The 102,303-nt window shown below is 44.2% G+C and overlaps 29 protein-coding genes across 29 annotated transcripts; 12 read left to right on the top strand and 17 right to left on the bottom strand.

The window, feature by feature from the left end:
- Positions 1-15,011: 15,011 nt before the first annotated feature.
- On the bottom strand, positions 15,012-16,552 carry GCG54_00005367 (General amino acid permease AGP2; the record flags this gene model as incomplete). Its single annotated transcript, XM_045405391.1, is given in 5 exon segments — positions 15,012-15,174; positions 15,226-15,689; positions 15,702-15,788; positions 15,842-16,004; positions 16,053-16,552. 5 exon segments carry the CDS (start codon positions 16,550-16,552, stop codon positions 15,012-15,014), a joined length of 1,377 nt encoding a protein of 458 aa, XP_045256116.1.
- Positions 16,553-18,535: 1,983 nt separating this feature from the next.
- On the top strand, positions 18,536-20,485 carry GCG54_00005368 (uncharacterized protein; the record flags this gene model as incomplete). The annotated part of the gene is made up of 4 exons (XM_045405392.1): positions 18,536-18,584; positions 18,640-18,747; positions 19,566-19,925; positions 19,977-20,485. 4 exons carry the CDS (start codon positions 18,536-18,538, stop codon positions 20,483-20,485), a joined length of 1,026 nt encoding a protein of 341 aa, XP_045256117.1.
- A 648-nt stretch (positions 20,486-21,133) lies between these two features.
- Positions 21,134-22,733, top strand: GCG54_00005369 (Delta(24(24(1)))-sterol reductase; the record flags this gene model as incomplete). Its single annotated transcript, XM_045405393.1, has 4 exons — positions 21,134-21,996; positions 22,059-22,466; positions 22,524-22,665; positions 22,722-22,733. 4 exons carry the CDS (start codon positions 21,134-21,136, stop codon positions 22,731-22,733), a joined length of 1,425 nt encoding a protein of 474 aa, XP_045256118.1.
- A 313-nt stretch (positions 22,734-23,046) lies between these two features.
- Positions 23,047-24,803, bottom strand: GCG54_00005370 (uncharacterized protein; the record flags this gene model as incomplete). Its single annotated transcript, XM_045405394.1, has 3 exons — positions 24,387-24,803; positions 23,988-24,292; positions 23,047-23,925 (listed from the first exon to the last, which is right to left on the bottom strand). Exons 1-3 carry the CDS (start codon positions 24,721-24,723, stop codon positions 23,047-23,049), a joined length of 1,521 nt encoding a protein of 506 aa, XP_045256119.1. The 5' UTR covers positions 24,724-24,803.
- Positions 24,804-25,561: 758 nt separating this feature from the next.
- On the bottom strand, positions 25,562-26,580 carry GCG54_00005371 (4-hydroxy-2-oxo-heptane-1 7-dioate aldolase; the record flags this gene model as incomplete). Its single annotated transcript, XM_045405395.1, has 5 exons — positions 25,562-25,821; positions 25,874-26,141; positions 26,198-26,223; positions 26,281-26,373; positions 26,427-26,580. The coding sequence occupies 5 exons, from the start codon at positions 26,578-26,580 to the stop codon at positions 25,562-25,564; spliced, it is 801 nt and encodes a 266-aa protein (XP_045256120.1).
- Positions 26,581-27,607: 1,027 nt separating this feature from the next.
- On the top strand, positions 27,608-28,799 carry GCG54_00005372 (uncharacterized protein; the record flags this gene model as incomplete). Its single annotated transcript, XM_045405396.1, has 3 exons — positions 27,608-28,020; positions 28,074-28,392; positions 28,446-28,799. 3 exons carry the CDS (start codon positions 27,608-27,610, stop codon positions 28,797-28,799), a joined length of 1,086 nt encoding a protein of 361 aa, XP_045256121.1.
- Positions 28,800-29,074: 275 nt separating this feature from the next.
- On the bottom strand, positions 29,075-31,666 carry GCG54_00005373 (Sexual differentiation process protein isp4; the record flags this gene model as incomplete). The annotated part of the gene is made up of 6 exons (XM_045405397.1): positions 29,075-29,158; positions 29,212-29,258; positions 29,319-30,031; positions 30,085-30,330; positions 30,380-31,323; positions 31,376-31,666. 6 exons carry the CDS (start codon positions 31,664-31,666, stop codon positions 29,075-29,077), a joined length of 2,325 nt encoding a protein of 774 aa, XP_045256122.1.
- A 4,223-nt stretch (positions 31,667-35,889) lies between these two features.
- Positions 35,890-36,231, bottom strand: GCG54_00005374 (uncharacterized protein; the record flags this gene model as incomplete). The annotated part of the gene is made up of 1 exon (XM_045405398.1): positions 35,890-36,231. One exon carries the CDS (start codon positions 36,229-36,231, stop codon positions 35,890-35,892), a length of 342 nt encoding a protein of 113 aa, XP_045256123.1.
- A 1,642-nt stretch (positions 36,232-37,873) lies between these two features.
- GCG54_00005375 (putative extracellular serine carboxypeptidase) lies at positions 37,874-39,619 on the top strand (the record flags this gene model as incomplete). Its single annotated transcript, XM_045405399.1, has 2 exons — positions 37,874-39,126; positions 39,181-39,619. 2 exons carry the CDS (start codon positions 37,874-37,876, stop codon positions 39,617-39,619), a joined length of 1,692 nt encoding a protein of 563 aa, XP_045256124.1.
- A 151-nt stretch (positions 39,620-39,770) lies between these two features.
- On the bottom strand, positions 39,771-41,643 carry GCG54_00005376 (Pyranose dehydrogenase 1; the record flags this gene model as incomplete). Its single annotated transcript, XM_045405400.1, has 2 exons — positions 39,771-41,498; positions 41,557-41,643. 2 exons carry the CDS (start codon positions 41,641-41,643, stop codon positions 39,771-39,773), a joined length of 1,815 nt encoding a protein of 604 aa, XP_045256125.1.
- Positions 41,644-43,635: 1,992 nt separating this feature from the next.
- Positions 43,636-44,973, top strand: GCG54_00005377 (uncharacterized protein; the record flags this gene model as incomplete). Its single annotated transcript, XM_045405401.1, has 6 exons — positions 43,636-44,079; positions 44,179-44,209; positions 44,297-44,414; positions 44,508-44,569; positions 44,621-44,835; positions 44,896-44,973. The coding sequence occupies 6 exons, from the start codon at positions 43,636-43,638 to the stop codon at positions 44,971-44,973; spliced, it is 948 nt and encodes a 315-aa protein (XP_045256126.1).
- Positions 44,974-45,231: 258 nt separating this feature from the next.
- GCG54_00005378 (Acryloyl-coenzyme A reductase) lies at positions 45,232-46,299 on the bottom strand (the record flags this gene model as incomplete). The annotated part of the gene is made up of 2 exons (XM_045405402.1): positions 45,232-46,100; positions 46,155-46,299. 2 exons carry the CDS (start codon positions 46,297-46,299, stop codon positions 45,232-45,234), a joined length of 1,014 nt encoding a protein of 337 aa, XP_045256127.1.
- An 864-nt stretch (positions 46,300-47,163) lies between these two features.
- Positions 47,164-48,545, bottom strand: GCG54_00005379 (uncharacterized protein; the record flags this gene model as incomplete). Its single annotated transcript, XM_045405403.1, has 2 exons — positions 47,164-47,859; positions 47,907-48,545. The coding sequence occupies 2 exons, from the start codon at positions 48,543-48,545 to the stop codon at positions 47,164-47,166; spliced, it is 1,335 nt and encodes a 444-aa protein (XP_045256128.1).
- Positions 48,546-50,187: 1,642 nt separating this feature from the next.
- Positions 50,188-50,871, bottom strand: GCG54_00005380 (uncharacterized protein; the record flags this gene model as incomplete). The annotated part of the gene is made up of 1 exon (XM_045405404.1): positions 50,188-50,871. One exon carries the CDS (start codon positions 50,869-50,871, stop codon positions 50,188-50,190), a length of 684 nt encoding a protein of 227 aa, XP_045256129.1.
- A 628-nt stretch (positions 50,872-51,499) lies between these two features.
- On the bottom strand, positions 51,500-53,477 carry GCG54_00005381 (putative sterigmatocystin biosynthesis P450 monooxygenase; the record flags this gene model as incomplete). The annotated part of the gene is made up of 4 exons (XM_045405405.1): positions 51,500-51,565; positions 51,619-51,763; positions 51,897-52,443; positions 52,508-53,477. Coding segments are annotated over 4 exons (1,728 nt in total), but the record flags the coding sequence as incomplete, so codon positions are not given.
- Positions 53,478-54,576: 1,099 nt separating this feature from the next.
- Positions 54,577-56,268, top strand: GCG54_00005382 (Glycosyltransferase sdnJ; the record flags this gene model as incomplete). The annotated part of the gene is made up of 3 exons (XM_045405406.1): positions 54,577-55,148; positions 55,220-55,906; positions 55,968-56,268. 3 exons carry the CDS (start codon positions 54,577-54,579, stop codon positions 56,266-56,268), a joined length of 1,560 nt encoding a protein of 519 aa, XP_045256131.1.
- Positions 56,269-56,860: 592 nt separating this feature from the next.
- On the bottom strand, positions 56,861-57,189 carry GCG54_00005383 (uncharacterized protein; the record flags this gene model as incomplete). The annotated part of the gene is made up of 2 exons (XM_045405407.1): positions 56,861-57,034; positions 57,103-57,189. The coding sequence occupies 2 exons, from the start codon at positions 57,187-57,189 to the stop codon at positions 56,861-56,863; spliced, it is 261 nt and encodes an 86-aa protein (XP_045256132.1).
- Positions 57,190-58,260: 1,071 nt separating this feature from the next.
- On the top strand, positions 58,261-60,046 carry GCG54_00005384 (Phenylacetate 2-hydroxylase; the record flags this gene model as incomplete). The annotated part of the gene is made up of 3 exons (XM_045405408.1): positions 58,261-58,377; positions 58,445-59,597; positions 59,670-60,046. The coding sequence occupies 3 exons, from the start codon at positions 58,261-58,263 to the stop codon at positions 60,044-60,046; spliced, it is 1,647 nt and encodes a 548-aa protein (XP_045256133.1).
- Positions 60,047-60,333: 287 nt separating this feature from the next.
- On the bottom strand, positions 60,334-61,548 carry GCG54_00005385 (uncharacterized protein; the record flags this gene model as incomplete). The annotated part of the gene is made up of 4 exons (XM_045405409.1): positions 60,334-61,176; positions 61,225-61,292; positions 61,342-61,378; positions 61,432-61,548. The coding sequence occupies 4 exons, from the start codon at positions 61,546-61,548 to the stop codon at positions 60,334-60,336; spliced, it is 1,065 nt and encodes a 354-aa protein (XP_045256134.1).
- Positions 61,549-65,090: 3,542 nt separating this feature from the next.
- Positions 65,091-65,904, top strand: GCG54_00005386 (uncharacterized protein; the record flags this gene model as incomplete). The annotated part of the gene is made up of 3 exons (XM_045405410.1): positions 65,091-65,144; positions 65,198-65,791; positions 65,845-65,904. The coding sequence occupies 3 exons, from the start codon at positions 65,091-65,093 to the stop codon at positions 65,902-65,904; spliced, it is 708 nt and encodes a 235-aa protein (XP_045256135.1).
- A 105-nt stretch (positions 65,905-66,009) lies between these two features.
- On the bottom strand, positions 66,010-66,683 carry GCG54_00005387 (Nucleotide triphosphate diphosphatase NUDT15; the record flags this gene model as incomplete). The annotated part of the gene is made up of 3 exons (XM_045405411.1): positions 66,010-66,162; positions 66,227-66,432; positions 66,569-66,683. 3 exons carry the CDS (start codon positions 66,681-66,683, stop codon positions 66,010-66,012), a joined length of 474 nt encoding a protein of 157 aa, XP_045256136.1.
- Positions 66,684-67,633: 950 nt separating this feature from the next.
- GCG54_00005388 (Bikaverin cluster transcription factor bik5) lies at positions 67,634-70,689 on the bottom strand (the record flags this gene model as incomplete). The annotated part of the gene is made up of 3 exons (XM_045405412.1): positions 67,634-69,457; positions 69,508-69,876; positions 69,928-70,689. The coding sequence occupies 3 exons, from the start codon at positions 70,687-70,689 to the stop codon at positions 67,634-67,636; spliced, it is 2,955 nt and encodes a 984-aa protein (XP_045256137.1).
- Positions 70,690-73,764: 3,075 nt separating this feature from the next.
- On the top strand, positions 73,765-74,094 carry GCG54_00005389 (uncharacterized protein; the record flags this gene model as incomplete). Its single annotated transcript, XM_045405413.1, has 1 exon — positions 73,765-74,094. The coding sequence occupies one exon, from the start codon at positions 73,765-73,767 to the stop codon at positions 74,092-74,094; it is 330 nt and encodes a 109-aa protein (XP_045256138.1).
- Positions 74,095-75,026: 932 nt separating this feature from the next.
- Positions 75,027-75,599, bottom strand: GCG54_00005390 (Biphenyl-2 3-diol 1 2-dioxygenase 2; the record flags this gene model as incomplete). Its single annotated transcript, XM_045405414.1, has 1 exon — positions 75,027-75,599. One exon carries the CDS (start codon positions 75,597-75,599, stop codon positions 75,027-75,029), a length of 573 nt encoding a protein of 190 aa, XP_045256139.1.
- Positions 75,600-79,883: 4,284 nt separating this feature from the next.
- GCG54_00005391 (uncharacterized protein) lies at positions 79,884-80,951 on the top strand (the record flags this gene model as incomplete). Its single annotated transcript, XM_045405415.1, has 2 exons — positions 79,884-80,374; positions 80,438-80,951. 2 exons carry the CDS (start codon positions 79,884-79,886, stop codon positions 80,949-80,951), a joined length of 1,005 nt encoding a protein of 334 aa, XP_045256140.1.
- A 358-nt stretch (positions 80,952-81,309) lies between these two features.
- On the bottom strand, positions 81,310-82,076 carry GCG54_00005392 (NADH-ubiquinone oxidoreductase 19.3 kDa subunit; the record flags this gene model as incomplete). The annotated part of the gene is made up of 3 exons (XM_045405416.1): positions 81,310-81,760; positions 81,818-82,010; positions 82,061-82,076. 3 exons carry the CDS (start codon positions 82,074-82,076, stop codon positions 81,310-81,312), a joined length of 660 nt encoding a protein of 219 aa, XP_045256141.1.
- Positions 82,077-82,767: 691 nt separating this feature from the next.
- Positions 82,768-84,497, top strand: GCG54_00005393 (uncharacterized protein; the record flags this gene model as incomplete). Its single annotated transcript, XM_045405417.1, has 3 exons — positions 82,768-82,939; positions 82,987-84,156; positions 84,211-84,497. The coding sequence occupies 3 exons, from the start codon at positions 82,768-82,770 to the stop codon at positions 84,495-84,497; spliced, it is 1,629 nt and encodes a 542-aa protein (XP_045256142.1).
- A 670-nt stretch (positions 84,498-85,167) lies between these two features.
- GCG54_00005394 (uncharacterized protein) lies at positions 85,168-86,036 on the top strand (the record flags this gene model as incomplete). Its single annotated transcript, XM_045405418.1, has 3 exons — positions 85,168-85,320; positions 85,407-85,736; positions 85,794-86,036. 3 exons carry the CDS (start codon positions 85,168-85,170, stop codon positions 86,034-86,036), a joined length of 726 nt encoding a protein of 241 aa, XP_045256143.1.
- A 2,264-nt stretch (positions 86,037-88,300) lies between these two features.
- On the bottom strand, positions 88,301-89,035 carry GCG54_00005395 (Endo-1 4-beta-xylanase 1; the record flags this gene model as incomplete). The annotated part of the gene is made up of 1 exon (XM_045405419.1): positions 88,301-89,035. The coding sequence occupies one exon, from the start codon at positions 89,033-89,035 to the stop codon at positions 88,301-88,303; it is 735 nt and encodes a 244-aa protein (XP_045256144.1).
- Positions 89,036-102,303: the final 13,268 nt, after the last annotated feature.

Consider the following 102,303-nt stretch of genomic DNA (forward strand, 5'->3'; position numbering starts at 1 on the left):
CCCTATACTATATAGGCGCATATACCACGCCCCTAAATACGCTTATACCTATGCTAACATATTTATATCCCCTCTATAGGCTATTAAGGTAGTGTTTTCTTCCTTTATTAACAACCTATCTATATTATCCCCTAAGCAAATAATTAAAGTGGGGTAGGGCGCCTACCTAGCTAGAAACTATGCGTACGTAAGTAGTGCGTATATATATTTAACGCCTACGCGTGTATATAGATTAGCAGCAGTCTTCCTAGAAATCAACATCTTATAGCAGTCCTTTTACTACACCCTATATTTTGTTCCTATATATAACCACCCCCTATTTTAATAGTGATTTCGCTTAGACTTAGATTACCTACTCATAACAGGTTATATAGCCTCTTACTAGGATCAAGGAGTAATAACATCATTAATTATATAGCCTAGTAGGTTAGAGTATATAATCTCTTTATTAAGATCGAAAGCTTTTACGTTCAAATCCGACTTTTTGCTTCTTTTTTTGGGTTGTGCGTATGAAGCCCTACGTAAGCCCTCCACGCTAAGCCCTTATTGCTAGGCCTACCTCGCTGCTGCTGCTGCTGCTGCTGTTACTGCTGCGCCCTCCACGCCACGCCCTCTGCGCCGTGCCCTCGTCGCCAGGCCTGCCGTTGCTGCTGCTGCTACTGCTGCTATTACCGCTGCGCCCTCTACGCTACGCCCTCTATACTACGCCCTCTGCTGCTGCTACTACTGCCACGCCCTAGAAGCCGACCTAACTATCACACCTACATACTACTATACGCGCTTACGCGCTATATTACTACTACACCTAATAGCTATAAGGCCCCTATTTAATATTATAGCTATAGTAGGCTTAGAGAAGGATATTAAAGAAAGCTAGGAATAACAAATAGTCTAGTTAGTTATATTACGATTAAGATATTAGAGGTTTAAGGTTTGAGTTTGTTTTTTCAGTCTTTTTTTTTTCCTATAGAGCTTAGTTTTTTTTTTAGTAGGGTTAGTTACTTCTATTCATATAGTTTAGGGAGGATTAAAGTAGGGTAGAGCGCCTACCTAGCTAGAAACTATATATATATAAGTAGTATGTATATATATTTAACGCCTATGCGCATATATAGATTAGTAACGTTCTTCCTAGAAATTAACATCTTATAGTAGTCCTTTTACTACGCCCTATATTTTATTCCTATATATAACTACCCCCTATTTTATAATTATTACTCTTTAGGTCTATAAAGCTTATATTCTCACTAACTAATAAGTCTTCTTATACTTTTCTTTATTATAGTTAAAGATACTAACTAACCCTAAGAGTAATACTTTCTAGCTTATTATAAGTTCTAGTTACTAACTAACTCTAAAAAGTAACTAACTAATATAAAGTCTAACTCTCTTCTTTATATTATATTAAATAACTTAAGTTTAATTATAAGTTCTTACTATATATCTTTATTATCTCTAGCTATTTAGTTAATAAGTTCCTTTATAATCCCTTATAAACTTTATCTAATATAAACTTAAACTTCTATAGTTCTATAATATATACTATAAAGTAGACTTTAGCTTATTTATACCCTCTATACCTATAAAGTAAGTTATAAAATAATTCTAGTAAAATATAATAAATATAAAGTATTTATTATATATAGTTAGCTACTTAAGTACTTCTCCTAACTTCCTCTATAAATAAGTATTTATTATAAGTAGCTTTATAACTCCTTATAAGCTCTAAGTAACTAAAGTTCTTAATCCTAATTATCTAGTAATATCTTATAACTTCTTTATTTAAACTTTTAGAAGTTATAATATTATTCCCTATAACTACTATAAAGTTTATACTTACTCCCTTAGGGATAATTTAACTAGTACTTAGGTTTATAAATTATACTTTAAATATATTTTAATATTTAGTAAACCTTATATAAACTATATTTACTATAAGGATATTTTAAAAGAGTACTTATATACTAATAAAGAGGTCTATAAGGAGTTTAGCTATAAAATAAGAAAAGAGAAGAAGTATTAAAAGAGTAGTAAGTATATTAATATTAAGATTACTAAATTAAGGATTAATTAATAGATTATAAAGTAGAGTTATATATAAGTATTAAACTTTATAGAGGATATTATAAGTATAGTAAATAAGTAAATCTATAAGTATAAAACTACTTTTAAGTTATTTATATTTATAAACTACTTATTTATAATAAAGTCTCCTTTTAATCTTAATTATAATAAGATAGAGGAACTTCTTTTTTATATTTATATTAAAGCTTCTTAAAAAGCTTTATTACTAAGAAGTAAAATAGAGGGGGAAGTATATAGAATAACTAGAAGATCTATAGCTATATAACTAAGTTAATTTTATTATCTTATTTTATTATTTTAATCTATAAAGTAACTATCCTATATTATAGTATAGGAGAGTAAGTTATTCTAATTTAGTTATTTTATTAAATAATCCTATAATTACTATCCTATACTATTATTTTATAGGTATTCTTATAAGTATTTAGCTAGAGATATACTTTTATATTCTTATTTATAGTACTAAAATAGCTTATAATCTTAAGGTTTCTATTTAATTTATAGCTTTAAATATTTATAGTTTTAAGTAGAGGAGGAACTATAAAAAACTATTAGTTTAAGAAAATAAGTAGTTAGTTATAATAATAAGCTTTTTATATCTAATTAGATTTACTTTATTCTTATTTATATTTAGATATAAAGTCTATATCTTATTTAGATATATTTAAATAAAAAGTATAAAAATAAAGAAATAGAAGTAAATCTAGATATAGATTAAACTAAATAATCTAAATAGAGGTAAACCTAATTAAACTAGGGAAAGGAATATTACTACTTCTATTAAAGTACTAAGGGTATAAAGGGTTATTTTCCTATAATTTTTATCTATAAATAATTAGTTTATATAAATAGTAGGGGTAGAATAAGTAATAAGTAGTATAGGATAATATTAAAATAGTTATTATATCTTATTTTAATCTATAAAGTAATAACTCTACTCTATAATATAAAACTTTAAGAATAAGTATAAAATAAAGAGGGGTATACTAATAGAGCTTTAATTAAATAGAGGAGAATAGAAAGCTAGTAAGATAGTCTTTTAGCTTATTAAAGGGATCTATTAGGGGATATATTAAGTTACTCTAGTCTCCCTTTATAGGTTTTCTATCCCTAGGATCCTTATAAAGTAAATAAATAAAGTAAATCCTATTAGGATAATATAAAATAAGGTATTTAACTTTTTTTTTAGGGGGGGGGGGGCCCTNCCTATTAGGATAATATAAAATAAGGTATTTAACTTTTTTTTTAGGGGGGGGGGGGTCCTATTTTACTATTTCTAGTTCTAAGTAGTCCTATCTAGCTAAAGCTCTAATTATCTATTATATTATAAATTAGAGAAATAATAATAGATTACTAGTATTAGCCTAAAAAATAGCTTTATAGTTATTAAGGTATACTTTTTATAAGAGCTTTCTATAGAGTTAGCTCCTTCCTATCCTTATTCGCTTTAGCTATATAGCTTATTCCTTAACTAAAATAAATCCTTAGAAGAGTAAATATAAAAAGAAAGTAAATTTAACTTAAGATACTAAACTAATAAGCTAATTAGGGTTACCTAAAGGTAGTAGAAATAAAAATAAAGAAGAAAAATAGCTAGAGATATAAAACTAGTTAACTATATAAAATAACTCTAATAATATAGTAGAATATATAATAAGTAATACTAAAGAGTAATAAAGTGAAAATAGTATAGCCCTTAATATATAAAGTTCTAATTAAACTTAAGAAGTTTATTAAGATTAATAAGAAAAGGAAAACTTATAAAAGTAGTAAAGTAATATAGACTAGGAATAGAAAAGTAAATAGAAATAAAGCTAATTATAAGATATAAACTTTTAAGCTTTAAGGAGAAAGAAGTTACTAAAGTTAATAAAACTATTAAGTTAGTTAGGAAATATACTTTATTAAGTTTATAGTTATAACGCAGCCCCCCTATAAAAAGACTATAGCAAAATTCACCCTATACGCAGGTATAATTCTAGAAACACTATATAAGTATTTTAACCTATACCCTCTACTAATTAAGGAAAACAGTATAGAAACCCTATATATTCCTACTAGTAAGTAAACCCTCTAAATATTATAAAGTCGAACGCGTACCCTAGCTAAATAGACTAGCAGAATAGCAATAGCGCTAGCTGCATAGCGTGGGGCTAGCAGCGCTATACGTAGTAGGGCTAATTATATTAGGGCTAAATAGGTTACTAAGGCTCTTATAGCTTAGCGATAGCTTTACTAAACCTTCTAGTGAGGTGCTATAAACGCCACTATATAAGAGATAACTCCTTAACTAAAGAGGTCGTTAGAAGAGGTTCTTATAGCTAGAAGTATAAAAACTCTACTATATATAAAGCCTTATACCTATCTCTCTTCCTCTTCCTCTTCCTTATCCTTAAACCTATATTAATAACCTATTCTTATAACCTATAATAAGTCTATAAAAGATATATAAGAACGCTAATCCCCTATAAAGCATACCCTTCTATAAGTAAATAGCTAAAGGTATTACTATATAGGATAATATCTATATATTAAACGAAGCCTTTAAATTTAATAAGTACTCTTTTACTAATTAGTAGTATATTATTAGAGTAGTAATAGCTAAAGCCTTTATAAATACCCCTAAAGAGGACCCTTTTTATACTATAATTAAGGTAATAAATAACAGCCTTAAACGCCTCTATATAGAGGCTATATATATCTCTAGCTATCCTAAAGAGTAGCCCTTCTTTATATAAGCCCTCTGTAATACTAAAGTAGAGGCAGCCTAAGCCTAAGTATAAATATAGGCATAATAAGGCTTAAATATCAGTAAGTGCGCCTTATACTAACTAACAGAGAGAGCGTTACTAATAACAGTATAGCTACTATAAAGGCGTTAGCTAGCCTAATTAAATAAGAAGACTATAATAATAGTGATAAATAGTAGATAGTAAAGCAGTAATAGAGATAGTATTAGTAGCGTAGGTAATGCACGAGAGAGAGGATAGGTTAACAGTTTAGTAGTTAGTAATTAAGTAATTAAGTAATTATAAACTATATTATTATTAAAGTGAAATTAAAGATCGTGAGGTTATCTAGTAGTATATATATAAGTATAGCTATAGTTAAGAGAGGGATATAGTTAGAGACTTAGGAGGTCGTTAGGGATCATATAACCGAAAGCTATATATATTATTAAGAGGTGTAGAGTTAGGAGGGTCTATCGCTCTAAGCAGGTAAAAATCACTATAAACAGCTAGAGGCTTAGGAAATATACTTTATAAACCTAACTTATTATAAATAGCTATAAGGAGTAAATATAGCTATAGAATTAATAACTAATAGTATAGAAATATAGTAAAATAAGCTACTTAATAATAAGTTATAAGTAAGAGATAAATAAGACCTTATAAGTAATATAAGTACTTATATATAGTTTAGATCTATAAAGCTCCTTATAAAGGAAAATATATAAAAAATAAATATAGTAGAAGTAGACTAAATAAGAGTAAGTATAATAATCTTCTAAAGCTCTATTCTAAATATAAAAGAGAAAAAAAGAGGAAAAGTAGAGTAATAATATATTAATTAATAGAGGTATTTATACTAATTCTTTTTAAATTAAGTATTATAATAGAATAATAAAGTAAAGATAATAGAATATAAAGAAAAGTATAAGTGAAATATTATAACTTAAATAAGTAAGATATAGATATCTTACTATAAAAGAAGTAAATCTTATTACTTTAGTCTAATCTATAAAGTATTTTCTTAAGATAGGTATAAAATAGTAATATAAGTAATTAAAATAAGGAGGAATAGTAATAAATAGCTTATACTTATTATATAATAAGTACTTTCTATATAAATAANTAAGAAGATACCTATATAAAGTAAATAGGGTAAGTAGTATTATAGGTAGAAGTATCCCTATAAATTCTAAATAATATAAATAGTATAATAGAATAAAAGTATAGAAGTAATAAGATATAATAAAAATAAAATAAAATAGTATAAACTAAGATAATATTAGTATAGGTTAAACTTATAAAGTATTATCTAGTAGTATTAATTAAACTATAAAGCTATAATTATAATATATTCCTTAGATATTCTCTTAGTAAATAACTATCCTTAAATAATAATATAATTAAAAGAGGGTAGAATAGTTATTAGTTATTAATATAAGGTTATATTACTTAGACTATACCTTACTATATAAGTAATTACTCTAAATCTCTATCTCTAAAATTATTATCTATTACCTCTATATCTAGCTACTCTAAGAGTAAGAATATATACTTAATATAGTTTATAAAGTTATTTTAGAGGATAATAAGGTTATTAGGTTTCTAAAAACCCTTAAGGGATTAAATAAACTTTTTTAAGTAGTTTCTTATATATATTAAACTTTATAGAAGTTCCTTAATAAGTATAGTAAACTAGTATAAAGAGTTCTCTAAAGTATAAGAGTGAATTTAAAAGGGACCCTTCTATTTATAGTCTAACTTAGTATCTAATAACTTATTAATAGATTTTATAATATTAAAAGATAGTATTAAGTTATTAATATTTAAGTAACTTAGTTAGAGTATATAAATATATTACTTATTAAACTATATAGTAATATATTTATACTACTTTATAATTATCTTCTAAACTTCTTCTCTATCTTTATCTAACTAGCTAAAAGCCTATATTTATATAATAAGTTCTTATTCTAGTATAGAAATATTAACTTAGTTAAGAACTCTCTATATAGGTATAAGGGTTTTAATTAGTATAACTAGGTTATATTTATAAAGAAAGTAGAAAGAGGAGTAGTTAGTTAATACTTAAATAATTATTTAGTCTATAAAGAATATAATATAAAAGTAAGGTTAAAAGTTATAACTAATATCCTTAAACTAAGTTAATAGAATATAAGTAATAAACTAATAACCTTTCTTAATAGTTCTATTAATATAAAGATTATAAACTATTATAACTTATTAGTAAAAAGTATATTTCTTATTAAAAGTAATAATATAACCTTTATTCTTTAGTCCTTTATTTATAACTAGTATTCTATATAATTTATAGTAATAGATAATATTTTCTTAAATAAATTTAGTAATAAGCTTTAAATTAGCTTATAATATCTATTTTATTTTAACCTATCTTATTAAGAGGTCTCTAGCTTTAATTATATTATATTTACTTACTTTCTAAATATCTAAAACTACCCTTATAAATAGAAGTCTAATAGGTATTATAAAAGAGTATATATTATTAATCTAGTATACTTTATATAGTTAATAGTTTAGGTATATTAAGATTATATCTATAATAAACTTATAGAGGCCTAACTAGAAGTAGTTATTAAGAAGCCTTTTAAATATAATATTATATCCCTTATAACTACTCTTAATATAAATATATATAATAAGATAGTTTCTCTTAGTAGTACTATTAATAATATATTATAGCGTTAGTTTATAAATACTTAGGTATATAAATAAAAACCTATTATAAAGAGTATAGCTAATAGCTTTTACTTACTATTACTTATATTAGTTTATAAAAATATCTAATAAGTAGTAGAGAGTACTAAGGAAGTATATAATCTATTAAGACTTTATTAACTAGGTCTATAAATTACTTAATACTATTAGTAGTATTATAAAGAGGGTATCTTATTTATTATTATTATTACTAGTAGTTATAGCTATAACGTTTATAGTAACCTAAGTATCCCTATAGTCTTAAGCTTTATTAAAGAAGGAATATATTTATATATCTATAAAGAAGATCTATTAGTTAATCTAGTTATTAATTTCTCTTTTTACTTCTTTATTTTATTTATCTAAAAGTTTACTAGGCTTCTTAGAGAGGTTATTAGTAGTAATATTCTATATACTTAATATATATTAGATTTTAAAGTTAAATATATAGATNGATCTATATAATCTATTAAATAATAAGAGCACTAAGGAGATTAGAAGCTATACTATTAATCTAAGCTATAAATATCTTTATATCTATCTTAATAATAAAATAGTAACTAAAGAGATAGTTATATACTTATTTTAATATTTTTAGAAAACTTTAAAGTTTCTTCTTTCCTATATTATAGTTAAACTTTACTCCTATTTATAAATTACTTTTATACTATAAAATATATCTTTTCTTATTAATAAATTAACTAAGTATAATTCTCTATCCTATACTACTAATATTAACTACTAAATAGATAATACCCCTATTAAGCCTATAGTTAAATTTAATAAGAATTAGAAATAATATAAGCTTATATTTTAGTTTATTTATAGCTTTCTATTAATTAAAACCCTATATAAACTTAATATCCTTCCTTAAAAGTTTTATAAGAGGTTTAATAATAATTAAAAAGTAAACTACCTATATTTAGTAGAATAAAGTAATTCTAAAGAAGGTATATAATTCTATAAATCCTTTATAAGTCTCCTATTTAGTTATTTTAATAATTTTTAACTATTTTAGGTATTAACTATTAATACTATATATATATCTAATAATAGCTATAGTAGTTTAAGTTTACTAAGATTTATCTATTAAGACTAAGTACTCTATTAACTTAAGGTTAAGTAGTACTTTATTAATATTTTAAATATATTTAAAGATAAATTTCTATATTCTTAAGTAATTAAGTACTTCTTTATTATTATACTATATTATAAAGCCTTTAATAGTAATATTATTAAGGAAGGCTTTATAATAGTAAGGGATTAAGTTATATAAGATCCTTATTATTACCCTTATAAACTAAGTAATAAAGTTAGTAGTACCTTATAATAAAGTATATATATATAGTAATCTAATTAGTATAATAAATATTATAAGGTTTTAGTTCTTTATATCTAATAGGACTTAGTTATACTTTAAAAAGAAGTTAAGTAAAGAGAGAAGCTAATATATAGCGAAATTTTCTAAAAACCTATCTCCTACTAGAAGTAAAGCTATATTTTAAAGTATAACTCTATTAATCTAAATAGCTAAATTAATTAAGTATATTTTCCTATTTTTCTTTTTTATAAAAAAGAAGGGGTTCTAATATAATATATAACTTTCTTCTAAAATACCCTTCTATAAGTAGTTTTTAAATATTTAAATAACTTTAATTTTAAGTACTTTTAGGATTAGTATACTTTAAGTTTATTATACTTTATATAGAATAGTTTAAATAAACTATAATAAAGCTATTAATAAGTAAATAGATCTATAATAGGGGAATTCCTATACTATAGTTATCTCCTTATTCTTTTAGATTTATATAAATAGGGCTTTCTCTTAGTTAATTAAATATAGTATAGTACTAAGTAACTTATTTAGTTATTCTTAAATAAAGTACTCTCTTATTAAAATATTAGAGAACTTAAGTATAATTAAGTTTATAAAAAGGTCTTTAGTATATATCTTAAACTTTTCTTAGACTTTAGCCTATATTTTAAGCTTCTATTTAGAATCTCTTTCTAGGATAATACTATTTAATAGTATATTATTAATAAAGTAGATCTTTCTATCCTTAGTCTTATATATAGTATTAACTTTAATTATATTAAGAAAGTTCTAACCTCTATTTAAAACTTTATAGAGGAGTATTATTCTTACTTTTATAATAGCTTTATTTAAAAGGTTCTTACTTTATTAAGAGTAATAGAAAACTTAAGCTTTCTCCTAAATAAGTCTAATACTTTATTTATTATTAGATTTAGAAATAATTATTAGTTTATAGACCTTAGTTAATAAGAGCTATTCTAAAAACTTAAAACTAGATTTAAATTTAATAAGAACTACTTTATATAAAACCCTTTTTTAATATTTATCCTACTTAGATCTATTTATAAAGTTAAAATAGTAAGTAGTATATTAAGCTTTTTAAACTATTTAAGAAATTTTAATAATATTTATTATAATAAAGTTTTTATATAAAAAGGCTTTATAATAGAGTATAATATATTCTATAGTTCTAAATTATATAGTAATATTATTTTAAAGAAATAAAATATTTATTAAATTACTACTCTATTAATTTAAAAGCTATCTATAGGACTTCTCTAACTTATTAAAAAATATAGTATTATTTAATACTCTTACTATATTTAGGATCCCCTTAGTTATAATTAGTATATTAAGGCTAGCTTTATATACCTCTTTTACTTATAATAAAACTTTTTTCTTTTTTAGACTTACTTTAGATCTATAATAGTCTATTAATATCCTTTAGTTCTTATAGGTATAATTTAAGCTATAGTTCTTAAGTTTAGTAAATTTAGTAGTTATAGAAATAACCTTAAGGGTAATAGCTTATTAAATTAATATCTTAAGAATTTACTAAAAGAGCTTATTCTTATAATTAAAAATACCTTTAATCTTATTTCTATTTTTAAATTTAGTTTATATTACTATATCTAAAGATAACTACTTAATATTAAATATCTAAATATCTTCTTAGTTATTAGTTTTATAATCCTCTTCTATAGTAAGATTTAAAACTCTATCTATTCTTAATTCTAATAAATTAGTTACTATACTAAGTATAGTAGTAATAGTTTTTAGTTTCCCTCCTCCTTAGGAATATAATAAGAGTTCTAAATCTTATTAAATATATTTAAGTTAGAGATAATATAGGGAAGGAGGGTTATAAACTAATTAATAAAGAAACTAAAAGTATATTTTAATAAGTATTAAGTAGTATAGTAATAAAAATTACTATTAATCTATCTATTTATATAGCTAAGCTTTATCTTAGTATAATAGATAAAAGAACTACTAAGGATTAAGCTTTTTAAAGTTTTATTAGATAGGCTAATAAAGAAACTTATATTAAGTATATAGTAACTATTAATATATATATCTTCTATAATAGTACTTATAAACTATAATTCTAATATAATATCTATAAAGTTTCTAATTATAACTAAAGTTAGTATAACTCTACTTTAAAATCTATTAAAGTTAATATAGTCTTTAGATATAATATTTACTATAAAGCTAGTATTAATAATTCCTAACTATTCTTTAGCTAAATAATATCTAATTTAAATAACTACTTAAAAGTAAGGTATAATAAAGTTATATATAGTAACTATATACCTTCTACTAGAGTAGAATATAACTTTAGGTTAAGGTTACTAGAAGTTTTTTATAACTAAAACCTTAATATTAGTTAGTTTAAAGTCTTATAGTATTAGTATATCTACTATATTTATATTAATATAATAACTTCTTCTAATAAGTTATAGCTCTTCTATTAGTATATTAGTACTACTTTTTATAGATCTAAAACTACTATTCTTAAGCTACTATAAGTTAGCTCTATATTCTTTATCCTATTTCCTTATAAGTTTCTTAATACTTACTTCTTAGCTTTTAACTTATATATAAGTATTAGTTAAAGCTAAGTTAATATTAACTATATTATTACTATATACTTAGTCTTAATATTACTCTATATATACTATTATATACTAAAACTTAAGCTATCTATATTTTAGCTAGTTATTTAAGAGAAACTATTCTAATAGAGTAATATTACTTATTTACTTTTTATTATAAAGAGCTATAGTTTAAAAATAAGTTTCTTCTAAGTTTAAGAAGAGGGTTATTTAGTATAGCTCCTTAGTTTCCTTATAATAAGTAGGTTTTTATAACTAAAGTTATAAAAAGACCTATATAATTATTTTATCTTTAATTACTTCTTTAATTTAAGTACCTCCTATAGGTATAACGCCTTATTAAATTAAGATCTAATCTATAAAATAAACTTTCTTTACTAAGGAGTTACTATATAAAGTATATTAAAAGTTATTATTCTTTATTTTAGTAATAGCGTTAATTTTTATTAGCTCCTTATTTCTTATATAGTTAATATTAACTATATAGCTATATATATACCTAATATTAATATAATTAATAGTAGTTATTAATACTTATTATCTAGCCTCCTCTTATTCTCTCTAAGCCTTATTTACTATAATTATAGCCTCTTAATAATAAATAGATAATTCTAAGCTAGTTACTTATTCTAAATAGTACTTATTATAGAATTACTTTACTACTACTTCTAGCTAGAAGTATACTTTATTTTAGAGAATATAGGCCTAAATAGTTACTAAGTTAGGTATTAAGTTCTTCTATTTTTTATTAATAATACTAAATAATATTATAATTAGTATAAGAACTAATATACTATCCCTTTAAGTAGTATACTACTTTAATATTTCTTAACTTATTTATAATATTATATTTAGCTATATAATATCTATTTATTCTATAAGAGTAGTAACCTCTAATCTTAAGTATATTTTATTATATTTAGTTTATAGTAATTAAACTTATAAATTAACTAACCTCTCTTTACTATTTATAACTCCTTTATACTATAGATACTTAATTTATATCTATAATATAACTATTCTATATTAATTTAAGTTACTAACTAATATTTATACTTAGTTTCTAAATACTAGCTATAAGTACCTTTATCTATTTCTTAATATTTTTACTATTAAGAGATATTTAGTATATCTACTCTTAAAAAGTAATAATTTTATCTAAGTTTACTATTTTTAAGTTACTATATTACTACTAAATATAGGTAATTTATATAAACTAATTAATAGGTTTAATAAGATTAATAATTAAGAGAGAAGTAGTTACTTTTATAGCTTTTTTTTTATTAATATATATATAAGAGGTCTTTTTAGTTACTTATTTAATAATTATATACTTAATACTTAGCTAAAACTTCTAGAATAGGTTTATAATATTATAAGAGAGAGCTTTTATAGTAGCTTTAATAGCTCCCTTTAGTAAGTACTTATAAATAAAATAAATAAGATCTTAGTTTTAATACTTTAGAAGTTCTTTTATAATAACTTTATAATATAAGCTTTTAATATAATTAAAGAAAGTTATAATACTAATAGTATCTATCTTAGAGAAAGGGGGCTTATTTTTAATTATTTAAAGCTCTTTATTAAAATCCTAATAGAAGTTTTTATTTATAATACTATATTAATTAATAAGAGTAGCTTTAGTAACTTCTTAATTATTAAAGTTTTTAACTAGTAATTTAATACCCTATTTTAAGTCCTTAAAACTATAAAAGTAGACCTTTATTAGTTTATCCTTATTAGTCTAATAAGCTTTATAAAACTAAAAGTTATAAATTTTAATAAAATCTATAATATTATTACTTATAAATATAGAAGTATTCTTATTTAAGAAGGGATTTATTATAATTAGTATAAGATATTAAAAGTATAACTTTATTAATTACTTAATAATTCCTATTAACTAGTCTATAAAAATAAGATAAGTATTATTAATAAGAGTTATAAACTATTACTAGACTTTATAAGTATTATTACTTAAAGTATAATAAGGATTAATACTAAAAACCTATTCTTTACTTCTATTAATTTTAATATAGAGGTAAATATTATTAATAATATAGTTAACTTTAATAAAGTTAATATTAGTAACTTAAGTTTATAAACTAGAGAAACTATTAAATAAGCTATTTTTAGAAATTAAAATTACTTTAGTTTAATCTTAGATATTTCTAAATACTTTAGTTTAGATATTAAATATATTAGTAGATTTATTTTTAGTAGTAAGGTTATAAAAAGTTAAGATATTTTAATATAATATTTCCTTAGTTATTTTAAATTATATTTTAATTNATAGTAATTATTAATAATTAAAATAATAAATATATAAGTTATTATTTTTAAGTAATTAAAAGTATTAATCTTTTTAATTTTAAATATTATTATTACTTTTTCTAAAAATATAATAAAAGAAAAGGAAATAAGAGAAAAGAGTATAATTAAGTAAGTAGGTATTATACCTCTACTCCTACTAATTCTAAGCCTAATTAATTATACTATTTTAAGTCTCTATAATTAATTTTATATTCCTTCTTTTAAATCTCTACTAATTAATTTATTAAGGGTTATATAGATTACTAATAGTTTTATAGTAGATTTATCTTATTCTTTTATAGTAAATTTATTAGTTCTTAAGAACTATTTTATTTAAATATTATAAAGTTTTATATTCTTATTAGTTTAGAAAACTTATTAAATAGATCTAATCTAATTTTAATAGTTTATAATATTAAAAAGTAATAAGAGTAAAAATAAATAAAAATTTAATACTTCTTATTATATAGATTATAATATTTTTAAAGTCTTTTTTAAAGTCTTTTTATATCTCTATATTCCTATTACTAAAGTTATACTTAGTTATTATACTTCTCTACTTATTATAAATTAGGTATATCANCTACTTATTATAAATTAGGTTTATAAATAACTACCTAACTCCTATTAATATATTATATTTTTTAGTATTATATAGCTAGTAATAATAGTTATAGTTATTATATATATTATATTAATCTATTTACTTAGTATAAGAGTAGGCTTTTCTCTAGTACCTCTTATAAGTATCTAAAAGAAGAAAGAATCTACCTCTAAGTACTATTAAAATNAGTTATAAACTTAGTAACTAAGAACTATATAATATAGTAGTATATATATACCTAAAGGTATATAGAACTATTATAATTATATAACTCTATAGTTTTAAAACTTATAATCTTAAAAGAAAAAAGAAAGGACTTTTTATTTACTTTATAGATCTAAAATAAAAAGAATAGAATTAAAAACTTAAAAATCTACTAAAAAAATAAATAAATTCTACTTCTAATCTATAAGGATTAATAATAATATCTAAGCTAACTTCTCGTCCCTTAAAGGGGGCTAGTAATCTGACCTCTAAACGCCGAAAACGCCGAAAAATCCAGTGGGCCCACTAAACCCTATTCTAATACTGTACTTACTGAAGAACGTTCCAACATCCCAACTTCCTAGCAGGAACACAGCATAGCCCCAAAAGATCTCGATTAGGCCAAGCTAGATGAGCGCAATCCAGGTGCTGTACGGTTGGAACCACCCATAGTATGGAAGGTCTTTGCGATTATAATTTTGTGCACTTAATGCCCTGTAAAAGAATAGATAGTTGACACAGCAGGCGATATATGTCACCAGTTGTCCACTGGTAGCCAGGTTAATGAACCTAGGACATTAGTGTATTTACTTAAATGGATGTTCCCGGAATTGAACCTACCAGTTTAGCACCGTTACCGTGCTAGAGCTGAGCTTTAGGTATGCCAGACATGAAAATCCGACCGAGACTGCGAAACAGTAGATGGGCACACCATTTTTCGTCGTCTTTATGAGGAACTTTGGCGCATGACCACCTTGAGCAAGTGCGTACAGGCTCCGTATAGCGGTGAACATGTAGCAGTCGCCAGCTGAGTAAATGCTTGTCAAGAGAAGTGCGTTAACAGCATGAGGCAGGGCATCGACGCCCATATTCCTCATAGCGATTACGTAGACCGATGATGCACTTGTGCCAGTCTCTCCGGAACCGAGGACCTTGACGAGGGTGGGGTCTCTGGCCGACAGCACAATACCGACGCAAATAGCACCGAGAATAAAGAATAAGACAAAGCGAACATACACGCTTCGAAATGCGGTTTTGAGTGATGTTCGTGGGCGTTGAACTTCACCTGCGCAGGTGGCTAGATACTATGGCCCAACCATGATGAAATTGGCTTGCCAAAGTGCGGCCAGGAACCCTTGAAACCGTCCCGAAGTTCCAGTGGAGAGATACTCCAGGAATGGCTCCTGATTGCTTCATGTCAGAGGTTGAACGTAGATCAAGAACAGGCTCACCGGACAGGCTTAGTCCAATTTCGGAACCCATAGGCATCCTTTTGTGGGTTTCCTCCACACATCGTCACGAATGTGAAGCAATACAGCAGTAAGATCAATATCAATTTCCCTCCAGACAGCCAAAACTCGGCCTCGCCGAAGTACTTGACGCCAAAGGCATTGGTAAGTCTAGACATGGGTCAGTTGGGCAGAGGGCTTTTCAAACTTTTGACGAACCCATAAGTAGCAATACAAATTGTGATGACGGCTGCTGAAGGAATATCGTCTCGCCAGAAGGTCAAAACAAGATCCACGGCAGTGATCTCAAATGCAGGCAGAAAGGCTTCGAAAACGAAGAAGTTCCAGCCGAGCATGAAGCCCCAGGCTTGGTCAACCCAAGCACCACCATGCTGAATGAATGCGGCGCTGACCGGCATAAAGATCGTCATCTCAGCGATGGCATTAGTGACAAAAGTCATCATGATTCCTTGGATGATGAAAGCAAGCAGAAGGCTTCCGGCTCCGCCATGAAGCAATCCAAAGCCAATGCTGATGAAGAGAGCAGTGCCGATGGACCCGCCGATGGCAAAGAACTGCACCTGGCGAGGACTAAGATGTCTCCTCAAGGCTTCGTTCTGAGAGCCGAAGTCACCATTGGCAATGTCCGTCTGTTGCTCGTCGACCTTTTCTGGGACCTTCGACATTGGATCAGACATTGCTAGGTGAGTCTCAGCCATTGCTGTAGCTGTGAAAAGGCGAAAGATTATGCCGAGGATGTGATGAATGAACGATCAGGTCAGTTTGAAGATTCTCTAGAAACATGGTCTGTGATAATGGCTATTTATCTATGAAGCTCTCGCATTCGCTTTACAATCATCCAAGTTGCTCAAGGGCAATGCGGCACTAACCCCAGCCATGTCCAAGCAGGTTTTCGAAAGAATTACCCCGGATTACCCCAGACAGTTCCTGGTCAATGTGGATATCAAAATTGGGATGATAGGTCCTGTACTATGCCCAATGATTCACTTCGGATTAGAAACCGATGTTAGTCTGTGATGATCTTGGTTACCAAACCTGGAGGGTTTGCCCTTTTCCTTAGTACCTATGCATCAATCTTTCACAATCTTCCATGCTTGACTTGATATTCTCCCAAGATGAAGTGCGGCTACGCTGTTATCATTGTGAAGTATTGTTCTGATCGAAAATCCCCCCATCTACCTAGGAACTCTGATGATCCCGCGCGCGTTATGGCCGTCGGACTAGAAGCGTCATCGCGCCTTGCAGGGGTTGATTGGGCGCTGGATCGTCGACACATCTTCAGCACACTACCCACAGAGATCACTAGCCTGCTGCTTATCTATGTGGAGTCCGTGTTGTTGGGGGATCGCGCAGCGGATGCCATCCTTCTTGCTTTGATACAGAATGCTGCCCAGCCATCCTCCGTATGTTCCGTCGGCTGGTGTCGGCTTCTCAATCCGAACCTGGTCCTTTCTCGCGGTTCTGTTTCCGATCCCTGCTAGCGCATGCTGGGGTTCGCTAGATAAGCAGAGGCTCTCATGGCAATTACCGCTTCTGGGCATCGAAATTGCAGAGCACCAACTGTGAAATGACGGCGGCACGAATGCCAAAACATGATAAGTCGCCGAAGCCCGAACAAGATACGGGATGTGTCACCTCGCCCTCTAAGGGGCTGTTCATGTTCTAGTATCAAACATGAGATCCACTGAAGCGCTGGTACTTTACGTAGAAATTACCAAATCGTGCAGCGAGGGCTGAGAGACATTACATCTGAAAACGCGGGGTAGATAGCCGCTAATCTGGACCTTCCCTGCCACATCAGATAACAAACATTTCCCCGCATTACGGAGGGCGGACCACTGAACTGTGCTGTGATGCTCACGATTCCCTCCCAGCGACGAGCATTCTGCTCTGTCTGTCGCAACCGGCATTGAGGTTTTGGGGCATCACGACTGTACTACTACCCACGCGTAACCATGGTAGAATCTTCTCAACCACGGCGTCGGAGAGGGAAAAGAACTTCAAATGCGTAAGACATTCACTCCCATCGCTGGCGCAAGAATAACACTAAAGGCCGTTCCAGATGCCTTCCATGCCGGCGAAGTAAGATAAAGTGCAACGGAGAGGACCCATGCGCAAGTTGTGAGAGACGATTGGTTAGGTGTCGCTTCAACGACAATGATCAAAAAGTTCTGGTATCAGAAACGTATGCAACGTGCTATCTCAGCCAAAACAGCATGTCCGTAATTAATGTCAAGATCAGATACCTTGAGGAGTTACGGAAGAGAGCAGAGAAGCGTCCTAAATCACCTCAAAATGGAGCATCAGAGCAGAACACGAACGCAGAGAGGCTACCTCTGCCCCTGGAGAGCGAATCAAATCATGATGCCAGGCGCCCATCGGTAATTGAAGTTCAAACCCTACCAACGCCAAACACATACGACATTGGTACACCTTCCAGAAGGCGGTCAGTCGTCAATGTGTCACCAATGTCAGTTGAACAAGCGGATGACCATGATTTCGGTTTTAATGTCACCATGGACGAAGGAATCACTGGGCCGGCCACCAATAACTCTATGTTAACTCTGGAAGGTTCACCAAATAGTACAGTGCTTGCTGCTAGGGATAATGTGGATCAATCAGCCTTCTTACCTGGACAAAAGCCTGAAGCTCCATTGAGCATCTGGCCCAGCGCGTTCAATATGGCTTCTCAAACTATCAAGAACACCAGAAATAATCGTCGCAAATGGAGTAAGTCGAAAGAAAAGGTCAACCCATAAATTTCATAACTAACAAATCGTGCCAGTCTGGCTTGCCCCGTGGTCAACTTGGTCGTTCACCCTGCGGCTGATGCTCATATTAGGAGAGAGTTTGAAGTCTTCCGCGCCTCCTCTTCCGAAGCAAATGCTCGAGGGTGATATTTACGATCTGCCTTCGAAATCTACATCAACTCAGTTTCCCGACACTAGGTATCTGCCTTCCTTAGATCATGCGCTTTACCTCTTTAATACAGTCAAATTCCATCTTGGACAGACGTATCGCTTTTTCGACGACGCCGAACTTGAGGCCCAGATACGCGAGTTCTATTCAGGACATGTTGCTCAAAGGGCCTCTGAATCCAGACTCTGGTTCACAAAGTTCTTATTAGTTCTAGCATTTGGGACTGCTTTCCATTCACGGCCAGGATCAGCCGAATCAAGAGATCCACCGGGCGGAAAGTTCTTTGTGCAGGCATTGTCTATCCTTCCAGACAATATGTCCCTCTGGAGAGACAGCCTGATGGCAACCGAGGTCTTGGCGATGATGGGGTTATATCTTTTTTCCATTGATGAGAGAGAGTCAGCGCATGTCTATGTGAGTATTGTCCGCCTGAAAAACACTACGAATACGTCAGTCTGACTTGTCAGCTCGGTCAAGCGATCCACATAGCAGAGATGGAGGGCCTGCATACCCAACTCCCGGAAGACGAGATAGGAGCTGAAACTGTCACATGGTGTCGTGACCTATGGTGGACACTCTACATCATGGACCGCCATTTCTCTGCCTCGGTTGGACTACCAATGTCAGTCCATGACAGCGAAATAACGACACCCATCAACCCACCCGACCACGGTTCTCACGCAGACAGCCTACGAAGTCTTCAAGTCAAACTCTCTCATTTAATGTCTATGATACTTAGAAGTAGGTCTTAGCGAACGGGGATTTCAAGAAATGCACTGACACCGATATCAGCCGTCTACAAACCAACGAAAACATCCCTGGCAACCTATGTCGAACAGACGAAGTCAACGTTGCACACTTTGGCCCAGTACGCGCAAGAGCTGGAAAACATCATGAGCATTAAATTTCAAACTTCGGTCGATACGGTTCCCAGAGGCATGCGTCACATCACCCTGTTGTACCATCAGTGCGTCATTGTTGCCACCAGACCCCTGCTCCTCTCTATTTTGAAGGAAAGGCTGGACATGGTCGATAAAGTCGCCGATGTAGACTGGGAGAGCATTCTGAACCATACAGCCGGTATCATATCTTCTGGGATCAAGTCAGCCTCCAAAACGCTACAGGTACTATCAAGCGAGTACAGCCTTCTCGGTAACTCACCAGAATAACACCAAGCGGCCAAGAGGACTAATATGTGTACAGAAGTATTCCTTCCTTATGATCTAGAGTTTACGTACGGCGCAGCACTTCATCTTGCCATGGCAGGCGCAATATTTCCGGACGTCTCTGAAGATCACACAAGCAATCAAGCAGCACATGAGATCCTATCCGACATGGTCACGAGAGGGAACCGAGTGGCAGGTGTGCGAAGGACTGAGCTGCTGCATGTGGAGCTACTGTTCAAAAAGCTTGAAGAGCAACTGAAAAGCCGCGGTCATTACAGTCTCAAGCTTCCGCGTGCCATGGATCTGGGCCCGAATCCCGAGGAAGACAGGCAAAACGCGTCAAACATGGAAGCAGACACGAACGCCGCGGCGATGATCACCGGAGCCGTGGACCTTTTTCCGCTCGTGCCACCTTCAGACTCAGGGAATGCTGATTTTCTCGATCTTCTCGACAGTGTTGGTATCTCTTCGGAAGAGTTCTTTTCCATCACACAGGGAATGGGAGACGTTGAGGATATCCCGGAAGGTGTTTTGAGGATGTATTGATGTCATAAAGTCATGATGCCTAGTTCCCTGAAGTAGCCCTTGTTGGACATGACGCCAGTGAAACGTCCCCCCAACAGGTGGTTCCGTTCCTCTGACCAAGCTTGAAGAACCGCTGCGCCCAGGGATAGGTATTCGGGACTTAGCCAATGATTTGGGGCCATTCATCCGTAATCTCGCTTGCATTTAGTGCATCGCGGAACAAAGCCCCCCCCAGGCTTTGACAAGAAGCACAGACGAGTGCTACACGAGACGTGCATTAGCGCCCCAACTCTGCCCCGGATCGGCCCCACTGGCTTACACGCTGAAGCTTGAGCGAGGATTCAATCTGCTAGACGAATCCTGCATCAGAAGATCCAAGCATTTCCCCTGAACCCGAAGTTTCCATACGATCCTCTCTGACTTACCTATATGCATAGTTCGTATGGAAGCCAAGCATGGATATTGGCCAAGTTTCAGCCCACCACGTGGAGATATCTCCACGATGTACCCGACTGTCCACTGAGCTACACGAAACCTGCATACGAGCTTCTGATCGTGTTGTATATAAAGCTTCACGAGAAGCGTTGAATGTAGTGGTACCAAATCCGAATTTGCAATTTCACTATAAGCCTTTTCTCCCTCTTTCATCAGACGCCATTCAACAAACTCATGGCTGTCACACAGCGAAACGGCGGCTCCTCCGCTCCTGCTATCAATACAACGACGAAAGAAAAGCAGCAGCCAATTGTTTCTACCACCACTTATCGCGATGGCTCATCTGACGAGTTCGATTTCGGTGGTTCGTTTGGGACTTTGGCGCTTATGATCGGCTTTCCGCTGTTGATGTGGTACATGTGGATCGGCGCCACGTACTACGATGGCCAGATTCCTCTCCCAGAAGACAACCAGTCCTGGTCCGATTTTATTCATCACCTAGTCCACCTTGTTTATGAAGGAGCTTATCCAACCACAACGGCCTGGATAGCTTACTGGGTCTTCTTCATTGGCGAGGCTCTGATGTACTGCTACATGCCTGGCGTGCTCAGTTACGGCAGGCCGCTGCGCCATGAGGGAGGCAAAAGACTTCCATATTACTGCTCTGCTTACACCAGCTTCTACGCAACCATCTGCATTGCCGCCACATTGCATATCACCAAGCTGTTCCCTCTATACACGATCATTGATGACTTCGGCTCTATTATGACCGTTGCCATCTTGTCCGGCTTCATCAACAGCTTCGTCGTTTATGTCCAGGCCATCATCCGTGGAAGGACTCACAGATTGACGGGCTACCCGATTTACGATTTCTTCATGGGAGCTGAGCTGAACCCGCGCATAGGCATCCTAGACTTCAAGATGTTTTACGAAGTCCGAATTCCGTGGTTCATTCTGTTTCTCACCACCAGCTCAGTTGCAGCCCGACAGTATGAGACCTATGGTTATGTCTCGAAGGAAGTCGTTTTCCTCACTGCTGCCCACTATCTTTATGCCAATGCTTGTGCTAAGGCGGAGCAGATGATTATCTGCAGTTGGTAAGTGGCCGAACCTGTTCTTTTTAATATGGGGTTTTCAGTCCAGCTAACGTTTAATGCAGGGATATGTACTTCGAGAAACTGGGTTTCCTTCTAACTTTCTGGAACATGGCCGGCGTTCCTTTCTCGTATTGCCACTGCGCCATCTACCTGGCCAACCATGATCCTTCTGAATACAACTGGAACCCCTACGCCCTGGCAGCTCTCAGCATCGCCTACCTCTTCTTTTATTGGATGTGGGATAGTGCGAATGGCCAGAAGAATGCCTTCCGCCATACAGAAAGAGGCCAGCTTGTGAAGCGAAAAACCTTCCCTCAAGTTCCATGGCAAGCTATCGAGAACCCTAAAGTCATCGAGACTGACGTGGGCGACCGTATTATGGTAGATGGCTGGTTCGCTATCATCAGGAAGCCTAATTACGTACCTGACATGTTTTTCTCTTTTTCGTGGGGACTTATCACTGGGTTCAAGTATGTACACCCCTAGTCTCGTTTGATATGGTATCGCGTTACTGATCATATCATCAGGAGTTTCTTTCCCTGGTTTTACTTCGTATTTTTCATGATTATGATCATCCATCGCACCAAGCGCGATGTTGAAAGATGTCGCAGGAAGTATGGAGAGGCGTGGAAGCGTTATGAGGAGCAGGTCCCATACCTGTTCATCCCCGTAAGTGACAAGAGCAAATCTAGTGCGTTGCCGATCATGACTGACGAAAACCACAGTACGTCATTTGAGAAGGTCACAGAGCTGTCGTCTTAGTCTAGAAAGTTACGGGTTCAGGCCATCACGGGGACTGGGGGCTAGGCCCCTCAGGCTGTGAGCATCTGAGGTTGTGAGAAGGTGTGTGCCACGCCGATTCGACAGGGCTCGGGAGCTAGAGCGAATTATACTCGAATAGGGCCAAATGTGTCTAAATTTTCCGTTCAATGGGCCCTTTATCCGTAGTGACAGAAAGTCAGTTTGCACTTTTATACGGCTGGAAAGCAAATGATTTTGTGTCCGCTTATCTGAAGAGGTCACTACACCTGGTTCGACGTAGCCATGACTCTACGTGAAAAGTGCGCGAGGACTATCAAAACATTCATCCCAATGCTTTCCAGCGGATGCGTAAAACTTCTCCAGTACCTCTTTTGCTGCAACTGGGAGATAGATTCCCAGTTGTCGGCTGTCCTCTCCTAGACGATCGAGAATGAAACTTCGCATCCAAGGACTCCCGCCTTTCGCCTCAAATCCAGCCACAATCATGGGCCATGTCGTGCATATCTTGAGTGCTCGAGAGGTAGTGGTTTCGTCGAGAAGAGCGAATAATCTGTCGCGATGGGTTTTCTTGAGAGATATCCACTCTTTTGATGAAGGTATTGCACCGGCACTCTGCAAGGATGAGATTCCGAAGAGCAATGCGGCCGACTGATAGATCTGACCCATGAGCAGAAAGCCCTCAACCGACGACTCCATCCCATTGGACCACGTCTCTGGAGAGAAGTCCAGAATGCTATCCAATGCGTCTTCTGCTTCATTTTGTATCGGACCGACAGAGCTTCCCGTGTTCTCGAGCGTGGCCAAGAAACGGAGACGATTGATGTGGACAATGTGAATGAGCAAATCGATTGGGCATGGTAATTGCGGATAGTAGCCGATCGAGAAAACATCTCTTATCACGTCTCGTATTCGGTAATTATCCAGTGGAGATACTTGGTCGTCAGCTGGGCTCGTAGTGTTGGCAAGATTTTCAATACTATCCGCGAGTGAGTTAGTGAGTGGCCAAATATGGGCTCTTGAAATACACGACATTTTGCAGAACAGAACCAGAGTCTTCAGATGCGGCGACTTGAGGCAGAACTCTTCCCATCCGCCACGCAAAGCCACCAATGCTGCAAAGCCTCTTAGATGAACACGCCAATTAGGTGCTGTGGCGCCACCCATCAGCTGAAAGGAGAATGTTAGTTTGAAGCTCTTCAAAGTTTTTCCGATAGTGGGGGTTTAAATACATCGCCAAAGATAAACGTGACAACGCCAGCCAGAGTGGCGTCGGATAACCGGGTAGTCTCATTCGCTATCTCCTTGTTCAAGGCTTGAATGGCCGTATGTCGGTGGTGGTAGGCTCTGGCTCTCACTTCAGCCGCATAAGGATCATTTCTGGTCGGGGATAATTGTGACATGCGGTGCTCGATGGCCATCGCGACCAGCCCATGGCGCCGATAAGGCTTCATGGCGTGTATGTGAGATGCGGGCACAACCCAGGGGCTCTTGGTCAGCTGATTGTCATAGAAGTACGGATAGACATGATTGTTCCCTGCCAAGAGTAAGCTTACATCCTCGACTCTTTTCAGGCCCAGATACGATCGCGCAGCGCCTATAAACATCCAGTAACACATTGTGGAACTTACAGTAAAGTGAAGCCTCTGCAATATCACACGTCTCTGTCCGAAGCTCCTGTCCAGGAAAGATATGAATGAGCTGTTCCTCGGCCGATCTGCTTTGCGCTGTATCCTTCCTTTCGCTGGGCTTCTTGGTATTCTTCAGCGCGCTGGACTTATTGGCTGCTGGCTTCCTGCCTCTCCAAGTCCGCGTCGTGATCTGATTGGGGGCGACCCAAGTCAGAGGCTTCACGTTCTCGTACCCAGGACACACAATGCCGCTAAGCTTACACTTGGAGCATACGGGACGGGCCGAGTCGCATACTACCCCTCGGCGCTGACATTCCCAGCAAGCCCGTTTCGCCATGTTGCTATCACGGCTCTCGGCGCGCTCGGCGATGGGTGCCACCGTAGCGAGGACAAGATGACGAAGAGGAAGCTTGTACGCTTTGGGCTATTGGATGTAGTGAGATAAAAGACGGAGATTTGATAACGAATCCGTTCCAGCGAAACTGCCCTCTGGAAGGCGGGATGGTGGGTCGTATTATCAGATCTCTCTTGCGTGGTTGTGCAGATTTGGTGTGAGACATCGGGTGGCGAAGTGCAGCTCTTGGCCACTTTGTTCGCCTAATGAGAGCAAGCTAGTCACAGGCCTGGTATGCATGCTTTCGCAATCCCATTCAACCAACATGGAATAATGCTTCGAGATGGGGCATCACTCATTGGTGCGCAGCAGGAAGGCGAGGACATCAAATCCTTTCGATTCCTTTGGTGGCATTCCAAACGGATGATTCCAGTCTGCTGTGTCGGTCTGGACATTGGACTTTGCTTTTTCCAAACCCCGTCCCCACAACGAATTGTAGCATCGATCGTGGAACAGTACGACACCAAAAGGACTCTGCAGCTTCGATGGACTTGGCAGAAACCTTATCCACTATTTGATTCGACGGTACTTATTGGAGGCGTGCCGAATATCCTGTCTCTTGGCCAAGTGTGAAGCCCAATCAACAGAGCCACCAACGATAGTGATTGGATCCACTGGCTAGATTTTCGAGAACCCGATCAATAATCCGTTAAACATCCGGTGAGATGGGTTTGTGAGAACGATGACGATTGACAGAGCATTCTCGAAGGGAACAAAAAGGTGCATAGTACGTTACTGCAGACTTGTTTCCATTTCTGGGTTTAGATGGTACAGTCCTCCCCTAAAAGACTCCCTTTGGCTTCGCAGCTCCCTTGGCAATCCCAACCTCTTCATTCGCTACCCGTTGGAGCGCCGTGTAATCAGTCACGGCAGTGACCATATCATAGCCCTGGCTTGCGAAGTGTTTTGCTTGTGCTCCATCCTTGCAGTAGATACCGCACTTCTTGCCGGCGTTATGCGCCGCCGTCAGGATCCGATCTAACGCGTCCTCCACCTCTGGTGGCATGACCCCGTCCTGAACTGGGTGGCCGATATTGTTTCCTTCAGATAAAGAAGTCAGAACTTGCAGAACATCAACTTTGGGGAGCGATACCTAAATCAAAGGGCCCGATGAACAACGCATCAATTCCATCGACACCCGCAATGCCCTCAACATTGTCGTATGCTTCCCGAGTTTCGATCTGGATTATTGTCAAGAGGGCATCGTTAGCTTGATGAAGGTATTCGGTTAGTGTAGGGTTTGGGTTGAATCTCTCCAGGGCAATGAGAGATCCAAATCCCCTTATTCCTTGAGGCGGAAACTTGGCCTCGCGGACAAGTTGCTTTGCTTCCTCGACGGTTCGTATCAGTGGCACCAGGATCTACAAGAGAATTAGCAACGAGCATCAGACTATTCATCATATCCACATCAGCTTACAGCGTGCGCACCGCTGTCTAGTGCTCCTTTTGAGGATTCAGCATGGCAACTTCAAATGGCAAATAGGTTGCCGGGTGCCTCACGCTTGACCATCCATCCTTGCAAGTCCGCCAACCTCACAACTGGAGAAACTCCCAGAGCGGCAATGGCGGGAACTGCGTCATGCATAGCGCCATCTATCATATCATCAGCATCGTAGCAATTGATTGGCTCACATCACGTTTCTGACCATCGATGTTTCCATGCTCACAATCGACGAGCACCCAATCAACGCCTGTTCTTGCTAGCATTCTTGAGATATTTGCTCCTGGCAACATTTGCCAGCCACCAAATGATGACTGGCCTTTGTCGAAGCACATCCTCAGTCGATTGGATGACTGCATGATGATGATGTGTTGAGCAGGCAACTAAGCAGAATAACAACACGTGCCGTATAAGTAATAAAACAATTCCCCAGAGTCAACACAATGATTTCAGCAACATTTGAGAATATGTACATAACATGTAAAGTAAGTCATTTCATCTCTTAAATGTGAGAACATATGTGATGAAAATATAATGTTGGCACTTCTAGAGACTAGTCCTGGCTCCCACTCACAAGGCGGGATGACTTGACCGGCTTCGGCAAGACTTCCGAAATGTGTTCATGAACTCCCGCGCTGGATCCGAGCGACAAACTAGCTCTAAGGTTCATCGTCATTCCCTCGAATTACTGTAGGATAATTCCACAAGTTCCAAGATACGGAGACATCCTTCGAATCAGTTCATGCGCCTGATCCCAAGTTGAGAACGACTGAGTACTCCGCGCACTCGGTTGCACCCACTAGATAGCAAGTGGACAGACACCTGTCCCTCCGCGTGACAGATACCCCTCCGGCTCAGGCGGCTAGGTTCATCCGTAGTGCCTCCGACCAGGGGCTATCTCATCGGCATGTCTATTGATTCGCGGGACAGGGGTCGGCTTCAATTCTGAACCATTCTTCCGCCTTCGTGATGTGTCGGTCACTCGCCGGTTGGCTGCGCGGTTACAGTAAGAGGAAGTTGTACATTCTTTGACGGTGATCGGGTGCAATGTGATCGCCAGAACTGATACCTTTGAATGCGCGTCTCGGGGGTGCAGGTGTCACATCAATTTTGGGATCCGATTAAACTGCGACTGATGGATTGTGGCAACGTTTTCGACTTGACTGGTGTACTCTTCTCTCCAAATGAGATCCGAGCTTGGCGATGTTATCGGTCGTATGAGAATGTCGGTGCACGGAGCTTGAATTATATAACTAACAGTATCGTGTCTTTCATGTCCGCTCGGTAGCATCAATCACGCAACTCAGATTCTGGCACTACATCTACCCAAGCTGTCGGCGGCGCCTCCCAACTATCAACTTCAGGATAACCAGCAATCTAGTTGCAATGCCATCTGCACTATCATCAATCGAGACGACCTCGGCCATCACGAGTTTCGCATCAATCCCTGCTAAGTCCCCGGACGCACCAAAGGTCGTCGCCCCTTCAACCAAGAGAATCACTCGTCCTAAGGAACCAATTCCCCAAATCCTCATCGACGAAGCCAAGGCAACCAAGTATGAGCCATTCGATCCCAAAAAGCACCTTAACTACCAGCCGCCGTCAAAGATCTACTCAATGAAGGAGATCGGCCTCGATGGCCACGGAATCGCACCCACGGCCGTCTGTGAACCGTTCCCCTTATTCACCGAAGGGGCTATCAAGCAAATGAGAGCCGAGGCTTTCAGTGATAAATGTCTCAAGGACTGTCGATACCAGTCTTCCTTCATCAAGAACATGATTCGCGGGATGGGCCATGAGTAAGTCGAGCCGAGGTACCCAGGTGTTGCGATATATGCTAAGAAGGCGGCAGCCGAGCCCCGTTCATCTACGACGCCTGGAAATCCCCGGAGGTCCTCGCCAAAATCTCTGAAATTGCGGGCGTCGAGCTTATCCCCGCTGTTGACGTTGATATCGGCAACGTCAATGTTTCCATCAATGACGAGAACGAGAACAGCGTCCAGAACTGGAGGTCATCTGACGACGATACGCTCTCTGCCGTTGCGTGGCATTATGATAGCTATCCCTTCGTCGTCGTGACCATGCTTTCCGACTGCTCTGACATGGTGGGCGGCGAAACCGCTCTCAGGCTTCAGGATGGAACGATCAAGAAGGTCCGCGGACCGGCCATGGTATGGCTGACCTTCGAAATTTCGACTTGAACGTGTTTCTGACGTTTTCATAGGGAACTGCGGTCGTCATGCAAGGGCGCTACATTGAGCACCAGGCGCTGAAGGCCTTTGGGGGTCGCGAGCGCATATCCATGGTTACCTCTTTCCGCGCGAAGTCTCCTTTCATTAAGGACGAGACCACACTAGCCGGCGTACGCACTACCAGTGTTCTGTCGGACCTGTACACTCAGTTCACTGACTATCGGCTGGAGATTTTGGAGGAACGAATTCGGGCTAAGAGGAAGGAAGAGCGTGGGCGGGAGGTCGCTCGCCGCCCTTTTAACATTACGGAAATGAGGTCTTTCCTGGAAGATCAGATCAAGCTTCTGCAGGGTACCCTTGACGAGGTATATGCGCTCGATGATTGAATCATTGGAGATGTTGGTGATCAGAGCTAGCATAAAGGTGATGGGCTAGGAGCAAGATATGTGTGTCCAGCTGGAGTAACACTTAGCTTCTAAATTGTACTGTGTGGAGTTCTCCTTCAATTTAGCGGTAGCAATAGACGTCATAACCACATTGGTGTCTCGAAAGAGATTGCAAAACCATGACTATGAGAAGGCTTGACTTAAACGTCATCTATCAGATGTTGCAACTAGATACGCTTTTCTGGTAGACTTGACAGAAGTAATGGTCCTCTCTACTACGACCAAGTTCCGTTCGCAGGTCCAAAATATCCTACATCAGGCATTTGTAACCAGGGTAGTCCCTGCCCATCAGCGGTGTTCTGCATTCAAGTCAGCTGCTATTCTTGGTGAAAGGAGGTGTTTGGTTACGGACCTGCCAGACAGTGTTTCCCCACCAATCTGGGAAACTGACATTTGGACCTGGAAATAACTGGATTAGCAATTTTCCGGAAAATACTTGACAACCAGCAACAAGCTTACCGTAGGTGACAGCAAAGAAGATCACAATTCCGCTGATCGCCAGACCAGTGTCCAAGGCGGCAGCAAGAACGTAGTTGTACTTTGTCCACCAAGCGTAGAACTTGCGATAAATGATCTTGTTGAAGACCAAGTTGACGATGTACCACGAGGAGTAGTTGATACCTGTGGCAGGGGGCACGTTGTACGTTCCAACGAAGATCAGAGGCCAGTTGATCTTGCGAATGAAATCGGACTTTGTCCTCTTCCAGATGAAGTAGGTGATGGGTGGGAGGATAAGTCCGATCCAGAAGAAGTGCAGAAGGCCGGAGTAGATGGCTCCCACGGAGTAAAGACGAGCGGGCCCAACGAGACCCCAAATGACTGAAGACGAGAAGACGGTGCGACCATTGGGGCAAGAAAAGCCGTTGGGCTGATCCTCTTCGCAAATACCATCAACGTTACCCAACATCCACAAGGTGACTCCAGTCTGAGTCAGGGCGCCAAGGATTGTGGCGAGACCTTGGGCGAAGAAAAGGGTTCTAGGGGGAATCTTGAGATAGTGTCCAAGCTTCATGTCTTGGGCGAAGTACAGTCCCTGGCCAACAACATCGGTGCTAAGGATCTTGAAGAGAATGTTCGCAATCGGCTTGCCCTGGAACATGTAGCCTCCGATGAATTCGGACAAGACATTCAATTGATTCGCGTCGACGTTTGTAACGCCCTGGATCATACCGCTGAAGGGTTTAGCTCGTATCACGGACGATTTGACTGAGGGTATTAAACTCACCAAGGGATCATGTAGACAGCTGGGATCACAAAGCCGAGGATGATACCCCACCAAGGCAGACCAGTGTCGAAGCCAACAGCAGTTCCGATGCTCATGCCAAAGACCACAAGCAGAATGACAGCCCACCACCACCACTTGACGGTCTTGTATGACTGCATGAGACGTGCGTGGATGTCGAGCTTCAGAGTGCCCTTCATAGCCCGCGTAATCTCATCCCAGTGGAAGAAGTAAACATGAGACAAGACACTGTTATCTATTAGCAAAAGACCTGCTACGCACAACTGCTTCAACGTACCTAGTGATTGAGGCAAAAGACAGACCGTAAACGAAGGCGAAGGTTGCAGGCAGATAGGGTGGCGAATAACTGGAGTACTTCTGCTGGTCAAACTCATTATTGGTCAGAACCTCCGTCACGTTGTACAGCTGGCCGAACCGGTCATACACATCCGCCGTGCAGAAGGGCATGTACGAAGTGAACCAGGTGTTCGTGTAGTAGATCGCCGGAGTGACGACCCAGAAGAATATCGCAAACCCGAAGAAAACATTCAGAGCCGCCCAGTGAGGACTCAGCAGCGGGTTGGTGTTGTACGCGACCATTGACCAGTCGAAGGTCAGAGGGAACAGGCCCATGCCAGTGACCATACCAAAGACCTGGTTGACTGCCAAGTTGTTCGGTGCGATCCAGCAGATCCATGTGAAATAGCTGAGACCGGTGAAGATCAGGCCTGGAAACCAGTACCACACGAAAGCGCACCCGCCGACGATCATAAAGAATTTGACACGGGTGATTTTCCAGCCATCGGCAGCTGCGTTGGCTCTCGAGTGCAGCGAACTGAGAAGAGCAACGTTGCTGAGAACGCCGGGCCAGATCATACTAGCGGGCTTGACGAGCCAGGGAATGGCAAGGCCGGCGACGGCGTATCCACTCAATTGGCAGCACAACACCACCAAGACGGAGAATCCGGCGGGGATCTTGAAGCCATAGAGTCTGGCTGCTTGGATCAGGTTCGTCGCGTCTGCCGAACCGAAGCCGAATGAAACATTCGACATGATAGTGACGAGGGCATGCTCCTTGATGTTGAAGTGGCGATCGGGGTTGAATCGGTTGATGGGTAGGATCTTGGCTAGCGCAACGCCAATGGGGAAGGCCAACAGCTCTGCGACGAGGGAAACAATGTGGACACCCGGGTATCGGAGCGAGAAGAACTGGTTGACACCGGCGCCGAGAAAGACGAAGACCTATTTCAATCAGCGCGGGTGTTTTATCAATTCATTGCCAGAGACAGCGTACAATACCGAGAAACCAGGCGCGAAAGGTGTTGACGGGGATGGCGGTATCATCCGTCTCCGGCACCACCGCTCGAACTTGGGGAAATGGCGAAGTATCGTCGTCATAGTTTCCTTCGTCTACTTTCTCGAGAACATGTTCCATGTCAACCTCCAACTCCGCAAGGTGTCCGTTCTCGAGCTCGACATCGTGGCCGTGTACATTGTGCGCCGTCTTCAGCCCAAGTTTGTCGAATGCGCCGGACTTCTCAGGGTCCTCGTACGTGGGAGGCGTATGGCTGATGTCGGCCGCCATTGTGAAAGCGTCTGCAGAGCCTCTGAGCAGAATGCGACGAGCAGTGTGATCGGGGAATTAGAAGACAGCAGCCAAGAAAAGCCAAGCGAGTAGCGCCCGGCGCGGCATCGTTGGCATTAATGAAGGATCACACTCTCCGGGACCGCTTCCCATCGGACGCGTACTGCGCGGATATGGAATTCGCTAGACCCTTGCATAAGTTCCATCTTATCTTTCCTATCAACTACCCCGAGCCTGGAGACAGCCGATGGGTGGCGTTCTTGAAGGGCCGCGATGCGTTTGTTTCCCAATTTCCCCAGCGATAGAGAGGGATAACCGGCAAACCGGCGTGGTCCTGGCTAGGTTGACCCTCCATTCTCTGCTGTCATTCAGGTCATTCACAGGCATTGGCCAATTGAATTTCTTGGCTTTATCTGCCGTTGCGGGGATCCTCGCACTCGATAAGGAAGGCGACTGGGATCGTTTGTCTAGCGCGCCGGCCCGGCATGGCGAGAGCGTCGGAAGCTTGCGATAAATCAGCCACTTTCCGGGATGGAATTGGTTTCTGCGCGGCAGAGTCTGGCGCGAGGGCTTCACCATTCATGGTGTCATTCTCGCAACGACGCGGCTTTGATCCATACAGGCTTATATTGAAGCATTTCTGCGCAGATCTTTTCATACAAATTGGAGAAGCCGAATGAGATGAATATGGGCTCATTCGCAACGAGACGGCGTATGCCTTCGGCAAACAGGCATACTCTAATGATGAGCCACACCCCGATAACAAAAGTGCCATAGAGGTTAATCTGACGTCAAAATCCTTCCAGCATAGGTTCTTTTGTAAAGAAGCTAATGGCTGTGCCGGTAAGCAGCACTAGAAGGGCTGTCATTGGCGGCCGCGGATTCAGATGACGAGAGTGAGGGTCCGATTGGAAGTCGTGTTCGTGCGCCTTGGAACAACCTGAGTTGACCGGGGCTTCATGAATGGACCCGTCTGAGTTCAGTAATCTGCATCGCCCGTGTGTCCGACCGAAGTCCATTTCGCGCGCATAGATATATTTTTTGTTCTATGACGCCCCATTATTGTCGACTATGTCTTAAATTCAAGACATCGGAAAGCGAAGAGACCGAGGCAAAGGTGTAGGATTGCTCAACATTGGTAGTGGAGCAGTTGGTGATGGACATCAATATCCATTTCCGGATTTTGGCAGCCTTTTTGTGCGTCCTGCGCGCGTTTCTTTTCCCGTTCAAATCAAGCTACCATGCGCTTAGAACAACAATGAAGCTGCCGGGACGAAGTTGGTAGCGATTAATAAGTGTCAGAAACCACGCAAATCAGCATGTTGTGAAGAGGCAATTAAGCGCAGCGGGATAGTTGAGCGGAGAGGGGTACGTCCAATGTCCTGAAGAAATTAAGAATATGTCAGCATCAGTATGGTACCATAACTATAGACGTTGGGGAATGAAGGTAATAATAACTCTCCATGGACGATCGGGGGCTAATTGCGAAGATATCATCCATCATGTTGGTGTAAGGACTGCAAAGCCGTCTCTAATTCATTCTGAAGGTAGTAAAGAAGGGGACTTGGTTGTTAAAGGGGGCTGCGTAGGGTATTCGGAGTTGCACAGCTAGTTATTACTGACTCAGCCAAGGTACAGGATGAAAACCTAATGCTAGGGGGTAGCTTGACTGAAGGCAACGTTAATTGCGAGTCACGGTTTTCTTCTTGAGAAAGCCTGTTGCGAACGAGATATGCGAAGCACTCGCTCAGCATTCAGCCGTTTAGATAATGATCAGAATATCAATCTACAGTCTGCTTCGAACTTTTACTGAGCATGGCATTGCCCTGGATACGTTGCAGCAGATATCGATCCCATCTCAGATCAGAGTCCGGACACGCGGCATCAGGCGTTGAAGCACGTACCAACGCATATTCAAGTCATGGTCTTAACACGAAGCATTCTATAAGCACGGTCCCAAACCCTAGGGTTCGGATGACCACGATGCCTGATGCGATCGTCTCGGGAGCCTGAAATAAATGCAAATCATATGATCCGAAGTTGTAGATCCTAGGGGGAGATCCCAGTTGGACTTTGGACGTGTCTTTGGACAAAAGCCTCCACACATAGGCGTGCGTCTGACACGAGGGGCTTCCCTGTATCGGCGGAAAAATCCACTTCAGGAAGACAACGCAAGCCTTCTGGCCAACCACGCAACCCCCTTTCAGGCTCTTGTTTGGTTGCCGCCCGGTCCGATATGAGCTTTGAACTTCCTGCTGTGTGATAAAGCCTGTGAGAAGTAGACAGTAGACATTTCAAACTTCTCTGTCGATGCAGTTTTCCATGTATGGGGCACCAAAAGCTCGAGTATCGAACAGCACTCAGAAAAGCTACCTAACGACTCCTCAACACACCACCATGAGAGGTCGACGTGCCACAGTTCTCACACAACATACTGCAGCATGGTGCAAGTCACTAGCGTGTAGAAGAAGGTCTCGGGTCAATTGCTGCTACTGAAACGTAAAGCCGTTGAATGCTCTTGACGATGAAAAGTGCCCGCACTATAATTAGGTTTGCCTGTCTTCCCTGCGGAAATCTGGAAGCACCGGAGAATGCACAAACATGGAGTCTTTATTTTTCCAACTTTACGATCGACGCCTCCGGCTTGTAACACCCAGACCACGATGGCCCCGGCGAGAAGCCTAAACCGTATTGATAGCTTTCGCTCAGTCCAGATGAAGAATGACGTCTTCTGCACAGCCCAATACGCCGGACATTGTCTCGGAAACTTTACGGTCAGTCCTCATTTCGGTTCGGCCGGATCTCCGCATACGCTTCATTAAGCCTTTCCCTTGGTAAAGGTGACTATAAAGCTTGAGATGGTAACCAAGCCCTCACAGCCAGCATGTTCTACTTGGTATCACGAATATTCTCAATTTCGTTACCAATCACAACAACAGTCAAAATGAGGTTCTCCATTCTAACCGCCTTGACTCTGGTCTTCGCGACCGCAAGTGCGCAGGACCCTCAACTTCACAAGGGCGTTGGAGGTAAGCGCAGCTCCCAAGCAACTTGAAAATTTGTCCCGCTAATATTTTGTTTTTTTCGGCCGAGTGCGTCAAGAATCGCGATTGCTGCCCTTGTGATACGGGATCTGGAGCCTCCATTTACTGCCAACGTGAGAGAAGACTGTTGCAATAAATTCATAGAGTGGGAACTAACTTAAATAACCAGCGGATGCGACCTCTTCAACTAAGTACCGCTGCAGACACTTTGGCAACCCATGGACCTGGTGTCAAAACAACCGTGGACAGTGCGGAGATTGGGATCACTTGTCCTAGATTTCTCAGGACTGAGAACCATTAACTGGCATCATGGGTGGATAACTGTGTCGACGACGACCGTGCTTTACAACATGTACGAATAGTCAGGTTTGCGTAGCAATCAGGAATGGTATCAGTCATTGCACAGCAGGCAACATGTGCGGTGTACGGCAATAAGTCGTCCAGGGCCTCGAGACATCTTGCCCCTGATGACTTTGCAATCAGGCCTAGACAAGGCTGCACGCCCACACACCTTCGCGACGGCGTTTACGTCGTACTACAGCTACTTGGATCGGCTTCAATTTCTCGCGTGAGGAAGGGAGAAGTTCACAGTTGCGATTCTTCAGAGATCACCAGTTGCCACTTCAGATGACTACATTTGAAGATCTATGTTGGGAATGTCTTCAATCACAGCTCTATGATGGGCTCGCAGATCATCCGTTTGGCTTGGTATTAGACACAACAATCAGAGCTGGGCTATGGATGGGTAAATACAGAAAACGTAGTGCTCGTGGATCAGCTACGAGCTGACACTAGAACATCTCTATTCCCGTGGGCTGTTTGAAGTTCGTGAGACGTAGACTGTCTAATGTCCGCGGTTGAACATCGCCAGAGAGTTGTCACAAGTTAGGTATAACTTGATCTCATAATGATATAATATGAATGTTTTATTTTCTGGGTATCGAGACGAGACTCGTGGGAATGTACGGGTGCCGTCATGCAAGTGAAGATATACAATGAAATTCCTGCTGAAGCCTAGTTTCAAATTACTTGGGCCGAAGGTTCCAACTTCAGGCCAGCGCCTGGGCGCTAAGCGGAAGGAAGTGAACCTTGAGAGGGGTTCTACCATGTGCGTTAGTATGACAGCATCATTATGCTAAGAGCTAAGGGCCAACTCTCACCTGTCCTTAGTGTGGATATCTAGAACGGGCAGACCCAGAGGTTGGCCTTCATGTACAAAGGATCGTCGCAAGAGAGGTGGCCGTTCTTGAGTTGAGTGCCGGCACGCTCAGATGTGCGAGCGGTGGTTGTGTACTTGCCGCAAGCCATGGGCGTGTCGCCGCCAAACGTGCACATGCCAACTCTGTAGTTGTACTTGGCACCTCCGGCGATACCCAGCTCGGTGGAGCGGCCGTTCTTGGGGTCCAGAGCCCAGGCAATGTCACCCGTTGTCAAGGGCGCAGAGTTGCCACAGCAGTAGGAGGTGAAGTCAGCAGAGGCGACAGAAACGAGAGCGGCAGCGGCGAGGGTAGAGAAACGCATTTTGATTGGTGGTGGGAGGTTAATTCGGGGAAACGATTGAATCTGGTAGTGAGTGAATGTCGCTGAAGCCGATGGGATGCACCCTTAAACACATCGAATAAGTTCAGGGCTTTATAGCTTCTTGAGTTGAGGCTCAGCTCGGCCTCTTTTCCGAGTCATTCATGTCTATTTGAGTTCCGCGCATAGCTATTTGGAGTTATCATGAATGGAATAGTTAATTTGTCGGGAGCCAGTTGAGAGAGACTGGACTACTAGCTCTGCTCTGTTTCATCTAGAACATTGGGATGAGACGAACTAGCGAGATAGAGTTCGGATTCTAAGCCAGCGTTCTGGCAATGTTCGCCTCGCCGACCCATCTTTTGCCGGGTAGGGCGAGATGAGACGAGAGGGAACCGTGCTGGCGGATTGCTGATCAAAGGCAAATAGATTAACACAATGGACTTTCCGTTGACCGAAGTGTCCGGTCCAGTGGCACAGTGGGGCCACCGCGAGCCTTGGGGGCTGAGTGTCGTCTCATGTCGAGTCAGGGCCGGTGGTCTGTGATTGTGGCTGTTATCTCCAAAGCGGCAGCTCTACATTTTTAGTGAACAATTCTTCCTCAGTTGTGCCTGAACTGATATCAGTTCAATATTGGTAGAATCACAGGCAATGCGTTGGAAAAGTCGGGGTTCCCCACGGGGGCTCCCTAACCAGGACATCGGAAACCCACTCAAGTCCCCATGCTTTGCCGCACTTCACGTTGAGCAAGTGGAACTTGAGGAAAAGACCGGCTTTGCAATGTGCCCTTGTATTGATTCTTTGGTATTCACGGCGCCACTCCATCTTCAAATGACTGGCTGCGAAGCGGTCACATAATATTGGCCTTCACAGTAAGCTGCAGCAAACATTGCAGTGAATTGGCCTTGGATGGCCATCTCTCACTTCTTGATATTCCCAAGGCTGGTTGCCACATAGTCACACCCAGCCCTCAATCGCCGCAATTCCGCAGCTATGAATAATACTCAAATTGGTAATTATAGCGAGATAAACGATTCGCTGGAGTCTCGGCAGCAACCGAAGGCACCGAGTCCGATTGTAGATCCGTGAGCGGGGAATGCTGCCGAGCGAATATTTTGGCCCCCCCCCCGGCCGGCGACCGGACTGGACTTGTGGATCGCACACCTGGGGAGCCTCAGTGTGAACCGAGCTGCAATTCAGTATTCATCGGCAAGTCGAAGTCATTCTCCCTCATGAGCTGCCGAAATGCAGATCTCGCCCGACTTCCCGAGATGTGACTATGATGAGGGGTCACACAGGGAAGGATCCATGACGTCGAAAGCCAGGTGTTTCCTCTTGGCTACCCGCAAAACGTGCACGGCTTTGTGCATTTCGGGAAGGTCGAAATCGCTACGTTCACATAAATGGTTGGTGGTATTTGACGTGACAAAACATTTCGATAAGGGAGGTAACATTGGCTAGGGCCAAACGCAATCGATCCCCTGGAGGCTCGTATGACACCACGGAGTCCACGGGAGAGATCAGCGAGCGTTGGTTGCGCAAATGGCACAAATAACGGTGCACCCGCCGGTCGGAAGCTTGTTGCCGCGTCCAGCGTTCATCTGAAGTTCGTCTCATCTTCGTCGTTCAAAGATCGTCGTCAATGATGGCTCCTTCATGGTTGGCCGCCGGCCTTCTCTGCTTTATCAGAGTTTCGGCTGCTCTGGGTCCCCAGCTGAGTCTTCCGGAGATCCGGAAGAGCATCGCTCGCGAATCGGAACCTGAGTCTGCAGCGCCGGAAGTGTTCCGATTGCTCGCCAGTGACGCTGCAGTTGGAGCGCCGGATCCCACAACGCTCTACCGCGCCTACAACTTGTCAGTACCAGTCGACCATTTCCACAACGATTCGCTCTACGAGCCGCACTCAAACGCTTCGTTCCCGCTGCGGTACTGGTATGACGACCGGTTTTACAAGCCCGGCGGCCCGGTGATCGCGCTTGCATCGGGCGAAACCAGCGGACTGGGTCGATTGGCATTCTTGCAGAAGGGCATTGTGGCCATTTTGGCCGAAGCAACCAACGGAGTCGGCGTGATACTGGAGCACCGATACTACGGCAGCAGTGTCCCAACCCCGGACTTCAGCACTGAGAATTTGCGGTTCTTGACCACCGACCAGGCCTTAGCTGATACAGCGTACTTTGCACAGAATGTCGTGTTCCCTGGAAAGCTCGCGAACATTAGCCTAACCGCTCCCGACACCCCCTGGATTTTGTATGGAGGCTCCTACGCTGGCGCGTTCGTCGCCTTTTTGCGTAAGCTGTATCCAGAAGTTTTCTGGGGCGCAATCTCGTCGTCGGGTGTAACGGCGGCTGTTGTAGACTACTGGGAGTACTACGAAGCTGCACGACTGTACGCGCCCGAGGGATGTGCCGAGACGACGCAGAAGCTGACCCACGTCGTTGACAACATCTTGCTTCGACGGGGTAATACCACTGCAGATGACATCGTCCTTCTCAAGACTGCATTCGGACTCGAAAATGTGACGAGCAGTGCCGACTTTGCGAGCACCATCAATGGAGGAATCAGCGGGCTGCAAGGCCGCAACTGGGATCCCGCGATTGATAGCAGGGCTTTCCTGCGTTACTGCGCGAACATGACTTCCGATGAGGTCTACTGGCCAGGAACGGAGAGTCTGGATGGTGCAGTCCGAGAACTGCTCGCCATTGGCGGGTATGAGTCCGAGGTCGAGGAGTTGGCGACACGCTTCAAGAACTACATTGGCTACGTCAACTTCACAACAGTTGCCTCCTGCCGTGGGCAGGATCAAGACGACTGCTTCGGCTCCGGGGACGACGACGCGTATTCTGCGGATGATCTCCGCCAAACTTGGAGACTATGGTCTTGGCAATACTGCACGCAGTAAGTTAATTGACCTTTCCTCTAGCGATCTGGTGGCTAACGTTAGATGTCAAGGTGGGGATATCTCCAAACTGGCTCTGGTGTCCCCGAGACTCAATTGCCGCTGATCTCACGTCTCATCGACCTCAACTACACGACGCAGATCTGCCGCAAGGCGTTCAACGTAACAACACTCCCTGACGTAGAAGCCATCAACAAATACGGTGCCTACAACTTCAGCTACCCTCGCGTAGCGATCATTGATGGAGAGTCGGATCCGTGGAGACAGGCAACTCCGAACAAGATTGGATTGCCTCGGCCGGAGTCGACCATTACCGAGCCTAACCTTGTTATCGGGGGAGGAGCGGTACATCACTGGGATGAGAATGGTTTGTTCAAGAACGAGACCACGGCTGACTTGCCACCTGGACCGGTTAAGGAGGCCCAGGCATTCGAGGTCGAATTTGTAACGGCTTGGCTCAAGGAGTGGAAAGAAACGTACAGTTCCAAGTAGCAACCTACTGTTAGTCCCAAGAGCCTGAAGTCACGCACTGGAGAAGGAACAGAGGCATATAGTATGACCAACTTCAATTCATTAGGTACATAATCCATAATGAGTCGGCATAATCCGAGGCATGTCGTCATAATTGTTCACATCGTCAAGCTCATTTCGTGGCCGCGTTAATGATGATCTCAGCGGCTTTCTCGGCGATGCCATAGACCGCAGTCTGGATATGAGCCGAGATCAATACAGGCATGATGCTTGCGTCAACGACCCTTAGGTTCGTCGTTCCGTAGACCTTCAGGCTTGGGTCAACAACTCCACCATCCTTCTTCGGAAGCATGGCGCAGGTGCCAACGGGATGGTAGATCGATAAAGCCGTCTTAAGGGCAAAGTCCCTCCACTGGGCATCTGTGGTGGTGTTCAAGCCGGGTTCATACTCGGAGATCCAAGTTGATCTCAGAGGCTCTGTGAGCGCAACCTGGCGACACTTCTTGATGGCTTGGATGGCCGCCTGCAAATCGTACTCGTGTGATAAATACTTGGGGTCAATAAGAGGTGGACCCAATGGGTTGGAGGCGTCGATGTGGACGTTTCCACGGCTCAGGGGGTGCATGATGGCGGCGATGAGAGTAACATAGTCTTTGCCGTATCCAGCAGTCCCTTGTGCGGGATATCCCTTGACGCCAGTGTATCCATCGCTAAAAAGAATCTCGAGCTGCGGCACAGTAGTATCGTTGAGCCACTGAAGCTTCTTTTGCTCGACTGGATGATCGGAGGCGCCCACAGCGTCGTGGGCAAGCGCAAGCATGTCCGCTTCACCCTCGTCGCCGAGAGCCTGGTTCCAGTTGGTGAACGTGTAGCCGCTGCCAGAGTATCCGTACATGGATGTCTTGCCATCCCACCACAGTTGCAGTTGCTCGGCCGCATACGCAGTGTCGTACTTTAGGCGATCGTATCCGGTGTAGTTCTTGCTGAGCTCGTATGAGCTTTGGATTCGGATGTGGTCTTGGAGGTTCTCGCCGACGCCTGGGAGGTCGATGATCTGCTCAATGCCTGCAGCCGAAAGCACATCAGAGCTACCGATACCAGAGTTCTCCAAGATTGAAGGGCTGAGGAGGCCGCCGCCTGAAACAATAACCTCGCGACGGGCTGTCAGGATAGTTCCATCGACTAGCGTAACACCGGTAGCTTGATGGTTTCCGTCGGATGTAAGTTCAAGGTTAACCTTAGCAACCTTGGACTCTGTCAAGACGAAGTGATTGGTTCCAGCCAAAGGAAGATAGGAATTGGCGCTGTAAGACCGGTTGTAATGAGTTGGCTCAATGCTGTTAGGCGAGTATAGAACGCCCAAGGAATTGCCGTTCAACGATTCCAGATTGGTTTCGATACCGAGGCTGTTCATCACAGGTATCAAACCAGCTTGGTGCTCGGGGATAAGGCGGTTTATCAGTGCCTTGATCGGGCCCGAATTACCCACACCTTCGCTTCCTGTGTAATACTGCGTGTTGGCCGAAGTAAAATTCTCAGACTTCATCATGGCGGCGCGCATCGAATCCCAGTTCCAACCAGGGTTTCCCAGCTCTTCCCAGCCATCGTACTCATGGGCAGACGCTCTGTCGTACGAAAAGAGGTTCAGCGCGGAACTGCCACCCAGAACATGGCCTCGCGTCTGTACCCAAACGCGCCCGTCGGACCCTTCTTGGGGCACGGTCGTCAAATTCCAGTCGTACTTGGTACCGAATGTCGTGCCTCTGCGTCCAGGGATCTCGATGCGTTCATCCCCAAGACCTGCTTCGCCGGCCTCGATGACAAGGACTGTCGCATTGGGCAGGCCCAGGCTCAGGCGGGTTGAGAGGGCCAGGCCCGCGGTACCGCCTCCGACAATGATCTTCACATTGTCAGCTTTTAGTCCAGATTGGCTTTTCAGCTTACTACATGACACGTACATAGTCGTAGGCTTCAGAGGCCCGCTTGCTAGGAGCCGCGGTCGCGACGCTCGCTAGCAGGGCCGTGAGTATAGTGGCAGGGAGCATGTTGGCTACGACTGATATTAGCTATCCGTGCGCCAGATGAGTTGTGATGATGCGGTTCTAGACTCAAGGGAGTCCATGCTGTTGATGCGACGCGTAAGGCTGTGAATATGAGACGAACATACCTTTCGAGGGTTAGAGGGTGGCACGAACGTCGCGGGAAAGGGTGTCGACGACGATCTCAAGCTGCCCAACACGAGCTTGAATTGGCCCTTGAGTCAGGTAAACAGGAGGGGGTGAGGTTCGTACGGTTGCTCCGGAAAAGGTTCCGTCAACCCTTTTGTACCAAAGATCCTAGGGTGCCATGACAAGCCGATGCGCGATAAAGCGATTCAATTTGCCGTCTGACCAATCACATCGTCCCATCCCAAGGCAAAGGTCCCGATGAAGGCAGGGTTGGTTCCAACGAACCGCAGTACCGGCCCTTGCAGACGCATTACAGCACGCAGACGGATTGGCCAGCTCCTCGGAGAGCAACCTGGGGGTAAACCCGAGTCTGAACGGTCAGGCTGACTCCCGAGTGGGGTGAAGATGGGCGTCCGGTGAGGTTCCATTGCTAGAGAACACCGCCGAGATATTGGACGCCACTCGCAACCTTGAGTGTTCCCAGGGTCCAATGTGTTTTCTTTCCCAACTGCCATGTTTTTGGGAAGGGGGAAGAAGAGGGGTGCCACTGTTGTCGTGCGTTGTGGCAGGGATTCGGCAGTTTACCCCGGTCGTGCCCCCTAACACAGACTCCACGCCGGTAGCGACAGCGGCAGCTGTGGGAAGAAGTTCTGCTTAACGTTCACTGAAGACGACAGGGTATGCTCGGGTTCTGTTCTTGCGAATCCCACAAGAGCATGCGCCAAGGCGGCGCGGAAAGGGGCGAATTTGGCTGTGCTGAAGAATGTGGATAAACGACTCAATTGAGGTCCTGTGCCGATTTTTTATTTGCTCGTCTGCAGTTATCATCACTCAAACAAGACCATCGATTCTTTCTTGGCCTTACGAGAAGTGCTCGAAAGACTTCTTGGACCGCAATAAGTCAACATTCTCCGTTATTCGAAGTAGTTAATGCTGCAGTGGATTCTCGCGATGTCCACCATTAGTAACCTGAAGGCGGGCTGGACCGTCGGTACGGCAGATCCCAGGAGCTTTGGCTCCAGCTTCCATGGACTTGCCTTGTTCGAGAGTCCATGCGATTTATTGGACTTGGGCAGAACTACCTTGTATCTTCTCCTAATCCACCGCCGTCATCATGGACAACATCTCCCTCCCACAAACAAGTTTTCCCCGAGATTCAGATGCCCCGACGTTGGAACATGTCACGGTCCAGTTACTCCGTGAGCAAAGGCTCAAAAGATCTGGAAGAACGCCTCCAATTCGGCATGTCTCACAAACTTCCTCGGGCCGTTGCCTTCTGCAAGGAACTTTGTCATGTCTCATACGCCCTGCGACCGGTTCGTCTCTCTCGCTGGGGCTTTTCCGATCTCACTTGCCTTTCCTAAAATAATGCCCAGACATTCAGTGGAGATGCGAGTCAGGAAGCCTGAAAACAACCAACAAGGGCCCCAACCGAGGGCATTGGCATCCCTTGTACTTATGTGCGCGACTGCGTGGCACGCTGGTCGCACAGGAGATTCCGCACTCTGGGGAGGCCTTCCGCTGCATTCTTGCGCGCTTCGAAGCCTCTGCGGGTGGAAAGTCTAATGCCATCTGGCACATTTGAATGGCCATGCCTTGACCGAGTGGTGTCGCAATATCTGGGACCCCCAGCGAGTTCGCCCTTGAACAGTCGGACGAATTACCTACCCCGTCTGGCAAAGAGTCCTTGCAGAATATGTGTATCAAACAGAATACTGTGGCAGGCTGTCGGTCGGACCGTACGATGGACATATAGAACCCAGCCTCGTGCACCGACTGGTCCAAGATATTTTACCGATTTCGTGGCTTCGGACACCACGCTGAAGTCAAGACTGTTCTGTTGAACAGCGTCGATGCGAAATGCCAGCCATGGGGCATCTCAAATCGATCCTGATGGTGTCGACAAGCATCCTCCAACGAGACGAGGCGCTCCCTCCCGACGAAGACATCGGCCCCGCCTCCGTTGCAACCGCGGCCATCCTGACGGCACTCATGATCATCACCACCAGTGCTCGAATATGGGTTCGAGCAGCGAACCGAAAACTTGGCTGGGACGACTGGACGATTCTTATAGCGAGTGGGGTTTCGATCGTACGGTTTGCGTTCGTGGTCAAGCAACAACAGTACGGCAACGGCAGACACCGCGTCTATCTCAGCGACCATGACTACATGATGATCAACATGTACGGATGGTGGGGTCAGATTCTACTCTTCCTCGCAGTGGCCTTTCTGAAGGTCTCGATCTGTCTCCTAATTTTGCGGATCAAAGACACCAAGGTCTTGAAGATCCTGCTGTACACGATCATGGCAGGAGTCTTGATCTCGAATTTTGGAGTGGTCATTATTCTGGTTGCGGAATGTCAACCTGCGGGTTTCTGGCGAGGGAAGTCTGCAAAATGCTGGCCAACACAGATCAGGATTTACTCGATTTGGGCTACAATTGGTACGTTGATCCAGTCCAACAAGATCTTGATACCATGGAGACCGAAGGGGCTATTCTGCGTAATGGAACTAACACTCAAATAAATAGCCTTCTCGGTTTTGACCGACCTCATATGCTCCCTTCTGCCTCTAGCTGTCGTCTGGAACGTTAATATGCCGAGACGGACAAAAGTCTCAGTGTGTTTCTTGATGGGACTGGGCTTAGCGTAAGAACAATTTCCACTATCCATATGCCGCGGATCCTCCCTCTCTGCGGCCTAGCTTCTCTGTGTCAGTTCTACTGCTAACTAAGAATCCAGTGCAACTGGCTTCGGTGTTGCAAGAGCCGCATCTCTTGGTATCAACACCACCGATCTGAGCTGTAAGTCTCCCATTCTGCCTGATAAAATGATATCTTACAAATTCTGGACAGGGGCATACTGCATTGCCGGCATCTGGTCAAACCTCGAGCTCTACCTCGGCATCATCGCAGCGAACCTGGCTCTCTCGCGGTCGATATGGGTCCATTTCTTCGGCAGCAACGATGCCCAAGCGATCCCTGGCTCGACCGGCCGTTCGAATCCTGCCGAGTCGGGTTACGTCAATAGCAAACTCCGAGGTGACCAATTCGAAGTGCCATCGACAATGGTCCGTTCCCGCCGACGGGGATCCGAGACGAGAAGCTCGAATAGCGATATCCCTCTACAGCCTGGTATCCAGAAAAAGACAGAATTCTGGTGGACGGAGGATGACGAGAGCCAGTCACAAACGCCGTTGAAGAGGTGATCGGATGTCGGAGGGATAAGAGTGCGAGCGGTCTGGCGGTGGATAGGGCAGCGCAATCAATTATGATTATGATCGTACGAATACCCACTGGAAGGGCCCATGTCAGTCCCCATCGTGAAAGAATTCTGCCGGACCCATGCTTGGCGTCGAGCACTGCGGAATGTGGCCCTGTGCTTTAAGCTTACCCGACGTCACGCGAGCGGCGGGGAGATAGGCTAAGTTTGGATGAGCAGTCAAGTCCGCATTCGTAATCAGAGGCTAATCTTCAGATATCACAACGACCAACTTCGCTCCACCGCCGCCGCTTTCCAATATTTCGTGGACCTTTTGGATCTCATCCAATCTGAAAGCTTGGACTGGGACTCTGATCTTCCCATCTTCAACGGCCTTGATAAGCTCATCCCACGGACACGCCCTGAAATCATCCGGCCCACCACCGTATACCGAAAGCCGGACTCGGTTCGGGAGGAACTCGAACGGGGAGAACTGAGTTAGCTCCCACTCGCCACCCTGAATACCTGCCATGCACACTGTTCCCATGTCCACGGCGCACCGAGCACTATCTCGTAAAGTCGTTGTGCCAACTAGTTCCAGAATCTTGTCGAACTTGCCTGCACTGCTCGCCGAAACATCTGCTTCGATGCTACCGCCATCAACGTAGACTTCATCCGCGCCATGATCCTTGAGCATCCTGGTCCTCGCCTCGCTTCTGGTCGTGCCACCAATGCGGGATGCCCCCAGGTACCGCGCCATCTGAATTGCGCAGAGACCAATTGAGCTTGTGGCGCCTCTGACCAACAGACTCTCCCCACGTTTGAAATCCAGCCCTTTCACTAGGGCGCCGTAAGTGGTCTGGAACATCTCAGGCAGAGATGCAAGGGTGGCGATCGGAAGGCTCGTCTGGGGGAATGTGCGAATATTCTCGGCTGGTACACAGACATACTCGGCGTAAGAGCCGGGAATTTCGCGGCCGAGACCTCCCATGCAGGTTGCGACGCGGGCCCCGATCGGGAGACCGGCGGTGCCGGGGGCAGAGGCGTGGTACGCGGCGACGGTTCCGACACACTCGATGCCAATGATCCGAGGAAATTGAACCCCGGGAGAATGACCCTGGCGCGTGAACATCTCTGGACACTTGTTAGCTCTATGCAACTCACTTCAGAACTGGCATTCAATCTTACCAGCTCTATTGATGCCGAACCCGAGGATTTTGATCAAAACTTGTCCGGGCTGGGGAACAGGGACTGCTGTTTGTTGAATCTGCAGCACGGAGACCGGGCCAGTCGTAGGGCAGATCACCGCCCTCATAACTTTGGGAACGTGCATGGTTTCTACCTTGAATCAAAACAAATGAATTATAAACCGTGAGAAGGGGTTTCAATCCATTCAACAACTAGTGTGTTGCCTCTTTTATCGTGCCGGGCAATGTCAGTCAGAGTCACACAGTTGTCCATTGGTAGCTGCATGCTTACACGTTATCACGGTGCGGGGGTGTTTTGGTTCCGAGGGGGCTTACAAGGAAATCTCGGCTTTGACCAATCTCGTTCTCGTTCTCGGGTTTAGAACGCCATCTATCTCCGATTCCGATGATTGGAGCTAAAGGATCAACTTAGAAAGAATCGGTCGTCAAATGCAATTAATGACTTAGGACAGCATTCGGTTTGGGCTTGCCTCGGCGGAAGTTTAATCGGGAGAAGCAATGCGAGAGCTGACGCTGCCCCGCGTTCCCGTGTGTTCGCAAGCTCCGCCCCGTCCTCAAAAGCAGTATGGGCCCAGTGCCGGTGCGGCGGGATGGGGCCGGATAACCGGGTCTTCCCCTTCCGAGTGCCGGACGGCTTACCCCTCCTAAGGGGGCTACCGAGGCGGGGTGGCGGTGTCTTCTGGGCGCCATTGCCGTGGCAGCAGGACCGAGAGCGCACCGGACCTTCCTTTATTTTTTTTGTGTCTTTTTTTCTTTTCATTGAAGCCCAGCATTCATCATCCCAACTGCCATCCTCAAGTGCGGCGGGCCAGTCGCACCCTCGTCATCAACATGCCGCAAAATGAGTATATGTAACGGTGGAGGAAGAGGCATGGACAGCGGTATATTCATCCCACTTCCAAGGTTCACCCGGCCTGGTGCTAAACGTTTACCTACATCACAGAAAGCGCCTAGCAGTCCCAGGTTGAGATTACAGCATATTCAAAAGCTTACTGGCCGGATGATAGGCCAAAGGAAGGGATCCAGATAATGAACAGGATACCAAACTGAACCAGAAGCATATACTGGAAAGTCTCCAGCCCTGCCACCTGCGTGATGGCCCCCAGCATGTACGGAAGCAACGCGCCGCCAACCTGCCCGAGCGAAGCGACAAATGAGACAGCAGCGACATGCAGCTCCTTGGGCAACAGATTGACCAACTGGACGATGGCCGAAGGGAACAGAGGCCCCATCACGAATCCAAGCAGAGCCATAATGACGACCGAGAACCACAACACCCGAACGAAGATGAACAGCAAGGTGAACACTGGAGCGAAGATGAGGTAAAGGACGACGGCGCGCTTGACACCCAGCTTGTCAGTCACCACGCCCAGCATCAGCCGCCCCGCTGCCATACCGGCCCAGAATGCGGACGAGCAGATGCTTGATGCGTAGGTGCTCGCGTGCCGGACGCGAAGCATGAAAGCTACGATCCAGCCGGAGATGGTGCACTCGGCTCCGACGTATATCAGCAGGTATCCCGCGTATACCCATGTTGCCTTGTATTTGAAGATGGCGCCTTTGGAGGCAGGGTCGCTTGCGATCTCTTGGTATAGCTTGCTTTTGTGGTATCTTTCCGCGTTCTCACGTCTGAAGGCCCAGCAGAGGATGCCAGATTCGATAGCAGCTGCTGCGGTCTGAGATCTCTGTTAACATACCAAATCACTTGCAAAATTCGCTCGGGAAAACCTACCAGGACGTAGTACCAGCGATACCACAATCCGCCGTCTTCCGAGAGCATCAAGCCCACTAGATAAGGACAAATAGCGGCCCCCGTAGAGAACGAACCATGCAGCAGCCCTGACAAGGTGTTTGCATTATCCAAAGCGGCGAACCAAGCACACCACGACCCATCCACAAGTCCAACTCCAAATGCTCCAGCGGCCGCACCCATTAGGAACACCGGGAATGGGGGACGAGCGGCAGCCACAGCTGCATAGAGCAGATGGCACAGCGGGCCGATGACAGCAATCCCTCGTTGGCCGAACTTGGCATGGACCGAATCATTGAGATACGACGCAATAACGTAGCCAATAGGCCCGACGAGGAAGAGCGCTGAAACTTGGATATCCGTGAGTTGGTAGGACTCCTCTAGATGGGGAATGACGGCGCCCGTCGTTGACGTGAACAGTCCAACCACCGCAAAAGACCATGCTGCTGCCACGATTCGTAAGATTGCTCTTTCTTCGGGAATATCGTCCGTCGATGTTTGCGAGCCGCGGTTACTGTCCAGGAGTCCATCTTCAGCGAGATGCGCTTGTGTCGCTGGCTCAAGTAAAGGCTCGGTCTCCCCCGTGCGGGACGACGTCGGTCGATGCGGTTTGGGTGGCATGTTGAACTGATTCCGCGATCTTGATACTGTTTGCATACTTCAATTGGAACGGGTTCGGGGTGTGTTGTGTGTTGTGTGTTGAGAAAGGACAACCTGTATTGTAAGTCGAGTTGTTGCTGGAGAAGGTTGGGGGCTGCAGGGATCAGGTGACGTCTGTCCGCGGGAACTATGGCCCAATTAGGCAGTAATTACAGCGCACCTTGCTGGATTGGGAGAATGTTTCAGCGGCTTCAGGGATGAATTGTGTGCCAGAACATCTCCAAATGAAGGAATTGGCGGCTATGGGGACTATCTTAGCCAATCGTACAAAGGTCAGGCCTCTGGTGTTTCCTACATGCATGCTATGCTCTTTACTAGGGCACGTATGTGCTAGAGCACGTTAATCTCTCTCAAGGTGGGAATGTTGATGCTTGTGAAAATTCCTATGTTGCTAATCGCTTCCGAACTATTGCTACTACCTAATTCAATAACTTGGTTTAAAGGATCTGACTCAATTATTCAGCTCTCTACACCAGCTCTACCATCAGAAAAGATAGGTTCCCACGAAGAGGGTACAAAGTATGAATTTCGCCGCCCCGAGTTGCACTATAGGTCACTATCTTTTGCACTCCCAGCAGAGAGGGTTGCGACCAAACACATGCAGCTGCATGCTATTACTACCTTTTCAAGGCTTGCGATCACCTCAACGAAGGGAGAATTGCACTAGTGAAAGCCAGAATAATGATGAACGACAACAGGAACCTTCTGACTCTTGGCACATCTGGTCTCTCGATATGAGCAAAGTTCTCAGCCCCGAGATGACAACGCTTATATTACAATCTGATTGTTGTGCAACAGCACCTTCTGAATAAGCTTCAATCCTTTCGGGAGCTCGTTCTGGCTGACGGCGTTCCCGCCGTTGACGTTAACCACGTCATTCTTTACCCTGTCCAAGCAGCTCAAGCATGCCAAGACAACTTGCGAGTACTTCTCTCCTGTCAGTTGTGGTACTTGACTGTGCGCTAAATGTTCCAAGTAGTCTTTATTGGGCAAAGCAAGCTTTGGTCACCTCAAAGTTCCTGGTCAGCCCAAATGGGGATCACGGCCGCAGTGGTGAACCCGTAGGGTAACGACAGTGCTTCGAAACCCTTGCAGCTTATCAAAGGGTTCGTTACAGAAAGCAACTTGCTAAGGCTTACTTACTCGATGTCAGACGTTACGGTAATGCCCGGTGCGGTCGGTGGTTGCCGTGGACTGAGCGCTTACATCGAACCAGTTGCCTCCCGGGTTCGAGGCACACACATCGAAGCCAACATATCGTTTGACGTCCTGGCACGACCGACCAAGCTCCAGGTCTCAAGACACGACCTGGGCCCAGCTAGCCTTTGAACAATTCAAAATGGTGGTGCGAGTGTCGCCTGCCTTAACCACTGTGTGTGTGTGTGTGTGTGTGTGTGTGTGTGTGTGTGTTACCAAAGTTTGTAGATATAATATTTTATAGCATCTCATAAGAGTATCAATACTTCTTTTCACAACTACATTCTGGCAGAGTGTCTCATTCATCACAATATATAATCGCAAGTGTATGATTCTGGTGTCTCCATATTAAGTATCGTAAGGCCGGGCTTCAATGCCGAGCCAGCACGGTAACGATCACCAAACCTCAGAGTTTCACCTCGATGTCATTCTGAGCGCCGCCAACTCCCTTCCACGTCCTCCGCAATCCATTCTCCGAGTCTCCAAACACCGGGTCGAGCTTTGGCTTCGGCACGCCCCAGACCTTTTCGAAGTCGCCTCCCCCGAGCACAAAATCCCACTCTCCTCCGCTGTAAGCACCCATCATCGTGTACCCCGAAAGCTCAACCTTCCCAAGCGCCTCTCGCGGGTTATCGGCCTCAATTCCATGTCCCTTTCCAGGACTCAGAAGCCCAAACGGCGCCTCTGGCCTCGTGTTGTATGTCTTGTGCGCCACTCCCGCGGGGATGATAAAGACGTCGCCAGCTTCTGCCTGAAGCTCCACGCCACCCTTCTCCCAGGACGACTCGTACGTGTTCTTATCCAGGTCCTCGTCGGTATCTGCTACGCCGAAGCGAATCGTGGCGTTTCCAGACAGAACGGCCATGCACTCGTGGGCCTTGGAGTGGAAGTGTGAGAGCTGGGTCTGGCCGTATCGGAAGATCCATTGGACGTCCCATCCGTTGGTCGTGAATCTGTCCCATACTTGCAGTGCAGAGCAGTGCGACGTCTTGGGGTCCTTGGGTAGGACGTTCTTGTACTGCAAGAGCGGACGAGGCGAGTTCGGAACCAGGTCCGTTGGGAAGAGATGGTATTGTCTGATTTCAACCATTTTGTTGGTGTCTCTAGTGTGCTGATGACGCGTGTCGATCTAAAGCTGCAGCTTCAAAATGTAATTCAAAAATGAAGTTGGGTACAACCCATCGTCAACGGTCTTGTCGGGTTGATATATCACGGTTGGAGAATCGGCAAGTCAGCCGAGGACCAGCGAATCGGGTATCGCATCCGATCCGGAATTCCACCTCCGTTTTGTAAGTTCGTCATCGCGACCCCGCACGCTCCAATCGCCCCCCGGATGCGGAGTCCGGTCCGGATGTCTCCCATTTCCTTTTCTGCTTTTGGCATATCACCTCGGCGGATTTCTTGGCGGACTTGCCAAGATAGAGTCGTTATCACGACCATTGTTCATGGCATTGGCGCGTGAAAAGGCAGCCCATGACAACTTGCCAGACTGCATCATAATCTACACATATCCTTTCTTGCTCCTCCCATGGGACACATGAGAAACGATAGATATACCGGAGTAAGGGTATGCAAGTGAGAAAAGTGGATTCCATGATCATCATTGTGATTGACACATTGAACCCATGTCCAAATTGTCGCTAAATTTCGCACAATCATCTAGTCAGTCCTGCTTCAACCCTATCATAACAGATTCTTCATCGGAAGGACCTCGTCTTTTAGACAGCTTCTGACTTCAATGGCGCATCAGTTGCGGTCGAAAAATTGATGGGGCAATTGTGTTCCTTGAGTCCGGTTAGTGTTGGATGCATCCCGAGCTCGTGCCTCATGATCGTACCATGACTTTGGTGAACTGGTCGTCAAAGAACAATTCAAACCGAGATGTAATTCCAGGACTGAAATCGTCAAATTCGGGGACAACCGAGGTCGTGTACGTGCGATATATTGCAGCTACCAATGTCGTCATTTCGGCCATTGCGAGACTGTTGCCAGGTCAGTTTTCTACAAAAGCCGACTTAAGGATTACTGTCATTATGAGGAACAGAGCGTGCAGGATACGATGTTTGATTGAATGACAGAGTCAATATGCACCGGAGAGGAAAAGGAGAAACATACTGCAAGCCGATACACATGCGGCCGCCGCTGGAGAAAGCCCAAAACCAGCGGTTCATCTCCGCCGCTTTAGGTCCTAACCATCGATCAGGATTGAATCTCAGAGGCTCTTCAAATACTTCCGGGTTGCGGTGGAGACTATAGGGTGACATGCTGACTGTGACATGCGCCGGAATCGTGTAACCGTCGACATCTGACTCGGTCTCAAGTGAACGAGGCTCAGAAGCGGGAAGAGGAGCGTACAATCTCAGTGTCTCTTTGATGATAGCGTTGAGGTACTGGCATTTATCGCTCGCCTCGGCCTTTGGCAACCCGTGATCATTCAGGGAGTCCGGGGGTAAGTTGAGGACTTCATTTCTCAGTTTGTCCTGGCATACGCGATGCTCTTTACGTGATAGTGCCCAAATGAGGTACATCAGCGTGTCACTTGTGGTATCGATGCCAGCCAGAAAGTGATCCGCACACTCTGAGGCTATGTCGAGGTCGTCCATCGTACCTAGTTTGCGTTGCAACGCAAGGCGATCGACTATACAGCATGTCGCGTCGTCCTCTGCCGTAAGGATTAGTCGGGAGATCACCTCGGAAACTATGGGATTCGCGTTTAATTGACATACCATTCTTTCCGTCGGAGTTGTTGGCTGCTAGAGCTGCTTTCCGAGACTGCTCATATGCTTCCAGGGCAAACTTTCGGATGCCGGTGTAAGTGGCTGGCTTCGCCATGGGAAGAACTGGCACAACCATGCGCTCCATCGTATGCGTCCGAGTGTACAGCCATTTTGTCAGCGATGGAAGGTGTACCGCGAACCAAGAAAGCCGCCGCCGGGCTGGATTGAGGATATCCTCAAGCAGGGCCTGGTCCGTCTTGAAGCCTTGCAAGGCAGATGTCGAGCCATGCCTTCCGTATATGAATGCCGTGATACTATCCAGCGAGTAGTAGTGCAGAGTTCTGAATGTTTCGCTAATGAGGCGAGGTTCCTGCGCAACCAGAGACATGTATTGCCTTGTCTTCTCCTCTATCATGGTGGAAACTGGGACTTTGAGGATGTTCGTCTTCGAGTAAGCATGGGCAAGAAGTCTTTTGCGTTCTCCGTGCTTCTGGGTTGAGTGGAAAGTGAACAGATTCTGCCGGCCGTAGACATCAAACATCCGGTAGAAGGAAGTCCTGCCATACCTGCTTCCGGGTCCGTAGATGGTCCGGAGAGCACTCAAACTATTGAAAGAAACTTCGTCGGGTCCGATTCGGACGGCCGGACCGTATTTCTGATGCAATCGATGGATCGTGCGCGTTCGGGTTCCCCTCCAGTCTTCGAAGGCTAGTCGCCATTTCGTCAACGCAAACGACTTCGGCCCCGGTACATGCCTCAAGGGACTCAGCAGAAGTGAATTGAAGATGAGTTGTTTGGCCAAGAAAACCCCGAGTATGGCCAGTGCCACGGTAACAGAAATTGGTGCCATCATAAAACGCTCGTTCCGTGTTGTGTGAGGCTTATCACATTGAGTTGAGGAGTCGTGCCAATCGGGGACCAAAGTTACGTAGTACCCCAACTCGTTATCGGAGCGTGTGGTAAGTCCGACACCGCGTGCATCTATCATATGTATCACGGAGCGTCATTATCTAAGTGACTATTAGTCAGAATTTGAGATTGCCAACACTTCTTGTCGATCAAGACGCGACAATTTACAGATGTAAATGGCTGGACCACAACGATCTTCGATCTCAATGGGCAGGAACTACACGAGGTCTCGCTGTCCCGTACAAAGGATAATAGCACCGATTCTGGTGTCTATGCGCAAGATCAAATATCCTTCTGGCTGTCTCCAAAGCACCGAATCAAATGTCTTTGCTTGTTGGTAGCGGCAGCACAAAACTCGTGTAGCTACCAACGAATGACCATGAGTTCTTCAGCAGGTTGATGAGTTTCGCCTGTCGTTGTGAGCCTCGATCTCGGTATTGAATTCAATTGTGCTGTCGACTCTAGTGGGTTGACTTTTCTTATTGTTAACTTCTTGGCGAGATAGCTCTTGCGGCTCAAGAGTCGTGATGAACACCAACGACAGCATCGCATGGTGATGGTGGAGTGCAACACCCACGAGTGGACCTGAAAGAGGCAAGCGCATCGCGAAACTCGCGCATGGCTCCAATTTTTATTCGTGAAGGTACATTTGAACCGGTAATCCGAAGAGACCCTTGCAGCCATTTCTGCCGACGTGTCGTACGAATTCTCTACACGGGAGTTTCCATCTCGCAGCCTAGTGCTTATCGCGCGCCATTCTGAGTTACATCGAAACGCATGTCCCGTATTTCCGTCGGGTCCGGCCCGTTTACGACGGCCCTGTTCTGTTTATCTGGCCAGTTTGTTGGCAGCCCAAAGCCCACCATATCCACAGCGAAATGGACTTTTGTCACTTAGCCGCAGAGAACCAACATGGACCCCTACATGCTCATGCTGACGATCATCAACAGCTCGGACTTTGGTCCCCAATGGGAAGCAGGAAACTTCAATCTGATTTGCAAGATACGTTTCAGTTCAGGCCCCTTAGGATAGTCCCAGTTATAACACATGTCCAGGTGCGACGACATACAAAATGGACCGAATTCCCCGCGACAGACCCAGAGGGCGTCTCTTTCTTTGAGATCCCAAAACCATATTATTGTCCCTGACCCGACTGGAAAACTCCCAAAATGTCTAACCCCGGCAAACGAAAAATCCTCATTTTCTCGGACTGCGACTTCGGGCAAGCAAATGTCGTCCTTTCTACCGTTTACGCACTGGTCCGCGCCGACCCCAACATAGAGATACATGTCGCATCACAGCCGGGCATGCAAGGGCAGCTTTCCCTTATCATCAAGCAGGTGTCCAATGATCTTGGATTTGCAGCCGCAGAATCTATCAAGGCCCATGACTTGGTCGGGTTATCTCACTGGGAAGCCATGGAGAGGCCTGGTAACCCCAATCTCGACTCTTGGGCGTGCGATCCGACGATCCCAAACATGGTCAGCATGCTGTCTGTTCTTCCGGGCATCACTCTCCCGTGGAGCGCAGAGGAGTTTGTCGAGATCTACCGGGACGTGGAGCGTGTATGGAGCGAGGTTCAGCCAGACGTCACCGTCGTTGAAAACTTCTTCGCCCCTGCCCTTACCTTCTGCCATAACCTCCGCCCAAAAACACCGTGGATAGTCCTGGCTCCGAACACCATCAAAGAATTTGCCCTGTCTGCACAACCAGGATTGCCCAGTCTTTGGAAATATCCCATGTAAGTCTATCGAGATCACGTCCGTAGACGGATGCTATCATTTGGGTGATCATCTTGCTCACATGGCCCAGTTTCAACTCCGCCATTTCATACCCGGTGCCTCTTCACCAGATCCCGCTAAACATATTCTATAACATAGTCGCGATGATCGCCATATTCACGAGTAGGAGACGGGGGCGTTGTATAAACCACATGAACGAACAGCTGGGTCAAGGGCTTCAACTCATCACTGTCAACGAACTCGGTCTGCTCGCTCCGCCGCCACCTGGAATTCGGGTGATGGTCGCAAACAGCCCGGACATCGACTTTCCATTTGACGTCATTCCCAATTTTATGGTCCCCTGCGGTCCAATTACAAGACCTGCAGCGCCTATCTCGACCGAAGATCCGGAACTCGCACTTTGGCTCAGTCGCGGCCCGACAGTTTACATGAACCTTGGAACACATCGTTCGTTCGACGTTGCCAAAGCAAGAGAGGTGGCCTACGCTTTCCGCAGTTTATTCGACGCTGCAAAAACCTCTCATCTCAATAATTTGCAACTCATTTGGAAGATGCCCAGGGTAGCATCGGAGGGAGACACTTCTGGCTTTGAGGGCCCTTGGAAGGAAATCAAGGACATCCTCGAGTCTGAGATGGACCAAGACCGCGTCAGGATTGTAGATTGGATTACTGCTGAGCCCAAGTCTCTGCTTCAATCTGGCCGCATTATCTGCTCAGTCAACCACGGGGGATCCAACTCTTTCCACGAAGCGATATGGTATGTAACCATACACTCCTGATTTGGGTGTCATCAGAGCTAACACGAAGGCTTTTCACAGCTGTGGAATCCCTCAAGTTATCCTACCAGGATGGGCTGATTGTTACGATTTTGCTCTGCGCGCCGAATTCCTGGGCATCGGCAAGTGGGCGAGCCGTACCGCACGGCCGTTATGGAAGCGAGACGAGCTTGCCAAGGGCCTTGAAGAGGTTCTTTTAGGTCCTCAGGCAATGGACATGATCAAAAGAGCCCAAGAACTTGCGAAGCGACACCCGGAAGGCGCAGGCCGTGATCGTGCCGCAGAAGAGATTCTGAAACTATTGGATGGCAACAACACGAACGGGGAAAATGGAAAGTACTAAATCTTGTTCTCAGGGTAGGATGATAGATATAATCATAGATTCGGGGCGCAACGCAGATCTTTAAAGTCACTGTCTTCATCATTGTCAGTCGCTCTTATATCATCATGTTCATCATTGTCATTAACACCCTCTCCATCATTATCACCACTGAGGTCTTCACACAAGCCGTGTAAGATCTCAGGTCTGTTGTTATGGCCTGCTGGAAAGCTGAGTGCTCTAGCAGATATTATTCCACTTGCTCTCGCCTTGTTCTCATCCGCAGCAAAAGGCAGCTGTGCGGAACGGATAAGTCATTATGTATTTTGAGACGATTGGGAACAGTCTTCCTTTGGTATGATTGCCAAGCTGGTTCCCTCTTGGAGGCAATGAGCAATCACGAGAATGCTTTTAGTAACGCGAGGTTTCCCAGTCAGACATGGAGTGGGGCAGTGGATGGGTTCGCCAATGGTTGTACATGGCAAACACTGGAGTATACATGCAGGGTGTGTGCGATTTTTATAGCCTGGCCTGTGATTCTGTAATTTAGCGTCGATCAAGGAGTCTTTTCAAGGCCTAAGTGAAGCATGAGGATGAAGTCAGGCGAAATCAGGCTTTACAGCAACGGCACTATAAAAGATGTCATCAGTGACGTTTCTAGCACGGAGATAGTACTTGCAGCAACGTAGCCACGCTCTTCGTTGGTGACCTTGACGCATTCACCCTGGACTTTCTCTGTGTTTCCGCAAACCAACAATGGGCCCATGCTATTGCAAATGGCCAGAGGAGACTAGAACAGAAGTCGGTTAGCTTGCATTGAGGCTTTTCTTTCCATAAGTCCTCTCAATTTCAACTTACGCAGTCGGCGGACCGGTCCATGCACTGACTCGCAGCGAAAGGCGCGAGCAAGGCGGCCATAAAAGGGATGATGCTGAATTGACGCATTATGAAATCGTGAATGTTGTGGTGACGTAGAGAAAACCTGGTAAGCGAGGTTTTCTCATAGAGTCTTGAAGCTCAAGGTAAGGCTAATTTCATGATGTTGGCGGATACGGTCTGAGCCTGGAACGACGGACAGACCTAACTATATTTATAACTTTGGGATTTAAGACTTTGCAATCCACAGACTAGAAACACCGGCTGAAATGTTCTTGCTTTATTCATCCTATTGAATACCGTCCTACAGGGTAACCGGGTGGGCTATGGAATTTCCGCAATATAATGCCTAGGGATGCTCGTGGGAGGGTTTCCGCGATGGTGGGAAATCACTATTTTCGCCCCGGCTGGTTAACAGCATCGCATGGTAATTGACTCGATGTGGCGGTGTATACGTGACGGCCGTCAAACAATCCAGCAAAGAAAAAGGCCGGGGGAGCTTTATGGAGACTTCGTTATATGGAAAGCTCCGTAAGGTAAGGACAGTGAGACTTCGTTATGTGGACAGCTCCGTAAAGGCTTCAAGGGCCGCAGTGACCTTTCAGACCGTTTATTCTCTCGGTCTCGGTTCGTAATTTAAGTGCCAAGGAATCTAATGAGGTCGCAAATAAGAGGCTGCTAGCCGCATCGCCAACACCGTCACTGTGGCCGAGATGGGTCATCGCTAGGCCTGACTCTTCCATCAGGGAGAAAGAACAATCACGCACTCGCCGTACCCACCTTGTGTGAAACGAGAGCCCTGGTTATTTAAGCTGCCCTTTGAGATACGGATGTTACTTCAGGTGTTTATAGATAAGCAACGGCCCAGATAGGGCACAAGTGAATCATCCGATATCTAATTGATGTTACTGGCCCCAAGAGATAAGCCCCCCGCACCAGATGCATCGGCATGTCCAACCGCTAGGTCCCCTCACATCGGTGACGTCTGACCCGTCTGATGGCCAAAACCACACCCCAGCATAGTTGCTGAGTGCTATTATCTTTGGTAGAGAGGAACGCCCACATCAAAACGAACACCTAGAGTTTGAGGGTAGAAGCACGGATGATTACGGGAAACCTCAGCGAAACAGAACGATCATCATGTCTGCTTTAGACTCTGCAAGACTATCCTTCATATTGGACCTCCAGAGGCCGCCAACTCTGGTGTCTATCTTGACAACAATCACAATCCTGCTAATATCTTATTTCGTTTACAATGTTCGTCCCCGCTCCTCTTGCCGGCCGAGTTTCCGCCGCCTGACAAGGAAATCTCTGACCATGATAGGCTGCCTTCAGCACCGATATACCATTCATCAAGGGCCTTCCGGAGATGTCCGGTTCGATTCCGGTGTTCGGGCACCTCCTCAAGCTAGGTGAAGACCACGCGTCAACATGTGAAAATTGGTGGCGCGAAGGAAACCCGTCGGTATTCCAGATAAAACTCGGTAATACCAGGGCTGTGGTCTTCAACTCCTTCGAGGATGTACGCCGACTCCTCATCGGTCACCAGAACGCCGTCATTGATCGGCCCAAGCTATACACCTTTCATGGCCTCATCAGCTCTACCCAAGGCTTCACCATCGGCTCTTCCCCTTGGGATGACTCCTGTCGCAAAAAGCGCAAAGCCGCGGGCACTGCCCTCAGTCGGCCGGCCCTGCGCAATTACTACCCTATGTTCGACCTCGAGAGCTACTGCATCCTCCGCGACCTGCACAAGGACTCCCACAACGGCGAGCTCGAGATTAGTGTACGACCTTACATCCAGCGCTACGCCCTGAACACCACACTCACTCTGTGCTACGGCATCCGTATGGACGCCGTGTACGATGACCTCCTCCGTGAGATCCTGCACGTCGGCTCGGCCATCTCTCTGCTTCGTAGCGCGTCTGAGAACACGCAAGACTACGTTCCCATCATGCGCTACTTCCCCAACGATGAGAAAAGCCGCCGCTCCAAAGAGCTCCGCGAGCGTCGCGATACGTATCTCAACCATCTCCTCGACAAGGTCCGCTCTATGATCGAGCGCGGCACCGACAAGCCTTGCATCTCGGCTGCGATCCTGAAGAACGAGGAGACGAAGCTCACGGGTGTTGAGGTGTCCTCCATTTGCTTGTCGCTTGTTTCTGGTGGTTTCGAGACGATTCCCGGGACTCTGACATCGACCATCGGAACGCTTTCGACGAAAGAGGGACAGTTGTGGCAAGACCGCGCCTATGAGGATATCAAGAGGCATTACCCAAGCATACAAGACGCATGGAATGCCTGCTATACCGAGGAGAAGGTTCCGTACGTCAACGCAATCATCAGGGAAGCTGGAAGATACTACACCGTCAGCTCGATGAGTCTGCCGCGGAAGACTGTCACAGAGATTAACTGGAACGGCGCCGTCATTCCGCCCAAGACAATGATACTTGTCAACGCTCAAGCTGGCAACCATGGTTCGTTTGCCCTTTATCTGAAAGCCGCGTGTCCTCGTATTGTCCGTTGAATCTAATGGTGAACATACACAGACAGGAATTACTTCGGTGAAGATGCTGGCAAATTCGATCCGGAGAGGTGGCTCTCCTCAACCAACCCGCCCACTGAGAAAGATGTCTCCGGCGTCGGCCATCTAAGTTTTGGGCTTGGCTCTCGCGGTTGCTCAGGCCAGTATATTGCCCAGCGCCTGTTGTACGCCGCTTTGATTCGCCTGCTGTCCTCGTACAAGATCGTAGCGAGCGAGGATGAGCCTCCCAACACCGACTACGTCGAGTACAACCAGTTCAAAACGGCGCTCGTGGCGATTCCCAAGGACTTTAAGGTCAAGCTCATCCCCCGAGACACAGCCGTTACCGAGGAATGTCTCAACGCCGCCGAGAAAAAGACCAAAGAGCATTACGTAGAATGAAGCCATCTTGCTGGTTTGCGCATGTGGTAATACTCAAATGTGGCAACATGAAAAACTGGGTTGGATGACAACATACCAGGAGAGCGGATGTGAGGGATTATGTTTAAGCAGTCAGCATGAGAAGGGGCAAAGAGATCTGGAACGTCAGCCGCATTTCCGAAATGCCATCACCATCCAGAATAAGATAATGAGATATCCTTCAAGATATCTAACTTAATGCCCAGCACAATATGAATTCCTCAGCTGCTTCCCTTCGCATAAGCTCCACCAGGGTACCTCACAGGCCCCTAAACATCTCCCGGAATCGCCTCTTCCAGCTCTGGCTCCAGCTCGCTCTCATCCGCTTCCATCCTTGTCGACTGGAACGAGAAGACAAGATCATTCTTCTCCGTACTCACGACACTCGCCAGTTGCGTAGCGTACATTGAATCTGCAGCTTCTTCATCAATCGCATCAATTGCGTTTTCTTTGCTGTCAGCTGACTCTGTATCCTGAGCCTTACGGCGTACCGCACCTAAACCTCTTCCGGGTGCCATGCCCCCACCGGCTGTGCCGTTTTGACTGAATAACTTGGACCAGCCGTATACGAAAAAGATTCGAATCGCAGGAAGACATACGACGATGACCGAGACTGATGCTTCGATGCCAGACCAAATCAGGGGATCTGTAAAATCCCAGGTCGGGTTGAGCGAGTGCGTAAATGGAGCGAGGTAGTGCAGTCGGATACAAGCAGTGATGAGAATGAATAACCCGAGACTGAACATAAACGAAATGCCGACTTTTGAGCGTTTGGAAATATTCAATCCCCACAGCAGCGGAAGAGGCAAGACCAGAATAATGAGATCGTGGCTGATGCTAAGGCCTCCCGCAATATTGACCAGTCTGTGAAGATCCAGGCAGCGATATGTACCGAAGTCTCTTTTCCAACCATCCCAGTTGAAATTAATCGGCGTGCATTGGAAAATTTGCAAAAACAGGATCACCATCATTGATGTAACGATATATGTGATGGTCGCGTAAGTTGCCCTTCGAAAGGACTTGTTTGGGAATATTCTGAGATAAAAGATGAGCACTGATATCTTAGTCAAAGTTATCGTGGCTAAGTAAAGGGGTTCGTCGATGAAGAAGAGCTGTAAATGTCAACATGATGTCCAGCTGGAGTCGGCAAGTGTTCATACCTTCAACCCCAGCGTGAGCTTATCTGGCTCGACCATCCAGATGTCTTCTCCAAAAGCTATTGCACCAGCTGGGTTATTGTCAGCGAAGACCTGAAATGGTGAGACCATGGGACATACCAATTTGACCAATAACGACCAAGACGATGAATATGACCTAAAGTTAATCAGCGGATGAGCTGCTGGAAGGTTTCTCAAGATCGGACGTACACCGCAGACGATCATGATCCAGTCGTCGGCTTCCAGTCGAGGCATCATCGTCCATCTCGCGTACAGTCGTAACAGGACGGCCAGGATCCCAGCAATTTGAAGAACAAGTGGCGCCATAATGTCCACCTTTCGGGTGCGAATTGGCCGTCCACATGCCTTGGCCTCTACTCTTGCAACATCTAGAAAGTTGTCAGTTGTAGCTGTGGTCAATGTGCGGATGACCAACCTATAGCATCTACTGTGTCACAACGCTGAACAAGACACGCCTGCATACTCTCCCGCAGACTATTATCACTACATATGCAGGTGTCATTTGTCGCGATCTTACAAGCTGATAGCGGTAGCTTTTCCAGGATACAGTCTAACTGTGTGCAGATAACGATATTAGCACCATCTCAGGAGGTTGAGCCATGGCAAAACCCACCCCACACTGTGGCAAAACGCCTGCGTACTCTATTAACGATCCCTGGGCAGCCCCCCAGGAAGTGGCCATAAGGCTGAGCCATAGGAAATGTCTCATTGCAAGCGATACTGCCGCTGCTGTTGTCCCTGATGATGACGTTAGTGCTGTGGGAGAGAGTCAAAGAGAAGAAACAAGAGAAAAGCACGAAGTCGCTGGCCGTGGCCTGAATAAATCACACTCGGCCGGCAAGTAATAATAAGAGAGGCATGCGAAGATTATGGTAGCGGCAAAACTTGAGTCGGTTACTGATGCTATCAATCTTAGTGCGGGAGCACATCGTTCCCTTTTGGTTCCCAGGACGCAGGACCCCTAATTATCCCCTATACTAACACAGCCTGGCTAGGGGGTCGATTATCGAGTCAGAAAGAAAGAAGCCGAAACAAAAGGCCAACACAGAATAATACCGAGAACCTGTTTCTGACATGCACTTTCATGCGACTCAGGTGTGAGCACGGTTGTTGTGGTGAAGGAAACCTATTCGGAACCTAGACAAAGACCGGCCTGGACCAGCGGACGCTATCGTGAGCTAAACGCAGGGTTGGTGTGTAAGAGAGCATCGCGTGGGTTCGGAGGCTTCCGACCCGGGTGGCTTAATTACACAAAAGTCTTATGTACAAGAAGCAGTGGGATTCATACAGAGACGGCATCCAGTGTCCAGTTAGTTGCAAATAATAGCAGTGTTGCGTGATAGGAAGCGCTTCTCTGTACTTTTGGTTTCGTAGGAACGTGTCTCATCATAGGCAATGAATGTGATCAGGACACAATGTCTTGCCTTGATCGATCCCCTTCGCGCCGATCGTGATAATGTTTCATACTGCGAATGTTCGGCGGTGAGATCGACGGAACCGTCCGGACATACCGCCATGCACAGGAGCCGGATTGGGAGTTATGGAATCCGGCAGTTGGGGGTACTAGAAGTCGGCAGTTGTCGCCTCACAGTATGTTTTCGCGGTGCTAATTAGTCCTTCATTCTTGTGGCGCTCTAACGCAAGCCCCTCAAGCTGCTAGCACGCACATATGGCACCACACCCCTTTGCCACCGGCAAATGGTCACTCAGCTAAGACAACGTGCCTCGAACAAAGGCTTTGGCGCTTCAATTTCGCGCCATCCCAAACGGCGTGGTCAAGTAAACGTATCTTCTAGCGCACATCTGGACTTGAAAGTCCCAAGACAAGCCGCGATCTGTAAGTACGTCGGCATATACACGTTCATATGTATTGGGCTGCAAATTGACCTCACCTTGTTCCCTCTGCCCTCCTTCAAGAATCCCTCTGCCCTCCTTCAAGAACAACAGAGTTTAAGCGTTTTCGCCAGTGATTTTGAAATAGTTTTGATGCTCATACGAGCGTCAGCTTGGATCAGTAGTCAGACAGAAACTGCCTTCCGGATAGGTCTAACCATTACTTACATTAACATTCTGGGAACCTCTGTCCATGGCTGCGCAGTTGTCTGCACCTGTATGCTATTCGACTAAAGATTTCTTTTGTGACTATGGCATTCATGTGACCCTGGAATGACCGTGATGTCGATTCATTGTTGTGCTTCGCGTCGGTGAAAGACATGGGTAGCATACCGTGTCACGGATGCAAGGTTCCTCGCCGCAAGAGAAGGAGACCCCGTCAGACTCTCCGGAAAAGATGACTTCCCAGAGGTTTGATCGCCAACATCCACAATCTTTACTGAGGTAAGGCAGATGCCAGTGCTCCTTTCACAAGGTTGATCGACCTTCCGATGCCCATCCAAGCTCGATAAGGGTTATGTTGGTCAGCGGGCCCATGAGGGATTGCGATGGCGTTGAACCATCTGGAAGAGAAAGATCTTAGCTGGGGAAGGCAGGCGGCAAAGAAGATAGCAAATGCTCAGTTCTCAACACTGAAATGGTCGCTGGTGCTTAGAGGGAGACACCCACAGTAACGGGTGCAAAGACGCACCAACTCACAATGGTCAAATTCATTGGGTCGTGTATCACTAGCATCTCGGAACGTAATGGTGGCTGCTGACCGACACCATGCAACTCACGCGAGGCAGCAGGAACAAGGGTACATTATGAGCAAAGAGTTCCCCAAGCCGAGCAGCGCCTGTCGCGTCTATCAATACGTGCAAGCGAATATTCTCGGCGTAACGCTGCGCTTTGGCGTCACAATCACCATCCGAATTCTCGCGTCTAGTGTCTACATAGGTATGTTCATACTGCTGGTTCAGGCTGTCCACAAAAGTCCAATCAATGGGCGTGTCACTAGTAAATTGGCCTTACTATTCTCATCGCTGTTTCTGCCAGGAGACAGCTACGTTTCAGCAAATCGTCAAATAATAACCTCTAAAGATAATGTGATGATGTTTCATGTTGCAAGAGCCTCCAAGGACCTCGCTTTCTTAAGCGGCCAACGCCCTCGATGGAGAACAAAGGCAAGGTACCCTTTTGACAGAACACTGAGTTTTGGATAGATGAACCGTTCGAAAGGGCACCACGTCGACGTCAAACCTGTATCGTAATCTTAATAGACCGCATAGTTAAGAGATAGGCCCATGTACATACTGAACAGCCTGACTGAGGGAGGCGTTCGTAGTCTAACATGTACAAGATGAAAGCTCAATGGTCAATCATCGGTAACTCGGCCTTGCCTTTCGTCATCACTCAGAGAATCACTCAGAGAATCCTTCCTAGCTTACCAAACACCACACCTGACTACATTCTTCTCAGATTAGTGGAAATACTCCTTTGAGCTTTTCCGAAAACTAAGAGTTGTCTCCCAGATGACGGGAGGGAAATTGATGGGTTAAGGGCTAACATGGCGTGTGATAAAGTCTCACGACGTTTGCCGCTGCCTAATTTACAAACAGGGCCGGAACCAATTCGGAGCTGAGTTCACGAAGAAGATACTGCAAGTAGCGAATCAAACAAGGCCAAATGAAGCGAATTCCTTCGATCGAAAGTCCCAATTCATTCCCCGTCAAACGTGCCGAGGAGCCGAAAACACCGAAAGCGCGTACTCTCCGAACTCCCCGACCGTGCTTCACAAGTGACGTAATCCGGATCCGAGGTCAGCGCAATGGGACTTTCGTTCTCTATGCTCTATCATAAATAAACCGCCAAGAACGAGTGAGCCGCAGTGACCTTCAAACCGACCGGCAAGGATCGTCTGTCACTTACACACAGAGCCGCTAGAACTCCCAAACACAGCTAACACCGCAACAATGTACTACAACCCAGGCGTAAACGACCACGGTCTCCCCCACGACCCCTTCAAAGTAGAAACCACACCCTCCCAATCTCCATCTCACGCACTAACCTCCCACCCCAGGCCTGCGTCGTCCCCCGCGCAATCGGCTGGATCTCAACCACCTCCCCCACCGGCCAGCATAACCTCGCCCCCTACTCCCAATTCACCAATGTCACCTTCGACCCGCCCATGGTGATGTTCTCCGCCAACCAAACCCTCCCCGACGACGCCACGCAGACCCGCAAGGACACCGTCAACAACATCGAGGCCACGGGCGTCTTCTGCTGGCAGCTGTGTACCTACGCGCTGCGCGAGGCCGTCAACGTCACCGCGGAGGCCGTGCCGCCCGACGAGGACGAGTTCGCGCGCGCGGAGCTCGCCAAGACCTTCTCGCGCGGGCTGCGCGTGCCGGTGCCGATGGTGAAGGAGTCGCCGGTGCGGTTCGAGTGCGAGTACGTGCAGACGGTGCGGCTGCCGGGCAAGGGCCCGATGGGGACGGTGGATGTGGTGTTTGGGCGGGTGGTGGGGGTGCATGTGGACGAGTGGGCGTTGACGGATGGCAAGATTGATGTGAGGAAGACGAATCCGATTGCGCGGCTGGGGTATTTTGAGTATGGGGTTATTAATGATGCTTTTGAGATGGTTGTGCCTGGGGATAAGAGGATGCTGATTGGGGTGAGTTTGGCGTCTTGAGTGATTGGGGGGTATTGCTGACTTTTGAGATATAGCTCTCGGGAAATGCGTCGAAGAACACGGATGAGGATTTGGAAGAGGCCAAGAGCTCATGATGCATATCAGGTTTCGGTAGGGGGTCGAGGCTGGCTTCATAGAAAGTCGACTCAGACTGGGCGCAAAAGATCTATAGATGTCCTCTTCTATGCGAAAGATAGATCTCATGCACTCTCAATATTGGAATTCTCTTCAACAAGATGCGCCAATGGCATGAACAGCTTCATCCCACCTCCATCCTTCGCCTTTGCGTTGATTTCTCTAACCTCATCCCAAGACATCCAGTACCATCCCGAGCACTTTTCCGGCTCAAGGTTCTGCCCATCATCAGCAAACACACATAATAATATCCTAGCATGACTTGAAGAAGGGTGGTCTCACAACTGGCTCAGCTTCTTCATCCTCCATCTCGCACCTCACAAACAGCGTCACATAATGCTTCCCCAGCTCTTCAAACACGTCATTCGTCACGCCGACAATCTTGCTCGCCTTGACCTTGAGCTGTGTCTCCTCCAGCGTCTCGCGCTCCGCACAGCCGAAAATGGACTCTTTAAATTCGAGGTGGCCGCCGGGGAGCTGCCATGTCCCTGCACATTGGTCAGCGACGTCGGCACCTAATTACCGTGGGCCAAATGAGAGGGCATAGGAACAGAGATAATTCCTCGGGACTTCTGGAAGTGAGGAATCTTCAGTAGCCGGTATCTGAGAGGGGGTTGACGTTACCTGCGCCGTGGCTACTCTCCCGCTTCCCAACCACGATCTTGCCGTCCTTGCGCTGGACGATCGCCGCGACGCCGATGCGCGGGTTCGCGAAGGGATTGATTGTAGTGACAGACATTTTTTTGCCAAAGAAACTCACTGACTGTGTATATCAGAAGAATGAAAAGAGGGCTCGTTGAGTGATCAATGCCCAGATACAGGGTGGTGAGTTGATGTTTTAAAGGACTCACTGAGTCACATCGGTTGTACCAGAACAGTGAGATTGGGCCAGTGAGAGACCGAGTGTGCCTCACTGCAACCAGCCCCCCTGCACCACCGCACCGCCACGGCAGACTCACTGTGGCTGCCTGCTATTTCGCGGGAAACAGCCTGCGAGCCTTGTCAAATCTCACTCAAGTTCTAAACCCTCTCACTCATTCTTATTCTACATTAAATTATATAAACTCGTTCACACTCACAATTACCAAAGCTTCATACACATCCAAACATCCACCTTACATCCTGCACTACCCCATCTCGAACCAAATCCGTCCCGCTCCAAAGTGGACTCCACCATCGCTCCGTCGCCCACCCTCAAAACCATCTCCCCCTGCTTCCTCCACAACAAGAAATGGTTTCGTGGTGTAGTTGGTTATCACGTCAGTCTAACAGATCGAGCGCATTCTCCGAATGCCCTCGCCTGGCACACTGAAGGTCTCCGGTTCAAGTCCGGGCGAAATCATGAGCATTGGGCGATTGGTTTAGTGGTATAATACTCGCTTAGCATGTGAGTGGTCCAGGGTTCGATTCCCTGATCGTCCATCTCTTTTTGCTTTCCGGCTGGGGATCGTGATAGAGTTTTTTTTTTCTGTATGCGGGTGGTAAGGGTCGTAAAGTGGTTGGTGGTTAGGCAGGAGGGATGTCGGTGAAGTAGTTGGTGGCACAAGATTGGGCGTTGTAGATGGCATCGACATGGTAAAAATACATCTCATCATTCATTCATTACCTCTGCTTGCAGTGGGTATCATTACATAGCCTTTCCAAGGGCCGTCGCGTGAGAGGAGACATTTCCAAAGAACTCACCCCCCTCTACCAGGCCCCCTTGGCCGGCATATTCTCCGGGTCCATCTCGAACCCCTTGATACTCTCCTGCCAGTTCTGCCAGTTGAAGTCGTCCAGATTATCCATGTTGACATCCATCGTGTCCATGGGCACGTCGTCGAAGCGGTTGTTGATGGACGTGAACGGGTCGGACCACAGCCACGGCGGCTGGTTGTCGCTGAGAGACGACGCGATCTGCGGCTGGGACGTGGCGGCGATGGCCTGCTGCCTCTGCCTCCGCTCGGCGTCGGTCATTTGGGTGTTGTTGGAAATAGCCGGCGTGGGTACGGCCGTCGTGACCATGGGTGGCTGCGTTGCCGGCGGCTGGATCGCGCTGGGCGGGAAAAGTGTGTTGTTCGGGTCTGCGGCCATGGACTGCGCGGTGGGATAGATGTACTCCCACATCTCGCTGGACGTGAAGCCCGCTCGGGACATCATGACCGTATCAAGCTCCGAGTCTTCGTCGGGCATAACCACCTGGCCGGAGAACATGTTGACGGGCTCTCCGGCAGGTTTGGGTTGAGGATATGGGTCCACCGTGGACCTCTCATTACTCGGATTCCTCCGTTCGGCGGGTGGCGGTTGTGTCATGGGGAAATCTGCCCGAACCCCACAGAGCTTCCTCCATCGGGTGCGAATCGCCTGTTGTTGGCTCTCCATGCCGGGCACCGGGCCCAGTCTGGCCGGGATCGTGTCCATGCGGTCTTCGACGTCGAGCTGGCGGGCGGCCTCGGGGTTTGCTCGCAGACGGGCAATCTCAGCCTCGCGATGCTTCGTGGCCTTCGCGCTGAGTTTTCGCAGCGGCATCCACACAGCCATGTGGTCTGCCATCTTGGCTATCTCACCAGGGTCCTGATCGAATCTAATGGTTTTGTTGACTGCCTCCCAGCCACGCTCAGAGGTGGCTGACCACGGGCGGCGACCGGCCTCCATGAGGATGTACGCAATAGCATGCCATTGTCTGTACGTTTGGAAAAGCCACCGCCACTGACGGCAGCGAGGGTCAGTATTTAGGATATAATTATACTCGACAATTTCGATTGCTGACACAAAAAGTCTGTCGCGAATCTCGCCTGATAGTTCGGTCCCGTTGCCGGGGAATAGCATGGGTTGGTAGATGACCAGGCTCATCTTGGCCATGATCACGCGGGCGATCATGGCCGCCATCCAGAACAGCGGGTCGTCATCCGTGAAACAATGTTGCAGGAATTTCTCTTCGACGCGGTTGTAAACTTCGATTAGCTTGCTCTCGCGCTGTTCGAGGGTAGAGGACGCATCACGCGGACAGACACCCGCCATTGCCGAGCCGACGGTGTGCAGCCTTCTCGACAAGGCGCAAATCTCGTAACGAACAAGTGAAACCGCACAATCCGTCCTGCCTTGGCGTGGGGTTGGCGGCTCGATCATTCCTGGATCGATATCCGAATCATTAAGGTTGGACGGCAGCTCCGTGTCAAAGGAGCGGTCGATAATGGTAAGATCGCTACCCAGTTCCTCGGCAGAACGCAGGTCGAGGGTGCAGATGGCCCACCACAGGCGGCGCCTCATTTCTGTTTCAAAAGGCGGGAGGTTGAAGTTTGTTCCGTCGCGGTGGATGCCCATTCCTTGCGCCATGCGGATTGCAAGCCCAGTGAGCGTCCAGCAGAATCTTGTGTCGTCTTGGCGGCGTACAAGGGTGAGGAATAGGACGAAGGCTTGCAGCACCACGATATCCGAGGTGTTGAGGAAATTGGCCTTTGCGAGGGCCTGTTCGAGCGCAAAACGGTACTGCGATAGCATCTCGTCCTTCTTGGAGCCAAAGTTCTTCTCGACCTAGCTTGGTGGTTAGCTGGAGCCAGTGTGTCGAAAGGAGAGGCACAAACCTCCTCGTCTTCCATGGATGTAATGGCGGCATAATAGATGGAAAACAACAAAGCCTCGTGACCGGCCGTAAGATCGTCCATGTTGCGTCGCATGTCGCGAATGAGTTTTTCCATCGTAGGAATATGCAGAATCTTGAGTAACGGCTCCACGTTCTCCTGGTACACCTGCCACATGAAGGGTATTTGCGACGGCAGTGGATGCAGCTTGCGCAAGTCAACATCCGAAGATCGGTATCCCAGTATAAATGCGTGATGATCGGTCGATGCGTCGACGGCGTGCAGAGGCGAGTGATCCGGTGTGTCTTCCTGGTCAGACTCGTCGCTGAACTCTTCGTCGAGGATGCGCGCCCGTTCTCGAAGTTCGTCGAGCTGTAATACCCTCGTCAGCTAACGAAACATGACGGCTCTCGACCGACTCACCTCATCATTCAGCTTGGACCAAAACGCGCTGCTCACGTATCGGCTCGTCTTTCCCTTGTCGTGCAACACCAAGCGGCCAAATGACTTGCTGACGCTCGCGGCCTTGGGCTCCATCCCCCTTGTCTTTTCTTCGATTGCGTCCAACTTCTTCTGCATAGCAGCCCCGTCCGCAATTCCTTCCCTTATCGCATTTAATTGCGCAGCAGTAAACGTCCTATTCCCCCGCTCTGAAGGCGCCTCGTGGCCTGTGGTTTCGGGAGAGTTGCCGGTGCTCGAGTTCTGGCGCCCGCCGCTGCTTCCGGGGCCGCTTTCCACCTCGATCTGGCCGCTCAGCTCCTCGACGATGCCCTCCAGCTTGCGCAACCGCTTCATCAGCTCCACCTCGCGCTCGGTCGAGTTCTTTGGCGGGGCGTTGGGGTCCTTTGGGCGTGGTCGGCGGGGAGCGCGGCCGGGGGCGGGGAAGATGCATTGGATGACGGCGCGGCGGCAGTTGCTACACGGCATCTGCTTGTCGCAGCGGACCTTTCGCCTTCGGCAGGTGACGCAGCTGCGCGGATTGAGGGCAGGCTGGCCCGACGCCGTCATGGCGACAGGCTGGTCGGGGGGTATAGATGTTGCGCCATGGCGGCTGAGGGCGGGGAAGTCTGGCGCGGTAGAGGTGGTCGGGGAGGCAGGCGAGTGCTGGGGGTTGTTATTGACGGTGGTCGCAGGAGTCGTGGGATTCGACTGCTGGCTTGCTGGCGAGAAGTGCTCCATCTCCATGGCTGGCTTCGTGGGCCGATCTGTGCGGCGAGGGCTGTCGAGGGGCGGCGGAGAGGAGAGGGATCACAAAGGTTTGGATCTGAGGGAATCGACTCGAGGTGTGACACAAGTTCGGGACGCTTTGGGGCTGACAAATGGTGGGATTCGATCCTGCGACGGCGGCTCTTTGCGCTCTTGGCTGCTTACCCACGGCGAGACGTGAGGCGTCGTTGCGCGGCTAAATGGGTTCTGCTGGCATTATCCGGACCCGCGAGGACGTCAAGGAAAACCAAAACCCAAGGAAAAGAGTATGTTGGTGTTGAGTGAGGTGCAGTTTGTGGTGGTGACGAGTGTTGGGGCTGCTGTATTGGCAGAACGAAAGCACGCCGACGCTCGCTGTTGATTGGGAAAAAAAGGTCCCAGTGTGAGTCGAAAGTGGGGGAGGCGGGAGCGCTGCGGGACACTCTGAGCCCAGCGTCACATCAGTGCAAACAGCGCAGTGGGCCCCGAGAGGTCGGAGCTTCATGCCGGCGCGCCTATGATCGGCCGGCTTTGAATGTGAGCCTTCCCATTGGCCATCTCACCTGTGCCCCGATGCCGCATTCGGTGACCCGGTCTTCACCTTGACACACCGAGAAGACCCTGACTCACATGGCAGACCGACGACCGGTGACGGCTCGGTGAGGCGAGAGCAGCTTCCGATATCCTCGGATGCTCCCTAGCTGGCCTCGGCCAACGTTGAGAGACTCGGATCAGCCTCTCACCTACGAACTTCAATATCCGCCAAAATTTTCAACTTTTTCATGTCAGACCAGAAAACATAAACACACAGGCCATTGTCCGGTTCAAGCTCGAAACTTGAGACGATTCTCGTCATTGACGCGACCGCGGCCTGCAACCCCCGATAACTCCGAGAACGGCGCCTTCTGAGACTTGCCCAGCCCAGCCCAGTCCAGGCTTACCAAGCTTGCACAAACTTCGCAACGGCTAGCGCAAATCTGCGTATGACGCATAGCTAACCTTGTTGACCAGTTTGTTGCTGATGTCGTTCTCGTGTCGCCCGAACTCCATACCCGTCGCGGTCCATTTACTGTTCTCGAATTTCCCTCTCTGTCTATCGTCGGTGCATGGAATCATGGATGCAGCTCGAAATTCGCGTCTGCTTGTCCAAGCTTTATCAGCAGAGAATGATGCCATCGATATTGAATCAGTCTCAGAATCCGACCAATCCACTCTCGTTGCCCGGCGTATCCTTTGAGAGCGATCAGGGAACTCCCAGCTTTCAACCAAATGATACCCCGCATATGCAGTAGGCGGAGGCGAAACACATGCTGAACAGGGTCACATTGGCAAGCTGTGCCGAGTAACAACATTGACAGAGAACGTTTCTGGAAAGGGGAGCTTCAGCAACGTGCAACTCAACCCATGTCCCCTGCTATGATGCATTCAGTGAGGTCTCAAATTCGATGTTATTGAATGTGGGCCATGGAGAGCTGATTCACGAGAAAATCCCATACAGAAAGTTTGTTCTGAACTCGCCCTGGTGAGTGTTCCTGACGTGAAGGGTGCCCAGGCCTCCCCATCAACTTATCCCGATACCTGCGCCGCAAAGCACATCTCCTTGTTGAAATCTTTTCTTTGTAAGCTAAATAAAGATTGTTCGTACGTCTCAAGACTCCCCTCGGCCACAACTCCGTAGTCAGGCGATCCTGGCTCAGCACAGAATTCAAGACAACTCTAATCTTTGGGATCGGTGACCTGTCAAGGATCACTATGGGATCAAAGTCTATCTTGATTCGACGACTGGAAAGTTGTAAGAGGTTAGGACACAGCCCCAATACGGTTATCTGATGGAATTCAAGCCACATGACAGCTCGGAACACAATCCACTCTCTAGTGGCGTTACACTTTGCTGATCAACTTGTCAAGTCCAATCACGTTACCCACCTCCTCACCCTGAAATGACTGCTTTTACGGTTTACCAAGCTCGTGGGTGATCAGCGTCAACGGGTGAATAGGTGAGCAACTTCCCTGTCAGTGCACTCAGTAGTGCTTAATAAAGTTTCCAGAATGCTGTCAGACTCAATTGGATCCTTCAAACACGCACAAAGAGAACCCTTCTTCGTTGCAGCTCAGATTTTCGCGATTCCTCGGGATAAAACTACCCAGAACCACCAAAGGCCCAAAGCACGATGTGTACCGCCCCTTAAGAATATGTCGCCGTGGCCAAAGCCATCGAGTATGACCGGGGCACCCACAAGAAGCGAGACTGGTAGGCAAAGTTGGAGAATTCGATGGACAGAAGGAGAGTAACGCATCCAACTTTTCTGAGTCGATACGCCGTGCAAGCCTTTTATTTCTTTACCCTTGGCTTCAATTGTCATTTAGCGAAGCGTTTGATGCCAGCACAGCTGACACTGGAACACGGTCTGCGATGAGGCATCTCACGATGAACTATCTGACTTCGACATGACTCGCAGCTTCGTCCTTCGGGAGGGCGCTCCAGCTCCGAGCGTGACCAAAGTAAGTACGCCATCTGTTTGAAGTAATGATTCTCCGTCATTTATCATGTTCTAAAGGATCTTTGGTAAATCGTGTTACACTATTATAGTACGATCAAGTGAAGCTATGTTGTGTTAAACGCATCAGTGATAATGGCGGTCTAGCATCGTCTATCCACTGAGTGGACCTCGGACCCTGACAGGCTTGAAGGAACCCGGACACACGTTAGGCAGCCGAATTATCCACAACTCTTTTCCACAACTATGTGGAGAAACTTAATTGCAATACGATACAAAAGATCAAAACGCCGATACAAAAGATCAAAACTGTTACGAGGCACCGCATGAGGATTGTTGGCTAGGGGGAGTTATGGGGACTCGGAGTCGGATTCACTTAGACATTGAGACTTTCTCTTGCTTGTAAGTGAAGTCTTCAGGATATATAAACAACCGTTTTTCTGCCTCTGTCGATTCACATCTCACCCTCCTCACTCACCTCAACTTCATCACACAACAAGCAACCCTCATCTTCTCACCTTACGACTCCCACTTCTCGAGCTCCTCAACTCAAGACGCTAAACCCCCCAACATCACAATGCATTTCACCACCGCAGCTGGCTTGATCGTCGCGGCCATGACGCCCTTTACCTCCGCGGCCTCCTGCAAAAACTTCGGCAACAGGGCCATCCCTATCTGGCAAGTGCGGGCCACCGGCGTCGTCGACATCCCCGGAAAGTGTGGCGGCCTGTGGGACAACCTAAACGGCTATGGCGCCTGTGGCAAGAGCGCCACCAGTTGCGGCGAAGTTAACGGGGAGATGGTTTGGCAATTCACTGGCAGCTCCGGCTGCACCGCCGGTGTTGTGAACACGGTTTGGTACAGCGCAACCAAGAACCAATGGGGCTCCATCAGCTGCCAGATTTAACCGGTCCACTCGGGCGTCGGGCGGCTAGGATAATGGAAGGCATTTGGACACTGCAAAGATGCCTCGAGGCCGGATCACCCTGCTCACCCCTCTCGCGCAACCTCCGGGCGGCGGGTGGTCTGGCCGCACCTGAACGACAAAGCGGCTGACTGATGGATTACGTTGATTTAACGTTGAGTGGAAAGCCTTGGATACCTGGACAACGACTTGTCTGAGCTTCTACAGTATAAATTACATTCTGTCTTTACGTATAAATCATAAACAGCTGAGACCAACGTTGCATACATTCTGTCTTGACACCATTGGCGCGCACATGGGACCAAGTGTTCACCCGCGTTATATCATCGGTATGGGTGAGAAGGTCCATGGGCTGCTCTGGCATGCATGTCTGGTGGCCTGGAGCACTGACATCATAATAACCAGCGAACTCACTAGTTCCAACGTATCATTTGGTCTTACAAGTGGTGATGCGTAACCCGTAAGAACTCAAGGCTTAATTCGACGACATTCTTTACAACCTCAGGAACTTTGCAGGTCATCACTCGGACAAAACCTTCGCTGCGGCATCGTATTGATCCTATTACAGCCAAACACTGTCAAGCTCCTATACAGACGGCCTCTGCTAATCCGGCTTTGACACGTTTGAGGTGTCTCGTGTAGCACTGGAAAGGAGTCTTCATTCAAAGCCCGCAGTTTCTACCAGGCGTCTCCTTCGCGGCTACAGCTCAAGTCTGCGAGTGTAGCAAACGACCAACTGATTGATCGCATTATTTCCAGATAGAGCACGGCATGGAAAAGTACTTGGTTTTATTCTGAATCTTCATCATGGTTTCAGCCCTCAGTTACCCATCATAAATGCCATCATCGTCAACGACCACCGATGCAAAACCCTCAATCACAACCCCACATGCCAAGTCAAATGCCAATCTTCCTTAGGCAGTCGCCTGCACCTCACTCACAGGCGCCACCGCCCCCCTCACCATCAACGTCTTCTCGTCCTCCCCCGCCTCGAACCTCCTCAACATCTCGTCCGGATCGAACCTTGGCCCACGCGGGTCCTTCGCAAACTCCGCGCTCATCATGAACGCCACCGCGTCCTCGGGCTTCTCGTACGCGTCCACCTGCGTCTCGATCTTGTTCCCGTCGGGGTCACGGTAGTACATGCTCGTCGACATGCCGTGGTGCACGCAGTACGCCGGCTCGAAGCCCATCTCCTTGCGCGCGCGGTACGACGTCAGCAGCGCGCCGAGCGAGTCGAACGTCAGCGCGAAGTGGTCCATGCCGCAGCTGTTCTCGGGCCGCGGTGTCGCGGTCGCGTCTTGCAGGATCGCGAGGCGGTGGTGCTCGTGATCCCACGTCAGGAACGTGATGAGCTCCGAGCCGTGCACCACGCGCGCGTTGAGGAACTTGGTGTAGAAATCGACGAGCCGCTTGGCGTTGTTCGTGCGGAGGACGAGGTGGGCGAGTTCGGAGGGCCGGCTGACCCCTGACGGTGCGATGGCCATGGTTGTTGATATGGGATGAGAGATGTAATATGTGATCTCTAATAAGAATGACGGTTGGTTTGACGTCGTATGAGAGATGGAAACCACATGTAAGTCTGCTTAAGCTAGCAGATTAGAGTTGCGGGGGAGGTTCGCAGCTTATAAGCCCGCCATCTCACGCGTGGCGTTCAACAAACGGGACGAATCACGCCCCGGGACCGATTACGTTTCACGACATTCTTGTCTCACGCTGCACGAATTCATTCGTCCAATGTCTTCTAGGAGTTCTCTTACGTCCCGGCGCCGTTCTTTTCGGCCTCCGAGCCACGTAGATCTGCTCCTCCTGCGCTGTGCTGTCGGCTGCATGATCAGCCGCGTCGGACGTCCGCCCAGTGCACGACCCTAAAAGCTGGTGGCTGACTTGGAGTATTAGTTGATCTGGGAGGACGCACTGTTCAAAGCGGGCGTCGCTGCTGCCCAATCACTCCAGGTTCTGCGCGATGGATTGGTGCTGTTGCGACTCGAGCGCGTTTCTCTACCCCGGATTATGGGATGTTTTCTGAGGGCTCAGAGATGGGATGACGGGACCGAGCTCTCTGCGCGGCATTCGGGGATACACGGGCTCGCGAGGCCCGAGTTTCCGTTTGCCACGGCGGTCACTTACTCATTTACGACGTCTTTCAGGATATCAGTCGGCGTTTGTTGGGTTGGAGTTTCACGGTTCCCCATTTGGCTTCCAAGTTCCGAGTAATTACTTGCTGTGATGGACCCGACGACGTTGAGTGGATAACTCACGTCCAAGATTCGGTTTCGGGGAGTTAGGGGTGGTTCAGCCTACTGCAATGAGCTGCCAATATTACCTTTGTCACTGCGTCGTCAACGGGAAGTATACCGATTATAAGAATCTCTTCACTCCAACGGCGCTCGTCTCATAGGTTGCCTTTGTTTAACTTCAAGATTGATCAACGTGCGTGCAGCAACTTGCGAGTACACTCCCAATGCTAAACACACCAAGTAAGTCATCATAGTTTTCGTCCCGCTCACATGGGTGCCGCAAGTTTCCAAGCGCCGTTGGCGATTGATATATTCTCCGATTGTAGTATGTGGACGGGTACCACCTGCATCGTACTTCCCCCTAGATGATGGTGGCAAATATCTTTCAAGCCTTTGCCTTACCCTTCTACACAATATGGTCGGGATGTGACCGGAACAATACTGAGGATTAAGTGTCGTGATGATTAGTTATCTAAGTGTACACACAAAAAGGAGAAAGAAATGAAGAAGGCACGAAATGAACACCCGACCTGCGCTCGAAATTAAATCGCTGCTCTACCGCCTGCGATGCTTGGTATTATACCTCAAATGCAAACGACTGATCGGCGATTGTCGGGTAGAAGTTTCCTTGAGAGGAATATCCAAAAAGGAAATCGACCAAGGCATGAGTTGAACACGCGACCGGCATCTTGAACAGGGATGCTGCTCTACCACCTGAGCTACTTGATCTTGCACCCTAGATGAAAGACAACGACTGTGAACTTATTTATATGACTAAAAATGAGTGGTTCTGTCGCTGCCTGATTGACTTGGCTCCTGAAATATCTGGACACCACCTCATTTGTGCAGTGGATGTTGTCCTCTCAAAAGACATACCCCAAAAATGAACACGGCCAGGGCATGAGTTGAACACGCGACCTGTGAATCTAAGGTTACACTGCTCTACCACCTGAGCTACCTGGCCTTGTATGCGAGAGATGACACTGCATCTGATGTTTCTTCAATTTTGACAGATAATCAAAAGGAAGGACGGCCAGGGCATGAGTTGAACACGCGACCTGCGACCGGAACTAAGTTGCTGCTCTACCACCTGAGCTACCTGGCCTTGTAACTTGTATACGGTATTTTGGTTTCGAGAATTCAACTTCAAACGTGGTCTTGCTGATGTCCGATCTTCTTGGCCATGTTGGTTGTGGGTGGCCATGTTGGTTGCCGGTGGCTATGCTGCATATTGTTGGCGACTGCGCCATGGATGGCAAGTACCTCCGGCCCAAGACTACTTCTTGCGCTGTTATGCCCGAGACGAACCCGCCGCTCGGTAAACGCAATAACAAATCAACAACAATTTCTACAGGATAATCGTCGTCAGAGCCTTGCCAACGCTCCACGATGTGGCTCTGAGGGCCTGCATGCCATACTTATACGGTTACCGTACCCTAGATGAAATCATGAAAGGAAGTTGATCACCTTGCAGGAATTCTGCCCTGAAGTGACCAACATAGAGAAATGAGATTACAAGGCTCTCACCTTCCAACACCACGCTGTGACTTATCGAGCCATTCAAAGCCGAAGTCCCTCTCGCGTGGGTACGGGGATGGCATGGACCACCGTAAGCTGCAAGAGATGGTGGTGTGGTCAGCGCTCAAAGTTGACCAAACCTGCAGCTACGTATTAAGGAGTGCTTGTCCTTACTGGAATAGCAATTGGAGCTTTAGCAATCGAATTTCTAATCATCAAGGGGATATCCTTCCCATCAATTGTACTCAAAAACGCAGAGGTGTAGCAAGCTCGCACGCGTGAGAGAACACTCAGTTGCAGGGAAGACGTCTTTCGGACTTGGACTCCGAAGACGAACCACTGAGCAGCATCGAGTCATGCGCTGTTCTTCCCTACCATCTCGTCTGACCGGCACTCCAAATCCCAGCCATGATTTAAGAATTACCTTTTAGAGTTAAGCTAACAACGTCCCACCTGATGAATAATCCGGAAGAAAGCTCACAAGTTCGCCGCGGCAGAAGAAAAGGGACTTTGGTGAAGTCCAAAAGACCGTGCAGGAAACCGGCAAGCAAGCGTCTCATCTAGCGAGATTCTCACAATTTGTCGCCGGCAGGGGTCCAAATCCTTCTGCCTAGAGCAGTTTTAGCGGTCTCCAGTTGCGTCGCGACCCTATCAACTCCGCAAATTCCGCAAAAGAGACTGAGCATCTTTGCTGCCTTGGGCCCACGGCTTTGGGGCTGTCGGTGGAGCGGTCGCTGAATGTCATCATCTTCGCCTTTCAGCGGGAATGAACGATGAAATTTGGGACGGTCCCTCGTCCATTATCAGGCTCCCACGTTTTATGTTGAAGACGTCGTTGAGTGCATCAATGATCTCTCCTTCATGATCGCAGACAAGCTGCTTGATAGCAAGAGCTCGTGCAGCACTCATTCAGCCCTAACAATGGCCGTACACCCATCCCGGCTTATCGGGACAGTGATGTTGTGCTGCATCTCAGCCCCGGGTCTCCGTGGAGGCTTCGCCGGCTTCGTGTGACGCCGTGATTGCTCAGCTTGCCGCGCAGATTTTCGTTTTGTCCACCAAAAACGGGAACCAAGGAACCGGCCGCAGGGCAGTGGCTTAGCCTTCCAGCCAGGTCTCTCTGTGAGACGAGCTTGTTATCGACGGCGGCTATGGTAGCATCGCCAATAACACCCTAACGGGCAAAGGTAGTTTGAAGCTCATTGCCAAATCGAACGCAGTTTCATCACACCAGCGACCCTGTCATCTCAACTTGCAGGCAGCAGAAGCAGAGAACGCACGGCCCGTAACCCGGAATCGGTCAGTGTTCTGTCGACCGTTGACCGTGAGCCGGGTCCCCAATTGCACTTTAGTATCGTGCGTATTATCTACCCCTGGCTAGCGGGCGCCCGCTTGCGCCAAGGATGCTGGACTGGCAAGAAAGGTTTGGCGTATAAACCCTCATGCTATTGGTCGCCATTCCGGGTGCCTGAGAATCGATGGAGAGGAAAGAAAACCGTATTCTGCAAGGCTGGCGACTCTAGTCCGTTTGAGGCCATGTCTTTCGACATTTGTGCATGGATTCTAATTCGCCTGGGTGCAACACAGCATCATGAACCCCCGGTCGAGCCCCCAATTAGCTCAAAGACGGTCGTGCTCTTGGTGGGACAGGGCAGACTTTTGGCTCTTCCCACCAGCGGCCGATCGCGACAACAGCGGCCGACGGATCGCAGCCTGCGTCTTTCGAGACTGAGAGCCTGGCCGGGGGGCCCTGGGGTGCCATTGCATGTTATATGAGACCTTGTACCCCCCAAAACCAATACCGTGGCGTCGTGAAATCCTACGCCAAGGTTGCGCTTCCTTCTCGTGTTGCTCGTTGTCGGCTTTAAACCACGTTGTTCTCTGATCCGTCCGACTGTTCCTGAGATCCGAACCCTTTCCCTTTTCTTCCAGGTGTGTGGTCTTACCCAGGCGATAAAGAAAAAAAAAAGAAGAAGCGACGAGGTCGTCAATCAAAAAGAACACTCGCCAACAATGGCCACATCAGGACCGACGAGCTCTCCGGAGGGCCACCCAGCCTCGCTGGCACCCAACATCACCTCCGCACGAACATCATCCGACGACTCTCGCGACCCGAAGTACCAAGCAGGACTGATGCCGGCCGAGTACGCGGGCCTGGAGGTGGCCAACAACGACGACAGGCATTACCAGACTGCGGCACCTGGCGGACCAGGATACTACGTGCCGTACCAAGACAACGTCAAGCCCCCATCGGGATACGACCAACAACCGTACCAACAACAGCAGCCGTACCCACAATCGGCACCGACACCATCGGCGTACGGCGGAGACTATGCGGCAGCTCCGCCTCCGGGGAAGGGAGAGAAGCGGGTATGCGGCATCCGGGCGGCGACGTTTTGGATGGGGTTGCTGGCGTTGATATTCCTTCTCGGCACAATTGGCGCGTCGGCGGCTGCTGGTACAATTGCTCAGCAGTATGCAGGATACATCCAAACATGCGACGCGTAAGTTCATACTCACTGTTTGTTCTCCATCTTACTGAACACCATCACTGACTCATCTCAAAGTAAGCTGGAACAATCAGCAACACAAGCATCAGCTTCAGCAGCAGCGTCAAACTCCGCGGCAACAGCCTCAGCGTCTGCATCAAACACTGCCTCTGGAACCGCCTCAGCAACGGCAGCAGCAGCATCCGCCACAGCAACCGGCTTCACATCGATTCCCCTGCCCCAACAAGCCTCCTCGATCTTCGGCGAGGCTACCTCAAACTGCCCGAACCTGTCTGCCGAGAATAAGACGTACTCTGTCCCCGGGAGCAACCTGAAGTTTGTCCGCGAATGTGGCAAGAACTATCCTTTCAACGACTTGGGATACATCCCATTGACTAGGATGGAGGACTGCATGAACCTGTGTGCTGCATTGAGCGTTACGACGCAGAGTGCCGACGGACCGTGCATCGGCGTCGCCTGGGTCACTGCCGGCAAGCAGGGTACGGACCAGAACTACTGCTGGTTGAAGAGTGCGAAGGGATCGCCGGACCCGAAGGCCAATGTTGAGGCTGCTTGGCTGTCTTTGTCATGATGTGCCAACAAGAGACAGGGGTGTTGCTGTGGTTGATAAACCTGCGATGAGGGAGATGAGACGAAATGAGATCGGGCTGAGAATAAAAGGCTCTGGCGACGTTAATTGTTTATTATACCACTGAAGCATGTTCATAGCCAGGCATCTATGTTTTATGTTGCTTTTACCTTAATGCCAATCAAACTTTTCCAACACTTTGTCTTCGATACCTACTATTTAACAGTCATAGCAATACACATGGCCTCATTCGCATCAAGATGCATGAGTGCCTTTCTCTCGCTGCCCTCGTGAGCTAACACAAAGAGATGTTGATTGCAGCCAAGAGCCATCGAACAGGCAGACTAATTTCTTCCACAGTCTACTTGCGATACCACATCCTGGTCACCTTCGCCTTCTGAATCTTCCTCTGCAATCGGAAGATACCGTATAGCAATGCCTCTGCCGTCGGTGGGCACCCAGGGACGTATATGTCAACAGGCAAAATCCTGTCCACGCCCCTCACTACGCTGTAGCTGTAATAATAGTATCCGCCGCCATTCGCACAGCTACCCATACTAATCACCCACTTCGGATCCGGCATCTGGTCGTAACACTGCCGCACAGCCGAAGCCATCTTATTCGTAACGGTCCCGGCGACAATCATGACGTCCGACTGGCGCGGAGAAGCGCGGAAAATGATGCCCAGGCGGTCCATGTCGTAGCGGGGCATGGAGGAGTGCATCATCTCGATGCCGCAGCAGGCGAGGGCGAATGTCAGGGGCCACATGGAACCATTGCGTGTCCAGGCGACGAGCTGATCGAAGGTGGTACTGTGACACGGCTACATCAGCAACATGTATCGGAAAGTGGCTCGAATGGAGTCGTACAGGACATGTTCAACTACGCTTGTTGGTCGCTGTTCGGCGGAGAGACCGAGAGGAGAAGAAGGTGGCGTGCGAGCAGTAGCACTCTTGGATTGGAAGCGAAGGCTCTCATGATTGTGATTGCGGCTTGGGTAGAAAATGATAGGTCGATGCCGTGCGAAGGTGTTGAGGCAGTTGCGTACGCCCCCGAGACGGACTGTTGGATTTAGTATGTGTAAGCGGGATGTGATTTATGGATATGCTCACCTTTTGACGGTAACATTGTAGCCATTCCTGTGGATAAGATAAGTGAGGATGTATTCTGAAAAGATTTAAAACTGTGAAGAAAAGAATTAAGAGGTTTTGAGCAATGTTGCCCAAGAACGCTGACTTCTGACGTCGTGCCGGGAAATTCACACATCGAGGGTCGCAGAAGAGAAAGACACCCCAGTCCGATTAGGTGGCGCATATCCCAGCGTCCATCTCCTGACTCCTCAACATCGATGCCAAATTTGTATCGAATTTTTTCCTCGAACTTTTCAGTAGTCTTACCTATCAATTGAAACGAGTTTCTACTGTCTTCTCGTGATGATCTGAAGTCAGAACTGGGCTAGCATGTTCAAGACTCTGAATTGGGCTTTACCGTAATAGGCAGTGGGGTAAGTGGTTCCAGCCACGGGAAAAACACTCATTGTCTTCGCCCTCCAACGTCCCCTTGTCGCATCTGTCATCACACCACGCCTAGCAGAACAACAGCCCGGCACTCTTTGAAATCCACGCTCAAGGCTTTGGTTTTACTTAGTATCTGGAAAGGTACAGAATCATGGCGGGCGCCGGTCCAATCACCGAGACCGCTGGGTCCATGTCTCCAAGGCCCGCAGACTGTCCGGTCTGCCACCTCCCCATCGCCACACCAGCAAAGCTTTCCGGGCTACACGCCTGTCCCTTTTGCGGGAAAACCTTCAAACGAGTCGATGGCGCTCGTAGACACGCCAAATCCTGTCACAAGCGAGGTAATCAGCCATTGCCTGCAGATGCCAAGCGAGGCCGGAAGCTTCGGGCCTGCGATCGATGTTCCCGCATCAAATCTCAATGCGATGGGAAACTCCCTTGCGGTCATTGCAAAGCGCGGAAGCTTGAATGCACGTTCGAACGCTTCTGCAGCGATGACTCTCACAGAAAAAAGGCCCCAGGGGCCCAAGTTGCTGATACGCAACAGCCGCAGCTGTCGTTCTTCCTCAACTTCACGGGTCCACGAGGGGGCCAGGCGATTGAGCAGGAGATGGCCGCCGTGCCAGAAGTCGACATTCAAGGTCCTTTCACCGACAAAACTCCCGGTCCAAGCGTAATACCCGAATATGACGACTGCATCGATCCGTCACTTCTTTTCACAACCCTTTTGGACCCAGGTTTCGACGTGGACCCGACGGAGGCGGCACCTGCGGACGTGTTTGGGTACTCCGAGTACAATGCTTCTGGCGGCCTGAACATGCCATCGTCCACCGACGCACTTGCCGTACGAATCGCTCAACTTCATGAAGAACTGCTGCAAGTTGCTTCGTTGGATTTGGAACTTAGTTGCTTTGACCCCATGTCATTCAACGAGGTCTTCTCCGGTGACCAGGTTCATACGTTCTGCAAAGCGTTCTCCCGGAAGCGGCATTATCAATACCCAGTCGTACATTGGCCAACCTTCAACCTCGAAACAACTTCCTTGCCTTTGCTGTTGGCGATATCTCTCAACGGCGCGGCCTACTCCAACTATTCTTCTCATGTCGCCGGGAGCAGAGCGAAGGCACAAGACTTCTATCTCATTGCAGACGCATACATCTTTCAACAACTAGAACGCTCCATCAACAGCAATCTCCGAGAGGCTGAATTTGAGGCCACCGTCGAGATACTTCAAGCTGCGTTGCTGATCGTAGTCTTGCAGATATGTTTTGACGAGAGTCGAAAGGGAGTAATAATCTTCAAGCGTCTCCCGCTACTAGTATTTTCCCTCCGGCACTTTGGACTCACTAGGATGAAACACGACGATGAGGAAGACTGGAGAACTTTCATCCGACAAGAGACGCTGATTCGTCTTTCCACGTGGACATTCTTTATGGACAGTCTGTTGACCTTGCTCTGCAACAGGCCACCGTCAATGTCGCATGCTGAGACGCTCGGGCATCTTCCATGTAATCAGGCTTTATGGGATGCGGAATCCGAAGAAACCTTCATTCAGCTAAGGCTTGAGACTGGACACGAATTCGTCTGTTTAGGAGATTTGACAGTTGGGCTGATGCAAAATGAGTGGCCGATTGAGCCAGTGCCCCCGTTTGATCGACTCACCCTTCATCACCTAAATGCGGTCATTGTTGGTGAGTTTGCAGAAGATTCTGGTGTAGGTTTAGGCTGACCTGATGAACTCCTAGCCTTACAACCGATTATCTTCAATTTGCATACATTTCCGCTGCATGACATAAGAGGGATCAATTTGCTTCGGGCTCTCGATCGGTGGACGACACTCTGGAACGCTGCAGCCCATCATAAACAGCCTGGATCTCTAGGCGTTGAACGGAACAGCCCCGGTCTAGCACTGTTATCAAGAAAAATCATTGAAGTCACTGGCACCGATACGGCTGGGCAATGCGAGTATCTGCAACGCGTCCCGAAGCACGACTTCTCAGATCTTCACCGCTTTATCAGAGAATACTGCTAGTGAATGGCTCTACGGTATGTGTGGACTCATGGATCGCCCCGGGAGCTTCCATAACCGTCACAAGTTCTTTACATTCATATGATACTCACTTTAATGCCAATCAGATAATTCCATCCACTCATATTCGGTTCCGGACTGTTGGTGGCGGACCTTCGCGGCCCCCGTTGTAGATTCGACCGATTTTCGGCCGAAGTTAAGAACCGCGAGACTTGCGACGATCCACGACGCTAAGCTTCGGCCGAAATACCGTGACGTACTGATTTCATAAAGTGCCCAAAAAAAGTCTCGATGAAACTTGCGGGCATCTATTTAACCAGTCTCGCCGGCTGGACATTGTATCCGCAGGAGTCATCACGCATCCACAGGGAACAAAACGAAGCCATGGCCAACAAGATCAGGGTCGCCATAGCCGGCGCAACTGGGAACACGGGTTCCTCAATCGTGAATGCGCTGTTGAAGTCACCAGAGCTATTCGTAACTTACCTCCCCTAGAAGTTCCCAACTGCGCTTGGCCGACCTTCGACTCACTCCGCGGCAGGATATCACTGCTCTAGCGAGACCCGCCTCAGTTGGAAAACTGGAACTCGTTGAATTCGCAAAACAAGGCGTCGCTGTGAAGTCAATTGAGCTGAATGGGCCAATTGACGCAATTTCTGGCACTCTCGCAAACATGGACGTGGTCATCTCGTGCTTGACCTTGCTCCAGTTCAACGAGGAGATGAATCTCATTGAAGCGTCGAGCAAGGCCAACGTCGGTCGGTACATACCAAGCTTCTGGGGCCCAGCCTGCGAGCCACGAGGCGTCATGAGGATTAGGGAAATGGTGAGTTCGGGTCGCCGCAATTTCCTCCACTTAAGTGGGAACAAGGGAACCCGAGCCTTTTGCTAATCAATGCATTATCACCACAGAAAGAGGACTTTTTAGACCGTATCAAAAGCCTCAATCTCCCTTACACCATCATTGACGTTGGCTGGTGGTATCAGCTGACCTTGCCTGCTCTGCCGTCAGGGAGATTTCGGCCAGCTGCGGAAGAGTACTCTACCACCCGCATTATTGGAGACGGCAATGTTCCTTGGGCCCTCACCGACAACCGCGATATTGGGAAGTTTGTCTCTAGAATCATCGCCGACCGGAGCACTTTGAACAAGATGGTCTTCGCCTACGGAGAGGTTATAACACAGAACGCTGCCTTCGAGCTTCTTGAGAGGGTATCCGGAGAGACTGCCCGCCGACAATTTGTAGGTCCATCAAGTTTTCATCCGGCTTGAAGATTAGGGACTAACAAGACAATTCAGATAACCAAGGAAGAGTTGCAAGATATCATCACCCAAGGCCGCGCAAAGTCTGGCGAGGAGAACATCAAGGATGTGACGATTCTGCTCAACATCGCCATGGCAGAGTATCGGAATGTTCTCGGCATCCGAGGCGACAATACTCCCGAAAAGGCACGAAGCCTTGGATATCTTGATGCACGAGATTTGTATCCCGACGTGGAGGTCACTACCCTTGAGAACTACATCAGAGGTCTTGTACGCTGAGGGGCATGCTAGCATAGGTAGATTGAAAAGAAAATTTACTGGCGATCCAACCCTTTTGGTACTTACTGGTTCAAATTTCCACCTTTTGGAAGCTCAAAAGAAGCTGAGGCGGTTGGATCAACCCTTATGTGCCAGCTTACTTAGACTTGCGAGACGAAAGTCGGCCGGGCCCGGATACCCGGGCCTCCGGCCCGAACCCCGTCTTTACATAGGAGGGATCATCCACACCACTTTGTAGCCAGCTGCGCCCGACTCTTGTAGCCCAGATGAATCCAGGCCTTCAAACAAGACTGAAGTTGCCATGGGCACGTGACGCCACACGTCACTACATGTACCTTCTCCAGGCAGCAGCCAGTTGCCAATCCAAGCATCCTACATCCCACACTTGTTGCAAAAGCCCTCACCTGATCCACCCGAAGACCTCTCTCAGTTTGCCTTGAACAGAATTATATTTTGGCGCATTTCCTTCATTTTAATTCTCACCCAGCTTTGCGTTTCCCGTTCATCTGGTAATACAACAAACGTCGGCCAACATTGCTTTGTAACTAATCGCACCTACGCTTGCCTTCTCCGCCATGGACACATGCTCGGTAATTAAGTCTTCTGCTTTGGCGCATTCAGACGATAATAAGCGGCGGATGCCCTCAGGGTCGGACGTCGGTTTCGCCAAAGTAAGTGTCCGGTCTGCGTTTAATGTTGGCATTGTCTATAGTACCTCAACAACTCACACCCCGACAATACTGACAACACGCCTAGAGACCCAGGCTGGAGGAATGTGTTCCGCAACTCTCATTCCTGTAAGTTAGCCAAGACATCTCCATACCACACAATGCTGACCTTCTGTAGGTCACTATCGCCGAGATCAGAAACATGATTTATCGTCATCTCGGGCTTTTCGAAACCCACAATATCAGAATCGTGGGGAGAGGCATCAACGTCCATTACGAGCCCACTTTCAACTTCCAACTGCAGAGACATAGGTTTCGGGGGGCTCTACATCCACGGTGTACCACCAAGTTCGATACGGCAATCGCATCAACGTGTAGACTGATACATCAAGAAACCAGAGCCGTATTATATGGGAGATTATTCTTCCTCCCAAGGATGGAAGATGCCGCTTCGTGGCTGTTGAATATTGGCCCACAAAACAGAGCCTTGTTACGAGGCATACGGCTGACGACCCGCGTCAAAGACACCCACCCAGCGTGCTCCTACGACTACGTCGCTACCGATCGTGATCGATACAGACAGGTATCAAAGCTCGTATCCGGTCTACTCGCCAATTCATCAGGGCTCGAATGCCTGGGTTTTCAATATCTATTCAATCCTAGCAACCCACCCATTCTTTCCCACGCGCGCGAGGAGTGGATCAATAAGGCGTACAAAATAGCTGAAGAGCTTTACGTGGATTTCCAGTCCTTCTTTGCGGAAGCCCTTGCCCGTGGGAGAAGACCCTCACAAATGTGCGACATTGTCCACATCAACTGGGAGATCTTCCAGGACAGAGAGTGGATGTCGTTGGAAAATGAGGATTACCGTTTGAAGGATAGCCAGACCATTGATGCAATCAATACGTTCGGAGATCACTTGAATCGGCTGCTTGAATTGCACTCCAAAGGTCTAGGCCATCCTTCTCCAAGCTCTTCTTCGCTTTCCAGTGTCAAAGTTGGGATGAATATTTGCAGGTAGGTTGCATTATGACATCACCTAAGCATACGGCTGACGAAGCCTGTACAACAACAGGTATTTGGAACAGAGCACCGTCATGTCCTGCGAAGCTGGTCAGACATCAATCCCACATCGCAACCTCACCAGAAATCTCAGACGACGGTGTTCGAGAAGAAGAACTACATCAAACACACAAAGCTTGAATGAGGAATGAGAGATTTTAACTTCCCAGATGAGTCACGTTACATGAACACTGTACATGGATGTCTCAAGTTTATCCAGAGAAGGCTCAAGACTAGAACGACGCGCGAAAGCATAAACTCGAACTACTGGTCGGAGCTTCGAAGCCACAAGATTTGACGACACGATCACTTTCCCAAAGCGCAGAATAAGGTTCTCAATGACAAACGGTTATCAATTTGAGCGTAAATGATTCGACATCCATAGAAATTTGAAAGTTGTCCAAAATGGCGCGCGAGTAGAATAAATACAAAAGAAAATGAATCGTGTCCTGAGAATGCGTACTCCGCTGCCCGATGTAGAATGAAACGCACGGAAGTCCAGTCCCCAAGCAAATGAGCAATATGAAAATCAACCTAGTTGGTGACGGTCTGCTTGGCCGATCCAGCACCGTTCCAAGTCTCAACGGCGATGACCTGGAAATTCAGCGTGCCAAGGTTCATGCCGTGGCTTTTCCAGGCATTGAAGTGGTTAGCAATAGAGACAGTGCCGCTAGAGAGGCCGCCGTTGCGGACCGAGATGTACTGATTGAAGGTCTGGGTGCCTTGGATAGAAGGGGCGTTGGTGCGGACGTTCTCCCAAATGGTGTATGAGCCGCCGTCGCTGCTCACGGTGCCCTTCTGCGTCCCGGTCTGCGAGAAGCCGGCAGAGTCCTCAATGACGTAGTATTCGACAAGGGGGTTGGTAGTCCAGCCGTAGACGGAAAGGGTGGCAAGTCCCTTGGTGACGGCGAATGAGCCCGAGTGGGTGATGGGGGCAGTGGAACCGGGGTTCCAGCCAACGCCAACAACGAAGTCGTCGGCGGTGTCAAAGTTGAGGGTGAAGCTATTGCCTGAGGGAGTAACCTTGACCGTGCCGCCGGTCTGGTAGTTCTGAACGTAGTTGGTGCACTCCTCCAGGGTCGTGCCACGTCTCTCAAGGGATTCATTGCGGCGTGCGAGCATGAGAGGGTGGTCAGGTCCTAAGAAGAAGTCGGATAGGCCGCGGCGCTCCATATGAGGAGGCAACAGCTCAACCGGCCCAATGGCGGGGGCAGCAAGGCACGGGGCGATAGCCGAGAAGGCCAAGACAAAAGAACGAACGGAAACCATTTTGACAATGAAGGACAGGATTAGGCGACTTGAATGTTGGTTTCCTTCGAACTGCCAAGAGTCCGGCATTAGGCTTAGGCAAACCCCAGCTGTTTATACAATTTTCTTGGCATCTGGAGATCTCATCATCTCAATCTGCGGGTCAGAGCGATTCCGCTTCGGTAGGGGCAAACACCTCCAACGTTCGTCTTCAATCTCGACGAAACATTCTCTCTTCCGTGCTGAATAGGTCTAGGCAGAACCGGAAGAGTGCACCCCTTGCACGGATGAGGAGACGCGGATAAAAACAACGATGGTGCGATTCCACTAGCCAAATCACATCGACGAAGTAAGACCTAGACTCACGCTTTCGGAAGGCCATGTCTCTTTGAGCTATCGGCTTTACAGGGTTCCAGATAAGACATCGAACTTTCTGCCGCCTCCTCAGCCCGGTCACAGTCAATCCATCGGTAGAGTCACGCGTTTCCATTCAATTTCAGTATCCGTTAATATCCCATACTCAGTTAGAAAAGGAAGGCAAAATTCGCGTTATCAAACGTAAGCATTACGGGCCCCGTATTTGGCATCGGTATCATTCGCCATACTGCCCTTCTTAAATGAACGTCCATTAAGCTCTCGTCTCCAGATTTGTTCAAATTCAATATCTTTCATTGACAAAAGTTTCAAATAGTTCGTACAAGGTTTTAGGCTGGTTCCCTATTCAGCAAGCCCGCCCAGTGCCTACATCAGACATAAAATAAGCCTGGACTTTCAACCAGGCAAAGCCAAAGACCAATGCGACGACTGAACTGTATAGCATGACTCTGTCCCAATCTTGAACGCAAAACAACGCTATCGTAGTACATCTTGGGCTGTACCTAGCATGCGGAGCATCATTCTGTCTTCTTGCAAGAACACCATCGTCCTGAGGAGCGTACCGCCTCCAACGCTTTTCTTTAGTCTGGGAGTTCGGGTGTAGTCTGTCCTTTCGTCGAGCCGGAACTATGCAGAGTTTGGAAAAATCTTTCTGGACGTACAAAACAATGGAAATTGCAGAAAGGCCTCTCCGAACTGGCGTCAGCTTGGCCACGAGAGAGAATCTGGGAGGCAAAGGTCTAGGAAATCTGCAGTGACGAAGACGAGACGAAATGGAGAGTTGTGGTTTTGGGCTACGTTGTAGTTCGCAGGCTATCGAAAACCAGATGTTCGGCAAGTTGTTACCGTGTTCTCTTCCGTGCCAGAGACACGTCACTGGGGCTTCGTATCCAGCCAGATCGACAACGTCAAAATGAATCCACGAACCCAGGGTACAGTAGCGTGGCATGTAGACATCAAGTCCATTGCTGAAGAAAAGCTGGAGTGTTTCAAGATGTCTTGGCTGTCGAAAGTACGGGCCAAGCTCTTTTGATGTATCAAGAGGACTAAATGTCCAAGCTAAAGACCTGTTGCCTGGATACTTCATCATTCCGGTGATGAGGGCGAAAAGGGCGTTTTGGAAGAAACCGCCTTGTATAGCATTGACATCGACCTTCGTCCTTTCTAGGATCAGGCGACAGGTATCGAGCTGCCCGTGAAAGGCGGCTGAAGCCAACGCACTCCCTACCCCAACATTTGTGACGAGAGCCGGCTCTGCTCCAGCATCCATTACAACGCACAACAACGAAGGATCACCCTTTGCAGCGGCCAATGCCAATGTGGTGGCAAACGGAGACATCTGCAGAATCTGATTGACGTTCGCTCCGGCGTTGATAAGCCGTTTGATGACGCCCATTCTGGTGGGATACGATCCCACGAACATAAAAAGAAGGTCGGACTCTCCGTCGTTTGCATTGATATCAAAGCATCTGGAAAGAAGCAGATCGAACATTCCTGGGTCCTTGCAACAGGAAGGCCACGCAGTTCTCAGTACTATTTCTCGATCAACCTTCGATGCAAGCTGGACGCTTGCACCTAATCTCAACAGAGTTCGAACTCGAGGCATGCCCTGATGGCGTACGGCGTGCATTAGAGACGATTTTCCATTCAACCTATGGTTGATGTCTGCATCAAGTCTCTGAAGCAAGCACTCAGGATCGGCGGCGTCATTTCCAGCAACGAGGCAGAAGAGGTAGTTTGGTCGGTGAATGCTTTGTATCCCGTCGAGCAAGATTAGAATTTCTTTGGTTGCGAGAAGTTTGGCAGCCATTTCGATAGCGTTTCCGCGATCTGTCTGCATCTCTATACAAGTCTTGCTGGCTAAGAGTTCGCGCACGAAGTTATATCGACGCAGTTTATTTTCGCTTTCGATTAGCCTCGTATGGGGGTTCCACAACTGGGGCCATGTGCGACGGACATCATAAGCAGCCGAGCTCAGCGCGGCCTTGAGAGGTGTGTCAATCCCCAGTCTCCTACAGAACCTAGATTTGCTCTTGGAGAGATTCAAGTCAATCCCATTCACATCTGCACCAGCATCAATCAGTGCCCTAAAAGCAGACATAGAATTGGCTTCAATAGCAGCAATAAGGGGTGGGGGATAGCCAACACGAATCGCTTCTTTGCTTTTTATCAAAAACCGCCAAACCGGTTCATGGCGATATTTGATAGCCTGCGAAATGATTGACGGGCTGTCTGAACTGCAGTCCCTAAGTTTGTTGGTCGCTGTTCGCCACCAGTCTTCGAGTATATAGAACAGGCCAAACATAGCCATTATTATCGGCAACGCCAGCCCATCGCAGCGTTAATCAAGCTAGGCGCGCCTTACGTAATCAGCGATTACATAAGGCACCACCCTCCGCAATTAATGCTATAATCGTAGCTACTACCTCTAATATAGTTAACTATATATATATTACTACTAATATAGTTAATATAATACGATATTTACTACCTATAATAACCCTTACTAGCTAGCTAGTCCTATAAGACTAATACTAATTAGTAATTAACTTTATAGTTACTACTATATAATATATTAATTAACTATAAATTAATAAAGTTTTAGAAGAGGTAGTTTTATTAATATTTATTTAGATCTATTTTACTTAGGAACACTTAATTAATTAACCTATACTAATAAAGTAGTTATAAACTTTAAAAAAATAGCTTATATTATTTAAGTTACTTTAAACTTATTTTCTTCTAATCTCTAAGAAGAGTATATTAATATTAATATTACTAGTACTAATAGGATTAAATAATATCTCTTTATAGTATTAATAATAGTAAGATTATAATAATAGCTTTTATAACCTTTAATCCTATACTTAATAGGAGTAGTTATAATATAATTTAAGAGATAATTTATCCTATTTAGAATACTTTTAGTAATTACTCTTATTTCCTATTTAAAAAGTATTTATTATATACTTAACCTTTAATATTAATATTAACCTATTAACTTATAATTAATAGTAAGGTTAATTTCTTACTTTACTAACTACCTCTTTTAGTTTCCTACCTTTTATAAATAAAGTTTTTATACTATATAAATAGATAAGAGATTACCTTACTTTTAATAGCTCTTAACTACTTTTTTCTTTTTTACTAAGTTAATATTAATAATAAATAGTTATTTTAAGCCTATTTAATAATAACTACCTATATATACTATATAGTATACCTTATTATAAGAATTTTTTTATTATTTAACTACTAAATGCTAACTACTAACTACTAACTAAGAAGAGAATTTTTTACTATCTTTTAACTTTATTAACTTATACTCCTTCTATAATACTACTATACTACTTTTATATCCTTAAGAGTTTACTACTTTATTAATAATATTACTTATTAAACCTTATTTACCTTTTTTAATTACTTTCTATAATACTCTTTTTTTATTTTAGTAAAAGCTCTCTTTAACCTTTATACCTCTATCTTTAATTACTATTAAGCTATATTAAGTTAAATAAATAATAAAATAGTAAATTATCTATTAAATAAATAAGCCTTAGTTACTTTAATTCTTAGTTAAGCTCTTTATAACTATAGTATAATAAACCTTACTTATTATTTAACTTAATACCTTATTCTATTAATAACTCCTTTTAATAATAGCTAACTCCTCTAATTTAAAATTATTACTCTCTCTACCCCCTTTACTTCCTATTAGTCTTCTAATTAGTAACTACTTTATTTCTATCCCTACTTAAGTTTATAGTATAATTAATTATAATATTTAGAGAAAACTTAGTAATATTAACTTAAAGTTAAATATTACTACTTAATAATAACTTACTTTATATTTTCTATTTAATATAAAGTATTACTAACTTAATAACTTTACTAACTTTACCCTCTAAGGTTAGATATATACTAATTTTAAAGAGGTATTAAAATCTACTTTTATTTATTATAACTTTATTACTATAAAGGACTTTAGAGACTTCCTTATTATTAATAGAATCTATATTACTATAAATAGTACCTCTATTACTTTTAATATTTATACTACTCTTTACTAAAACTTCTATAAGTAGACTATAGAGGAGATTAATAATAAAGCCTCTAAGATTACTACTTTTAAAAAAGCTATTAGAAATACTAACTTCTTTAATAATATTTAAAGTATTAAGCTTAAACCTCCCCTAATACTTTTAATTAACTCTACTTATACCTCTATTAGTATAACGCTATCTTTTAGCTTTATTTAAGATAGATTAATTCCTTTTAGAACTTACTAGTTAACTACTTTTATCCCTCTAAGTAACTTTAATATTAATATTACTAATTATAACCTAATTAATTTAGTTATATTTAATTAACTATCCCCTTATTAATTTATAGATCTTATAAAGTTATATTATAATAATATATACTTTAAAGGTAATATATATAATATCCTTAACTTTAAGCTTCTTATCTTTAAGAATTACTATATTAAGATAAGTATTAATTAGTTTTAAACCTTAAGTACTTTCTCTATTATATTTAAAGGTAAGATACTTAACTATTATTATAATAAGCTCTATAGTAATAATATACTTATTAACTTTACTAACTTAGTTATTAAAATTAAAACCTATTTTAAAACTAAAGAATCTTATTAAGTATATCTCTCTAAGTAGTATAATACTACCCTTAACTATATAATCTTAGAGAACCTTAGTAAAACTAAAATAAAATACCTTAAGATAGTATTTAATAAGCTTATTACTATCTAATATACTTTCTCTACTATCTACTACTTTAATAATACCCTTTATAATTAAATCCTTAATATTTACTAAAATATACTTAAGTATAACTATACTTTTATAAGCTCTACTAAGGATTATAAAAGTATTACTAATTAGTTTTAATTATCTATTAGTATTATAATATAAAGCTAGATTTATAAGTACTTTATAATAAATCTAGTTCTTATTAATAATTAGTATTAGACTAATTATTAATATAATAACTATAGTTATAGCTCTTAATTTAGCTATTACTTATATATACCTTATAGTTAATATTACCTTTAACTTATACTTCTTAAATCTAAGAAGAAGTACTATATTTATAGTAAGATAGGCTATTAATTAATAAAGTACTCTACTAAAGATTACTATAAAGTTTTTAATTACTTTAAGTAAATATATATTAATAAGAATATCTCTACTTTTACTTTTAATTACTTTCTAATATAGTATAAAGGTATTAAGGGTATTAATAACCTTCCTATTAATAGCTATAATAAGGATATATTAAACTACTTTAGTACTCTTAATATTAATAACTTTAATACTAAAAATAGTTAATATAGGTTAGATAACTTAAATAATAAAAATTAATAATTTCTTACCTCTTATTTTACTAATATTACTTTTAATAGCTTTAAAGTTATTAATATATTAAGTAATAATATTACTTTCTATATTATTACTAAGTAGGATCTATATACTATAGTTAAGTCTAAAGAATATACTTTATAGTTCTCTCTTAAGGGAAAGTATAAATTAATAATCTTCTAAGGTATTCTACTTAATATTAATACCTCTAAATATTTAATAGTAAGTTAGCCTTAGGTCTTTATACTTTAATAATTAATACTAAACCTTAAAGTTAATATTATAAGAGTAACTACTATTAGATTTAGCTTTAATAACCCTATCTACTCCTTAAGATCTATTAAAATCCCTATACTACTTAGTCCTATTATTTTCTATATTATACTAATAAATATACTCTTCTTATACTACTTTTATAATATAGATAAAATAGAAGTTATATTTAATAACCTTAATAATATTATAAAGTAAAAAGACCTTAAAGTTTTAGTTATCTATAAATAAAGGTATCCTTAGATATTTCTCTAATAGGAATAGTTAGTTACCTATTACTACCTCAGTAAGGTTAAAATTTAATAACTTTATTATTATTTTAGTTACTTATTAGTTATTAGACTTTAATATATCCTTACTAAAGCTAGATATAAAGTTAATAAAAGCCTCTTTACCTATCTAATTAAAGTTTATTAATATTATTAACTCTATACTAATTAACCTAAAAGGTTTAGATTTACTTTATATAATAACTATAAATTTAATTATAAGATCTTTATAGATATTATATATCTTAATAGTAATAAGCTAATACTCTATATTATTAATAATACTATTAGCTTTAATATAGCTTATTTCTTTAAAGATCTATTAGCTTAATATATTTAGGAGGCTCTATATATATATTAGATTAATATCTACTAAAGCCCTCCTAACTTTATTACTATAGATATTAGTACTAATTTCTATAGCTATAAATTTAAGTATACTACTTATACTTTAGTAATTACTATTAAAAAAGTCCCTATTAAGGCTCACTATAGTATTAGTAAGGTTAAATATTACTATATTACTCTATACTATACTTATAATATTATCTATACTAAAGACCTTTTTATCCCTTATAAATAAACTTTATAGATAACTATTAAGACTATTAATAATACTATTAAGTTTAATAATTTGATCTTAACTCTATTTATCTTTAGTACTTACCCTTAAATAACTAAGGATTTAGTGCTATCTCTAAGTATTATAAAGTATTAAGAAACTATATAAAAAGCTACTAATAAACTCCACTATATATACACTAAGTAATAAATCTCTAATACTCTCACCCTCTATAATAGCTTAAGTATATTATTAATACTTACTTTCTTATTATAGTTAGATATTCTTATATAGTATAAGAATAAAAGCTAGGCTAGCTTATATAAGCTTCTCTCTATTAATAGGGAGGACTATATACTTAACCTACCTTATAGACTAAGAATATTTTAATTAACCTATATTAATATAAAGGTCTAGCTACTTAGACTAAAAGGGCTTAAGAATAGTTTAGCTAGACTAAGCTAAAAGGATAGAGAACCTTATAGAAATAAGGTATAGAACCCTCTATAATAAGGATTTAATAAATACTTACTAAAAGGTTAGAAAAGAAGATCTTAGAAGAAATAAATAAAAGTAATATAGTAATATTATATCTACTTTTTAAGTACTTCTTCTATTAGTTTAATTTAACTATAACTTATAACCTCTAAATACTTTTATAATTCTTTTACTTCTACTTTATTTTAAGAAATTTATAATAATAATAATATTATATACTTAAGTAATACTTACTAATTAAGTTAAAGAAGTTATACTTAGTATTTACTAAATACTAAGTAAAATAGCTTATATAAGCCTATATAGAGAAAATAACTTTAATAAATAATTAGAGGATAATATAAGTTAATAAGAGGAGGTAAGAAGCTATATTAGCAGTCTAGTCAACCCATATAAGTAGGTATCGCAGTTCACTCTATACTTTTTTTTTCCCTATACTTTAAACCCAATAGCAGCACTTTAACCTATGCCTGATCTCAATAAAGCAAATAAATAAATCTCAGTATAACTAGTTATTAACTCTCAGCTTAACTTATCCCTAGCTATATAGAAGAGGGTAGGCAGGTAGGCAGTAGAGTAGTAAAACATACTAGCGAGAGCGTTATTTGTAACGCTGTTATTAGCTAGAGCTTAGCGATAGCTTAAACCTACACTTAAGGTTATAAACTTAATAGTGTGACTCTTTACTACTATAGCTAAAAAGGTTCTTATAGCTATAGTATAAGAACTTAACTATTTAAATGAGGCCTTAAGCCTGTTCCTCATATCCTCCTATATACGTAACGACTATAATATCTTCCCCCCTTATTATACTTATATATAGGCTAAGTAAAGCTATCCTAGACGACTTAATCTATAAAACTAAAATAAATGAAATTAAAGGCTCTAAGTATAGTAACCTTCTCTATACTACTAAGAAGATTCTACTTAAATTTACTTAGAAGTACTTACTTAAGATAGTTAATAAGTGTGATATACTAGAGTTATATAGCCTTAAGATTAATATAGAGATAGTTAAAGCTACTAATAATAATCCTAATACCTATAAATACCTCATAGACTTCCTTAAGATAGCTAAAGTAGCCTAAGGGGAATGTTAATAAGTTAAGAAGGGTAAATATATTAAGAGTATAGCTAATAGTAGTAGGGCTTTTCCTATATTAAGATTGCGTAGTAGGGCGGAAGATGTTATCTATTACAGCGCAGATATCTAAACAGTAGAGGAGACTTTAACAGAAGATAGGCGTAGATTGAATATAGCGTGAAGGGTAGGTACAGCTTAAAGGAGTAAGAAATAGAGGAGACTAATGTAAATAGAAGCAGCTAGAGGAAGACAGTTAACTTAGCTTATTATAATAGTTGAAGTTAGAGGAGTGTAGAGGTAAAGAAGATATCTAAGTAGTTATATAACCTAAAGGTTGTTAGCAGAGGGCGAAGGGACTAGTCTAGCTTTCGCAGTTAATACTAGTTAAATTTCACAATATAAGGCCAGCAGCTTAGGTAAGAAGCTATACTTTAAATAAAACTAAAGACTTTAAAGAAGATAAGTTATTTATACTAAATACTTACTAACTAAGTAGTAAATATATATAGGAGAATAGGGAATATAAGACCCCTCCCTATAGATTAGATAGGCTATAGGGCTAGATATCTATAACTATAACTAATAGACTAGCTTAAACTAGAAAACTAAATAAAGTAACTAACTAAATACTAATATAATAGATTATAACTATAATAACTAATTAGAATAAACTAATTACTACTATATTAAATAACTAAATACTTACTAAATAATTACTTAAGGTTTATAAAAAACCTTTAAACTATAATATAGTTTATTTTACTAGTAAATCTATTAGTATAAAAAGGGAAAATTAACTTATTATAGTAGAAGAAACTTATAAATACTACTTTAGCTACTTTAATAGCTAGTATATCTAATAGGCCTTAAGTATAATAGAGTATACTTTATAAATAAAATAGTAAACTTATTAATAAATACTTATAAATATATTAGAGAAATAAGTTAACCTTATATAGGATAACTTTAGGATCTTTATAAGAAAGTAGTATATAGCACCTAAACTCTAAAAATAGAACTACTATAATACCTTAAGATAGTATTATTAAAAAGATAATAAGAAACCTATTATATACTAAGCTTATTAAGAGTCTATTAACTAAGTCCTTAGTAAACTAAATATAGGTAATATAAAGGCTTATATATTCTTTTAGGGCCTTATTAAGACCCTAAAGGATAAACTTTTTAAGTAAGATATTATTAAGCTTATTAAGAAACTAAGCCTAGTTAAAGATATAGCTCTTATCTTAAAAGTACTAAGGTAGGGTATTCTTAAGCTAAAGATAAGTCTACTTAATAAGGTCTTTATCCTTTTTTTAGTAAATATTCTATAAAGAAACTATTAGCTATTAAGGAAAAACCTAGTTTAAGTTATATACCTTAAGCTAGATCTTAAGATATACCTAAGTATAATTAGTAGTAGTCTCCTTAGTATTTATCTATAGTAGTTAGTTATTATATTACTTAGAATTAAGCTAAAGTTTAGTAAAGTTTACTAATTACTTATAGAGTAATAAGAGAAGTACCTAACTATTTATAATTATAGTATATATATAGTAGATCTTATACTAATAATATTTATTAGCTTTAATCTAAATAGTATAATACTTTACTTAGTTTTAGAAGATTTAAGTATTATTAATAAAGTAATTAGAGATCTAGTTATATTAATAGTTAGTCTAATACTTTAGTAAAAGGTTACTAAATACTTACTTTATAATATTTAATACTATATAAATAATATATCTAATAAGTAGTATTACTTATATTAGTATAAGTATATACTACTTTAGTAGTTTAGTAAAGTTATAGAATATAAGAGATATAGAGCTTATTACTACTTAATTAGTTATATTAATANGTAGAGCTATAAGGTATAAGAGATATAAAGCTTATTACTACTTAATTAGTTATACTAATAGGTACTACTATTCTTTACTAAGTTATTAAGCTTATATAATACTAGAATATAAGTAATTAAGGTTTTAGTACTTATAATAATTAGATATAAAAGTAGTATTAGAAGGGGAAAGCTTTATAAAAAGCTTAATAAAGCCTTATAAAATATAAAAGTTATTATAATATAATATAATAAGGAGGANGCTTTATAAAAGTTTAATAAAAGCTTATAAAATATAAAACTTATTATATTATAATATAATATAGTAAAGAGGAAAAAAAACTAACCTTAAGTAGAAAAAAAAGTATTACTTTATAAATAGATATAAAGTATTATTAAATAGTTAGAGAAGTAATTATAATTTTAGATAGTAAGAATAGTAATTATTTATTATAATAGGTACTACTAAAGATAAGAAAGTAAATATAATAAATTAATAATAATAATTACTATTTAATATTCTAAATAGCTTTATAATATATCTATTTTAGAAGGGGGATAAATAAAATAAAAAATAAATTTATTATAAAGTTATTATTTAGAGAGGGTTTACTAAGTAAAGAATAAAATATTTATAAATAAAGAATATAAAACCTACTAAAGATAATTTCTTTTTTTTAAGGAATAAGAGAAACCCCTAAAGAAATCCTATTAAGTAGATAATATAACTTTAAGGGTAAAATTATAAAATTTATAGAGATAATAATAATATTAAGGGATAAAGAAATCTTAATAAATATATAGTAAATAATTATTATATAGATAATAGAGATAATTTATAATAATAATAGTAACTATAAAAATCTATTATAAATAATAGAGGTTTTTATTTATTATTAGTTCTATTCTATAATAGGGATTACTATAATTAGAAGGGGGATAATTATAAAGGTCTAATTACTTAAACTAAAAGGATTTAGGAATAGTTTAACTAAATTAAGTTAAAAGGATAGAGAACTTTATAAAGATAGGGTATAGAACCCTCTATAATAAGGACTTAATAAATACTTACTAAAGGGTTAGAAAAGAAGATCTTAAAAGAAGTAAATAAAAATAGTATAGTAATACTATACCTACCTTTTAGGTACTTCTTCTATTAGTTTAACCTAACTATAACTTATAGCCCCTAAATATATTTATAATTAAGCCCTTTTATAATAACTTAGATAAAGATATTATTAATACTAACTCTCTACTAAATACCTCTAAAATACTAATAATATTAGTAAAAGAAGATTAAGAAAGATTATTAGTATTAATACTACTACTATTATGCTAATATAACTAGCCTTATAAGGGAGAAGAACGCCTAAAGCTACCTCTAAGTAAGCTATATTAAAGTTTATAAAAATAGATACTTATAGCGAAGATAGTTAATATTAACCCTACTTTTAGTATTAATTTCACACTAGAGGTTAATAATATTAATACTACTACTATATTTTTTACTACTAATAAAGTCTTTTTAATTAATAAGGAATATACTAACCTTAATTTAGTTATATAGTTCTATAAAGTAGGTAAGATTAATATACTTAGCTACTTTTTTAAGTAATCTAATAAAGCTAAAGTTAAGAGACTTATTAATTAAGGTATTTTTAAGATAATTATATATAACCTTATTAAGTATATAAATATCTATATCTTCTAATTATAAATAGTTAATAAGATTAAAAATAAGAATACTAATAAGCTCTATAAGAAGTCCTATTTTATTATCTAGGAATATATTAATAATAGTAAAGAAGTAATCTTAATATAGTTATTAATAATATAGTATATAAGCTAATACTTTATCCTCACTATTATATTATAATTACTACTTTTTAGTAAGATCCTTTAGTTTTATAATATAATATAAGTATATATCTAATTAGTTATATAGCTTAATAGAATAATTCTAGTATACGTACCTATTTAGATTTATAACTAATACCTAAAAAGTACTATTATAAGAGTTATTAAGCTATTCTATAGTATTACTAAAGCTAATACCTATTAGTAGGCTATATATAGCTATTACTATAGAGAAGTTCTCTAAATAGTTACTTTAAGCTATAACCTCTACTTTTTAATTCTTTTAATAGTTAACCCTAACTTTATAGTTATTAATATATAAACTAATAGTACTTTAGACCTTATTAATACTAAATTCTTAGCTTATAAAGATAAAACTTTAACTAAAGCCTTATTTATAATAAAAGCTAAGTAATAACTTATTATTAACTAACTACTAATATTTAATAGTAGTATTATTAGTATTATTAGCACAGGTATAAGCGTATTCAGAGGCGTGGTATATACGCCTATATAGTATAAGGTTATAGATAGGCTTATATTATAATAAAAGGTGATAATCCTAAGCATTTATAGGCATTTAATCATATAGATAATAATAAGGGAATTAATATATTATGATAATTCTAGTTGTTATTACTTATAGGTTTCCTCCTCTAGTAAGGAAAAGTGAGGGAAAAAATAATCTAAAATATAACCTACTAAACTGCTAATTACATAAGGTGCTTACGTAACTATACATATTATTAGCATAAGTATAAGCGTATTCAGGGGCGTGGTATATACGCCTATATAGTATAGGGTTATAAATAGGCTTATGTTATGATAAAAGGTGATAATCCTAAGCATTTATAGGCATTTAATTATATAGATAATAATAAGGGAATTAATATATTGTGATGACTCTAGTTATTGTTATTTGTGTAGTTAGTAGGTTTCCTCCTCTAGTAGGGAAAGGTGAGGGGAAAGATAATCTGAAACGTAACCTGCTAAACTACTAATTATATAAGGTACTTATATAACTATACGTATTACATAATTAATATTATAGTTATAGGTTATAATAAATAGAGTATTTTTATATAAGGTTTAGTACCTTAAACTTTATTTGTTTATTTTATATAGAATATTAAAGTAAGTTAAGCGTTATTAT

The sequence above is a fragment of the Colletotrichum gloeosporioides genome (assembly GCF_011800055.1).
Source record: "Colletotrichum gloeosporioides strain Lc1 chromosome Unknown consensus_120, whole genome shotgun sequence".
Classification (NCBI taxonomy): Eukaryota; Fungi; Ascomycota; class Sordariomycetes; order Glomerellales; family Glomerellaceae; genus Colletotrichum; species Colletotrichum gloeosporioides.